This window comes from Quercus robur, chromosome 5 (genome assembly GCF_932294415.1).
Source record: "Quercus robur chromosome 5, dhQueRobu3.1, whole genome shotgun sequence".
Taxonomy (NCBI): domain Eukaryota; kingdom Viridiplantae; phylum Streptophyta; class Magnoliopsida; order Fagales; family Fagaceae; genus Quercus; species Quercus robur.
The window spans coordinates 87542501-87686679 of record NC_065538.1 but is presented as its reverse complement, the minus strand read 5'-3'; the positions used below and the strand labels follow the sequence as shown (position 1 = coordinate 87686679).

Genomic DNA, 144179 nt, shown 5'->3' with positions numbered 1-144179 from the left:
CATCATTAGCCTTCTTCCAAAAAGATCCGCGAGCGCCACTTTAATGCAATGCTTCATTGAGAGGTGGTGGGACACCACCCACACCTTTCATATTGCTGAGCGGGAGATGACGGTGACTCTTTATGACTTCTACCACATGACCGGCCTTAGCTTTAAAGGGGTCATCATCAACTTGGAGGGTGTGTTGGGCAACCAGCTAGGTCTTGACATGTTGGGGAGGAAGTACTCCACTGAGACCATCTGCTACTTCGACTTGGTGATGGATTACATGCATCTCCCACAGAGGACCATGGAGGAGCGCATCCAGATGGTTAGGGCCTTCCTTCTTCACCTGTTGGGGGCTTACCTCTTTGCCAATGGTGGGTAAATGGTGTCCTTGAGGTGGTTGACCCATTTCCAAGACTTTAGAGAGGCACGAAGGGCCAACTAAGGGTAGGCATGTCTTGCCTATCTTTACTCCACCCTCGACTCTCTTAATCGGGGGACCTTGTGGCAGCTTGTGGGGCCTTGGAAGCTCCTTAAGGTTAGTTCTCTTTCCATTCTTTACATTTTTTGCTTGTATCTTGTAGTCTTGCAAACTGTATTGTCTTGAAAATTATCATCTTGCATCCCTTATCTTGCATTAAATCTATTCTGATTACTAGGTTAGTTAAAAATTGAGAAACATACCACTAATATATTGACAAGGGAGATATTCCATATATATATATATGTCACAATTTTTTTACTAAAAATCACTTTTCCATGAATTCACATATAAAAAGCATAGAATTCACTAGTTCTGTTTGTATGTGCCATAGATGATCTAAAGAAATCAAACCACCTAGTTACACTTGGATCTAAATATGGTAATTTTTATCTCATATTATTTATAACTTGAATTGATATATAAATCACTTTCGGTGCTATACTATTTTAACTCTCTTGATGTGAATACTATTTGAAACAATTTTTCCACAAGTTCACATATGAAAGGATAAAGAATTTATTACTTCTACTACACAAAAATCCATTATAAGTATCTTGACTACTACTTGCTCATCACAAGAAGGAAAAAATTAATATACAAAGAAATCCACTATAATGTGTTTCCTTTGCATCTATATTTGAATACCATCATGGCAATAATTGAAAAAGAGACAATCTAAAGCATCTTGCAATGGGCCTGCATGTCTGGATCATTCATTCCTAAGTTCTCAATAGGGCAACTTCTAACATGTAGGAATTTCTTATTGTCCCTTCTGCAACTCAAGTGGTAAGTGAAAAATGAGATGTTCATAAGAGCACATTTCTTTGCATAGAGCCTTTATTATTCATCTATATGACTAAAAATGATTCAACAATTTTGACTCATCTAGCTCAAACTGAAAATATCAGCAAGTTCAAAATCATATATATAAGTTTAAAAGAAATTCAAAAAAAAAAAAAAAAACAGTAGCATGCTAAAAAATAAGGATATGATGAACCTTTAAAAGGTTTCTTATAATCTGAAAGTTGAGTAATAATGTAAATGATGACTGCTGCAATTGATATTGGGCTGCTTCTAAAATTTAGGAAAAAGAAGGTTCATTAATATAAACAATTGCTGACTAAAAAAAAAATCAACAAACCTATTATCAAAGCACATGAAAATTTCAGTCACACTCAACACCATATTATCTCACATTTATAAGTTCCTATGAATTGTGGTCTCTAAATTATACAATCATTTTCAAGTATTAACATAATAGTCCGAAAACATGGCTTATTTTCATATTATAATTAAACATTAGATCAATATGCCTTGCATTAGTTTTCAGGGAAAATGCAGATGAATGGGGAAAATGGAGAACCAGTAGCAAGATCTCAATTAAGGAGATTCCAAGCGAAAGAAAAACACAATTGTCAATAGAAAATGCCTTTAAGGAGAATATGAAGACTACTTATGGTATTTTTCTGCACGTCAAAGTCAAATTTATCAAATATAGCATATAGACATTATGACTAAAGTGATAAACACAAAAGGAATATAAGAATTAAGATAAATTAATATCCTTTAAATTTATAACAAAATATTTAATTGCAGGCATTTTCTTAGCATTCTTTTTGGATTTTGATCATTTATGCAGTATTGCAATTTTCATCTTAATAACATGCCTAAAAAAAGAGAAAAAAGAGACAACATATTAATAGCTTATATGGTTATATTCCTATTGCCATTCACCATTTTACAGGATGTCTTGCACATGGGTCACACATATGGGGAAGCTTCATTTAGCAACAAGTGAAAATAAAATATATTGCGAAGATGAAAAGCTAATCAAATGGGATAGGAAAAATTGCTTCTGCTGCATTACATATATTCCAATGCCATTCTTCAACCATCGAATCAGATAAAGTTAAGACTTAAGAGAGAGTAGTTCATCACCAATAAACCATATAACAAATAATCAAAGCCAGAAGTGAGATACATTCGAATATTTTAGATACTTCCCAAAACTGATGTCCACAATATGAACTCTCCAACCCATATGGTTGAAATTATTGTAGTTCTTTAACATATCAAAGCACCTAGCAATAGCCAAACTATTATCACAGGACAGATTACAAAACTATTTTGAATCAATCAAGGCTATTTCTCTATAAAATAAAAAATAAAAATAAAAACTAAGAGCACAAGCAAATCAATAACACAGAAAACACGTCCGCAAGAGAGAAGAAACAAATATACTCAGAAGGAGCTATATGTGTAGGGAATTTAACCGAAATTCCCAACCTATGAGAAACAAAAAATAGAGAAAACACAAGTGAAAGAAAAAGAAAAAAAAACAATCACACGCACAAGACGGTATTTATGTGGTTCAGCAATTTGCCTACGTCCACGGAGTTGCAGGGATTTCACTATTATCAAGGAAAAGTACAAAGTGCGGTTACAATTTTTCTCTCTCACAAAACACGGTAAATCTCCCATTAAAACCCATGCAATATTATTCGGGTCAGGTCAGGTCATCGAACCAGATCAAACAAAACTAGGCTCCATAAAGCCCAACAAATCTCCCACTTGGAGACTAGTTCAATCACCAACATCAACCGCAATCCTCCAAACACACAATCCCCTCATCCCTGCAACTCATCCTTTTGTCCTCAAGCTAGAAGGCCAACTGAAACTGCACACAACTTCAACTTCTCAATAGTGACACCCTTAGTCAACATGTCTGCCGGGTTCTTAGATCCATAAATCTTCTCAAGTATTACCAACTTATCTTCAACAAGGTAACAGATAAAGTGGTATTTTGTTTGTATATGCTTCGACTTTGAATGAAAAGCCAAATTTTTTGCAAGAAAAATTGCACTCTAACTGTCACTGTATAGAATGCCCATCTCTTGCTTCTTACCCAATTCATCTAAGAAACCATGTACCCAAATCATCTCCTTTCTAGTTTCAATTGCTGCAACATACTCAGCTTCTGTAGTAGACAAAGTAACAATCTTCTGTAGATTTGAAGCCCATGATATAGTTGTACCACCCAGAGTAAAAACAAACCCAGTAGTACTCTTTCTACTATCAATGTCACCAGCAAAATCAGCATCTACATAACCCTGCAGTTTCAAACTTGCACCTGTGAAGCAAAGACATGTATCTAATGAACCCTTTAGATATCTCAGAATCCACTTAACTACCTCCCAATGCTGCTTTCTAGGCCTACTCATGAATCTGCTCACAACTCCCACTGCATGTGCAATGTCTAGCCTTGTACATACCATAGCATACATCAAGCTGCCAATAGCTGAGGCATAGGGCACCTTGCTCATATGGTCCCTTTCTTCTTCTGTCTTCGGTGACTGTTCTTTGCTTAGTTTGAAATGACTACCCAAGGATGTGCTCGCTAGTTTAGCTTCATTCATGTTGAACTTGTTAAGAACTTTCTTCACATACTCTGACTGTGAAAGTTTCAATGTACCATTAGTCTTGTCTCTAATGATTCCCATACCAAGGATTTGCTTTGCAGCTCCCAAATCCTTCATTGCAAACTGTTTGGACAATTACTTTTTCAGATTATTAATCTTCTCAATGCTAGACCCTGTAATAAGCATATCATTCACATACAACAGTAATATGATGTAAGCATTGTCAAAAGACTTAACATAGCAACAGTGATTAGCTTCACATCTCTTGAACCCAATTCTATGCATAAAACTGTCAAATTTCTTGTACCATTGTCTAGAGCTTGTTTTAGGCCGTACAAGCTCTTTCTCAGTTTGCAGACTAGATTCTCTTGTCCCTGAACAATGAACCCTTCTGGCTGAATCATGTAAAGGTCTTCCTCCAAGTCACCATGAAGGAATGTTGTCTTCACATCTAACTGCTCAAGATGTAAGTTTTCTGCAACCACCATTCCCAGTACCAGTTTGATTGTTGACATCTTCACAATTGGAGAAAATATCTTTGTGTAGTTAATGCCCTTTTTCTGCTAGAACCCTTTAACAACTAATCTGGTTTTGTAACGTTTGCTACCATCATACTCATTCTTTATTCTGTATACCCACTTGTTGTGCAAAGCCTTCTTTCCTACTGGCAATTCAGTCAGTTCCCATGTCTGATTCCCTAACAAGGAATCCATCTCATCCTTCATGGCTAACTCCCACTTGCTTGAATTCTCATCTTGCAAGGCTTCATCATAACACTTTGGCTCACCACCATCAGTCAACAGGAGATAATTTAAAACAGGTGAATAACGCTGTGGAGGTCTAATGTTCCTGGAAGATCTACGAACTTCAGCTACAGGTGTACTCAGATCTACTTGTGAATTTACATTCTCCTTATCTTCTTCACCCCTTTTCTAGACAGTACTTTCAGTCAATTCATCTAAGTTGACAAACTCAAATTTCTTTTGATCTATCTCTACAACATCTGACACTACAATTGACCTATCCTTGTACATAACCTGTTCATTAAATATCACATTTCTACTTCTGAAGATTTCCTATTTTGTTCATCCCAAAACCTATAGCCAAATTTCTCATTACCATAGCCAATGAAAAATCATATTTTAGACTTTAAAGTTTACTACGAGAATCAGAATCAATATGGACATAAAAAACACAACAAAAACTTTTAAATGTGAAAACTTTACCTCTTTACCACTCCAAACCTCCTTAGGAAGTTTGAACTCCCTGGGAACTAATGGTCCTCGATTTATCAGGTAAGCTATAGTGCTAACAGCATCAGCCTAGAAAGTTTTTGGTAGTCCAGCATGCAACCTCATACTCCTAGCACGCTCATTGAGAGTTCTGTTCATGCGCTCAGTACACCATTCTGTTGTGGTGTCCCAGGAATGGTCTTCTCCATCCTAATTCCCTATGCAGCACAATACTCACTGAACCCTCCATCTATGTACTCTCTCCTCCATTATCTAACCTCAAACATTTTACTTTCAAACCTGGTTCTGTCTCAACTGTGGCCTTCCACTTCTTAAAAGTTTCAAATACATCAGATTTATTTTTCAAAAAATAAACCCATACCTTTCTGCTTGAATCATCAATAAAAGTGATGTAATACCTTGAACCTCCAAAGGATGCAACTGGAGAAGGCCCCCATAAATCAGTGTGTACTAATTCCAATTTTTCAGCCTTCGGTGTCCTGCCAGTTTTCAAGAAGCTCACCTTTTTCTGCTTTCCTAAGATGCAACTTTCACACATGTCAAAATCAATGAACTTCAATTCTGGTAGTTTTTCTTTTGACAGCAGCATCTTCATCCCTTTCTCACTCATGTGACCAAGTCTGCGATGCCATAGGCTTATATCAGTACTTGCATCAGTAATTGCAATTGTGTCTCTTGGACATGAGGTCATATACAGAGTACCAGTCTTCTTTCCATGAGCCAATACCCTAGCTCCCTTTGTAACCTTCCAAGTACCACTAACAAATAGTATTACATGTCCTTCATCATCAAGTTGTCCAATAGAAATTAGATTCCTCCTCAGGTCAGGAATATGTCGAACCTTCTCCAGTAACCAAACAGATCCATTAGGCTACAATATCTGAACATCTCCCATACCTACAACATCCAAGGCTAAACCATCAGCCACATACACTTTACCAAAATCACCTGCAACATAATTCTGTATGATTTCTCAGTGTGGAGTGATATGAAACGAAGCTCCTGAGTCCAAAACCAAATCATCAAGTGGACTATCTACTACAAGAAGTAATGCATCCTGTACCCCTTCTGTTACAGCATTAGCAGAATCATCTTCATTCTTCTTCTTAAGACTTTTGCATTGCCTCCTAAAGTGACCTGTTTTCCCACAGTTCCAGCATTGTACTTGTTGGCCTGATCTAGATTTGCTTCTGTTCCGATTAGAATTTCTGGATTTTGATCTGCCCCGGTTTGAATTTCTGTCATTACCTCTGCCTCTTGTCTCAAGGTTTAAGGCAGAACTAGATCCTGAGGTTTTGCCTGCATCTCTTCTGCGAATCTCCTTAGCCAGAATTAAATCTCGTATATCATTGTACTTGAGCTTTTCCTTTCTTGTAGAATTGCTTACTGTTATCCTCATTGCCTCCCAACTATTTGGCAAAGGAGCCAAGATAATCAGAGCACGAATCTCATCATCAAAATCAATTTCTACAAACGACAATTGATTTGTGATAGTGTTAAATTCGTTCAGATGTTGTGCTACTGATGCATTCTCTGCCATCTTCAAATTAAACAATTTCTTCATCAGATGCACCTTGTTGTTGGCGGACGGCTTTTCATACATACCGGACAAAGCCTTCATCAGATCTGCTGTGGTCTTCTCCTTTACAACATTGTGTGCAATAGACCTAGACAGAGTTAACCTAATAACTCCCATAACCTATCTGTCAAGAAGCGCCCATTCCTCAGCCTTCATAGTCTCAGGTTTTGTCCCCAAAAGAGGCAGATGCAATTTCCTCCCATAGAGATAATCTTCAATCTGCATCCTCCAATACGCGAAGTCTGTGCCATCAAACTTTTCTATTCTAGACGCATTTCCTGCTTCTTCTGCCATTGCTCCCACTCAAACTTAACCCTAGGCTCTGATACCAGTTGTAGGGAATTTAACTGAAATTCCCAACCTGTGAGAAACAAAAAATAGAAAAAACTCATGCTAAAGAAAAAAAGAAAAAAAAAACAATCACACGCACAAAACAGTATTTATGTGGTTCGGCAATTTGCCTACGTCCACGGAGTTGTAGGGATTTCACTATTATCAGGAAAAAGTACAAAGTGCGGCTACAATTTTTCTCTCTCACAAAACACGGCAACAACACCCATAATAAAACCCTAATCTCCAAAGCCTCAGTAAATCTCCCATTAAAAGCCACGCAATATTATTCGGGTCGAGTCAGGTCGTCGAACCAGATCAAACAAAACTAGGCTCCACAAAGCCCAACAATATGTCTTACAAGCGCTTGGTCGCCCCCCAAAACTCATAAAACACGAGAGTGAAGATGATTTGGTTCTTTGTTTTTGTTTTTGTTTTTTTTGTTTTTTGTTTGGCTTTTTTTGTTTTTTGTTTTTATACGGTAACTTGCTCTACTTGTAATTGGTTTTCCACTAAACTTAAATATATGGTTTGGATTAAAAGCATTAGAATTGATGGTCAAGATCTTAGTAGGTACTATACCTACTAAAAAAATAGGGGTACTGTAGAACAACCCATAACTCAATAATGGTGTTATATACCTTTACAAAGTAGGATTAAAATTAAAAGCAGCTTTTCCTCTCAATTATTTTTGTTTTTCTCAATTTGTCTCTTGCTCCTATGAGGAATCCCTTAATGCTTACCCTTATTGTTTCCATCTTCTGCTTATTCTTCCTTCTTTATCAAATCACACTAGTAGCCCTTTCCACACCTCCTCGTTATGTCCTTATTGATGATATTACCCTCAACTGTGGTAGTGCCACTTCTGGCAAGTCGATGGATTTGAATGGGCGCGACTGGACTGGAGACTTTCTGTCCAAGTACTTTCCCAAAGAAGAACTTAATAATCTCAATTCTCAAATCTGTAGAGCCCCAGTAGAACGCATCGCCACAGGAGCCCTTTACTCCACTGCACGTATATCTTATTATCAATGTTTGTTTTTAGACCCCTTAAAACACCACTGAATTAACCTAGTAAATTAGCCAAGTAATTACTTAGTCCAAATTTCAGATCTAGGTTAACACAATCATATAATCATATCAATATAAAGTGCGGAATATAAAGAACACAAAGATATGACAACCCAGGAAACCACACCGGTAAAAACCTGTGGAGGATTTAACCCAGCTATCCTCATGGTAAACCTGAATTCACTATGAAATAATCGAAATTTTACAATAGCGACTTAGACCACTAATATCCTATTGCTACCAACCAGTAGAAACTTACTGACACGACCACGTACAAGCTCCGAGACCACGGACTCCTTCTTTCTTGGATTCTTCAACAAATACAAGCTCACCCGCTTGTGTTTCTAGGTGCTTCATTATGTACTAATTTTTTGGCTAGGTGCTTCATTATGTACTTAGACCACTCTAGAATCTTCATGTGTATCCTCAACTTATTTATTATTTTTTTTTAAACTTGGTTTGTGTCTTTTTATTTATCCCCAACCCCTTTATTTTTCCCCAAAATTGTTTTTCCCAAAACTTGTTTTGTTTTTCCTATTTTTATACGGGAGAAATTTTTTTTAACCTTTGTGGTTCTTAGGGGGAGTTGTTGCTCTTCATAGGGGGAGTTGTCTCTATTTTCTCTTACTCTGTTGCGTATGTTTTCTGTCTACCTTCTGCTTAGGTAGACTTTGTCAATACGTGACAAAAAGGGGGCGATGAAATGTGAGAATATGTGGGAATCCTATTTGTTTTATTTAAGGGGAAGATAAAATTGTTTTTCAAAGGGGGAGAATATAAAAACTTTTTGATGTATCTAACTTAGGGGGAGAGTTAGAATTTACTTTTGTTTTTTATATTCTGTTTCATATTATTGTTTATATGTCTTTCTTTCCACACATGCGGTGATGTGTTTGTTGAGTGTTTCAGGAAAGACAGGTGCATTCTGATCAAGACCTTCTACCTCTTCTTGCAACTTCTAGGTTAGGAGTCTTAGATTGGGATTTGTGATGTAATTGGGCATTTTATTGTATTGGGTTGTTCTTGTATTTGAGCATTTCATTTTGTATGAAAGTTTTGTCACGAATTGCCAAAGGGGGAGTTTGTTAGGTTCTAAATGTTTAGAACAATTGGCAAATCGTGAACACAAACTTGTCTAGATATAGATCTTAGAGTCTATAGGTATTATTAGACAATGCTCAAGGTGATTCAAGTCAAGATTCAAGAAGACTTCATATTCTGCTTGGTTCAATTGATCGAAAGACAGGCTCGACTGATCGAAAGTTGTATCTGCAGAATTTTAATTAAGCCCAAACAGCAGTTCAAGCCCATTTAGGATTAGGGTTTCTAATCTACTTCTCCCAGTATATAAAGGAAACCCTAAGCACGTTTTTATGTGGCTTTTCAGAGAGAAAAGAGTGTGTCTCTTTTGTATTTAGGGTTTTGTTCCTAAAAGCTCTCTTATGTCTTCTACCGGTGCTATTCCTTGAAGAATCTCAAGATCCGGTATTGTAGAAGTTGCTACCTTCTCTTGTCATCAAAGGTGTTGATGATCTAAATCTTCAAGGGTGGTCTTGGAGTCACAAACAGGAGAGTTTGTGTTGCTAAACCTTTGAGTGGGATCTCAAAGTCACGAACGGGGGTGTTTGTGTTTTGCAACAGAAAAATATTCTGCCAGACTTTCGATCGATTGAGCCTAATTCCTGATCGATCGAGCCAGACCAAATTGCACATTGAATTTTGCAATAGCTCGATTCCAACTTTACACGAAAGATCTATACTTTGAGCAAGTCTAAACAAGACTAAAAACTTGTTTTGATCATGGTTTACCAATAATACAAATTAGAGTTCTAATACATAAGTTCCTAAGTACTTAGAACCTAACAATCAATTCACGTACGTATTTCCAGTCACCGTTGGTCCGAAATTCGTTTGGTTGCACTTTAACCCAGTCAGTTACCCAGGTTTTGAAGGGTCTAAGGCCTTTTTCTCTGTCATAGCAGGTTCGTTCACTTTACTTAGAAACTTCACTGTTTTCGTTCCTGATGAATCTTTGCAGGAAAAAACTTTCTTCAAAGAGTTCTGCATCAATGTCGGGAAGGATAAAAAATTGAACTTAACCTTCATCCCTTTTTCAACTACTTTCCATGCTTTCATTAATGGAATTGAGATTGTGTCCATGCCTGCCGACTTGTACTACAAGCCAAGTAAGGGAGGCATTCCGAATCTCAGTGGAAATCCTTTCTACATAAACGATGACATGGCACTCGAGATGGTTTATCGACTAAACGTGGCTGGTAATTTGATAGACAATGGTCCTCGGATAATAATTATTTCAAGGGTGAAAGCCTAATGCCACACGAGCCATCTTTGATACTCGACTACGCAAAAATACCAAATTTCTCGGCACCAGATGATGTCTATCAGTCTGCAAGGACAAGGGATTTTAACCGCACCACGTACAGGCTTTCCAATTTAACGTGGTGAGGCTTCATTTCTGTGAATTAGACCCCAATATGAATGTCGTTGGTCAAAGCCGGTTCATCATATTTATAGACTATCTTTTGGCCGACATGGATGCTGATGTAATATTTTGGACTGACAAAATTGGTACGCCTGTTTACAAAGACTATGTAGTAATGATCCAAAAGAAGGGAGTTGAGGACAACAGCCATATTCTCTCGATTGATCTAAACGAAGAAGCCAGTTTAAACGGTCTGGAAGTGTTCAAACTGAGCAATACTGACGGCAATCTTGCTAAACACGGTCTTCATCAACCAACAGCCATGATGTCCAAGACAAAGAAATTCATTGCCATTGGAATTGGTACCGGTTTCTTGGTCCTACTCTTTCTTATGGGTTGCATGGTATTTTGGAAAGTAAAGAAGTCGAAACGCTACGTTTCTTACTACCCACCATCAAGGTGCTGGTGCTTGTGCTGGCTGAGGCTCAACCCATACAAAGTAAAGCAAACAGGGAAAAAGACATCCTCACTGAGGAAAGAACAGTGCCATCACTTTTCACTTGCCGACATCAAAATTGCAACCAACAACTTCCATGAAGATTTAATCATAGGAAAAGGTGGCTTTGGCAACGTATATAAGGGTCAAATTGATGATGAGGAAACCATGACCGTGGCAATCAAGCGTTTGAACCCTGAGACGCGACAAGGTGCCCACGAGTTCCAAACTGAGATTGAGATGCTCTCTCAGCTCCGATATGTTCACCTAGTCTCTCTTATCGGATACTGCAACGAGAAGGGTGAGATGATCCTTGTCTATGATTACATGGCTAATGGAACTCTCCGTGAACACCTTTATGACACAAACAATGACGCACTCCCATGGAAAAAGCGGCTCGACATATGCATTGGAGCGGCACGTGGATTAGACTACCTTCATAGAGGTGTGAAGCATACTATTATCCATCGAGACGTGAAGACCACCAACATTCTATTGGACGACAAATGGGTTGCCAAGGTTTCAGATTTTGGATTGTCTAAAATGGATCAAAATAATACTGCAGTTAGTACCATGGTTAAAGGTACGTGGGGCTATTTGGATCCGGAATACGCACGTTGTCAAAAGCTTTCAGACAAGTCTGATGTGTACTCATTTGGTGTAGTGTTGTTGGAGGTATTATGTGCCCGAAAGGCACTAAATCAAAATCTAGAGGAAGAAGAATGGAACCTAGCCCATTGGGCTCGAAAGTGCATTGAGAGAGGGACAATCAATGAAATCATTGATCCATATTTGAAGGGGAAGATAGCTCCAGCGTGTTACAAAGTGTTCATGCAGATTGCAGAGAGTTGCACGCGTGATTAAGGCATCCTACGGCCCAAAATGGGTGATATGGTGGAAAAGCTCAAGTTGGCATTGGAGCTGCAAGAGAAAGCGGACGCTGAGAAAGAGAGTATCAATCCTAGTGGTGAGCATATTTACTTGGATACATTATTATTTTGTATTGATGTTACAAATGATGGTCTTTGGGCTACTAATGTTCACAAGGAACACGGGATGACATCGGATGGTACAGGGATTGGGACTGGTTTAACATGTTCAAGTTTTGAGATAGATAGTATCACATCTCGCAAGACATTTTCATAAACTCCACTGAAGTTTAGGAAATGGGTTTTTGTCTTTTCTTTTATTTAGTTTTAGATTCATAAATAAAGTTCTCAATCTAGGTTGTGCTATTAAGCAAATTAATTATTATAACTAGTCGGAGAACTTACCTATTTATAATAGACTAAAATAATTTTATAAAATTTTAAATTGATTATGAAACTATACTATTGCGTGAATTGCTCCTATCTTTTTGAGTTACAATTTGATGAATAAGCCAAATTTAGATATTGAAAAAAAAAATAACTAAAAAGTTCTGATGTTAAAACGTTCGAAAGGGGAAAAAAACTCAGAAAATTTACTGACACTGCCTAGAAATTATTGAAACAAAACAAAATATATATGACTATCAAATAAAGAAATATAAGAGAAAGATAAGTTACCTTCAAGAGAATAATTCATAGTTATAACAGTTGAAATTTGCTAAACTGTTTCAAATATTGCAAAAAATTGAACCCAAAAATTTAGATGGTCAAACTTTCAAAAGACAATAAAATTAAAAATCAAAACATTCAGAACCTACAAATTATAAAAAAAAAAAAAAAAAAAAAAAGTCATTATTGCGAGACAATTTCAGTAAGGATGGAAAGCTTTTCTAAGTTTTTTTTATCCAATTCTTCCTAATTTATGAAAAATTTGGTTCAAACATTGTTGAACACTTTGAAGGTGCAAATAATATAGGCTTCCAACATAATCTTTAATTAATAAACAAAGAAGCATGACACCATAAGAGAAAACATAAGATAACATATAGTGCATATACCTTACTCCACTGCTATGAGAAAATATCCACACAAAAGGAATTGAAAACTTGTACATACGTCTCCATAAGGTAAAGCTTAAGGTTATAGAATCTAAAATAATATAGAATATAGCATCTTTGAACCACACAAAAAGTTAGCAAACTTACTACAATACTTGTCTATATATATATTATATATTGTAAAGTACTACTCCATACAAAACAAAAGCAAAAAAAACTAATTCACAAAAAAGAGAAAAAGCAATAGCAAGCGTACCAAAGAAATTGAAGTTTAGGGTTTTCTCTCTTAGTGGAGACGGACAGAGGAAATTACTTTAGAGTTTTCAAAGATTTTGTCTCTTATATATATATATATATATATATATAAGAGACTCCTGTTAGGACTCTCTCACTATTTACTTTTAAAAATTAAAATTTTTTTAAATTAAAATGATGATGTGGAAAATTGTGGGAGTTTCAAAGGTTTCGGTTTTATATATATATATATATATATATAGATTATTTTGTTATGAAATCTTGTGAAAATATAAGGTGATGTCGAGTGTTCTAGAACACACTTCATAATCCAAATCCATTGAATTGACAATTAAAAAAGGGGTTGTATGATAAGTATTATAGGAAAATTTAATGATTTTCAATTCATGCCCGTATTATTATAAAACTTTTGGTATTTATTATTCTCATCAGCTAGTTTATATGTTTATTGATTCAAATTTTTTCACTCTCCAAATAGTGGGTAAATACAACAGGAAAAGTGAATTGTTGTAACAAAAAGTTAAGAATTTGTATCTCGGCATGGTTACATTTGAACAAAAAAATTTAATCTACATCTGCAAAAAATTATTGAGAATTTCAATTTATGCCCACAGCAATGTTAAATTTTAATTGATATCGTCACCTCCGTCAAGTTACAATTGAGCATACTAGTAACCATTTTGTAAGTTCAAATCTTTCAAATAAACATTCAGTGTGCAAATTAGCATAATTTCAGTACTATAATTAGATATACTCATGAGAATTTATATAGTACAAACTTTGAGGTAATCTTAGTTTGTAGTTTTGTACATGAAATCATAATGGCTCAAGTTCTTAATTTCTCATGAAAATGGTCAGTTGTTCTCAATTAAAAGGTGTCTACCTTCACAATTGGATTTACACCAAAGGGAGGATTTTTCTAAGCTTGACACGGACAGCTGAGTTTTAGGCAACCCACAAGTAGGAGGCTAGAACATTAATGAATTGGCTGAAAATTAACTTATTTTTAGCCAACTCTACTCTCCTGACTCCTCTACTCCCTTTTCCCTCAATCCAAACGGGCCCTAAGTGATTCTCTCAAGATATATGGCAATCAGTTATATCCAATACATGTCCACAAGCTTTTCTTAGAAGTAGATGCCCAATCAGTAATCCTTCCTGAAGAGAGATTCTAACCTCATTTTGGACTCTCACGTATCAAGTGCTATGGTTAATGATTGTAGGGCGCTACACTCATGGCACAATTGGAAATCTTTCAGCTTGATCGCTCACGTTGAGAAGGAAACATTTTTGTGTTAAAATCTTTGCAAAGAAAGGTCATATGACTAATGTTCCTTGTATATTGTAGACTTGTAGTCGAACTCTCTTGGTAGTTTTCTAAGCTAACTTAACGCAGATGCTTCGGGTGCATATTAAAACTCTTTGATATTTAGTTTTTTGTTTAATGCTTTCAACTTCCACCCGGAAAAAAAATAAAATAAAATAAAATAAAAAATAAAAATTGAATTCACAAACTTTCCCAATTTCATTTATCTAATTACTTCGGTGCAAGCAAAAAAAAAAAAAAAAAAAGATTTGGAATGAGCAGGAGGGAGATGAAGTACCGCCAAAGCTAATGGTGGCTTCGGACAGTAACGACACTAGGAATTTTTCTTAGAATAGTTACTAAGAAACTTAAATTATACAAAATCTAAAAAAGAAATAACTTGAATTTGTCAATGTCACCAAAAAAAAAAAAAAAAAATGCTAATACATGAAGTACTACAATTTCTTTCTACTAACAAAGAGAAAAAGAATAAAAAAAATGATTGATAAGTGACAAACTGGGAACTGAGAATGTTGAGATAAGAGTAATAAAGTGAGAGAGAGTCTAATATGATAATAGAAAAAATAAAAATTGAGAGAGAGAGAGAGAGAGAGAGAGAGAGAGAGATTGATTATATTTGCTATAATTACGAGCCAAGTCGCTAAGGAGAGCAAAATTGTTGCAATTGTAAAGTCCAAGAGAGCATAACTATTGACATTGCCAAGGAGAAATCACAACCATAATATTTCTTTTGGTACAGTTTTTAAGAAAAAATGAAATTAATGATTATTTTTATGTAATAGGTTGAACAAATTACAAATTTAAATGGTTATGATTTTTATTTTTTGATTTTGAATAGGCTTTTTTTTTTTTTTTTTGGATAGAATTTTGAATAGGTTTTTGTTTGAATACTTTGTTCACTTGGTTGATCTAATCTTTTTTTTTTTTGGGGGGGGGGGGGGGGGGGGGTTATTTTTGTTGTTATTTGGGCTAATTTCTATTTTCTATTTTCTATTTTTTTTTCCCTTTGTTTAAGGGGTTAAGGATTATCTTTGGAGAGCCAAAATTATTTTTAGAATAATACTATATCCACAACATTTTTACAACAAATCTTATGCAACAAGTTATTATTAGTAGATAAAAAAATGATATTAGTATTGAGCTTAAATTATAATCGATAACCGCGTATGATTTGTTGTGAAAAATGTTGCGGATTTATCATTACTCTTATTTTTGTTGAATCCAAATTCTTGTGATTCTCAAGTCAGGGTATTCAACATTTTTACAACTATATATATACATTTTTTTGCAAGTTAAGGTGATCCTATGACCACCCTTACATAAAGGTGGAGCCGCTACTGACTCCAAAGACAATAGCAAATTCAAGGTGGTGGAAATTAGAGGAGAGAGATTGAGATGCAGAGGGTGGTGAGGTTTGCTGGAATGTAATTTCTTTATAATAAAAATAATTGCCACATCATTAAAAAACTGACATATCATTGCTTTGTTAGACGCATAAGAAAAAAAATTATTGAAAGTTGATGGAGGAACCAATATACAATAGTGCTCGCTTAAAATTTGAATGACAAAAAGCACACAGTAGGTTATCTTGGTCAATGTTTTAACACCATTGATCAATAATTTAATATAAAATCCTTTAAGATACATCGATAGTTGAGGGTTGATAAATTTAAATCTTAAATGTCACGGTTGAAAACACCAAGTTGCTAGTTGAAGTATAAACTCTTGGCTAATATACAATACTCTTCCTTTAAATTATTTGTGTTCTTTACTTTACTACTTTGTGCTTTTTGTTTAGTGAAGTTTATAATATGTGATAATTAACCAGTATATCCATTTAATTATAATTGAAATTGCATAACCTGTTAATTTGTAAAAATGATTAAATTCCACTTAAAATCAACCAAGGGGTTCAAATATTCTTTTAAATGCAAATATAAATGCAATTGTTCCAACTAAGATTTTCTCTCCTTTCTTCTAGAACCATATTCCAAACAGCGAAGATCAGACGGACAGCAAAATAAAGCTCATTGTATGAAGGACTACGCCAATCGGACACAAATGTTATTTTCACAAGCACGCTTTCAACTGCTCCCAACCATTTTGTGGAAAATGCAATTCCCTTGAACTATTAGTAGGAGACGGTGAACTCAATTGCTTAACCAAGTCTTTGTTTTGCCTACAGTCAGAATAGCAATAGTCATGTATTATGTATATTCCAAGCTCTAAGATTTTCATATTAAATTAATTAATTTGCATACACATGCAGACAGCAGATATATACATATGAATATAAAAATGCTATGCAATTAGGATGCATCAAGAAACTCTTGACAGAATGGACCACAGATTTAGATGAATGTCTCCAAAATGATTCAACAACCGCATTAAGTGCTGAAAACCAGATTTCATGTCAAAATTAGAATTAGCAAGCCATAATAATAGTTGACACAAAAGCGTTCGCGCAAAGCTAATTGGAATGAAGGTGCCTTTGTGATCAAAAATCATTTAGGCTAGCCTGTTCGTAAAGGTTGTTATTCATGGCACTCTTGCAATGATGAGAACAACCAATTATCCACAATCAGAGAAGCATTATATGAGGCAAGGAAGCAAGGTTTCAGGAAAATAATCCTATTTCTAAAATCAAATCAAGGAGTGAAGCTAATTCAGACACATCGCCTTACTAGCTTTGAGAATGTTCCCATCATGGATGAAATTGCAACATTAAAAAAGATGATTATGCACATTCACATCCAAGTTGCTCCTCAACTGATTTTCAAGATGTTCAGGGACTAGCTAATATGGCAACAATAAGTTTTACAAAACTCTCCTAGTAAAAAATAAATAAATAAATAACCCAAAATGGTAGGTGACAATTATAAGGACCCTTTTGCTTTCATGTAATCTCGTTAAACCTACACAAAGTTTAGATTCAATAGAATTTGAAGTAACTTCTAACATCCATGTTGTTAGATTGTTATTGTCTTTAAGAGCGGGCACCCCGGGGATACTCTACAACAATTTTTTAGTGTGTAAAGAGAGATAATTATTCTTCATTTATTAGTGATCAATATAAGATTATATATAAACCTTTTTAGCATATGATTTTTCATTAATGCATCATACAAGTTGGTCATGAAATTTTGTGTTCGAAACAAGGTAGTCAAGTCCGTACCGGTATGTATACCGGTATCAAAACATCAACGTTTCATACCGGTTTAAATACCAGCCATGTATAGGCCATACCGGCCAATTTCGGGCAATACCGGCCAGTACTGGGCATACCGGCCGGTATAGAAAAAAGTTTTTTTTTTTTTTTTTTTTTAAGTTTTGTAATTTTTGCATTTTCGTTAGGATAGAATGGTAATTTATTTGCATTAACTTATTAGTATCATTTGTTTTATTAGTATGCAATGGTAACTGTGGGGGTAAAGTTCGCCAGTCAACGTTGGGCCATAGTACCTGTACTAGGCCCAACCACAATAAGAAGCGAAGACACAGGCGGAGGACTCCCCCCAGCCCAATCATGTTGGGCCGGGCTTGCTTAGGGGCGTCCAAGGAGGAGTACCTCCTCGGACGCACCAAATGGGAGTCTGATTCACTCCCTTTACATGGCGCAAGGCCAACCAATATCAAGGAAGAGTGCATGACGTTCGGGGGGGGGGCAACCACAACTGCCGCATTAAATGCCAAGGAGCAACTTTTCCAGCCGCATTAATGTGGAAAGGACAGGAGAATAGGATTATCTTGGTCAGTGCAACTCACAGAAAAGAAGGAGGATGTCCTATGGGACAGGCACTCAAGTAGAGGCCCAGATGATTAACAAGTGTAGGGTCATTATTGTAGAAAGGATGATATATAAGAGAAGAAAATCCTCATGGTCAAGGGATCGCAAGCCAGAGGAAGAAAAACAGAGAAAAGAGAAAGGAGTTGGAGAAAAAAGCAGAAGATACAGCCCCACGGACTGTTATCCCAAAAGCTTAGAGGAATATCCCCACGTCCAACTGGTTGCATGGCTTGTTCGTAACTACGTTCATGCTGTCAAGACCTAGTTCTGTAACCTACTCTCTACAAATTCATTGTTGAGGGACTTTTGGGTCAAAATCGCTCGCCTGTTGGGCCTGAGCCCCAAAAACCGCCCCTACAATTGGCGCCGTCTGTGGGAAGGACTTATGTCTCGACAAGTGAAACGGTAAGGGATGGAAGGATCAGGTCCGCGCCTAATCGGACGTGCAGAATCTCAACGACAGGACAACTTTGTAAACCTCGAACGAGCGAAGGACCAAGATAATCAACGAGAGGGCAGTGTGAACACCTCTCACACGAGTAGAAGCCGCTCAAAAGGGAAGGATCATGCGTCCCACCAGCACAACGAGCGGAGGGCACTACAGCAAGAGATTGATGATTTGAAGAAGAAGCTGCGTCGAGCCCAGCGAAAACGTCCTTCGCCCGTTTCGGACACTAGCAGTGGTGAGGACGATGAATACAGACGAAGGTTAAGAATCCCTCCGAGCGAGACGTTCTCCTATGAGGAAGAACGGCCTCACAAACGCGGTCGCAAAAGCCCGTCTTACCAAGGCCTGGTCAACGACGCCATGAGCAAGGCCTTGGACCGAATCTCCCAGTCGCCATTTACCCGTAGAATAGAGAGGGCGGTGCTTCCTCGGCGGTTCAATCAGCCAGCGTTTGCCCTATACAATGGTCGAACTGACCCAGTGGAGCACGTGAGCCAATTCAACCAAAGGATGGTCGTCCACTCCAGGGATGAGGCGTTAATGTGTAAGGTGTTTCCATCCAGCTTGGGACCCCTGGCAATGAGATGGTTTGATGCCCTCCCACCGAACTCCATAGATTCCTTTAAACAGTTGACGCAGGCTTTTGGTTCCCGTTTCATCACCAGCACTAGAGCCCCTCGGCCCCTCGATTCCCTCTTATCCTTATCCATGCGAGAAGGAGAAACGCTGAAGGCCTACTCGGACAGATATTGGGAAACGTACAACGAGATAGAAGGGAACTACGATGATGTCGCCATCAGTACATTCAAAAGGGGCCTGCCAACAGACCATGGCTTGAGAAAGTCTCTCACTGGGAAGCCAGTCACCAGCGTGCGACAACTCATGGACAGAATAGACAAGTACAAAAAGGTCGAGGAGGACCAGCAGATTGGGAAGGGAAAGGCGAAGGTTGTCCCTCAGGAGAGGAGGGACTTCAGGTCGGACCACTTCAGCAGCAGTAATAAGCCGAGAAGAGATTATATGGAACAATCTGGATCTACTGGGGCTCAGGTAGTCCACGCTGTGTTCCGAGAACCATTGCACGAGATCCTGGAGAAAGTAAAACGCGAGCCTTTCTTTCAGTGGCCGAACAGGATGGCAGGCGACCCCTCAAAACGCAATCAGAATCTATACTGTGCGTATCATCAAGAGCTCGGTCACGCCACTGACGAATGCAGGAACCTGAAGAACTATTTGGATCGGCTTGTCCAAGAAGGAAAGCTAAGGCATCTGTTGCACCGCCCTGAGCAGTCGAATGTCGAAACCAGACAAAGCGCATTGAGGCCACCCATAGGCACGATAAATGTCATTCTTGCCGCACCTGGGAGAACCGGTTCCGGCCCGTTCAGAGTGATGTCAGTGGGTAGGTTCTCGACAGAGCCAAGCGAAAGAGGATCCACGGGAGCCAGAGCGAGGGCCCCGCCATTAATCGGGTTCACAGAGGAGGATAAGGAAGGAACTATTCAACCCCATGAAGATGCCCTAGTCGTGACGCTCAGAATAGGAGGTTATGACGTAAAGAGGGTGTTAGTTGATCAGGGTAGCGCCGTGGAGGTAATGTACCCAGACCTGTATAAGGGGCTGAACTTGAAGCAAGAAGACCTGTCGCCATACGATTCACCCCTGCTTAGCTTTGAGGGAAAAGTCGTCATCCCGAAAGGCATGATTAGGTTGCCTGTGCAAACAGACTCAGAAGTAGTGGAAGTGGACTTCATCGTGGTAGACGCATACTCCCCCTACACAGCTATTGTGGCACGGCCATGGCTTCATGCACTAGGGGTTGTGTCGTCAACCCTGCACCAGAAAGTGAAATATCCATCAGAAGGTCGAATCAAGGAGATAGTAGGGGACCAAGGAATGGCCAGGCAATGCATGGTGTCGGCAATTTCTCGACGATCAAGCAGCGGACCTTCCACTTCGGCCGGGAATAGCTTATAGCAATCAAGGACCCCGGTCCTAACTACGAGTAATGGAGGACCGGCCATGGAGGTGAGTTGTGAGGAGCTGGAGAAAGTGCTTGTCGGATCAGACCCCGAGAAGTTTTTCCAAATTGGCTCGGAATTACTAGCACAGAAGAAGTCGGCGCTGATTAATTTTCTTCGACGAAATGAGGACGTATTCGCCTGGGATCCTTACGAAGCCCCCGGGGTTAACTCAGACCTAATATGCCATCACCTTAACGTTAATCCGGCTATTACACCGAAGAAGCAGCCTCCCCGGCGCCCGTCAAAGGAGCATGCGGACGCTGTAAGAGAGGAAGTCGCAAAATTGAAGAGAGCTAGGGCTATCAAGGAAGTATTCTACCCCGAATGGTTGGCAAACACAGTCGTGGTGAAGAAGAAGAGCGGGAAATGGCGGGTCTGCGTGGACTTCACGGACTTAAACAAGGCATGCCCGAAGGATCCTTTCCCGATGCCGCGAATAGACTGACTGGTGGATGCAACTGTCGGGCATCCCCGAATGAGTTTTTTGGACGCTTTCCAGGGCTACCATCAGATATCCTTGGCCACCGAAGACCAGGAAAAAACTGCTTTCGTCACCCCAGTTGGCAACTATCATTACAAGGTGATGCCCTTTGGCCTGAAGAATGCCGGGTCTACCTATCAAAGGATGATGACTAGGATGTTTGAGAAACAGATGGGAAAAACTATCGAGGTGTATATAGACGATATGGTGGTAAAGAGTAAATTGGTGGCCGACCACATCAGAGACCTCGACGAAGTGTTTCAAATCCTGAAAAGGTACAAGTTGCGACTGAATGCATCCAAATGCTCATTTGGGGTAGGATCGGGGAAATTCCTGGGCTATATGGTAACCCACCGGGGAATCGAGGTTAACCCTGACCAAATAAGAGCCATTCATAGCATGCAGCCTCCTCGGAATCCCAAAGAGGTCCAGAAGCTTACCGGCATGATAGCAGCTTTGAACCGTTTCATCTCCCGCTCAGCGAACAGATGCAGACCTTTTTTCCTCCTATTGCACAAGTGGAAGGGTTTCGAGTGGACTGAAGAGTGTGATTTAGCCTTCCAACAGCTCAAGGAATACCTCGCCCGACCACCAATCATGTCCAGTCCCGACACCGATGAGGTGTTGTATGCATACATCGCGGTCGCCGCTCATGCGGTGAGCCTAGTGCTAATCCGAGAGGACAACGGCACGCAACGGCCCGTGTATTACGTAAGCAAATCGCTACAGGAGGCGGAGACCCGGTACCTTCCCCTCGAAAAGGCAATATTGGCCGTCGTGCAAGCTACAAAGAAGCTCCCCCACTATTTTCAAGCACATACAGTAGTTGTGTTAACCCAACTTCCACTGAAATCAATCCTCCGTAGCGCCGACTACACAGGAAGAATAGCTAAATGGGGAACCATCCTGAGCACCTTCGACATTAGATACATGCCTCGCACCGCCATAAAGGGTCAGGTCCTCGCCGATCTGGTAGCTGAATTCGCGGAGCCCACCTTAGAAGGGGTGGAAGTGTCGGGATCACCGAGTGCCGATACGAGATTGGTCGGCACGATTTCTCTGCAAGAACACGATAAGTGGAGAGCATACATCGATGGTGCAGCAAACCACAGGGGCTCCGGGGTGGGACTCGTTCTAATCTTTCCCGAAGGTATAACCTTGGAAAAGTCGTTGAGACTGGGATTCCCGGCAACGAATAACGAAGCCGAGTATGAGGCACTGTTGGAGGGGATGTCAATGATCCGGAAGTTGGGTGGGAAATGCGCGAACATATTCTCGGATTCGAGACTCATAGTGGGGCAAGTAAGTGGGGAATTGGAGGCGAAGGATGAAAGAATGCGAGGGTACCTTGCCCGAGCTAAGCACCTGCAAACCCATTTCGACGACTTCCGTTTAACGCATATACCCAGAAGTGGGAATACCCATGCTGATTCTCTGGCAACATTGGCCACCTCCTCGACTCAGCCCCTTCCGGGGGTTATTTTAGTTGAGGACCTCTGCCGCCACACAGAAGAGAAGCCCCACGGTATTCGGGTACACAACGTCGGGGAGGGACCAAGCTGGATGGACCCTCTTGTCTGGTTCTTGAAGCACGACTCCTTACCGGACGATAAGGTTGAGGCTGACAAAATCAGGAGGAGAGCTCCTCGATTCTGGTTGTCCGAGGACTCCAAACTTTACAGATGCTCATTCTCAGGGCCATACTTGCTGTGTGTGCACCCAGGGGCTACGGAACTCATTCTGGAGGAGTTGCATGAGGGGATTTGCGGAAGCCATACTGGGGGCCGGTTCCTCTCCCACAGGGCCATGACGCAGGGTTACTGGTGGCCGAGCATGCATAAGGAGGCTCTGGAATATGTGAAGAAGTGTAACCAATGCCAAAGGTTTGCTCCGAATATACATCAGTCGGGCGGAGTACTTAACCCATTGTCCAGCCCTTGGCCATTCGCACAATGGGGCCTAGACATACTAGGGCCGTTCCCCAAAGCTGCCGGGAACAAGAAGTTTCTTCTCGTCGGCACCGATTATTTCACGAAATGGGTCGAGGCTGAAGCGCTGGCAAACATTAGGGATGTCGATGTCAAGAAGTTTATCTGGAAAAATATTGTCACCAGGTTCGGGACCCCACACACCCTGATCTCGGACAATGGCCTCCAATTTGACAGCAAGGCCTTCAGGGAATATTGCAGTGAACTGGGGATTGTCAACCGATACTCTACACCGGCCTACCCGCAGAGTAACGGACAAGCGGAGGCCATCAACAAAACCATAGTGAATGGACTGAAGAAGAGGTTGGACGACGCGAAAGGGAGGTGGGTTGAAAAGCTAGCCCATGTCTTGTGGACGTACCGCACCACGCCTCGCAGGTCCACGAGAGAAACCCCCTTTTCGTTGACCTACAGGTCCAAGGCCGTCATCCCATTAGAGATAAACTTTCCCTCCCAGAGGACTACTGCATTCAACCCCATTGCTAACAACGGACTTCCGGAAAAAAGCCTGGACCTCCTCGAAGAGAGAAGGGAAAGCGCGATGGTGCACCCAGCTTATTATCAGGAGAAGCTCAAACAGGGCTATGATGCCAAGGTGAAGTCGAGACCCTTGACGCCCGGGGATCTAGTGCTGAGGAAAGTCCTGGGCACTGCGAGGAACCCTGCATGGGGAAAGCTTGGACCAAACTGGGAGGGCCGATACCGTATCACATCCGTGGCCGGCATTGGAGCGTACTTTTTGGAAGACTTGGACAAACGTGTAGTGCCACGTCCGTGGAATGTAAATAACCTGAAAAGGTACTTCTATTAATGAAAGACACTATACTTGATGCCGTGTTACTGTACAACTATTTGGGATAAGTGTTAAACAGAACCCAAGGCCTGCATGGCTCCTCGGACCACAGACTTGGGGGAAATTAACCACGCCACAATTCTACATAAGTGTTAAACAGAACCCAAGTCCTGCATGGCTCCTCGGACCACAGACTCGGGGGAAATTAACCACGCCACAATTCTACATAAGTGTTAAACAGAACCCAAGTCCTGCGTGGCTCCTCGAACCACAGACTTGGGGGAAATTAACCACGCCACGATTCTCAATAAGTGTTAAACAGAACCCAAGTCCTGCATGGCTCCCCGGACCACAGACTTGGGGGAAATTAACCGTTATGCAATTCTCGATAAGTGTTAAACAGAACCCAAGTCTTGCATGGCTCCTCGGACCACAGACTTGGGGGAAATTAACCACGCCACAATTCTCCATAAGTGTTAAACAGAACCCAAGTCCTGCATAGCTCCTCGGACCACAGACTTGGGGGAAATTAACCACGCCACAATTCTACATAAGTGTTAAACAGAACGCAAGTCCTGCATGGCTCCTCGGACCACAGACTTGGGGGAAATTAACCACGCCACAATTCTCCATAAGTGTTAAACAGAACCCAAGTCCTGCATGGCTCCTCGGACTACAAACTTGGGGGAAATTAACCACGCCACAATTCTCCATAAGTGTTAAACAGAACCCAAGTCCTGCATGGCTCCTCGGACTACAGACTTGGGGGAAATTAACCACGCCACAATTCTCCATAAATGTTAAACAGAACCCAAGTCCTGCATGGCTCCCCGGACCACAGACTTGGGGGAAATTAACCGTTATGCAATTCTCGATAAGTGTTAAACAGAACCCAAGTCCTGCATGGCTCCTCGGACCACAGACTTGGGGGAAATTAACCATGCAACGATTCTCGATAAGTGTTAAACATAGCCCAAGTCCTGCATGGCTCCCCGGACCACAGACTTGGGGGAAATTAACCGTTATGCAATTCTCACTAAGTGTTAAATGGAGCCCAAGTCCTGCACGGATTCTCAGCCACGGACTTGGGAGAAATCAGCATCGTAGCCGTTTTTGCCCAATTATAAATTATCGTCATTCTAACGTATTCATTCATTTATGCTTAACTTTCAGCAGTAAAATGGCAAAACCAATATCCATTCATGATGAAAACAAAATAGAATAAAGCAACGATATCTGAAATGAAATAACTTTTGTCATTTAGTCTTTAAAGTAGCTCGGTTCACAAACATTAGCAATGATTAAACAAAACGAAGCACAAAAAGCAATACAAATGAATTTCTATACTACGTCCCTAAGAGCCCTGAGTCGGAGCAGGCTGATCATCCGCTGCTGGGTTCTCCGGGGCTATCTCCTGAGCCTGTGCAAGGATTTCGCTGATGCAAAGACTGTCCTCGGGTGGCTGGCCCTGCGTGGCTTGCTCCGTGCCCCCAGCCTCGAGAACAAAGGAGTCTGTTGGAGGAGGCTCAGTGGAGGCGACCTCGTCAGGAATCTCGTGTACTTCCTCAGGGAAAAAGATGTTCTCAGCATTCCTGAGATCAGAATCTGCTGGGACGACTGCCCGATCCAGGGCCACACCCCAGGACGTGGTGACGTATTCCCTGCAGACGGTGGCAACTTCCTCGGCCAGTCTCTCCTCAGTATCGTGGACCCCACGTTCATATGAAGCTGCCACGGCTTTCTCGGCAGCTTCCCTGGACAAGCGAGCTTCCTCCTTGGTCCTTGCAAGCTCAGCCTTAAGCTCTGAAACCGCCTGTTGCTCCGCTGTCAGCTTTTCGTCAGAGTGGCGGAGCTGCTTGCGCAACTCGTCAGCTTGCTTTTCAGCATTTTTAAGGCCGGCTTCTGCACTCGCATTGGCCTTCTTCACCTCCTTTAGTTCATTACTCTGACGATCGAAATCTCGTTTGAGATCGCCAGCGGACCTCTCAGCTGCAGAACGGGACTGAGCCTCCCTATGCATATCCTCACGAGCCTTCTTGGCCCGCTCCTCAGCAACATAAATTTGTTGAGTGACCTGCGCTCGAACGGAAATGAAAACGCTATTAAAACATAACGATAAGAAGGTACACAGTATAGAGACAAGACGAAAGATTCCACTTACCATGGCCATGTCCCTCTTCAGTGACATGAAAAGTTCTGGCTGACGAGTCTTCCTGAGACCCTCCATGTCACGGGGTAAGAGAAGAGGCTGCTGCAGGGCCTCGGCCAAGAATGAGGCCTGCTCTCGTTGGGATTCCCATAGGGTCGCATCCAAGGGGATTGGGGCACCCTCTAACTCGATCCGAGGAGACCATGTCCATTGCCCCCTAACAATGGCCGCCTCATCTCGGCTCTCAGTGGACCTTGTCCTTTTCTCTCGGGGCTCTTTCGTCTCCTTGCCCTTCTTTTTAGGCCCGGCCTTTTCACGGGAAACCTCTCCCTCCTCCGTCTCTTATACGGGCCTTTTTCGCCTTAAGTTAGGCATAGGCTGCAGCGCCGCATCCGACGAGGGAAGGAGAGGAGGAACGGGAGCTTTAGAGGCAGTCTGTCCCTTCGAGACGTCCCTAGAGGTCTGCCCCTTGGACCTGTTAGATAGAAGGCCCCTGAGGCCAGTCCTTGGCTGGAGATCCATTCCTTCTTCTTCTTCTGTGTCTTCGCTGATATCAGGTTGTGCGATGACTAAACCAATACCAGGAGCCGCTGAGGCGCGATCCAAATCAGCGTCAGAGTCGGAGAGCTCTACTACTTTGACCGACGCTTCCCCTTCCTCGGTAAATTGAAACTGGTCTATTTGATCCTCTAAGGATGAATGCGAAGAACCAGCCTCCTCCTCCGGGATAACTACTGGGGGAAAGGCGCGTTGGGGAGGTAACTGAATAGGAGGCAAGTCTGTTGCAGTGAGAAACCCTGGTATGGATACGTCAATGCGTGCCAATCTCGAACTACCAGCCCTTATAGCTTGTCCGGCTTCCACCAGGGATCGAGTGAATGGAACGTAGTCCAAAATCAAAGGAGCCGACCGTAGTTGTCCGTCCTCGCTAACGAAAATCTCAGTCCTCAGGAGGTAATTTAGAGCCTGGATGTTGACCAAGCTCAGCCGAGGGGATGTTCGCCCTTTGTCTGCAAAGGCCGTTAAAAGGGTTATGTTAGTCCGAGAAGACATGCAACCAAACCAACAAGTTTAAAATAAAAGAAAAAGGGGGGAGAGGAGCTCAAAACTAAGATCCTCCCCACGGAATCTAGCTCTATGACACCCCACCTGGCGTTCCCGCCCTAGTCGGACAGTGAGGGCCGTCATGCCATGGTCCGGAGACGATCAAATGGTCGTCCTTCAAGCCTTTGCTGGACTTCGGAAGGCAGGATATCAACCTCACTTCATCAGTCCTGGACTTTAGATAGTATGAGTCGCCGAGCTTATGGCATTCATAAAGATGAACCACGTCGTGCCATAAAAGGCCGAGGTTCATCTGATCGTTCAGGGCGTCGACACACCCCAGGATCCGGAACAGGTTCGCGGTGCATTGATGGGGGGCCAATCTATGACCACGTAGGTAATCCCTAGTTATTCTCCCCATTGGAATCGTCATTCCTCCTTCCACGAAGGCTATCATTGGAATTGCGACTTCCCCTGTTTTCCTCTTGAGCAAAATATCCTCCAGATGGCAATACTCTAAACCTACCTCCGGTGGAATACGATACTTCGCCCTGAAGCCCGCCATACCGGCCGGAGAATCTACCATTTTCTCAAGCCTACCCATCCCCTCTAATCCTAAAACAACTTGAAGGCAGTTTGAATAATGGAGAATAACGAAGAAGAAACGCGCACTTACGGGTAAGAAGCTCGAAGAAGTCTTCAAGAGAATGGCAGCGGAAGTGAGAGCGGACTGAAGGAGAAAGCTCTGAGACGTTCTGAATATTGGAGCGCTCGTCAAAAATGAGGGACGAACGCCTTCAAAACCTGTTATACTCGGAAGAAGTTGAACAGACGCACTTACGTCTAGAGCGAGTGAAACGCTGACCACCGTAGATCCGGTCTCCAACCATTGGATTGGATGAGTGTAAAACCTCAAAAGCTGCAGTTACTTTCCCCCGAGTCATTAAGCGCCCTCAGCATTAATGAGGCACGTGAGGGCATACCCCCCCCCCCCCCTTTACACGTGTAAAGCAGGAATTCACCACGAACTGTCCAGTGAGTATCAAAATCCCGCCTTTCCTCCTCGGACCCAGAAGAAAGGCCGGAATTTTGAGGGGCTATTGTGGGGGTAAAGTTCTCCAGTCAACGTTGGGCCATAGTACCTGTACTAGGCCCAACCACAATAAGAAGCGAAGACACGGGCGGAGGACTCCCCCCAGCCCAATCATGTTGGGCCGGGCTTGCTTAGGGGCGTCCAAGGAGGAGTACCTCCTCGGATGCACCAAATGGGAGTTCGATTCACTCCCTTTACATGGCGCAAGGCCAACCAATATCAAGGAAGAGTGCATGACGTTCGGGGGGGGGGGGGGGGGCAACCACAACTGCCGCATTAAATGCCAAGGAGCAACTTTTCCAGCCGCATTAATGTGGAAAGGACAGGAGAACAGGATTATCTTGGCCAGTGCAACTCACAGAAAAGAAGGAGGATGTCCTATGGGACAGGCACTCAAGTAGAGGCCCAAATGATTAACAAGTGTAGGGTCATTATCGTAGAAAGGATGCTATATAAGAGAAGAAAATCCTCATGGTCAAGGGATCGCTAGCCAGAGGAAGAAAAACAGAGAAAAGAGAAAGGAGTTGGAGAAAAAAGCAGAAGATACAGCCCCACGGACTGTTATCCCAAAAGCTTAGAGGAATATCCTCACGTCCAACTGGTTGCATGGCTTGTTCGTAACTACGTTCACGCTGTCAAGACCTAGTTCTGTAACCTACTCTCTACAAATTCATTGTTGAGGGACTTTTGGGCCAGAATCGCTCGCCTGTTGGGCCTGAGCCCCAAAAACCGCCCCTACAGTAACTTCTAAGCTTTCTATTTTTTATATTGTGTTTTTGTTTTTTTAATTGATACTAAAGTCTAAAACCATGAATACTTAGTTCTAAATTGAGGAAATATTTTATGGTAAACTTTTATATTTATTATAATATATATACACACACACACATACATACATACATACATACATACATACATACATACATACATACATACATATATATATATAAATATATATATATATATATTTATTTATTTATTTATAAATATAAAAAATAGCAGTAAACCCGAAACGGTACACCGGTATTGAATGGTATCCAAAATATATTGTACCGCTGGCCAAACCGGTACAACCTCCGATACAGTATTGACTCCCTTGGTTCGAAATCTCTAAATAAAAACATTGACTATTTTTAAGGGATTTTTCTTTTTAATACCTAATGTGCATTGACAAGAAAACTGTGTACACCTAAAAAATAGTTAGATATTCAAATATTTTTATTTCTGTCGTTAAACACGAGAAAAAAATTTTGTAAGAAAATTCGAGAATTGCTATAAGATCTGATTTTCACTGTCATTTTTAAATGCAACAATTGCGAAGGTTGCTTAGCATGATTCACGTAGTCTAGCTGGTCGCCTTTCTTGAGTTGAATGATAGGAACTTTGCAGTCCTCTCTATTGAGTGATTGGCCAAAACTAAAGCAACATGATTGATTTGATGGGCAATGAAAGGTAATAATGGAAAAGTAAAAGGGAAAAAGAAGACTCTCTAATTGAAGAGAGGAGAAAAAGAAATGTGATTATGCAAAAGTGTTTCAGATGAGAGAAGAGATAGAACCGTAGAAAGCAAAAATAGAGGTGATCACGTGGGCTTGGCCATTGCCTACTGGTTATTGCCTACCACTTTTGCTTTACCCCACTATTGCCATGGCGACAATCTAAAGCCTCAACCAGTATGAAGCAGATGAGAGAAAAAAAAAAAAACCAAATGACCAAGAGAGCACTAAAGATGGCTTAAGAGAAAATTTGGAAAATGAGTGAGGATTGGAGGGGAAATTCGCCTATTTATAGGAAAAAATTTTGGGAATACCAAACGACGTGACTATTGGTTAATCATGGGCCACCACGTGTCACCATTTAAAAAAAAGGGGACGACCACGGAATGAGGGGCAACTGATAAGGAACTTTTTAACTAACTTCATAGCAAGTCTTCCCAAATGAACTAGTCTTCGCAAACGGGTTACTCTTCCTGAATGGATTACTCTTCCCAAAATTACCTACCTATCAAAAATGGAAGACTAGTTGTAACTAATGCAAGTTATCACAACTACTCCAGCAAGATGCACATCAAGCACAAGAGCTGACAAGTAAGCATTCGTGAGCCTGACTTCATATGTGACCGTCACCCACAAGGATAGACGAGAAAAGATGCGCACACTAAGCCTACATTACAATGCTCGCATCACCTAAGACTCTCCTATATTCAAACAACCGCCGAGAAAGTGATAACTCCCATCTCTTACAAGTCAGCTAAGGGATAACTCTCATCTCCTACAAGTTAGCTGAGTGATAACCCCACATCCCTACAATTTAGCTAAGGTAGTCATCCACAAACCCCTATATAAACACCAAGACACTCCCACCTCAAGGTATGCAAAAAATACTATTCACAAACTCCTTCTTTAAAGTTCATAGAAATCATTGTGAGTTTCTGACTTAATCTTTAGAGGATCATTGTGAGGTTCACTACTCTTTACCTTTCACTGAAGACTGGGGGTTTGGACAATAGACCTACTAACGATTTTGAGTATCCTCAATTATGAATATTATGATAAAATAAATATTGTGATATTATGAATATTCTCTTCTTTTCCCGTGACAATTATTTAGTTGGATGTAAGTTTGATTTTAATTTTTGGTTTCTAACTATCACGTTGCTGAACTACCAACAGTCTTAAGTTTGGCTCAATCAACCTCCTATAACGAGTTAATTAAGTTTACGATTAGAAAATACTAAACATAACTCTAATTTCAGTATAGAATAAAAAATTTAAAAATTATGAGAAAAATAATACATGCAATTTAGGGTAACAAAAAGGATAAATGTTCACATGCTACTACTCCTATAAAATTATGTATGTATGTTACTCTAAATGCATTAATGGAGACATGCTATTTTTTTAGATACATTTTAATATTTTATATGGGAGGAGAGAGAAATTCGAATCCTAAACATTTTCATTAGAAAAAAAATATATATATATATATATCATGCATCTAGAAGTTTTTGGTGGGCATAAACTAATCTTAAATTAACTCAACAGTTAAAGTAATATATATATATATATATATATATATTAGTTATAATTATTTGCACAGTTGCACTAGTAGATTCCAGTGATAAAAAATTCATGTCCCAGTTTTTTTGTTTGCTCTTATTTCGTTATAATTTGTTTTCCTTGCCTCGCATTCCGGTTCGGTAGTCCCATTCCCATCACTTTTGGTAAAGGCAGCAAAGGCCAATCTAATCTAAAGCGGTCCACCATATATAAAAGTTATTTGCCTCTAGAGAATTTGTAATCAACTAAGAATTCCTAAAACGGTCCCTAAAAAAAAGAAAAGAATTACTAACACGGTAGGTAGCATAGTGTTTTTTTTATTTTTTATTTTTTTATTTTATTTAAATCGGTAGATAGCATAGTTAGTACAAAAACAAGATGAAAAAGATGCAAATAAATAAAAAGGTAGTCTTTATTTTTTTTACTTTTAATTTTGGACTATACTTTTATTTTTTTTGGGAAGGGATTTGGACAAATATTTTAGACATTCATTAATTTTGTTACTTAAGCCATCAAATGTCTTTACATTATACAATATCTCATATGATCCCCAAATTGATTGGATATCAAATTAGATTATATAAATGTTTATTACATGGACATTTGTTAGAGCACTTGCAGCAGTGGTGCTAAAAAACTAAAAAACTATTTTTAGCACCACAAACTTAAAAATGGGGCTGCAGCAGTGGAGGCATATCTAAAATTTTTAGCTTTTGAGCTACAGTGCACAACTATGTGCATTGTAGCTCAAAGCTATACCAAAATAATAATATTTTATTTACCTTTTCAATTAAATAATATAAATTACCCTCATCTATAGCACAGCCCGAACACACTTCAGCTCTTCTCCCTTTCTTTTTTTCTTTCTTTTTTACCCCTCTCCTCCTCCGTGGAGAGATCAGAGATGGACAATGTTGATGATTTCAGTGAGGATCTCGATGCCGAAACGGTGAGACTAAGCTCAACAATGGTTGGGTTCGTGGTTGGGTTCGGTGCCGAAACGGTTCGTGGGTGGTCTCAGTGCCAAAACAGTTGGTGCTCTTCTTCCTTCACCTCTACTCCGCCGCTGGGTTGTGGTTGTGCTCCGACCTTGTGGATCGAAGTGGGTTTCTATGGATCAGAGTGCTTGCTCGTGGATTGGAGTGGTTATCGCTCGTGGTTGTGCTTGCTCATGGGTAGGAGTGGGTTTTGGCGTACCAGCGTGATGGGTTTTGGCGTACCGACGTGGTGGGTTTCGGTTTTGGGTTGTTGGATTTTCGGGTTACTGTGGGTTTGTTTTGTGGTGGCTGTATTTGTATTATTTTATTGTAGATGATATATTATTTTATTATAATGTTTATATTATTTTATTATATTAAAAACTAAAATAGATCCACTGCTGCAACATGTGAGTAGATAAAATAGATAAAATAACTTTTTGTGATGCTAAATAGCTAAAAATATAGCTTCACTGCTGTGGATGCTCTTAAGTCTCACATTGAAAGTGTAGTAGGTATGGACAACGTACTCTCATAAATAAAATTTTAAAAAAAATACTCTTAAAAATACTCAAAAAGAAAAAAAATAAAATAAAATACTCTCAACGTATTCTCAAAAATACTCTCATAAAAAAAAAATAAAAAATAAAAAGTATGGACTACTGACTACAACATTCAGAACAATTGAAAATTGTTCATCTTGGATTGCTCTGTTTTAAAAGCCTTAAATCTCAAATCTCCATGCTCCTTTGCACAAAATTTCGAATCTGGCATAGCTAGCTACTAGCCTACTATATAAGCACTGGGCATTTGCTGCATGCATACATAATCAAAAGTTTGTTTAGGACTATGCGATTTGCCGCATGTATACATAATCAAATGTTTTCAATCTTTTACTTTAAAAAAAATACATAAGCAAATGTAATTTTTTTTTTTTTTTAATTTCAATGTAAAGCAGAAAAGTTTTTAATCCACTTAATTTTGTGCTTTATTATTATTTTTTTTTTTTATGTAAAATGTTTATCTCCAAACTAGTTTGGAGGAATCTTTCTCCAACTCCTATGTGATGGTTGAAAAGAAAATTTATGTATAGTTTTAGACTTTTAATCGCATAAATTTTTTAAAAAGTCATGTGAGTTATTTAAACTAGTGCATGACCCGCGCAATGCGCGGGCAAATTTTATTTATTATTCACAGAAAAATATGTAAATTCATAATGAAATACTATTAGTAGAATATTTGTATTGTCTATCAAACTCTAATAACATGATCATGATACAAAAATTTTGTGCTAACTCCATTAGCCAATCAAACATTATCATGATATCATAAAAATATTATGATAACTCCATAGACAATTAAAAGAAGTATACTGATTTTTTTAAAAGAAAAAAGAAACCTTCCATCTTATATTTATTTTTCTTTATTATTATTATTTTAAATGATTAGAAACTCCCTTAAAATTGAAGGTCTGTTTATGCATTAAATATGGTCAAATGGAGACATACTAAATAAGGAAAATACAAAGAACCTCAATTATACAAACTATATTTATAACGATTACAGGATTCTTACTATAACTATCCAATTTAAACTACACAAAGGACAATTAATTTCAAGAATACAGAAACTGGACAAAAGATATGTCTTAGGGCAGGGGAAAAAAAACCAATACTCTTGAAAAACTTATATTGTAGAGTTTTATCAATACTAATCACTGTACCACCCTATAAAAAAATAAAAGATGGTAGCACTTAATCAAAGTTACATTTATGAAATCTCACAGAGAGATATGCAGCTACCCGATCCCTTTCCTAAGCCACGTACATCTACTTGATGCTTTTTAGCACAATCCTTTTCCATAAATTTCTTGGTGCATAAGAATATTGACATTTTTTGCCCTCTTCTCAACTTCATTAATAGCCATTTTCTTATTTGTCTCTAGCAGTTTCTCAACTACTCTCCAGCTCTTAATAGCAATTAAGACCTAACAAAGTAACATCAACATAAATTAGAGAATGGTGCACTCTATAAACTTCAAAGGATTATTATTAACATAAATCATTCAATATATTTGTCACTAACTGGGTATGGGTGCAGCAAACACATGCATGTACAAAATTTTGGGTATAAGCAAAAAAAAAAAACCTATAATGTTGAATGCTCATGGGACCAACACTAATCTAATTTAAAATGTAAATTCAATGTTCAGCAAGCATTTGGAATAATATATATATATATATATATATATATATATCACATTCTATTTGTAAATAATCTGCATATCAAGAATCATAAACTGATTTAGGAATAAGCATCATCTTTAAAAAATAACTAACTCAGAAAAATATAGATTGTGGATAGGAATTTCAAAGACATTTCCTAAAGACATCATCTCTCAATAGAAGCTAAAAATACGAAAATATTTAACCAATAGACTAACATGTACCAAAAAATCAAATGGCATTCAAGATGATTAGTGTTAGACTCCTATAAGATTAACAAAATGCAATGCCCATATATTAGAATTGAATAATACCAAAATTGGAACACGTATATTACAATTAAACACACACATAGACTAAGGAGAAAAATTCCATGATCATTCACTCAAAAAATCAAATGTCAAAAGCTCAAACACGCAAAAGTAGCAAAAAAACATCACAAGTTTTTACATAAAGCCATGCCTATATAAATTTTAAATCATCCAAATGCAGCAATATTAGAAGCAATTTTAAGGATTCTTTCCTACTTAATGGCTTCTGCAACTTAAAAATCACAATCAACATGTATACATCTCACAAAGAACAAAGAACAAAGAACAAATTTGTTAATGTTCCACTTGTCAATTGAAAACAGTCCCAAGTTAAGTACAAAAATATGAGTCATAACCATAACTTGAGATCGTACCAACTTCAATAAATATATGTATCTTTGTCTAAAAAGAGTGTAATTCCTTAAAAAAAAAAAAAAAAAAAAAAAAAAAAAAAAAAAAAAAACAGCCAGGTTATCTTAAACTCTGGCAACCAAAAAAATCCGATTTCATCCAAACCAAGAAAAAAAGAAATACTGGACTTTAGCTAAAAATGTTTTCTATTAAGCTTTGCAATCAGGAGGGCTTTGATGAAGGGTGGGTTTGGTGAGTCAAAGAGATGTGATCTATTCTAATGGTAAAGCATAGAGAGAGGGAGATAGAAATCTAACCAAAATGCCTAAATCAAAACAAAGCAAGTACCCAAACTGCCAAACATAAATCACAGTTATCGCAAGATTTTGGTTTTTCTTCTAAGAATTTATATTAAAAAAAAAAAAATCCACCTTGCATTGAGAGAGAGCTTTGTTTAAAACCAAGTGAGCACTTTCCCTTGCCAAATGCTTTCTACATGTTGCAACGACCTTAATTGCAGGAAAAGGCTTCTGCTTTTATCTCTATATATTAAGATAGATTTAAGTTACATATCTTTTAAATAATCCAAAGCCAAAAAAATACATTTCAAGCACATTACTGATATCAAATGCTAAACAACAAAGGTTAGCACATTTGGTGCACATGGTAGGATAAGTAATAAATCCCACAATTGGCTTGGCGAAGGATTACATTTATTCATACATTAAGGTAGTGTTGTAGAATGGTAATAGACCTAAAAACTGTCTGAGTGAAAGTTAATGCCTCCTTCAATAATTTGTAATGTATTACAATCTTTGATCATTTAAGCATTAAAAAAATTAACAAATGCAGAAGCAAACTATATTGGCCAATTATATATGGCATATATTATAATCTTTAGGTAATTTAACAATTTTTGCCAAAAGAGAAATCATTTTAAGTTTTACAATATAACAGCTATAGTCAATTGCAGCAAATAAAATAAGCTTCTACAACATAAAAATCACAATCAACATGTATACATTTCATAAAGAACAAATAACAAATTTGTTATTGTTATACTTGTCAATTGAAAACAGTCCCAAGTTAACTACCAAAATAGGAAATTAAAACAAATTTGTTAATACTGGACTTTACATATACATATACATATATATATATATATATATATATATACACAACTTGGATAGAGTTAGATCCAGAATTACCACTTCAATTTCAATTTCAAATGAAGGTACATTCTTAACAATACTTACAGTGGTTCAAGATTAATCTGCATAGTTCCAATTGCTTTAAAAAAGGGACCATTTAGAAACAACAAATGCAAAAACTTTAAAATTTAAAATAAAACTTTAGTGTAGTTTTGATTACTCAAAGGTTTGTGCTTTGAGTAACAAAGCAAATCTTCATTTTATGTGAACTCAAAATCAAAGCAACCCAAATATTCAAAATCGATTCTAAATACCCAAAACATTGAGCCAAGCCAAATACCCCAAAAACGAAACTTCTTCTAACCAAAATCCCTTAATCAAAACCAAACCTTACCCAAAATACTAATCTAAATCATAATTAACCCCCAATTGATTCTCCAAATTAAAACCAAAAACCCTTAATTTTTTAGTTTAAAGCAAAACTTTACCGGAAGCGATTCCGATAGTCTGATAGTGGGTGGAGGCTTACGGTGATGATAGAACTTGTGGTGGTGCCCCTTTCTCAATCTATGGCGCATTAACTTAACAGTCTAATGATTATTCTTTCTCTTCATCCAAAAAAAATCCAATCGGTCGATCTCTCTACACTCTGTGACTAACCAACTCTCTCTCTACCGTTCTCGGACTTTTGGCCTCTAAACCTTGATTATCCAAAGCCAATTGTAAATACCCTAAAACTAAACCAAAATCAAACACAAAATTAATTGAATCCAAATACTCCCAAAAGTTTTTAGTATACTGAGAAACTAAAACGAATCAAAAAATCAAATCAAAACCTAATGCAACCCAAATACCTAAATAAAAATCAATCCAACCAAATTTCTCAAAACTAATTCATATTTCATACCCATATCCAAAAAAAAAACCCTTACCCGTGGTAGTTCTCTCTCTATGTCCGTATCTCAAATCCTGCGTGCACCTTTAGATTACCAGTGCCGGTTCCGGTGGTCTAAGTCTGGCATACTCCTTCTGCTTCTTTTTCTGGAAAAATCGAAAATCAAAAAGGTCGTTTTGGCGTAACTGGAAACAAAGATTTTTTGAGAGGAACTGAGGGACGGTTCTCTTCTTTCTTGATCGGAATCTCTAAAAACAAAGATTGAAGTTGGTCTTAACTAGATTGTCTTACGGCTTGACGCAATTTGCGACTCTCTCTCTCTCTCTCTCTGTTTCTAAGATTCTCTCTCTGTTTCTCAAACTCTCTCTGACTCTCTGCCTTTGAATTGGTTTTGTTTTAAACCATATTGAAAGCACAGTAAAAAGATTAAATTGAAGCTCTCAAACGGTGCAACGTGCGGTATTTTGTATCCTTCAGAGTGTGAACGTGGCAGCATTTTAAAGGGTCATTTTTGCTAACGTGTCAACACCTCGTTAAAAGCTTCTACTATTATATATAGTATTAGATTAGATAATATACATGGATAATGTTATGAATTGAAAGGTAGTTGGTTGGGGGATATTCTTTCAAACTAGTTAAGAGGTAAACTTTGTTGTAATTATTGAATTATCTTATAAGCTTTTTTTCCTTTAAAAAACATAACATTTTAAAAATGCAATTTGGATTATCCGTTAGCCTCTCTCCTATCCGTCGTAGGGTATGATGATGAAAGAAAAAATTTTGACTCCAAACTGGTATGGAATTGTAAAATCTATATTTTTAGGTTGGCAACCATGAACAAATTGTAACTGTTAGAATTTAGTTTGTTTAGTCTAGAAATATTCAGTTAAACAAGAAAAATGAAGTTCAGCATAGTTGAAGACTCAAGAAATCAGAAAAATTGAAGTGCAAATAAATTACACTTATCTCGACTAATCGAGATGCACATCTTGACTGATCGAGAGTCGTGCGGATTGCAGATTTGGTTTTCTTCTCAACCATTTGATCTAGGATTTTAATGGATCTTAAGTATATATAAATATAAACCCTAGAGCATGTTTTTCCATATTCAAGAGGGCAGTATTATGTACACAAATCTAGAAAATTTCCACACCCTTTTGGAGTTACAACTGGAAACCTTATGCAAACAATAGATCCAATCATAAAGCAAAGTTGTTGCATTTGGTTAATCATAGTTGTTGATCTAAATCTTTGAGTGGAGATCTCAAGTCACAAACTGGAAAGTTTGTGTTGTTGATCCAAATCTTTGAGTGGAGATCTTAGAGTCACAAATATGGGAGTTTGTGTGCAACAGTTTCACAGTAGAAAAGTTCGTGGATTCGGAGTTATGTGTGGTCATACTAGTAAGTACTATATGAGATAGCAGTAGATTTAGAGTTAAGTCTATTGTATAAACTTTGATTCTATTCGTGAAATATTGCCTTGAGGATTGTTTAGGTTAAATCATCTCTAAGTTTTTTACTTTGAAACCATAGTTTCAAAAGTTTTCATGGGTCATCATTCTTGGTGTTCATGTGATTTATATCTTTGTGATGTTTATTTGATTTAGATCTTTTGCATAATTAATCTAATTAACTATTTGATTAAAAGTTGATTAAATATGAGATAACTGGGGTCTTAAATCCTAATAGGAATTATCTTTTGCAACTCATTACTTGATGATTTATAAAACTATCTATATGTATTATTTAAATAAGTTACATAACTTATTTAAAAAATTATCTAACTAAAACTACACATGAATATAATATTTTTAATTGTCACATAATAAATTATAACAAAATAACTCCAAATTTGTTTGGAGTCAAACCTTTTGGCCTTGAAAGCAATAATTTGCTCTTATCATCTTTGATTAGACATGGCAAAACAGGTTAGAATTTTCTTACTCGACCCGACCCAACCTGAACCCAATTTTTTTGACCCGAAGCAAAAACAAGTTGAATCGTCACTCGACCTGTGATTTTAGAAGGTCAACCCAACCCAACTCGCGACTCGACCTATGACCCAAACCTTTTTTTTTTGGGTAAAAAAATAATAAAATTAAGGCAATATTGGTTTAATTGTTTGTTATGAGTTTTAAGGAAACAATTGAGACATTTACATAACCGTATGTAAATGTATTGAAAGATGAATGATTGAGTATTTTGTAATGAGTAAATATTTTTAGGTTCAAATAGCAAAGTACATGCAAAGATAATCTAGTTATAGTAGAGTTAAAAACATAGATTTAAAACTGTAGACATGTGTGAAAATAGTGAAGCCAAAGTATCATATTAGCATAAATTATGAATGCTTGGACCTATTTTTTAACAATTTATGTCCAAAATAAACGGCTTTTCAAAATAAATATGATATTTCCTAAAGTGTGTGTTGCTTACAATGATATGATATCCATAAAAGAGATAGTGTATAAATAAGTAAACAGTCAAACTTTAATGTATATTCCCAAATTGAAATAAAGTGCCAACCACAGTTGATAATAAATTATAAAATTAATTTTCAAGATTTTAAATTTCTTATATATTTTTATTCTTTGTCAAATGACTTATCCAATCAGTCATTTGTAATTTTGTTTTATATTTTGGGATGTTGATGTTGGAAAATCTAGTTTTGTATCTCATGAAAATCTGGTTTTGTATCTCACACACACAGCGGAAGCAACAAACATGGATCTATTTCATTCATGATTGATAACATGCACTTTGTAAATTTCGGAATTTAAGAACAAGATAGCGTATCTTGATGCGGTAAAATTCAAAACAAAAAATTAGAAGAACTTGGGAACACATTTAATCTTCACTCCAATTCCACTTTACGCCCAAGAAGTGTGGTCTTTCAATCAGTTTCCAAGGGAGAATAATTGAGTGGCTTCACTCACACATACACACCATTTCACAATGATGTCTCTCTTAAAATAAAATTTTGTATGTTTCTCCTTTTATAACTAACTAATTATCTAATTGGGCTGGCCTATTGGGCCTTTCCAAATGGGCTTTAGTCTGTGGCTTGGAGTGGGACCAAAAAGGACCAATAAGACACTAGCTCCAATGGGCCTTGGGCTTTTCTGTCAACTCTTGATAAGTCCAAAGTTACCATTAATTATATTTAATACCACTATATAAATATAATTGCACTCTAGGCCTTATTAATAAATTATATCCCAAGACTTTATTATACATGCAACCCCTTCATAAAATATTCGTAGTAATATAAAGTCATGAATGTAGACTGCCACTTTGAAGATTACTACATCTTAATTCTTGTGTACCCGGTTTAATCCTCTAAGTTATTCATTATATATTTATGAAATCCAATTTCATACCCGGTTTAATCCTTTAAGTTATTCATCATATATTTATGAAATCTAATTTCATAAATATATACTTTAGTAACTCCTTACTAAAGTTGTTAGGCCTAACACTCTGAATAACCAAACCCATTAAATTTATCTCAATGAAATATTTTATACCTCCGTTAAGAGATTATGAATTTCATCTTGAGAATACATGTTCCATCAACACTAAATGTGGCTGCTAGTGACTTTAGATCTCACTCCTGATATATCAAAGCAACCTACATTTCATGATCAGGTCCATTATCCTCTCAGGATTAAGAGTTGATGCAAATAGAAGTCATGAGATTTATTATTCATTTGACAGTCGTTAGAAGAATAGTAAATCTCACAGCGGTCCAGTTTAATATTTCTTAACTCTTAAAACATATCAACATACCAACTAGAAGTTTTCACTTCCATGATCAAGACAAATCATCTTAGTTGATATGTTATAACCTTCGCAGATGAAATGCCCAATTTTATTCACCGACTACGAACTATAATTCTGAGTTTACAAAGAACTTGTGATTTATATCTTCTGTGACTTTTCACATAAATCACATATTATGCATCTCATGGACTATATGATAATGTCCAAATATTCATGTTACCATTATTTTAGATAATAATAAAACAACTTTATTAATTACAACATTAAGTCATACATAATGTCATACATAGCATCATACAATAGAATTTAAGGGCACACATCCTAAGAGTTGATATTATGTAGAAATAAAACTTGTGTATTTGTTTTACTTATCTTTGTGCTATTTAGTTTTAGTTAGCAATGTTGGGATTCGTATAATTTTAAAATTATTGAATAAGTATTAATAAGTTTAACTAAGTTCATTCTTGATATAAGTGATGAATTCAAAGTAATGCATTTTACATCAAGTAATTTGTTGCATGACTTTCCAAATGGCAAATTCATATTGTTTTCTTTATAAAAAAAAATTCATGTGAAAAATACGGGTTAACTCGACCTGACCTGACCCGACCCACAACCCGATTGACCTAAACCCTTTTTTAACCCGTTTAAAATGGCTTGTTTTTTACTCGTAACCCTTTTGATCAACAACCCGATTGACCCGACCTGGCCCACAGTTTGCCATGTCTATCTTTGATGACTTGAGATTCCTTCTTAAAGAAAGACTTTAGAAGAGGCTCTTATCATGTTTGGGTTGTCAGCTTTCGTTACTCGTTCGGATTTTTTTGCTTCAACCTTAGGTCATTAGCTTTCATTACTCTTCCGAATTTTTCTACTCCGAGTTTTGGTCGTTAGCTTTTGTACTTCTCTGACTAGTGCTGTACATTCAAACTCCGTTGGTAAGTCACGTCAACCTTTCTCTATTGCCTTTTCTAGATAGTGCCCATAAAATCAGACAAGTAGAGTGGACTTAGTTTTATTTCGTAATTGTAGGTATAAGATTGAGTGAGTTCGGGTCCACCAAAAGCCCTTCATCATCCAAACATAGAAAATTGGACGATAAAGGGTTGCCTCCAAGTGTGAGCATAGATTTGCTTGACGACATTCTATCTTTAGAGTTGTCTCATACTAGCCCATCTAGAGATGAGTCAAGGGAGGACTTGTCTGATGCTGAGTCTTTTGAGTTTAGTTCAGAAGTTGGGTTGTCAGGCTCTGCTTCAACGAGTGGAGATGATGATTCTTCTTTGTCTGAGGGCCCTGATTGTCCCTTTACCTTGCCTGATGATTGGGAGGTGAACAAGCATTGTTCTTCCTTTTCTGCTAAGAGGTTACTTAAGATATAGACTGAATTTTAGATCCCCCACAATGTTGCTATTAGGTTGGCCAAGGTTGGAGAAAAGTGTTACTCCTATGATGGCGAGGGTGTTGGATTTTATGAGGCTTCTTTTACAAGTGGGTGGAGGCTCCCATTGAATCACCTTACTAGGATGTTATTACAGAGGTTAGGCATAGCAATATCTCAATTGGCACCGAACTCTAGGCGTACTTTTATGGGGGCCCAAGTACTATGGGGAATCATGAGTGTAGGTCAAGAAACTCTTTCCTTGAATGAGTTTCTATACTGCCACAAACCTGTTCGAGTCCCTAAAGTTAAGGGGATGTATTACTTTAAGTGTAGGAAAGAAGAGCGTAAGCTAGTCACCGAGGTTCCATCTTTCAATAGGGATTGGAAGAGGAAATTTTTCTTTGTTAATGGTTCCAACTGGGTATGTAGTCCTGTGGAAGTTGGTGGCATGCAGCCCATAGATTCTACTTGGGGGGTGTTGCTAAAGTTTGGTGAGTTGTCAATCTAGCTTGCTTGTCTACGTTTTCTTTTTAGAATATTATCTAACTTGTTTTTGGTCATAGAAGATAATATTCATAAGTATTGTTTTGGACCTGTTCCCTCTGCAGTTGCTCGTCACCATGAAAGAATATCTCACAGATGTAAATACTTCTTACTTCACTCATCTGTTTCTCTTTAACTGCCTTGGCTGACGAGTACTTTGCAGAGATGGAGGTGGGTGCCACAAAAAAGAACAAGAATGTCCAGAAGGCAACTGCCCTTGCTCGATCTATGATTTCAAAATTTTCAGATCTGAAATCCAGCCCAAGCTTGTGTGTATGTGTAGGGTTTCTTTTTTCACAATCCTAAACATATATAAGGCTTATTTTAAAAGCCGTCACACACGGAAAAAGTGACCTAGTGCTTTATTCTCTCTGCAAAAAGCTACTGCGTTTGTACGTCATACGGTTTTGTGACTGGGAGTCTCTTGATCTTCATTGTTGATGAAGTAAAGAATTATGTAGCCAACAACAACTCGTCAAGTTGATAGAGTTAATCACATACTGGGATCCGTGCATAGGGTTAGTCACAAATTGGAGGTTTGTGCATCAAAGGAAAGAAGGCTACTACAACATCAAGTCCAATTGAGTATTGGAGTGAAGGTTCAACTGTAAGTTGGTATTTTGGGATAAGCCAAGGATAGTTGGGAAGATTCCTTATACTTGTAATTGCTTGATTGTTGATTAGTGGACTCTTGGGAGTGGTGACCTTAAAATCACCCGGTGAGGGTTTTTCCTTGGTGGTTTTTTCCCAATATATATAAAATCACTATGTCAAATTTGTTTTCTACTGCACTTAAATTAATTGGTGATTTGTTTGTGCCTCCACATTATTGCATGCAAATTAAACTTAATTAATTAATTTGAATAATTAATTAATTAATTAATTGGGTCAAGCCATTCTTATACCAACAACGTATATCGTATTTTTCACTTCTTCCCTTTTGCTACTAACCAAGGCACAAGGATAACTTTTTTGAATCCATGCTCACTGATTACTTAAGCTAGGAGTTTGTCATGGCTATCTAGCTTCTTCTTCTTTTTTTTTTTTTTTTAGAAGGGCTATCTAGCTAATTTGTTTCATCACAATTGAATTTAAATGTAAATGATCATTGTAGGTGTAACGGTGCCTTTCTTTTAAAGTAGATTATTACAGTCTTATCATTTAGTAATCCTTTTTATAAGGTAAAATGTGGTTTTAAGTGAATTATATCAGGATTTACATTTTTTTAAGAACTTATTAAGAAGAATACATTCTTTTAGACTAGTGAAAAGTTCAATTTTTACCGTGAAGTGATAGCGGTTGTTTTATAGCCCAGTGACATTCAATTACCCTTCTTATGAGTTTAGTTTTGGCTGTCGAATACTCCGAAAAAATAAAAATAAAAAATCTTTATAACGAGATGTACCATCTCAATAACATTTTTTCTCAAAAAAAAAAAAAAAAAAAAAATCTCTATAACATTAGAAAAATACTATTGTATTAGTTTTAAAAAATGGGAAAGTAGTTGGAGTTTTATCATTTTCTACTTCGACTTGAATTTAATTATAGTGGTAGTTGTATTTTCATGGCCTTTGAAATGTCAATTTCACTTACAGCTAAGGCGCAATTTTAATTAGGAATAGCCCTCATGTATCTTTAACACCCAACGTTTGGTAAAAATAAAAATAAAAAATACATCCAACGTTGATTAAAAACTTAAAATGGAAGTTGATCTCATGGCTGATACAAGTATCTGATTAGTTTTTTTTTTTTTTTTTTTTTTTTTTTGGGTAATTTCATTATATATAGACTTAAAAGACAATTAAAATTAATTGGTACTTTTTTTATGTTTATAACTAAGACGTTTAAGGTTAGGCCATTTTGTAAGTGATAGTGTTGTAAGTCTTGTCTTGTTACTCCCTCATTTCCCATTCCCTGTGTCCTCTGTCTATATTATTTAAAAAAAAAAAAAAAAGATAAGGAGTTTAAAATACCATATCGGTTAGTTAGTGAGTAAGTCTTCGATTCATAAGTGTTGCTAGTACTTACAAAAGTTAGGCTCTTTTGTAAGTTTTTGTTAGTGCTATTGTTATAAGTCTTGGCTTCACATTTCCTTCCTCTTCATCCACTATGTCAACAGGTTCTACATTATTTTTATAAGCTTGACCCTTTTGTCATTAGATTGTTCAAGAGAGAGAGAAAGAAAGATATGATATAGTCATAGATTCCAATCGGGAATTTTGATCCAGCCTGATTCTAATTATAGTTTTTGTTTTTGTTTTTTTTTTTTTTTTTCTTTCTAAAAAAAAAAATTACAAATGGCAGCCCAACAGGCCATATTGTTAGACAAAAATAAAATCCCAAGTTCCCAACGAAAAAAGTTCAAAGAAGAATTTTTCATACAATCTCGTAATATTAAAGCCTGCATCCTAATATTTTCATAAGGATAAAAGGACCTACTTTGTTGAGACTCAATTTTTTCATCAGTGTAATCATACATGCATACAGGCTCAATAGTGATGGCTGAGGCCCAATACTTATGCTACGCTGCAGCTATTTATATTTCAAAAGGCCACAGAAAATACAGCACAAATAGGACCCCAAGTCAGTTACTCATGGATTTTAAGGGCCTAAAAGCCGAAAATACTGAATGGGCTCCATGCCTATTATTACGGCAAGATGGATCATTGAGCCGCAACCAAAAATATCAAGTAAATGTGATTCGACAAAGAATAGTGCAAGAACTGATATTTGATTGGTTACACCACTAGTTAACCAAGGCTTTTCTTTTCTTTTAATTTTAATTTCAATATGATTTGTAACTACTGGCATATTCTCTATAGTGATTATTCTTCTTACCATTAAGTTAAGACATCAAATGATTTTTCTGAGTTTGAGATAGACACAATTCGAATTAGTCTTTAAATCACCTTTTAAACCGTAATGTACAATTAGCATGTTATGTCCAAAACCTTGAGACACAATTAAGTATATTGCCCTTCTTTAGTGTCCAAAAACCAAACTAAATGGGCTATATATAGCTTAAATTCCACATTCCGTATAAAGTCTAGAACTAGCCCATAAACTTCTACAGTCCTAAAATTTCTGGTAAATTTCTAGAAAAACACATGAAAGAAGAATACAATGTGAAAAATGAAAACAATTTATTTAGGTTTGTTTACTGTTTAGTTCAATGGAAAATATTCAAGTTTTTGGTTGCATTCTTGAAAAATTATCCGAAATATATTTTTTAGTGTTTTGTAACATTCTTGTAAATTCTATGGTACACATACTTTTTACTACTTTTTCATATTTTCTCATCTTCCAAGCACATATATAATAAGAAAGGAAAAAATTTTATATTAAAAAAAAATTGTGATCGGGGACGGGTGGTAAGTCAACAACCTATAGTGGTTTCATTTTTTAATGATTGCACAATTTCTTGATAAGTAATAAGTTTTATTAGAAAAACAATTAGAATTCATCTAGTACACAGGAAGTATACTAGATGAACATGACAGCTAAGCCATTTGAACAAAGTTAGGAAGTGCAATTCAGATGTGGAATTTTTCCCCCACATCCTTCAAAGTTTCTTGCATTTCTTCCCCTTTAGATGCACTGCCAACAAGGTGGTAAGTCAACAACCTTGCCAAGCATCACCCTTTGGACCCCAAAAAGAGCAAAAACCATATCCCACATCTCCCTTGCAACAGAACAATGCAGCATCAAGTGATCCATATCGTTCATTTAGAGACAACATGTGTTTGGGAAGGTTATCAGTTTTGTTTATGAGAGACAACCAGTGTTGTTTGTGAGGTTTTCATTGAGTGCAGTTATATAATCCATATCGTTCATAATGGATTTAAATTGGTGTTTTCTATAGATGTAGGCAAGGAGTTGGTTGAACAATGCTGAACCTTTCTTTTCGTTCGGATGTTTTGATTACTTATTCTTACTAATACCTTTCTGCGAGCCTTGCAATGGCAATAATTGGTATCAGAGCATAGTGTCTAGGAAAAATACAACTCTCACCAAGTGCCTCAAGGATTCTCACCTAGAAGAATTTTAATGGAGTCTCATCATTAAATATAAAGCAAAACCACTAAAGATTTCGATAATTTAGTTGTTCTCATATTAGCATTCAAGTCCAAAATTCCTGACATGCAGCAGTTGGAATTGAATCAAAAAATCCCCTTACCTATGAGGTAGTATTCCAAGATTGGGTCTCTTGAAGAGATAGTTTATTCTTTCTTTTCTTTAAGCAACTTAGCTTTCCCAAACAGCTCTCATTTTCACCAATTTTTAACTCAACTCCCATTTCAATCCAAAGCATCACAAACTCCATTAGCCGTCTGTTTTGCAACCACAAGATCCATTCTGCTTGATCCTCCTTGAATAGAGGATCTGATTTCATGTGGCAGCAGCAAGATGTACGTGTGGGAATGACAAGAACATGCTGTGCATCATAATCTTGAGGTTGCCAGCACATCTGGAACCTAAATCCTCCAGTAATTGATCCTTAATCAGTACCGCTGCCAAACTTCCATCAGCAATTGGCCTTGCTCAAACATCAACAAAGGTGTCTCCACTAGGAGCTTCATGAGGTCACAATCCATCGTTTAGCATGATGTGGAAACGGATGCTAGGGATGAGCAAACACAATTGACATGTTGACCATGAAGCTTGTATGCCATGAAGACTGATGAGCACTAAAAACTTCTAGTGATGAGCAAACAGATACTATTATTTTTATTATTGATTCCCCTTCCCCCTTGGGGCCAAAACTTACTTATAAAAAAAACTAATAATAATAAATTAATAATATTGGGCAAGTGTGGATTGCATTGTTATGGACATATGTGATTTGAATGGTTATAATTGCCATGGTTGGGTTTCACTTATCAGTCAGGAACAATGTATATTTTTATGGGTTTTGATGAATGGGATTTCTTGGTCTCTGGACATAATATTCAAAAAGTAAATTAGCATTCGTTTGGGTTTTAATTGTAATTTTGTTTGCAAATATCAATTGCTTCAACCAAACAGAAACTTTATTTGAAAAGGAAACGATTCTAATAACAAAGAGAGACTCAAACTATACATATACAAGAACAAACTAAAGCTAGAAGCATAACCAAAAAAAGTTCCAAATATGAAAGCAAACTACCCAATGTTGATCTTTTGAAATCTTTGCTAGTTAGGACTTTGTTTGAGTGATTTCCTACAATCTGTAATTTCCTCTTTTTGATTTGTTTGTAACTGTTTCAATACATTTTGTTCACTATTGTGAACACGATATACTTTTTTCAATAAAGCTTTTATTACCTAAAAAAAAAAAAAAGAAGGAAAATAAACTACCCATACTCTGGGAATGCTGAATGTACATTTGGAAATTATTATGAGGTTTTATTTTTTATGGAAGCCAGATTGATTCTGCGAATCCCAAGGATCCCATTCTTCATCATTTTCCTTTTGTTCTCTGGTTATTTGTTTCTTTGAATTGCAAATGTTCGCTGTATATTCTTTAATTCTGATATGTTCTAACATTGTGTAGATACTGGATGATGATGGGATTGCTTCACCAGGGGAAATTATTAGCCCACAAGATATCTATAAATAAACAGTCCCCTGCTGTTACAAGGGGGACGAGAGTACCACCATCAGAATTACCAAATATGTTAGTTTCACTTTCCGGCGAAAATTCTTGATAGATTCCTTTAACAACAAGATTGCTTATGCTTGTTTTTAAATGCAGAGGATATAAGAGCAGTAAACAAACATTTAAGGGTCCCGAAGGGGAGTCTTGTGTAGTGGATCGAGTGGCTCTTCATAATGATAGGCAAAATAATTTATCTATCAAATTCTTAATTCGCCATACTCGTAGGCCAGAGGTAAACAATTCTAATCTGGCCTCAGTTTATATGCTATACAAATCTTATATTTTAGGTTGACTTTCTTTCTTGTATTTCATGGGCAGAAAGGAGTTTGTGGCACCATTATCCAGCAGGAAGACTTCCCATTTTCTGAACGTGGCATTTGCCCTGATTTGATTATGAATCCTCATGGGTAAATAAGTTAAAAGTTTGGAATAGTGGAAAACTTAACAAGCAAGTGCGGCAAGAAGATTAATACTGAATTTTCAGTACAGAAAGATTCTAGAGAGAGAGAGAAAGAGAGGGAACTCAGATCTCAATCTAAACTCAAATATGAGATTCTAAAATTCACTATCAATCTATCTATCTTTACAATGCATGTACATGGATATTTATAGCTTGGGAGTTGGTTATTGTTGATGACATCGTCCATAACTAACTCACATTTATCACATGCTTGAGTACAATTGTAACATACTAATTACAAGCTAGATTGAATAAAGCACATGGCTTTTGCTTCTAAAAACTTACTAAAATCTAACATGTGCATGTGCCACTAATTAATTTTCCCTTCAATTTTCTACAAACTTGGCACATGTGGACACAACTGCAATAATCATATGGAACGTGAAATTCAGCCCTTATGCTTGACCGGCCTCGTGCCATGTCATAATCATCCATGTTTTGTGTTATAATCTATAGTTGCTAGCAGTGCAAGCACCCAAGATGTAACTTAATGTTTTGATATTCTGTTACGATCAGTTGAATGACAGTGGGGAAGATGATAGAGCTTCTTGGGGGTAAAGCTGGAGTTTCATGTGGTAGGTTTCATTATGGCAGTGCCTTTGGGGAACCAAGCGGTCATGCAGACACAGTTGAAGCTATGAGGTGCTTTCTGCATCTTTATTATGACATCTGATTATTATGCATTTTTCCATATTTCATTTTTTTTACCATGCTTCCTTGCTCTGTGACAGTGAAATTCTTGTGAACAAAGGCTTTAACTACAACGGCAAAGACTTTCTCTATTCAGGTTTAAATTTTTACATCTGAAATGTGTACATATGGGAATTCTATTGCAACCGTTCATTTTAATTCTTCTTTTGGAGCTTTGTTACGTATTGTGTTCAATTTTTTGAAACCCCAGGGGTGAAAGGAAACTTATTTTCAATTTAAATTAGACCATGGATTTCTAGCATGTTTCTGGAAGTTACTATCATTAATATAAGTTGGATGTTCTCATAACAAAAATAATTAAATTGTGTCATTTCCTTTTTATCATTAGTGTCACAAGTTTGGTGCATGGAATATGACCTTGGAATGGAATTACTATTTTGTGTACTTATGTTTGTGAACTAGACCTTGCATGCATATGAAAGGAAACTTCCTAATAGTTTTTTGTCTTCTCCAGGTATCACAGGTTGTCCACTGCAAGCATATATTTTCATGGGTCCTATTTACTATCAAAAGTTAAAACATATGGTAAGATTCGAAGCCTCCTTTATTATGTTCCAGAGTCCAATCATGCTTATGAATCCTAGGTTAGAAATTTTATGCTGTTACATAAAGCATGTCATATTGATTTAGAATATTAGCTTGAAAATATTTATTTTTGATATTGATTTTTTGTGATATCCATTATTTCATGACAAGTAGGTCCTAGATAAAATGCATGCTCGAGCCGATGGACCCCGTGTTCTGCTAACAAGACAGCCTACAGAGGGGAGAGCTCGCAATGGAGGTTCTTAATTTCTGGTTCTTAGATATTTTATCAGATGCAAATTTACCTTGCATAGTTCTAATTTCTGCTAACCTTTCATTTCCCAGGACTACGTGTAGGAGAAATGGAACGTGATTGTTTGATAGCTTATGGTGCTAGTATGTTAATTTTTGAGCGCCTAATGATCTCTAGCGATCCTTTTGAGGTTCAGGTATCAGCTCATGCCTATGCCACTCCTTGATAATTTGTTTGCTGAGTATGTATTACAATGCTCGCTTGTAAGTCATTTAACAGGAAGACTAGTATATTAGCATCATTATCGTCTAACATATTGTGTTCAGCCAGAAGAATTAAAATATGATTTCTAAGCACTGTTTTCCTCAAAGCTCTCCTGGTACAAGACTGCTGTCTGACAAAATTCCAGCAGAGTTTCAGCTCTTTCTCCCAAAATTTTCTTGATTTTCTGGAGTTGCAGCCCTTATGTATAGGGTGGAATTTGATCAGAAATCAGCTCTTCACCAGCCCATAAGATTCTGTATTAGCATCTGGTTGTCTATCCCTCGTATTCTTTCTTTTCTATTGTAATAGCTATATAAAGCTTCCTTCTTAAGGATGCCTCCTGGCTGCAAGAACACGACTGTTGATAGAGATCAGCTTCCAGAACAGATCTGGAAAATATCCAGTTATGCACTTGGAACGAAACCCATTTTTACTGTAACTTGGGCATGTCTTTGAGACTTTCAAGGCTCCTGCTCTAATAGTGCAATGCTGTTTGTCAAAGCCATTTTATTTTTCTCTTTGTCAAAGCCATTATCTAGCTTCTAAAGGCTTATTTGGACCTTTTTAGGACTTCACTATTGCTGTTCCAAAAACTGTCAGTACAAGGGATACTAACCAACGAAAAGGCTTTTTGTGATTGTTGTGGATATCTTTGGAGAGATTTTTAATTATAACTTACAGTAATTTCCTTTAGACCAACAGGTCCAACACTATGTTGTGTGTAAGCAAAGTGCTTATTGGTTTTTTTTTCCTTAAGATTGTTGTGGTCCTTCAAGCTTCACATCATTCTTGTTATGCTAGACCTAGACCTACATGTAATTAAGAATTTGTCTCATACCAAAAATTTCTTTTTTGGAACTGATTTGATTATTTAGCTCTGTGGCAACATCTGCTTTTTGGTGCAGGTCTGCAGAATATGTGGTTTGTTAGGATATTACAATCATCATCTGAAAATTGGAATCTGTTCATCATGTAAAAAAAAGGGACGGTATGTCTACTATGAAGCTTCCGTATGCATGCAAGCTCTTAATCCAGGTATGAATTGACATTGTATTGATTGGTTTTTCCATAGCATAGCTCTCATTTTATTCTGTTGATATTTTCTTTCATTGAGTTATATAACTTGGTTGAGATCTCATCTTTCTTGTTCGATTTGTTGGAGGTCTCTATACACAAGTTATTACTTTATATCTTATGTCCCGGTTTCAACTACATAAACTTGGTGTTGGTACTTGTTGTCTGTGTATTATTTTCTCTGACAAAGAAGAATATTTTCTCTTTAGAGACTTTATCTTCCTTTTGACATGCATTAAGAGCTGTATAATGACCTATGCATTTTTTGTTACTCCTATACAGTTTGTCTGATTTCACTAGATTAAATTGGATCTATGGCAGTGTATTTGTAGCATCAAGATTCGCACATGGTGTTTTGAAAACATTTAAATGTGGTGCTACATTCTTGTGAAAAAAATGTATAAAATCGAAAACAACAAATTGAAAGAATACAATTATAAAAAATAAAAAATAAATAAAAAAATAAAAAATGTTTGCATTTCCACTGTTCACTCTTGGATGAATATGTTTCCTCCTGTCAGTCGTTGACAGATGTTTTTTGTTTAAATTCTCACCACTCAATGGCATGCTTTCAGGAACTCCAATCGATGAATATTGTTCCCCGCTTAAAGCTAGCCGAGGCATGAATTGAAAGAGATTCTCTTTAGTTCCTAAAGATCATAAAAGGAGAGAAGGATTTGTCAATGGGTTTTGTATACTGCACGTATCCTTCTGGAGGCTACTGCTATCCAGCTAATTTTTCATTGCAAAGTTCGATCAGGAATGTAAATTCGAGCTACATGGAAGTCTTGTTAGAGGGATGCACAGCCGTTGAGCACACTTTTACTCATCTAAGCCAACCATCATGCCATCTATCTATGACATATAGAATTTTATAATGTAGAATGGGTTCTCTCTTAGCACATGTAATATATATTTTTTCCATTACCATTTTTAGCTTTTTTTTCTTTCTGTGGGGAAATTATAGGAATGGATGGACTTTTTCATGGATGAGACTACAACCTTTGATTTGTTCCTATTGATCCATCTTTTGTGTGTTTTTTTTCAATTATATAAATTTTTTATTTACTTTATTGAAAAAATCAACAAAAGCAACGTAAATTGAGGCAAAGGTGGATACATTAATTGTTTTGTAGGTATATATTTACCATTTATGTCTTTGTATCGACCTAATTTGTTTTATAGGTATTTATTTACCAGGTAAATCAATGCAAAAGAACGTTTTCCACTCTCTATTTTCACAACTTTTCGTAAAGTTAAAATAGCATTAGAAGTCCCCCAAGGAAGACTACGGACCAGTGACAGAGTTGCCAATTCATAGAGTCTTGATTTTTTGGTAAACATATTGTGGATCATACATTTTAAGCCAACTCGGAACTTTTGGAATTGTTGGATTAAAAACTAGGTAAAGGGTCATTATCATTATCAATATCAATTATCAATTATAGATAAGTTCCACAAAAATGGCAAAAAATAAATTCAGTTGTATGACTAAAAATAAAGATTTCAACAAATGTGATTCATACGAAGGAAAAAAAAAGGATTAATTCATTAGGAAAAACAAAATTATTTTGAAATAGACTCATTGCCAAATTAAAAAGAAGCGTAAACCTAGAGTAATTTACTCTGACATCAAGTATTGTAAATTCAATATATATGAAAAATTTAATGATAATTGCGCTTTGAATTTGCAAAAGAGCCACTATGTGAGTGTTTGGATCCGGCGGATTCGGCGTCTGTGTTTTCCTCTCTTTTTTTTGGGATAATTACAGTAAACCCACCTGAGGTTTGGCCCGATTACACTTTACCTACCCGTAGTTTAAAACTTATCACTTTGCCCACCTGTACATCAATCCGTTACCCCCCCGTTACCCACCTCACCCTCAGACGTTAGAAAAACACCCTTTTATGCCAAATTAGAACATTACACGGATCAAACAACACGAACTCACTCTCTTTTCCCCACGAGCCCTACAAACGCGAAAAATCCATTCTGCATCTGAGGTTTTGATTTTTCTGAACGTGCTTTCGTGTGAGGGTGAGGTTCTGACTTTGGGTTGTCTTGAGTCGTTGAATATTCGAAGATAGATCATCACCAGGTACGACATTTCTGCTTTATGGTTCTGAGCTGGGGTTTCAAGTTTTGATGATAGCGTTGATTCACAGGGAGTTGATAATCGATGTCTTCTTCGAGTGGAAATTACTCAGGTTCATGTGGGCATTTGTGTACATATGAGACTTGTGTGTTGAGAACAAGTCTGACAGTGGAAAATTTTGGGAGAAGGTTTCTGGGTTGTAGCCGATATAAGGTAAGTATACTTTTTACTTAATCTAGTTGATTCACATGAGATTGGAATGTGATGTGTTCAATTCAATTTATGAACAGATTGGCCCCAAGTGCCCTTTCTTTAGATGGATTGATAATCCCACTTGTGTGCATGGGAATGAAGCTGCCCATTTGGTGTAACAAAAGCTGGATTTACTGCGGAGTGAGCTGCAACTTGCATGTGAAAGGGAAAGAGAAGCTACCCAGGCAGCAGCAGAAGCTACCCAGGCAGCAGCAGAAGCTACCTAAATGGCAGAAATTGCTCAAGATAGGGCAGCAAAAGCCATTGAGAGGGAGAGAAAGTTTCGAGCTTCCTCTGTTCAAGCCAAGGAGATAGCAGTGAGAGCTTTAAAGCAAGAGAGAAAGTGCAGAATTGCACTAATTCTGTCATGGTTTTTTTTTTTTTTAGGTTATGTTGTTTTCATGTTTTGGCTCAAGTGAAAATGTTGGAATGATGAGATTGAGTCTGCCTGATGGGTTGTAATATAAGCTGGTCCTCAATTGTATTGTAATAGAACTATGAAAGAATTTTTTGAGAATGAGAACTATGTAATATAAACTTGAAGCCACTTAATAACATAAGCCTTTTTAAGATAAAATGTTATTTATGTTAGATGCTGTTGGTATTTTTGTTTAAAGTGAATTGGCTACTTGTGAGTTGTGAGCTGTTGGTGTTGGTGTTTTGTTGGATGTTGTGAGCTGTGTTGGTTTGTGCATAAAGTGCATTGTGTGAAGACAATTGTGTTGAAAGTGAATTTAAAGTGCATGACAATCTGTCAACTTGCAAGAAAAGACAACAAATTCAACACATACACCTGCTATTCAACACATACACCCTGCACACATAAACAAACTCATATAATAATAACGCATATGACAAACTGCAATAATCAAAACAATAATTCTGAACACCTGTCATTAAGTTGGGAAATTGTATACATATTTGAAGGTGGCATTGAATAGTCTTTCATCAACCACCAGTAAATATAAGGCATTTGGTACAACAACCAAAACAGTTGCAGCTGCCCAATGTTTACAAAACTTACAAAAATACAAAAAGTGTTTGAACAGCTATATCAAAAAGTGACTTGCCATTGTCTGCCCTGCCTAACCCTAACACTACATAACCCTAATACATAGCAACAAAAGTGACTTGCCATTGTCTGCCCTGCCATTGTCTGCCCTGCCTAACCCGAACACTACATAAAACCCTAACACTACATAACCCTAATACATAGCAACAAAAGTGTCTTGACTTAGTCTTCATTTACTGCCCCTGCCCCTGCCCCTGCCTCTCACACCACAGCTGGCCTTTCCACCTCTTGTTCTACATTTCTGAGCTCTAGCTGCATCACTCCTTCCTCTCAAAGCAGCTCCTCTGGTAGCAAGTGGTCTTGTAGGCTACAAAGTACAAGGATTCACATGTTAGCAACCAGCTTCACAGTTTTATGAATAAAACATCAAACCTAACACTACAGTACCTGTGATGATTGTGGTCTACTGTCCCATGTTTCTGCAAGAGTGTGTGGTGTTGGCTGGCTTGAAGAGAACCAAGGAGCTCCTCTAACTGTGTACCTAAAGTCTGAAGAGTACCATTGACTTGGGTTCTGTGACCATGGAGCTTGTGGCTGTGGAGCTAGAGCTTGTGGCTGTGACCCTGCTACCTGGTTGGATGAGGCCATAGTGTAAGGCTGATGTGTTGGTGGGGGCTGAGCTGAGGATTGGGTCTGTGATGAAGATGGGGCCTGGGATCCTTGCCTCTGTGTAGAAGGCCTTCCACTTCCCTGCAACCAAATATGAGCATGTTTTTACAGTGTCAGTTATTGGAATTTTGCATTTGAATAAAATTTTTTTGTAAAAACATACAGATTTCCCTTTTTGCAATCTCTGCCTCCTCTCCCATGCTGTCTCACCAATGACATTGGCCTTGCATCCCCTTGCATTGTGCCCTTCCTATTGACACCTTCCACACCTCACTGGCCTGTTTCCTCTAGACACCTTATAAGGGTTCGGCTCATCAACATCTCTCTTCCTCTTCATGGGTGGCCTGCCTGGTGGCTTATAGACAGTAGGTGCAACAGGCTTGGGTTGGCCACTTGACATCCACTCACACTGGCCAGGCATGGGAGGTATGGGTGTCTTGTATGTCTCCACATAAGCATCCTTGTAGTAGCATGGATGGGTGTAGTCTTCTGGTTTCTCACGATTCACAAAAATGGCTACAACTCCATGCTTGCAAGGGATTCCTGTCAAGTTCCATACTCTACAACTACATGTCCTATTTACCAAGTCCACCACATGCCTTTCCCTCCCATTGTCAACCTCATACACAAACCTCCCAGAAGGAACTGCACTGAAACTCTTACACTCTAATTTTAACTGCTCCAACTTCTTTTGTATGCTTGGACACAAATTGTCATCATACTTTTCTATGCCAGCCTTCTTTATATACAGCCTGCTCATAAGCCTAACTCTGATCCACTCCAGCATTGATAAGATGGGCTTGTCTCTAGCCTTCACAATCATAGAGTTAAAACTCTCACTCAGATTGTTTACCATACAATCTGTCAAAGCTCTTGAAGAAAAGTGGGATCTGGTCCACTGTGCAGGCTCTATATCAGCCAGGTACTGCCAAGCTTCTTCATTCAAACTCTTAAGATGGTTCATCCCTCTCTCAAATTCCCTGGCTGATGTTGTGCCAACACACCTCCACAGTACACTCTTCAACTCCATGCCCTTGTGGTTAACCTTGAAGTTGTTGTATATGTGCTTCACACAATACCTATGCTCCACAGTTGGGAATAGAGTCTCCATTGCAGGTAAAAGACCCTGCAATCAAGTAAGCATTCAATGTTAGCAATATAAACTAGTAAAAAGGTAAGCATGTAATGAAGTCATGAACATGAGCTAGATGATAATACCTTCTGTCTGTCACTGATGAATACCAAATTGAGCTTATCTGGCCTGCCAATGTCATCAGCAAACTGCTCCAAGAACCAGGTCCAGCTATCCTTGTTCTCTTGTTCAACCACAGCCATTGCCACTGGGAATATATTGTCATTTCCATCCTTGGCAGTGGCAGACAATAATTGCCCACCAAACCTACCCTTCAAGTGGCAGCCATCCAGCCCAACAAAAGGTCTACAACCACCTAGAAAGCCAACCTTCTGAGCATTGTACCTAATGTACATCCTTTTAAACTTGGGCTCTGCATTCTCATTTTCCATCTCTGTTTGCAGAATCACCCTACTTCCTACATCTGTCCTTAATATCATTTCTGCATAATCTCTAAGTAGGCCATACTGAACCTCTTCATCCCCAATAATCAGCCCCCTAGCTGCCTTCCTTGATCTATACACCTGACTAAGACTTAAATCAACTGAAATCTTCTGCATCACATGGTGCTTAATACCTGAGGCCTCCCAATTAGGATTCTTACCAAAATCCTCCAAATACCTCTTTGCCACATAGGCTGATGTAACTTGCCCATTTTTAAATGATAGGGGGCAGGTACACTCAGGATAAAGTGTTTTGATCTCAAATGTGCACTCTCCAGTCACCATTGAGGCATAACACCTCCATCCACAATTGTTCTTACAATGTACAGAAATCTTCTTCTTCTCATTCAACTTCCACTTGACATCAATGTGATTCTGAATCACATACTCCCTCAAAGCCTTCCTAAACACCTGGGAGTTTGGGAACTTCATCCCTTTTGCCAACCTAACATTTTCCATATCAGTCCTCTCATTGAACTCCAAATTGCCAGGCCCCTGCTCATCATCAGAACTATCCACACTTGCCATATCATCCTCTAAAACTGGTTCAGCCCACTCTTCATCTAAATCTATGTTTGGAGGAGGAACATTGCTTGGGCCAGGTGCATCTGTGTTTGGCTGAGGTGTATCAGTATTTGGATGAGGTGTATCAGTGGTTGGAACAGTGTTAGGCTCATCTGGCACTGTGTGAGGTGGAGAAGACTCACCAAAAATGTCATCAGCAAAGTCTTCTCCTTCCAGGCCTTCATTCAACCAATCAAACTCCTCCTCCACACCATCACCCCCTGTAGCAGCTCCTACACCACCCCCTACACCAGCCCCTGCACCAGCTCCTACACCAGCTCCTACACCAACCCCTGCACCATCAGGAACTTCAACTGCAAGTGGAGCATTACCACTCTCCACATACAGTATGATGGTGTCTCTTGGCCCTCCCTCACTAGGGTTCCACAAGGGTTCCACATCTTGATCATCTTCTATGAGCCTTAAGTCTTGCTCCAAGTTGCCCCCAGGACCTAAATAATGAACCCTCCACGGTTCATCAATCCCCAATTCCTCACATATACCTTTTATTTCAAAATAACCAAGCAAATCAGCATCCCTATACACTATTTCAACTTTCCCACCAAAGTACTCTAAACTAGGGTTCCACACAAAAGCACCCCCATAATGTACCTCTAATTTCACTTCAACATCCATCTGTAATAACAAATTACAAGTTGACACGTATACAATCAACAATTAAAGAATTGTAAACAACAAAAGAGGCAAAAGAGTAAACAGTTGCATGTTTCAGTTTTGCTTTTGGGATGCAACGCACACAGAGGGACCACATTTTCTGCTTTTCTTTTGATTTTGATTCTGTTTTACTAAATAGCACATGCAAACACTAAAAATTTCAACCCAATAGAAACTTGGGTCCACTATGAGACACAATGACCACGACAGACAAAGTGCCCACAGACAAATATGCCCATAAACAAACACAAATCCAAAGAACAGGTGGTCACAATTTTCATAAATATCAACAAACACAACCAATATTCTCATTCCATTACATGTAAAATTGACCATTCATTGATTACTCACAAAAAAATAAAACAACCGCAAGCCCAAAGTAAAAACCCAAAGAGTGACTGATTTCTTACCAGGATTTTAGTCACTCGAACAACCCGTTGCTCGTCTAGGTTTTACACTGGCAGCAGTATGTCAACCTCAAATGCAGAATGGATTTTTCGCGTTTGTAGGGCTCGTGGGGAAAAGAGAGTGAGTTCGTGTTGTTTGATCCGTGTAATGTTCTAATTTGGCATAAAATGGTGTTTTTCTAACGTCTGAGGGTGAGGTGGGTAACGGGGGGGTAACGGATTGATGTACAGGTGGGCAAAGTGATAAGTTTTAAACTACGGGTAGGTAAAGTGTAATCGGGCCAAACCTCAGGTGGGTTTACTGTAATTATCCCTTTTTTTTTTTTTTTTTTTTTGCACGCGTAATGGGAGACAAAGGCTACTGTTCATATACTGTGCAGTAGCCAAAAATTTTGACTTTTCAGCCATTTTTAGCACATCAGTGGGTCCCACGGGACCACAAACTTCACTTTTCAACAATTTTTCATTAAAAATGGGTCCCATGATACTATTCACACATTTAAAAATTATTTCGCTATAGTGTTTTCAGTTTCAGTAAAAATAAGCTCAATCCAAACGGACCCTATATATTTTTCTTGATGAATTTGTGATATTATTTGTTAATATTCTATTTCAGATAAACTGTAATGGAGCTCTATCCCATCAATATTGATAGTCCCTCACTAATTTTCGTATAAAACATTTCTTAGATTTATTAAGGGTTCTTGTACAAGGAAATTATGTAAAATACATATAGTTTTCCCCCTACGTACGCATGTGATGCTATTCATTCACTTTCTAAGTACGATTAAATATGTAAGTTTTTATTATTATTATTATTATAAAAATAAAAATAAAAGATGCACATTCAAAGGAGAGGGGATAGAGCAGTTATAACACAAATGCATACGAAAAAGTTTAATTTAACTTGGAAGACATACTATTTATAAATCTATTCAAACCGTTTTGTATCGGTTAAGTAATATAATAAATATGTAAAAATGGTTGAGGCCTTATGAATTTTGATAAGATAACGCCTTATTATAATTTATGGTTATAATTATTCTATTGAATATATTAAGCTAAAGAGGTTAAATAATTTTTGATATTGTAATGCTTTTTTTTCATTTTCTTTTATTGTCAACTTGAACTTAGGGAATTGGGGAGGTTAAGGAAGGAAGAAGCAAAATTTACCCCTCTTTTCTTAGGTTATTTTTTTTATTAGGGATCAAATTAAAAGAAAAATCAATATAATAATTGAAAAGTGGAAGATATGGGGCATGCCATGTACACAAAAAATGTTACAAGTATGTCAATATTAATTTTTATTAAAAAAATTATTGAGAGAGTCTCATTGTTATTAATTACAAAAATAAAAATAAATAGTTACAATCTTTCTAAGTACGTCTTTTGTACACATTTCATATTTGTATGATATTATAAAAAATTTATTTCAATACTATTTTCTAAGTACATTTCTTGTGGACACTTCTTATTTATATTTTGCTTAATTATCAAATACTAGAAATGGAAAAAGATTAATGTGTGACAATATAGACGGAGAAGTGTTTATGCATGTAGGTATGGATTTTAAGCAAGATATACTATCAGAAGCTTTATTTAACCCAATGCTAGCTTCACCTTAAATCCATTTTATTGTGAATAGGAGTTATCATTTGACTTAGAGTAAATTGTGTTCAAGAAAAGTATCAGAGTTAATTAACCACAATATCCTTTTAAATTCATTTTAAATAATTCTTGATCGCTTTACCACTTTTATAAGAAAATAAAGTTTCATAGTCAAGATGTCACAAAATAAAATACAATGTTGACACGTGAGTTTGACATTTCATAATTTTCGATAGCTTAGAAAAAAAAAATATTAACTTTTAACTCATCAATAAAAAGTGAGTGATTTTGACACTACCTTGAGAATTAGATTTATTTATCTTATTAGAATGAACTTAAAATTAAAACTCAGAAGTCACAACAATAAAGACCTACAAGTCGACAACTCATGCCCACAAATCAAGACAACTACATATGGACTTCAAATGGCACAAAGGAAATAAAACCATAGTCCCACGTGGGAAACCATGCATACATGGTCCCCCACAAATTAATGTACCATATTTTTAAAGACACAAAACTAAATACATCAGCAGTGTTTGAGAAAAGTACATTTTTTTGTGTATATGTGTGATGTGTTATGTAATTGTGGTTATGTTCTTTGTCTGTACACAATTTTGACAGTGAAACCATGTCGATTGCCCTTTATGTTTTCTAGGCATGCAGAAGATTTGTCTTTTGCTATAATTCACTTGGGAAATGATGCCAAATGTGATTTGGGACAATAATACTTTTTAGGATTTCAATTCTTCCTTATAATTTTATGAGATTTTCTGTTTTTTTGAAAGCAATTTGACGGATGTGTAAATCTCAAAGAATTATGAAGAAGAGTTGAAATTGCAAGGGTTTGTTTCTGCAATTATTCCAAACTACTACATTGAGTATTTTTCAAATTTTTGCCAATATTAAATATATCTATTGCCAACTGCCTAACCATGTAATTGACACCACATAATTTGAGTACCAAACACATTTATGTTTGTTCACATGTTTTCCTAGTGTTTTTTTTAGCTATTTAGCTTTTCCCATATAAACACTAAATTTAAGATAAAAAATGATATATTATATATTACAAGCACAAGTATGTATATATTAGTCAATCCCTTCACTACTTTCCATTGTCACTATAGTTTTCTCCGTTAAAAGCACTACTTTTTTATTTTTTTGATAACTCATTAAATATCGATGAATATAAGTTACCTAACTAGATGTTAGGCAAACATCAAGTATGTATATAGTAGTCAATCCCTTCACTACTTTCCATTGTCACTATAGTATTCTCCGTTAAAAACACTACTTAAGCTAGAAGATAACTCATTAAATATCAATGAATATAAGTTACCTAACTAGATGTTAGGCAAACATCAATGACCTTACAATGTAATAATAACTAATAAGTTTTATTTTTAACTAAGATTTCAAGCCACGAAAAATTATGTGGGATTCATGGGGTTTAGAAATTTTTTTCCCCCAACACCTCTAAAATGATATATTATATATTACACTCACATGTATGTATATATTGCCGACCTTGATGTGGATATGTTTCAACCTTCTAACATTATTCTTACAAACTTCATTTTCAATTTTATGACTGATTCCAGTGCACATGAATTAGGTGGTACGGATCCAAAATGAAACGGATTGAGTAGACTAGAGAGCATCAAATTTCTCATGGCTACAAAGTGGAGTCTTCTATTACATTGACATTACCACCATTATTCATAAGATTCAATGGCTCAACAATTTGAAGTGTTTAAACCATTTGGGTAGGAACAGGTAACCCAATTGTATAACAACACATAAATCAACTAATGCTCCCCAACATTTTGATTCTAATGGGACTGCTTGATGGTTGTATATGATATTACACTTGCTCTTATTTTACCAGCTTTTGCCCCCTTTCTTCATTGATTGAGGCATTGCTCATATGAAGAATACAAGTCAATACCTATAAGAAATTGGGGTTTTAAAGTTTAAACTGCTAATTTGGATTACTTTTTATAAAATCAAAATTGTGAAATATCTAAAATTTTTCCTAAACTTTTTTTTTTTCCCCTTGTGTGAAGAAAAAATTTTGGAAGCCAAATTGCAGCCACATTCAAAGTTCAAGGAAAAAAAAAAAGATAAAACATTATAATTATCAAAATTATAAACTAGCAAGTATTAATTCATTGATAATTTGCCGTTAAATTCTTAACTATTTCGACAATACAAAAGTATGTTGAATCTACTGCATAAAACTCCCATTTTTACAAAGTTTAGAAGTGGTTGATAAGCAAGCAAAGATCCATACAGTAGCAATAATTTTTTTATGTAAAGATATTTGTCGGGTGCATGAATTTTACAGTGCAAAATATTTGTTAGAATAAAAGGGTGTTTTCCTCGTGGAAAATACATAGTACTAGCTAGCTGTGGGGGCGAAGGATTTCAATTCAGTCACTATCAGTAAAGAAACGCCCAACTTAGCTAGGCAGACGTAAAGAAGTAGAAAACTTAATAAGGTAACCAAAACATGCCAAAAATGGCACGAGAAGCATCACTAGTTGTAAGCCCACAATATAGTTTTTGTGATGCATGCGCGTAACGTGTACAAAATATCCAAACCCTTCTAGTACAAAAAGATGAACGAGTTCAACTATAAATAAGTGGCCTTATATGACCTAATTTTCATGCCAATTTCTATCAATACTACTTCAATGACTATCACTCATTACCCAAAAAACCAATCAAGTAATGGAGGAGAAGAAGAAGAAATAAGCCATGAATGCAAGGAACTTCTTCTTTCTCTTCCCAAAGAAAAAGGGTGGAGAACCTCTCACCTCTACAAGTACCAAGAGTTTTGGTGCCAAGCAATTGAAATCCAATCCATAGTCTCATTCCAAAGGCACTTCCAAGCAAGTGACAATGATGTTGTATTAGCCACCATTCCAAAATCAGGCACCACATGGTTAAAAGCTTTGACTTTTGCTATTGTGAATCGTAAGCGTTTTGCTTTGGAAAATAATCATCCTTTGCTTACTTCAAACCCTCATGATCTTGTACCTTTCTTTGAGTACAAGCTCTATGCCAACCGCCAACTTCCTGATCTCTCCAACCTTCCACACCCTAGACTTTTTGGCACCCATCTTCCATTTCCTTCCTTGCCTGATTCAATCAAGAAGTCCGGTTGCCGGGTTGTTTATATTTGTCGAAACCCTTTTGACACTTTCATCTCCTCATGGCATTTTCTTAACAAAATTGATCCTGGATCTAAAGCTCCAATGTCACTAGATGAAGCCTTTGAAATGTATTGTAAGGGCGTAATTGGATTTGGTCCCTTTTGGGACCATATGTTGGGGTACTGGAAAGAAAGCATAGGGAGACCTCACAAGGTGTTGTTCTTGAAGTATGAGGACCTGAAAGAAGATGTCACTTTTCACTTGAAAAAGCTAGCAGAGTTTCTGGGGTTCCCATTTTCTTTGGAGGAGGAGAGAGCTGGTGATGTTGAAAAGATAGCAAAACTTTGTAGTTTTGAGAATATGAAGGAGTTGGAGGTAAACAAGGCTGGCAAGTCTATTAAGTACTTTGAAAACAAAGCCTTGTTTAGGAAGGGTGAGGTGGGAGACTGGGTTAACTATCTGACACCAAGAATGGTGGAGCAATTGGCCGAGGTGGTGGAGGAAAAGTTAGGTAGTTCTGGTTTGTCATTTAAAGTGTTCTCTTAGGATAAAGAATAAAGTCCTTTGTTCCATTATTAGTGTTCTACTTTATATGCATACTCTAATTATAGTCTGCCACACATTTTTTTTTTTTTTTTTTTTTAAAAAAAAAAAGTAACCAAAGTTTGGCATGCTACAATTAATGGAGTATAGAGTAGAATATTAAGATTGAGACAGGATTTTCATTCTAGCATAAGTAATACGGGTGTTGTTTGCATTGTTTTGTGTACAACTCCTTTCCCATGTAGGTTGAAAGGTGGAGATCTTCAAGTAAATTCACATGTTAAATTAATGTGCCGCAATTCAAACAACTTGGCTTCTTAATGTTGTAAGGTATTTCTCTTTGTGCAAGTTATTTCATTAGCATGTTATTATTAATGAAATTTTAGTTTTTGGCAACTCAAATGAAAAGATTCTGTCTTTTTTCCTCACCTCATTTGACCAAACTCAAATAATGTCTAAAGATTGTTATTTATCCGAAAATCATTGTTATCATTAATATAATAATATTATTTATACTTATTAGCGCAACTACACACTAAGTACTTGATCTCTTCTAAAAAAAAAAGTACTTAATCTAAGATTTTTTTTGAGCATTTTCTCAAAAATATTTGTTTGAATTCATTGAATTATTACAAAAAAAAAAAAAAAAAAAAAAAAAAAAAAAAAAAAAGAAGAGGTAAAACTTAGGTATTTTTAGATTTTTCAATCAGGTTTAAAGATGTGTTTATATAAGTCACTGTAGCACATCTTTTTGAATAAAAAAAAAAAAAAAAAAAACTCAACCGTATCATTTATTAGTCAATGCAACCAGTCATATGTTTAAATTTAATTAGAGAACCTAAAATATAACATTAAAAAAATTGTACCATATTTAAGTAGGTTTGCTATGAAAAAGTACAACTATTACTTTCTTGATTTGCTTTCATGGAGTACTAATCATCATGAAACTTCACTCATATGTGTATATCTAACAGTTGTACATACAATTCTTTTTTTCAATATTAAATATGAGAACACACTTTGTAATACCAAAAGACAATTTATGTATTTGATGTAAATATAAAGGAATAGAACTTCTACACCCCACAATAAGATATCTACTATATGTATGGGTTCTATCAATTGTAGTATGATATGTATTTAATTTTTTTTTTTCCATTTTTAATTTTGATTGTTTTATTAAGAAATAAAAAAGGCACGTGTGATAGATTGCAATTGGTAAAATATAAAATAGAACACTCAAAAGAGGACAAAGGATTTGTATTCAATTCGCATTAAAAAAAAATGATTTGTATTCAATATGAATAAAAATAAACTTATTAAAAAAAAACAAAATAATGCGTTTGAAATAAAAACTTGTTTAAGAAGGGTGAGGCGATACACTTGGTAAACTATATTTGTCCCATAGTATGGTGGAGCAATTATCCATAATCATGGAAGAAGTTAGGTAATTCTTGTTTGTCATTCAAAATTGTTGTCTTAGTGCAAACCATACATGTGCTCAGCTTGTGCTATTTGCACTGTTAATTTCTCTTTCCTTTACAATGTAAGACAGAAAGGTGAAGTCCATGTTATACATATAATCTCACAAACTCGGATAGGCAGGCTTAAACATAAAGAATATTATGATTGGTATAACTGTATCATGTCACCACGCTTAACTTTCCTCTCTTCAAAATTCAAATCAAATTAGAATCAGGTGGGTTGTAATGTCAGTGATTAAGCACTCTGCGGCAGCTATTTATCTTTCAAAAGCCCACAGAAAATACACATAAATAGGGCCGAAGTCAGATAGTCTTGAAGGGCTTGGGTTTTAAGGGACCAAATTTGAAATAAATGATGAAATGGGCTCCATACCTATTATTTCAGATAGATGGATCATTGAGTAATGGATCACCAAGGCCCACATGACGACAATCTTTTAACGGCCATGTACAATCAGCATTTTATGTCCAAAACCTTGAGACGCAACACAATTAAGTAGGCCTTCTTGTGTCCAAAATCGAAATTTTAATGAGCCATTGCTTGAATTTCATGTTTACTCTCTCTTAGGGCTGTATGAGCAATGCCTATATAATAAAATATTTTATAATTTTTTTCACAACAGTTAAGTGGACAAATTTTTATTAATTCTTATCTAAATTCATCACTAATATTAATTTTTTATTTACTACATCATCCCAGTGTTAAAAGTTTTTAGCAAATTTTGTGCTATAGACTCTCTTCGCGCATAAAGAAAAATATTTTGAGAGGAGAATACAGTGCGAAAACTTATATCTTTGATAACTTTTGCAAAATGATAGGACTCCAATTTGTTCACGTGGCAAATTATGAGTGGTGAATCAAAAACTCCACTACTCATGACTTGCCACATAAGTAAATTGTAACAAAAATTATGGTAAAAGTTGTGATCCTAGTATTATTTATAACTTTTTATTGTGAAAATAGTTTCTTTCTATAACTTGACTTTTTAGTTTGAACCGAGTTCAGTTTTTGTCTTTGGCGTAAGACATTTTGCAATAATACAATATACTCTTCAGTCACCTCGCTTTAACTCTTTATATATATAAAGCATATTAATATCGAAGCAGGTAATGAAATATGTATGTGAGAGAAGAGTGCAGTGTGAAAGCAACATTATTTAGTGAATATTATCTTTGTATAACTTTTTTTTTTATTAAGAGATGGAAAACTTGGAAAATTCTCAACTAAAAAAGTTGGCAATAATACAATGGTGTATACTCTATTAAGAGAAATTTCCAGTGACTTTCGTCTTCTTTCATTTTACTATTTGCTGCTAATAATTTATACTTAACACAGGTATAAATAATTAAGACATATTTTAGGCTAATAAAATCATTCATTCTTGAAACATTGCACATTCGATGTGTCAATGCTCTTTTCTTAATCACATTCTTGATCCTCTAATTAAATTCATCCTATATAATCATGGGTGGAAGTTCCCTCCAATTTCTCCTCACTTTAGTTCTCCTTTTGTTGTGCATGAAACCAAAAGCTGGAAATAATTTGGGGTTAGCAGATACCCTGGCTGCAAAAAGCATGAGAGACAAGCTCTTCTCAAGATTGAACAAGACCTTATTGATAATTATGGCCAAAAAAGTTATATGCAAATTAGTGAATTACAAAAACACTTCAATAATATAATTAAAATTGAACAATGAAGTAGATAATAATAGTAATAATATAAAAGGAATACCGTCTAAGACCAGTTAAAAAAAAAAGAGGCATGGGACCAAAATTGCATAAACCAACCGAAACAACCAAGTGAAGTCTATATATGCATGTGCTACCTTCTGGGAAGATACAAGAATTTAGAGGGAGACATCAGTGATTAAACAAAGACTGGTGCCTATGTTTTTTACTCTTTTTCTACCAACAACTTGCCGTGTTGACTATCCACCCCCATTGACCATACATGGGTTGGACTTTTAAGTTCAGAGGGAGGCAACAGTGATTAAACTAAAGATTGGTGCAAGAGCAGAAATCTGACAGGTTCAAGGATTTATTTATTTATTTTTTTTATATGCATTCGGACTCGTAGTTACAATTGTGAAAAAGTATGCATCGCTAGATTTACTAAGAAGGAAAAGTACATGAAAGTAGTTCAATGTTGGTGGGAGTTTTCTATCTTAACTAACACTTCTTTACGTTTCAATGAAGATATCAGCAGTTCAAATCCCCATGCCCCAATTAGCAGTTGTTTATTTATTTATTTATTATTTTTTTAATGAAAATATGGTTGAGAACTTTTATAATGCATAGAATTTTAGTTTATAACGTCTGCTCTATATGATGATTTTTTATCATGAGATCAAGATACCAAGAGAATTCGATATGCTTCTATAATAATATGAGATATGGATAATATTAAACTCATATATTCTTCTTCAACAACTAAAAGAAGATAATAAATTAATAATAATGCTAGAAATAAAAACTATTTTACAAAAATTTTTACAAACTGTTGATGTAGTGAGTGATTATTGGTAAATGAAAAAATGATATTAATAGTGGGCCTAGATTAAAACCAATAAGAGGTTGGTCAAATCAACATTTTATAAAAATATTGTAAAATAGTTTGTATCTGTAGTATTACTCATAAATTAAAGACAAAGTTTGGATAAAAATTTGATTGTAACTAATGGCTACAATTCCACTCAATATAATTTTTATTGGATGTGAATTTTAACAAATTCATTATTAGATTACATTTTCTTTTCGTATCCTCAATACTTGAAAATTTTCTAGAAGATAAAAAATCAATAATTATATCATCAATCAAATGTTTAAATTTCAAATTTTTGTAGTCTAAAAGTATGCTTAAAAATAAATTTATGGATCAAATAATAAATAATATATGATTGACACAAAATTTGACATGCGTATTTAGAACATAAAGAATATGTAATCCAACAATTAAATTTTTAACATTTTTAATTATGTTAATTCTTTTTAGTGGAAGTTATAGCCATTAGCTACAACCAAGTTTGTAGTCAAACTTTTTCCATAAATTAATAAAAACAACAATACTTATGTTTATGTGATGCACAGAATTAACAAAAAAATTATATGCAAATTACTAAAACACTTCAATAATATAATTAAAATTGAACAATGAGGTAGATAATAATAGTAATAATAAAAAAGAATACCGTCTAAGACCAAAGTTACAGTAAAAAAAGAGGCATGGGACCAAAATTGCATAAACTAACCAGAACAACCAAGTGAAGTCTATATATGTGTTGCCTTCTGGGAACATACAAGAGTTTAGAGGGAGACATCAGTGATTAAACAAAGACTGGTGCCTATGTTTTTTACTCTTTTTCTATCAACAACTTGCCGTGGTGGCTATCCATCCCCATTGACCATTGTGGACTGAGCATACAAGGTTTGGACTTTTAAGTTTAGAGGGAGGCATCAGTGATTAAACTAAAGATTGGTGCAAGAGCAGAATCTGATTGGAGCGTCTTATATGCATTTGTATCCATCTTTCCAGAAAATAAAACCGGCAACTACTGCATCGGACCACGAAATTCGGACTCGTAGTTAAACAAATACTTTTTCTTAAAAATGGTGTCTATTGTCTAATCTATTAAAGCTTAAAAGAAATTTCCAGTGACTTTCATCTTCTTTTTTTTTTTTTTTCTAGTTACTGCGAATAATTTCTACTTAACGCGTGTATAAATAATTGAGGCAAATAAAATCATTCTTGTAAACATTGCTCATTTGATTTGTTGATGCTCTTATCTTAATCATATACTTGATCTTCCAAATTCATCCTAATCATGGGTGGAAGTTCCCTTCAATTTCTCCTCACTTTAATTCTCCTTTTTTTGTTGTGCATGAAACCAACTATTGCAAATTATTTGGGGTTAGGAGATACTCACCTTGGCTGCAAAGAGCATGAGAGACAAGCTCTTCTCAAGATAAAACAAGACCTTATTGATGACTATGGCCTTCTTTCTTCTTGGAGCTCCAATCAAGATTGTTGCATGTGGAGTGGGCTCAGGTGTAGCAACCAAACAGGCCACGTCATCATGCTCAATCTCAATGCCTCGTCCTTTCGCTCACTGCCTTTACGAGGTAAACTTAATCCTTCCTTGTTTGAGTTGAAATATTTGACTTATTTGGATGTGAGCTTCAATGATTTTAATCAAAGCCAAATCCCAGAAATCATTGGTTCTCTCTCCAACTTAAGACACCTTGACCTTTATCATGCTAATTTGGAAGAAATATACCTTTTCAGCTTGGGAATCTTTCCAACTTGCAGTACCTTGATCTTGGTTGGAATAATTTTAATATACCTGAAAACATAGAGTGGCTCCCTCAACTTTCTTCTTTAGAATACCTTTGCATGACTACCGTTAACCAAAGCAAAGTCAATAATTGGCTCCATGTTGTGAATAAACTACCGTACTTGACATCCTTGTACTTGTCCTCTTGTAATCTTCCGAATATTTTCTCTGTTCCCCTTGTCAATTCTTCTACTTCTCTTGATGGCCTCGATCTCTCTTATAATAGTCTCACTTCTTCTTCTTCAGTACTAGAGTGGTTGTTCAACTCTAACACTAGTATTGTTGCACTTGATCTTAGTTATAATCAATTTCAAGGTTTAATTCCTGATGGTTTTAGCAAAGTAAACTCTCTTGCAAAGCTCTATTTCTATAAGAATGAGTTTGAAGGTGGGATACCAAAAAGCTTTGGTGGTATGTGTAGTTTAGAAGTATTGGATCTATCATTGAACAAAATTAGCGGACAACTTCTAGGAATTTTTCATAACTTGACTGGGTGTGCAAACCACTCAATCGAGAGTTTGACTTTTGATTGGAATCAAATAATGGGATCATTACCTGATATCACAACATTTCCATCATTGAGAATATTAAGGCTTCAAAATAATCTTTTGAAAGGGATCGTGCTTGAAAGTTTGGGAAAACAATCCAATCTAGAGACTTTGTATCTTTCTGGTAATTCATTGGAAGGTGTTATTTCTGAAGCCTACTTCTCAAACCTCACAAAATTGAAGCAATTGGGTTTACCTAATACCTTGGTTTTCAACTTCAGCTTTGATTGGGTTCCACCTTTTCAATTAGACGGGATTAGTTTAAGGTCTTGCCAATTGGGCCCTCGATTCCCAACATGGCTTCGAACTCAAAAATATTATTCTTGGATTGATATTTCTAATTCTGGAATTTCGGATATCATGTCCAATTCAAATTGGATATTCCCTCCTCAACTAGAATATATGAATTTTTCTTTCAACCAAATAAGTGGTCAAATTCCAAATTTGCCATTGGAGTTTACTTCTTATCCCATCATAGACTTGAGTTCAAATAAACTTGAAGGTGGAATACCACAATTTTTATTTGAATCGGCATATTTGGATGTTTCCAAGAATATGCTTTCAGGCCCAATCTCCGCCTTATGTGAAGTTCAGAATGGTAATTTGAACTTTCTAGTTCTCTCCAATAACAGGTTATTAGGACAGATTCCTGACTCATGTTGGATGCATCTTAAAGGATTACAAATTCTTAATTTGGCAAACAATCATTTTCATGGGAAAATACCAAGCTCGGTGGGATTTCTACATGGGATTGTAACATTGGATTTAGGCAACAATAATTTTAGTGGAGAACTTCCTTCTTCCTTGTATAATTGCAAGGAGTTGATCTTCCTTAATCTTGGATACAATGCTCTGGCAGGACAGATACCGATATGGTTAGGGACTAGTTATCCAAATTTAATTATCCTTATCCTTCGATCCAATCACTTCAATGGAAGCATACCTATTCATCTTTGCCATCTAGAACATCTTCAAGTTTTAGACCTTGCTTTAAACGAAATCTCGGGAAGTATACCAAAATGCCTCAACAATCTTTCTGCTTTGACTAAAGAAGATAGTCCAGATGCTACCATTATCCATTCTTCTCTAGAAACTATCGGCAGTATGGGATATGTGTTTTCTTATATTGATCGTTTGTTTTTTATGTGGAAGGAAAAGAGCAGGAGTATAAAAATATTCTTGGACTATTAAAAAGCATAGATCTCTCGAGCAATAATTTAACTGGGTGGATTCCAGGAGAAATTGTGGAACTTGTTGGATTGGTTTCCTTAAATCTCTCAAGAAACTATTTAACTGGACAAATCACTTCAGAGATTGATATGTTACAGTCATTAGATTTCTTGGATCTATCTAAGAACCAGCTTTCTGGTGGAATTCCTTCAAGCCTTTCTCATATTGATCGTCTAAGTGTCTTGGACTTGTCAAACAACAATTTATCCGGAAAAATTCCAACAAGCCCTCAACTTGATACCTTTAATGCATCCTCATATGAGCGAAATCCAAATCTTTGCGGAGCCCCGCTTCCAAACAAATGTTCGGGGGAAGAAATAGCTCAAAATCCAGCTATGAACGGGAGCAGAGAACATGCTGGCATGCAAGATGAGAAAGAAGGGTTTATATCCATGGGATTTTATGTTAGTGTGGCCCTTGGATTTATCGCAGGTTTCCGGGGAGTTGTTGGCACATTAGTACTGAATATGTCACTGCGAGTCGCATTTTTCAGGTTCTTGAACGATTTCAAAGATAGGCTATATGTGGCAATATCAGTGAATATGGCCAGAGTTCAGAGGCAGCTTCAAAACTAACTGGTAATAATTCTTTCTTCCCAACTTTTCTCTTCTACTATGCAAATAAATCTATCACTTTTACCGCAATTTGTTTCTCTACGCAAAAGTCTTTGTTATTTTGATAGTACAATCAATTTCTCAATTGATCATTTGATGATTATATATAGTTACTATTGACTATTGACATCAGAATCATTATCACCCTTTCTACCACTAAGGATATATTATAAATAGTTTAATACTATTATTATTATCTTCATATACTTCAATTATTTTTTCTTGATGACTAAATTAGTTCAAGAGATTAGTCATGTTAAAAATCCAAATAAAAATTCTATTTAGTTTCTCAAATACAACTCAGTTCATTTTCAATGGATTATGGGATTGATTTTTGGTTGTGTAAAGTGAGTTTTGGAGTTGGACAGTTGGAGTGGTGGTTTAAAGGATTTGAACCCATTAAGAGTAGTTTGGGTACCCAAATCACTCGAATCTTCCGTATAGATTCCTTTAAAAAAGTTTAACAAAATAACTTTTCTATTTCTAGCTTGGCCCATTTGATTGGGATGATTTTAAGGAGATGAAAAAGGGGAGAAAAATATAGAGAGAAAATGATTTTATTGGGTGTATGGTTAGAGTGATTTTAGGCGGGAAAACTAGCGGTTTTTCTCCCTAGTGAGGGGGGTTACTTGTGTGTCAAGAAACTCGCTTATAGGTTTTTTTTTTTTTTTGTCATTTTATTACAAATTAAAAAAAACAACTTAAATTTATATTTTTAAGTATTTTTTTTGTCATTTTAAATATTGTTGTTCAGTTTTCAGTGTTGTGAAAATACGTGTTTGAGTATTAATTATTGTTTAAACAACCGTGCTAAACAGCCCTTCAAACTTGACAGTGAGAGATATGATATGGTGTATGGTCCGACAGTTTTTTTTTTTTTTTGGTTGGTATTTGTATTTGTATTTGCTAAACAACAATATCATTCAACTAGCAAATGAGCTGGCAGTCAGCCCTACAAGCATCCTCAATTTCTATAGGAAGACTCCACTTATTCGGACAGAAAGACCTACTAAACTTGACTGCATACTGATACTTTGCAGCCTAATGAGCAGCAGTATTGCAACATCTTCTAACTCAATGAAAATTACAATTCAAAAAGGACTTACGAAGTTTCAGTATATTATTAACAGTACGTAGTAGCAATAAATCAGTCAGGTTGAATTCCATATATGGTTAGGGGGTCAAAACAAGACTTTGCATCTCCTTCGATGATGACTTGCTCCCAATTGTCACTCAGAATTAGCTAGATTTCCCAGAGCATAGCTGCAACTTCTACTTGTGGTGGTGAACATCATTACATTAAACACAACGTGAAATTTGCAGATACTGCAATATCCACATTGAGTTTAATCCATCCCTAGCTCCTCTGGAGCTTCCCAACCATTTACTTTTGACTGTGGGTTGTCCCTCCTGTCCTTGGATAATATCACAGCACGTTCCATAGTTCTCTTCTCAATGTATTGGGTGGTTTCATAATGTCAACGTGCATGGCCCCCAATTACACAGCAACTGATTCCTCAGGTACCAGATTGCTTCTAGTGTGAACAACATTTTTAACGAACATAGATCATTAATCTCTCTATTCACTGCTTGTTCCGATTGGTTAATTTACTTACTTTGGATGCAGCCTGATTCTCAGTAGAGTAATTTGAATAATGAAACGCTTTCCTTTGAACCTTGTATCCTTTGCACTAGTGTATTTCTCATCATCTTAAGTACATGCAATAGTATTTTCATAAAATAAAAAAAAATAAAAAAAAAAATAAAAAAAATAAAAAAACACAACACCAATGCATAGACACCCATTGTATAAGAGCATTTGCAGCAATGGAGCTAAAAAGTTATAATGCTATTTTAGCTCCACCAATATAACAAAAAAGGCTTGCAGCAGTGGAGCCAAATCCATAAAATTTAGCTGATTTGCTACAGTACACATCTATCTATAGATGTGCACTGTAGCACTCATCTAAAAAAAATATATAATTTTTTTATCCAACTCCCGATTAAAATAATAAAACTCACCTTATTTTTTTCATTCTTTTATTCTATATCTCCACCGTGCACTCATCAGATCACTCATCTCCCTCACTCATCTCTCTCACTCATCAAGCACTCATCTCCCTCACTCATCTCCCTCACTCATCTCTCTCACTCATCAAGCACTCATCACCGTCACCGTCCCAGCCCAGCCCACGCCGTCTGTCGCCGTCCCAACCCAGCCCAGCCCACGCCGTCGCAAGCTCTCATCTCTCTCACTCATCAAGCTCTCCACACCGTCGCCATCCCAACCCAGCCCACGCCGTCGCAAGCTCTCATCTCTCTCACTCATCAAGCTCTCATCTCACTCATCAAGCTCTCCACGTCGTCGCCGTCCCAGCCCAGCCCACGCCGTCGCCGTCGCCGTCCCAACCGATCCACTTCAGGTCAGTGCTCTCTCTTTTCTTTTGTAGTGAATTTTTTCATGGCTTAATTTTTCTGGGTTTAGTGTTATTTTGTGGTGTTATTTTGTGGTGAAAAATGGTGTTGTTGCTATGTTGATTTGGGCAAATGGTGTTATTTTTTTGCTGTTTTTGTTGGGTATAACATCTGAATGGAGGAATGTATTGGGAATTTTCTGTTTGCAGGAATTTGTTGTGTGGTTTCTATGGTCTCTGTAATTTGTGCAGGGAAGTTTACATGTTTGGGTGGTCACTGTAATTTTTTGTGTTGCACAAAACCACAGAGTTACGTTTGGGTGGTCTCTATAAATTGTTGTGTTGCACAAAACCACATGAATGTATTGGGTTACTGTAATTTGTTGTGTGGTCTCTGTAATTTGTAATTTGTCTATAAATGTAATATAAATGTCTCTGTAATATAAATCACAAAGCTCTTGGTGACATTTGAGAAAGTAATTAATTCAAATCATTATAGCTAATTTTATTTTGGGTTTTATAATTTCTTTGGCGAAAAGCAGACAATTTGAACTTTCATACGTTATAGGCTTTCCTAAATTCGGTGAATTAGAAATGCTAATAGACAGGACCTATGGTACACAGAAAGTCCAGCTTACACATCTTTTCACCATGGTAAAGTAAGCCCATCAATCCTATGTAGGAATAAAATAGTTAGCTAATAATTTATGTCCCTATATCAACCAAATACGAGGATTCTGAAAGCCTTTTTTTTTTTTTTTTTTTTTGAGGATTCTGAAAGCCTAACGCGCACAACTGACCCCTAATTTGAAATGCCAGCATTCTAGAACAAAGAAACTTTAAAAGATTACTTGAAGCATTGAGCTAGTATTTTCCACCATTACATACTATTGCAAGCTTGTTGCTCCAATCCTAGTAAAATTTGATGGGAGAAATTGAAACTAAATTTATCCCAATAACATAAAATCACAAAAGTAGCAATCCTGCTTGACTTACAAACACATGATGTAAGCACTAATGCATATCTCTATAATTTGTCTATAAATGTAATATAAATGTCTCTGTAAGTTGTTGTGTTGATATAAATGTTAGTTTGGAAATTTTCTGTGTGCAGGGAAGTTTATATATTTTTTCTAATTTTATGGAGTCACGTACGGACACAGAGTTACGTAGAGACCTAACATTTATCACGGGTATCATGAACGAAGATATAGAAATTGACTCACAATTTTTGGGAACGTCTCAAAATACTCCTGTGTCAGTTTCTGATTATCCACCTCCACCTCCACCACAAGTTGAAAATGCCTCTTCTACAAAAGGAAAACGGGGCTCTAATTTTACTATAGAGGAAGATAAACTCTTAGTGGCAGCATGGCTCAATACTAGTGTTGATGCCATAAACAGTAATGAACAAATACAAAATACCTTTCGTCAAAAAGTTTGGGAATATTTCATGTAGTACAATACATCCGGTACCACATGTACTGTTATCTCCTTGCTAGGTCGTTGGGGTACGATTAGTGAAAAGACAAATAAGTTTGCTGGGTGTATGGCTCAAATTAACGCACTTCATCAAAGTGGTATAACCGAAGAAGATAAGGTATAAATTATATTACAATAGTGTTAACATGTCTATTCACCAATAGTTTGAAGATATTAACCAAGTTATATTTGTTTTAATTTTTTTTAGATTACCAATGCGAAGGCTTTGTATTTAGAGAAGCACAAGAAACCCTTTCTTCTTGACTATTGTTAGCTCATGTTAAAGGACCAACCAAAGTTTGCCGATCCTAACAATGCTAGATCGAGATCATCCGTGCCTCCAACTTCAGAGGCAATATCTATTAGTGAAGGGGATTGTGGGTCCGGACTTGGTGACACTTCCAATTTTGAGAGACCTATTGGTAGGAAGGCCGAAAAGGCCATCCAAAAGAACAAAGCCACCAGAAAAGATGTAGGGGAATATTTGAACAAAAAATTGAAATTGATTGAGGATGTAACTCGGTTGGAAGAGGAAAAAATGTCTTTTGAGAGGGAAAAACTTGCGATTGAAAAGGAAAGGAGGGAAGAAAAACTTAAGATTGAGAAGGAAAGAATGATGATTGAGAAGAAAAAATGTGAGCGGGAAGAAAGGTTAGAGGAAGAGAGAATCATGATGATAGATACAAGTGGCTTAACCGGAACACAAAAAGTTTTTTATGAACAACTCCAAGAGGAAATCATGGCAAAACGAAGATCACGTAATTAATGGGTTTAATTGTATTTTGGATGTAGTTTAGACTTTTATGTATTTTGTAGTGGCTTATGTCACTTGATGAATTATCTTAAACTATATGTATGTATTTGTGTTGTGACTTGAAGTGCAATCTAACAAAGACTTTGAAGTGCAATCTTTTTTATCTTTTGTTAAGTTCCATTTGATCTTGTGATAGGCATTGATTTAATTCTTTGATCCAATTAAACTATTATTTGATCAACTATGAGTATTACAGCCACTATGAGTGCCTATTATATATTTTGCTATTATATATCTTGCTGTTACAGCCACTATGAGTGTCTTTCATCCAATTATTTCTATTCATTGAACATTCCTAGTATCATATGCTTGGTTATGAGATGACAGGTCTTAGAATAAATCTATGAACAATGAGCATTCATAGTATTTCCAAGTTTTTTTTTTTTTTTTAGATGTATGTGTTTGTGTTGTGATTTGTGCGTGAATTAGTTATATTCATTTTGTTGTGGTTTATGTCACTTGATTTTAATCTTGCATCTATAGTAATAATTGATTTCCAATTGTCTTGAAGGTTGCATCCATGAATCACTATTTGTTTCGCAAGTTCCTTCTTGATGACTCAGATGAAGATGAGATAATCGAAGAACTTGTTATGGAAGCATCACAACCTAAGCGTCGTCGTCGTTCTATCCAACGTAATCATTTGGTAGACCATGAGAGGCTTTTTCTTGATTATTTTGCTCCCACACTAATATATCCACCCGCTTTATTTCGTAGGAGATTTCGGATGAAGCGTTCTCTTTTTCTTCGTATTCAATCTCAAGTTGAAGCTCATGACTCTTACTTTGTCCAAAAAAGAAATAGTGCCAACAAACTTGGTTTATCTTCATTACAAAAGATAACTGCTGCACTTAGAATGCTTGCGTATGAAGTATCGGGTGATTTGATAGATGAATATATGCGGATTGGAGAAACTACTGCATTAGAAAGTTTGAAAAAATTTGTTACTGCGGTAATTGATGTTTTCTCTAAAAAATACTTGAGAAAACCAAACAATGAAGACATTGCTAGACTGTTAGCTCACGGCGAACGTCGAGGTTTTCCAGGTATGTTAGGTTCAATTGATTGCATGCATTGGAAGTGGAAAAATTGTTCATCTGCATGGAAAGGTCAATATTGTGGTCATATTCGTGAGCCTACTATTATTTTGGAGGCAGTAGCATCATATGATCTTTGGATATGACATGCATTTTTTAGGTTACCTAGATCAAATAATGATATTAATGTGTTAGAGCGATCTCATGTATTTAATGAACTTGCTGAAGGACGTGCTCCTACAATACATTACTCAATTAATGGTCATGACTACACTATGGGATATTACCTTGCTGATGGTATATATCCAAAGTGGGCAACATTTGTGAAAACAATCCCAGCTCCACAAGGACAAAAGTATAAATTATTTGCAGCAGCCCAAGAGGCGTATAGGAAGGATGTTGAGCGTGCATTTGGAGTGCTTCAAGCACGTTTCGCAATTATCCGCGGACCTGCACGATTTTTTCATCTTGAAACACTCAAAAAGATCATGAAAGCGTGCATAATTCTCCATAATATGATTGTTGAAGATGAGCGGGATGATAATAAAGTGGTAGATTTGGATTATGAACAAAATGATGGAGTGGATAATCCTCCTCTGCAAATGTTACGTGAACAAATGTTACGTGTTCCATGGACCTGCATGATTTTTTCATCTTGAAACACTCAAAAAGATCATGAAAGCGTGCATAATTCTCCATAATATGATTGTTGAAGATGAGCGGGAAGATGAGCGGGATGATAATAAAGTGGTAGATTTGGATTATGAACAAAACGATGGAGTGGATAATCCTCCTCTGCAAATGTTACGTGAACAAAGTGATGAATTTTTGTCATACATTGAGAGGCATGGACGCATCAGAGACCGAGAAATTCATTTTCAACTCCAGTCGGACCTTATTGAACATTTATGGCAATTGCAAGGCGAGTCGTAGGAACTTTCTTTTTTGTATGTTGAGAAGTATGAGTCATAGGAACTTGTGCGAGTGTGTGAGTTTTATTGTAATTTGGTTTGAGTTATGTATGTGAGCAAATCTATGGACTACATTGTTCTTGCTATAATATGTATTCTATTTTATATGTTTTCTTATAAAATTCCTTCATTTCATAATTCACATTGTTCCAAGGTTGCTTCTGGACAATTGAGACGATAATAGGCTATCATGATAATTGAGAAATTTTTTTAGTAAAAAAAAAAATGTACGAGTATAATTTGGGGTTAAAAAAATCACTTGTTAACACTAGACGATTATTTGCTATCATGCGGCGGCGGCAGCGGTGGAAAAAGAGTCGTCGGTGGCGGTGGCGGTGGCGGCGACGGCGGCAGCAGCGATGACGGTGGCGGTTGAAGGTGGTTGTGATTGTTGTTTATTGTATAGGATATATTATTTTATTGTAGTGGATATATTATTTTATTGTAATGGATATATTATTTTATTGTGTTAAAAGCTAAAATAGATCCACTGTTGCAGCATGTATGTAGGTAAAATAAATAAAGTAACTTTTGGTGAAGCTAAAAAGCTAAATTTTTAGCTCCACTGCTGTGGATGCTCTAATGGAGTAAAAAGAGAGGAGAAACAGTATGGGCTGGACCTAAAGCAAAAACCTAATGCATTTAGAAGGGAATTCGATTGGATTTGAGCCGCAACCATAACCAAGTCTATGTGGTAACCTTAGGGAAGATACACGAGTTTCGACTATAGACGGAGGCATCCGTGATTCGACAAAGATTGGTGAAACAACTGGGCCTATCAATTATCAATACATCTTTTTTATTGTTAGTTATGATATAATTTGAAGTAATAATAGTACGTTCTATAATGAATTTTTATTTATTTTATTTTATTTTCCCATCAAGCCAGGATATATACCAATTAGTGTTTTTTTTTTTTCTCAACACACAAAAAAAAAAAAAAAAACCAATTAGTTTTAAAGTATATACACCATTTGAATTAACCATCAAATCACCTTTTTAATGACCATGTACATCAGCATTTTACATTTTTTTTTTTTTAAAAAAAAAAAAAAAAAGGAACTAAAATGGACTAGGTCAAATTCCATATTTGGTATAAACTAGAACTGGCCCAACAATTTCAGCATGCCTAAGAATTATTCGTTCTCTCTCTCTCTCTCTCTCTCTCTCTCTCTCTCGTTTTTACATTAACTCTTCTCAAATTATTAAGCAATTCTTATGTTTTTTTTTTTTAATTAAATTATGGGGACATAAAGTTTTTTACAACTTGTTACGATAAGAAGTTTTTGTTGAAACAATATCAATTTCAAATGGGCCCATTATTGACATTATGTTTATTATATGAAAGTAGTTCATTGTTACTAAGGTTGTGTTTGGCAACATATAAAATAATTTCCAAGTGTAAAATATTTTCAATTGAAAATATTTTTGAAAATATTTTATAGAAAGAAAAAGATTTTCAACTGTTTGATTGTGTTCTGGAAATACGTCGTAAAAGTATTTCTAGTGTTGGGTCTTGCATGTAAAAGCATATTTCCAACAAATATTTTCCTATATTTGGCTCCCCAATGTAAAACATTTTCAAGAAAAAATGTCAAAATATATACCTATAACACAACAGGATTTCTCAAACTACCTATACACATCATATATGCACATCCATAAATTCCAATGCTCAAAATATTAACATATACACATCCAAGTTTTGCGTTCATAACAATTACACATGTATTAACATACAAAAATCACAACACAACACAAAATAAAATCTACTACCACAGCCTTCATGGTCATTCAACCAAATTTAGATGTGTCATTTCATTGAGTTTAGTGTTGTACGTAGGACTTGAGATACCACTGCGTTTAGCATTTTGGCATTCAACTTTGCAATCTTCATTGCATGGTTCCACTACTCAATCGCGATATCTAATTGATATTTCAACAATTCATATTTAACATCTTCTGTGCAGCAGGGGATCTCTTCAATTGAAGGTGTACTGGAATTTGAGTTAGAATGAGTAGGATATGTACTAGATGAAGAACCTTCTTGCACATTCCTGCCATCAATCTACCAAAATTTCATAAAAGCAACTTCCACATCCCTTTTATTCTTGAATGCCCTGTGATCTGCTATAGAAAATTGATGGACTTGGACATGGGCTTCTTCCCATGTGTCGTACACACTAGGCAACACGACCAACAAATACCACATATGTTAGCCCTTTAGGTGGTTGATAGGATAAACAATTTAAAAACCAAAATTGGCCTTATGACATACATATTAGTATAGCAAATTATTTGACATACCATTTAATCAAATGTGTAAGCAACAAGGTGATATACAAGAAACGTGCTTGCAACACAAGATAGTGTAGAAAAGTTCAACAATGCCAACACAACAAAAATACAATATTGAATAGTTCAACATCACAACTGCACAATAATCATACAACCAAATTGAACAAATATATCTCATTTGAACAAAAAATACCCAAATCCACAATTTTGGAAGTGGACAAATATATAAATTCCAACCCAAGCAATAAAATAAGATGTAACAAATATTCATAGATATTTTCATATACTCACAGAAATTTATTTACGTATTCATTGATCAAATTAATGGGTCAGTTGTAATTTTCAATTTCTGATATACTAAAAACAAATCAATTGCAACCCAAGACAAATCATTGTTTTTACCTCAACCAAATCATGAAAAAAAATTAAAAAAAAAAAAAAAAAAAAAAACCACTATAAATAAGAACAACCCCAAAAAAAATCTAGATCTCAATTAGAGGATGAGGGTCTTGAGGGAAAAGAAAGGAGGAAGATGGGACGGGGGAGAAAGAGGGATGGGTCAGGAGAGTGAAAGAGAGAGGAGGAAGATAGAAGTGCCGAAACTACCTTCACCAACGAAGGGGCTTGTAGGCACGATGGTGGGGCTATGGGTTAGGGGTTGGTTCTGGGCTTTACCAGCAGTACCTCTCTCCTTCCTTTAGCTTGGGCTTGGCATGAGTGATGAGAGTGTGAGTGAGGCGAGGATTTTTGTGAGGAGTGGAAATGCTTTGAAGGTAATTTTAAAATGTAAAATGATTTACGAGTTAAGGGGGGGTATTTTGCGGTCAGCTGAATGTATTTTCAGTTTGGCCATAATTTCCTGAGTTGCCAAATATTATCAATGGTGGAAAATATTTTCCAAAGATCAATTACTACTAAATTAAACACAGCTTAAGAATCTTGTAGCTCACCTAATACCTTTTGAAGTTCCCAAAGAAGATGTCTATGTTTAAAATAGACCTTTATGTTTTTTGAAAATATTAATGAGGACTTTTATACTGCACATGATTTTTTCAATTAAAATATGTCTTATATATATATATATATATATATAAATCTAATACTACATGCCCATTTGGATCCAACTTAATTGGCATCTGTGTTTTTCAAGCGCTTTTTTTTTTTTTTTCAGTCGCAGTTGTTGACCAAGTCTTCTGTGAACAGTGCACCGGTGTACTGTTCACGAACCCACAAACTTCAATTTTCAGCCACTTTTTCATTAAAAATGGGTCTCATAGCACTATTCATACATTTAAAAATTATTTTGCTACAGTGTTTTCAGTTTTTAGTTTCAGCAAAATAAATTCTATCCAAACGGACCCTATATATAAAAGTAGAAGTTTTTTCCTGCAACTAAAGAGATGCTGCCATGTAAGAAAAAATACTACCTTAAAATTCTAACAAGTGTACATTTTAATTGTGAAAAGTTATACTGTACGACATAATCACACCCCTTAACCCATCACTTTAATGGATCCAGATCCTCTCCATTTCCCTTTGAAATGGAGAGTGTCCAGTTCACGGACTGGATCCTTTTGAAAACTATCAAGGGTAAAAAACGTGCCACATCAATTAAAATGTAAACACACTTAATTGTGGTTAAACACTTAAACTAGAGGGTTGTTTAACTCAACCAGACAAATTCTACTGGAAAACAAAGAGAAAACTTTTAGGAAGGAAAAGTGAAAACCAAACGTGCACATTCAAAGCTTCAAAGAACACGTTCAAAGGTTCAGAGAACAAGTTCAGAGCATATCTCTGTTTCTATATTGCCAAAACAGAGGTATACCTGTAAAACTTGTTTATGCTTATCTTATTTGATGTTTGATCATTTTTCTGCATTTATATTGTTGTCTTGGTGAGTTTATATTGCTGTTTTGGTGGCTGGATGCAAGTTAGAGTCTATCTGAATTTTTATTTTTCATTTTTTGAGATAAAGATTGAATCTTTATAATGGCTGGATGATTCTTGGAGTCCATCTCATTTTTCTGCATTTATATTGTTGTCTTGGTGAGTTTATACTGTTGTTTTGATGGCTGGATGCAAGTTAGAGTCTATCTGAACTTTTATTTTTAATTTTTTGAGATAAAGATTGAATCTTTATAATGGCTGGATGATTCTTGGAGTCTATCTCATTTTTTTGCATTTATATTGTTGTCTTGGTGAGTTTATATTGTTGTTTTGATGGTTGGATGCAAGTTAGAGTCTATCTAAAATTTTATTTTTAATTTTTGAGATAAAGATTGAATCTTTGTAATGGCTGGATGATTCTTGGGGTCCATCTCATTTTTCTACATTTATATTGTTGTCTTGGTGAGTTTATATTGTTGTTTTGATGGTTGGATGCAAGTTAGAGTCTATCTAAAAATTTATTTTTAATTTTTTGAGATAAAGATTGAATCTTTATAATGGCTGGATGATTCTTGGAGTATATTTTTTATTTTTTTGAGATAAAGATTGATTTTTTTTTTTTTTTTTTTTTTTTTGGAGATAAAGATTGAATCTATATTAGTATATGGCATATTTGATTGCCTGGTCTTTCCACACCAATGGTCCCTGTTCTGCCTGGTCTATTTCCCATTTGATTGCTGACATTCAAGACTTGGCTGTCTTTTGTTTCTTGCAAATTTAGTTGGATTAGTAGATGCTGTAACTCTATTGCTCATTCAGCAACCAAAATTTCCCTTGCTTCCAACAACTCTTTCATTTTTACTCTGGCTACTGCTCATAGGTGAAAGTTATAATAAATTTATGGTCAATTTTTTCTAGGGATAATGATGGGAATACATGTTCCTTCTAATGTGCCCATGGAATCTACCCCATTTAAAGGAATGGAGTTTGAAGTAGATGAGATTGCATATGATTTTTATAATGAATATGGCAGAAAGGCTAGTTTTAGTATTAGAAAAGAGTATGTAAATAAATGTAAAAAGATTGGCGTGGTTACTTCAAGGAGATTTGTGTGCATGAAGGAGGGGGTTTGAGGCAAAGACAAGAGAGATCAGAATATAAAAAATCCACGAGCAGAAACAAGATGTGGTTGTGAAGCACATTTGGTTATTGTACTTAATCAAGATAGTAAAAAATATGTGGTTAATGAATTTATTTCTGAGCATAACCACTATCTCCACCTCCCATTAGCTATACACATGATGCCATCACAACGGAAAGTGGTTGCAACTCATGCTATTGAAATTGATTTGGCACATGAATTAGGATTAAGTTTAAAGCAATCTTATGAGCTTCTTAGTAAGCAAGTTGGTGGATATGATAATCTTGGTTTTACCGAGTAAGATCATAAAAACTATTTACACACTAAGCGACAGAGAGACATGGAGCATGGGGAAGCTGCTAGCTTGGGAAGATATTTCAGTTGTCAACTTAAGGAAAATCCTTCATATTATTTCACTACTCAATCGGACTATGAAGAGTTGATTACTAATATCTTTTGGGCCAATGCAAGAATGATCATTGACTATAGCCACTTCGGTGATGTAATAACTTTTGAACGTTTGATTCAATGTATAGTAAAAATAGAGATGCAAGGCCACTTGGAGTATTTTTGGGTCTCAATCACCATAGAGAAACTATTGTATTTGGAGGTGCACTTTTATATGATGAAACGATTGAATCTTTTGTATATTTATTTGAGACATTCTTAGAAGCAATGTCTGAAAAGAAGCCAATCACCATTTTCATAGATCAAGATGCAGCAATGTCAACTGCAATAAAAGTAGTCATGCCTAAGACATATCATGCATTGTGTAGTTGGTATATGTGGCAAAATGCTGAGAGACACTTGGGTTATTTACTCAAAAATGAGTCTCAATTTAATGATCATTTCTTAGCATGTATCTATGAGTATGATGGTGAAGATGAGTTTCTTACAATTTGGAATGAAATGCTGGATAAGCATGATGTTTGTGAAAATAAATGGCTAATTGATCTATTTAAATTAAAAGAAAAATGGGCCCAAACATATGTTAAGAGAACTTTCACTGCAGGAATGAAGACAACCCAGCTTAGTGAGAGTTTCAATGCTGACTTGAAGGATTGCTTGTTTACTAATCTCAATATAGTAGAGTTTTTCACTCATTTTGAAATAGTTGTCAATCAAAAACGGGACAAGAAGTTAGAAGCAGAATACAACTCTAGACATAAATTTCCAAGATTGAAGCTCAAAAGCTCTCCTATGCTTAACCAAGTAGCAACAGTGTACATGCCTATGTTGTTTAATTTATTTCAGATAGAAGTTGAAGAGGTAATGGCACTTTCCATCCTAGAACGCAATGTGAGTCAAACACATAGTTATGTGGTTGGAGTTTTCAATCAATATGGAATATCTGAAGTCATGTGGAATCCATTAGATGAGACTCTATCTTGTAGTTGTAGAAAGTTTGAGTCATTTGGTATTTTATGTAGGCATGGTTTGAAAGTTCTTGATGTATTGGATATCAAGTTGATTCCTAATAGATATATCATGAAAAGGTGGAGAAGAGATGCAAAAGATGGAAGTGGAAAAAATTGCATAACACATAACATTAAGTTGGATACTCGACTGGAATATGTAGATTGGTATCGAGATTTATGTCCAAAATATATTCAATTGGTGAATAAGGCATGTGAAACTAAAGAAGGCCATAATATTCTAAGCTTAGCAATTGTAGATTTGAAAGAAAAAAAAAAAACTTTGTGACCTTAGGAATTGCAAAGCTAATGTAGAAGAAGACATCATTAGGTCTTCCACCGATTTTGCAGACAAAGAAAATCAATTATGTGATTCGATTACGATTGTACCAAAAGGGATAAAGAAAAGGGAGATTTATCGTAATAAAAAGCATAGGACAAAATCATGGATAGAAAAGATGTCGAAACCAAAGGAAGGCACATCAAAGAAGCAAACAAAGAAAAGAAAAGTGCAGGAGGTAATCTTCTAAATTATCCTTATTTTCACCATTCTATTTTATTTTTACACATTAATATAGTATACTATTATTGTTGCTAAACAAGTACAATTTTTACAGGAAATATATGCACATGACATCATGGCACAAAAGAAAACTGAGGATATCTCTTCTAGAAATATTACTAGTTTTACACAACTTTTAATGATAAAGATATTTACAATTATATATTTTACTTTGATATTAATAATAGTTTAGATGCATGATTTGACAATTTTAATGCTAAGCTTGTGATATGTGTAATGTGTAATTGGTTTTTTTGTAGTCGGCTTCTACAAGTTCTGCATCACATCAGGGAGGCTCATTAGCAAGTGTTGCAATAGCATCACATTTCGAGAGTATATCAAGTGTTATAGGCTCCAACGACAAAATTGATGGTGCATGAGGTCTCTTGACTCAAGGAAGTGTTGCAAGTGGAGGTCACTTGACCCAAGAAAGCTAGTGTTACAAGTGGATAGAATGAGATGGTTCATAAAGTCAAGCCATTTTTCTAATTTAGGATCATACTTTATAATCTATGACACATGTTGAGCTTAAGTGCTCTTGTTTTGTAATTTTCCTAGTTTAGGACTGGAGTTTTGATGGTCCAAAACTTGTTTTGTAATTTCCTTTTGTTACCAAAGAGCATATCTTTGTTTATATCTTGCCAAAACAAAGGTACAAGTTGTGACCAAGTGTTCTAGTTTTGTAATTTTCTTACCAAGCATAATTACTGTTTCTGCAGAATAGGTTCGGTATTGCACATTCTGTAGCAGATTGTCTTGTTTTGTTTTAAAGGTTTTGGATGTATTGTTTGTGTTTCTGCAGAAGTTGTTGTTTTCTGCATAATTGTTATGCTATTAGGAGTGGATCAGTTATCCTCTTTGTTGTAGATAGTGTTCAGTTTTTGTGAAAAGTTGGTAGATCTCTATGCTTGCTAGGTGTTCTATATTCTATATTAATGTAATTGCTGCTGCCACATGCTAAGATAGTTTTGATTAGATGAAAATTGCCAAATCCCTCTATTTTTATTAGTCCTTTGAATATTTCCATATACTGTGTGAATATATACTCTGATGTAATTTCCTTTGGTTTGGGCAAAAAGCAATTAGAATTTATTTATTTATTTAATAATTCAGTATTTCATTGAACTAAGAACATAGTTTATGAAAACCCAAAACTAAGCTGGCCCTAAGGCTGGGAGCCAAGAAATTCAAACCAGCAAAACACAAGTGAACAATCTAAACAAACTTAAGTACCAGAACCAAGCTTGGCCCTCAAATCAAGTTACAAAATATACAAATTCATCTAAGTATGTATGTAGGAGCTTACTTCCTTAAATTGGGGATTTATTGCTAGAAAGTGAGGATTTATTTTGGTTAGTATAGATTTTTAAAATTCATTTTAATTTGTTTATATACTGAAGTTCATTCGAAGCTCATTATAAATGTGATTTTGGGTATCCTTGTTTACCTGCCTAGTTGCATAAATCTATTGTAGATTGGGATATAAGTTTCTTGGTAATTGTAACTTTTTTTTTTTTTGAGGAACTGGTAATTGTACCTTTATGTTTACAAACCATGCTATAGAGCAAAATTGACTAAGGCTGTGTGAAACATGATAGCTTTTGTGTGTTTTTATTAGGAGTCCTACAAATTTTGATGAGCACTATATAAAATATTACTCAGCATTTTTAAAGTTGATAAGACTCAATTTCTCTAGATTCTTGTAAATGTCAATTTGTCTTCCTCTTACCCTTTGTGGAAATTTCATCATCACAGGCAGCTGTTATTGTAATCGATTTTACAAATTCCAAGATTTTGAGGATGTTGCCAATTGATCCAACAAAAAAGAAAACTTGTACTTGTCACATTTGTGATGGAGATTTGGTTATAGTCTATGAGATGCATGATAACATGAAGGCTGTTAAAGCATGTCAAGCCTCAGTACTCCGGAACCAACTTTCTGCAAAAGTTGTTGTTTTCTACATAATTGTTATGCTATTAGGAGTGGATCAGTTTCCCACTTTCTTTTACATTGCGCAACTAATCTAAGTGCTTAGGTTGCACCCCTATGAGTTACTTGGCATTACAATCAAAATTCAATCCAACAGAGTAGACAATAAGAGAATTTAATAAAAAAAATAAACAAATTTTATTAAAACTAGTTGCGAACCCGCATGTTGCACGTGATAATTATTTTTATGGTGGTTTTATTAATTTTTTTTTTACAATTTAAACTAATCTAATAATGAGTAATGTATTTCGTAATTATATTTTTATTTATTATAGGAACAATCATAAATGCAATATAGGAACAATCCAAAACACCAAAAAAACGTAAACTAAAAAAAAAAATTAATAAAACTTAACAATGATTAATTGAACCAATATTAGGATAAAATTTTGTTTTTGATAATCTATTAAGGTTATTTTCTTTGTAGAAATTATAATTTCGGCCGCCCAAAATATATTATCAAATAAACAATTATTAGCAAAATCTAAGAATTAAATTTCTATACATGCATTGTTATAAAATAATAATAATAAAAATAAAATTGCAAAAGTTAAAATTTGTCACCAATCCAATTATTTTCATTTGGCAAACATTTGCTTTTCTTTAAATAGATGGCATTACAGAGTACTTCTAATACAACTTGTGGGGGCCGGTTAGTCACTAAAATTATTAAAGTCAAGTTAATTGGGCCTGTGGCCCATCTGAGGATGCAAATCTGTCCAAGGAGGCCCATATCAGGTTGAAGGGGTAACCAAACGAAAGGAAGAGTGAATATCATGAAAGGTGAGTTCAGTATTCGTCCGAGGACAAAATCCTTCTCGGCAATATGAGTCCGAGGACGATTAGAACGCCACCTTGTTACAAACGTACTTCAGAGCTACGTCACTACTAAAGGTGGGATAAGGGACCAAGGGTAAGAAAGAGAAGACAAACAAATATCTATAACAACAGCTACCTCCGCATTAATTGCCTCTCAACCAACTCTCTGGCCATATTAATGTGGAAGTGATGCCTGAACAGTGATGAAGCAGCCTTACAGCTGCTAGTAGGAGGTTCCATAAGGTGTTAGATGGAACAGAAAGAGATCCCCTGAACCCAACCTACACGTGTGTGGTGAAGATGATATGAAGAGGGCAGTAATAACATGAAAGGAAAACATGCCAAAAAAAAAGGGATCGGAACATAAAAAAGACACAAAGAACATTCAGAAAAAAAACTTAGAAACAAAAGAACTGTACTTGTTTCAAAGAAAAACTAATTGTTATATCGATGCTAATCCATCTATAAACGTGAGGTTGAATCGTTTTACTTTTAAGAGTTAACCTAGTTCTTAAACACCCACGCTCTACAAATTTTATTGTTTGGGCCTTTAACGTACGAACCCAATACCAATTTGGGACCGTTACAAATTGAATCCTTACACAACTATTAAGAGTACTTTGTCCACCATAAAGGATTAGAAAATAAACAAAAATTAGTAAAGTCTTATAGTTTAACATTTAAATTGAGCACTATAAAAAATCATGCTATGTAATAGAATAAATACCAAATTATCCAAATCATGCTATGTAATAGAATAATATTATATTTTTATATGCTATATTTAATTCTTTAGAATGCAATAGGATAACATTTAACAATCAAAGAGAACAATAAAAAAAAAAAAAAAAACAACAACAACAACAATTTAAAAAACAAAACTAAATTGCATTAACCCAAAATAGAATTTTAAAGAATATAAAAAATTATCAACCTAAAGTAGAGATGCAAGAAAAATAAAAAAATCCACCAAAAAATTTAGAGAGAGAGAGAGAGAGGGGGAGAGAGAGAGAGGGGACATTTTTTTTGTGAAGGAAAACTATGCATAAAATAGAAGAGATAGTGACAAATTTATAGTAAGAGGGTGTGAATAAGAAGAGACAAAAATAAAGGAAGATGAAGAGAAAGAGGAAGAATGATATTAATATAGAGGGTAGTGGGGAGATGAAAAAGTAAGGGAGGGAGAAAGATTGAAGTAGTGAGAGATGAAATGGTAAGGGAGAGAGAAAGGTTGGAGAAGTGTAAATATTAAAAAAATAAATGTTAAAAACAATTATAAGAAAATTGGAAAAAAAAAAAACAATAAACAAAAAAAAAAAAACAAAAAACAAAACAAAACAAAGCGTTGAAGCCTTTCAAGCTTTAGGTTTTTTTTTTTTTTTTTTTTTTTTTTTTTTTTTTAGCTGAAAAGGCTCACACAAAACCCTAAAGTTGAACTGAAAAGGCTTTGGGTTGGGCTTGATTGTGGAACTAAATAAATAAGAGGTGGGTTTGATTAATTATACAGATTTATTATAGGGTGATAGTGGAAGTAAATAAATAAGTAGTGGGTTGGATTTATTATAGGGTGATAGTGGAAGTAAATAAATAAGTAGTGGGCTACATTTATAGGGCTAAAAATTATAAAAACCATTTTAAAATTATAGGAAAAATTATATTTTAAAAAATAAAAGGAAAAAAAATGACGTGGCAGCTGATGTGGCGCAACGTGAGAGTAGCAGCATTAAACGCTATGCTTTAGCTTTTAGTAATATATATTATAGGGCGATAGTGAAAGTAAATAAATAAGTAGTGGGCTACATTTATACGGCAGAAAATTATAAAAACCATTTTAAAATTATAGGACAAATTATATTTAAAAAAAAAGAATGACGTGGCAGCTGTTGTGGCGCAACGTGAGAGCAGCAGCATTAAACATTACGCTTCAGCTTTTAGTAATATATAGATGTACACTTGGATCATATAACAAGAATTCTATTGAAATAAACACTTTGATTATATGATTATAATAACATGAAACTTCTACAATTGGTGTGCTTATTGCTTGACTATACATTTCACTGCTTGCTTCTTGATTATACATTCCATCCGAAGTCTACAATTTTCAATCTTAGCTTGATCACTTCGACTTGCCTTGTGTTAAACAACTTGCCCCATCTCTTGGTATGAATGTATGATGCTTCTTTGTTATGTAAGTTCTTTTGGTATTAAAGCTTTGGGATGTATCATAGCTCCAAAGGCCCTTCCAAATTACTGATGATTAGGATCAATGAAACCTACAAGCAATATTAACAAATAAATGGCTACTACAAGAACCAGTCTACAAAAAGCCAATATTAACCAAATCAATGAAACCAATAACAAAATCTGTCCAAAAAATTATGCAAACTTTCCAAATGGATAAGCAAAAGGCCAATACAAGAACCAATCTACAAAAAGAGAGGCACAAAAAACAGTCAAAAAATTCAATTATTCTTCCTATAAGAGCTTTAAAGTTCAAATACCAACCACAAAAGGGTTCTCAATAGTTCAGATTTTTGAAAATCGAAAATTCATCTGCCTCATCCTAAAAGCTAGTGTATATCAGTAGCTAGCAGCCAGTAAACAAAAATCTAGCCATAGGCTGAATGTTTTCTTTTATAGTTCATCATCAAAATACAATTATGTGCATTCCATTCCTACAAAGGACAATTTACACACACCCAATTATGCAATCAGTGGCATGACAGGGAAAACAAAGAGACATTCACAATAGATTCCCTAAAACCTTTCATAATAAAGTGAACAATTAAAAATAAAATCAAAATCCATGCAAAAGTACAAACATTTACATAACAATGAGACCAAAAAAAATACCTACAAACCAAAAAAATGGAACCAAACATTCTAATAACCACAGCATAAAACACACACATAGAGATAATAAATATATATATATATATATATATATTTATTTATAGATTAAGAGAGACCCCAATAAAAATTTTAAGCATATAAACTAATCCCAATTCAAAAGAAAATCAAAAACCCCAAGAAAGCACTATCACAAAGCAAAACAAAGCAACAAAAGGCATAAAAACATAGATAGATTAGTTGATATTTTTTCTGGTGGATGAAGTTGGAGAAAATCTTCTGCTTATAGTGTTTGGGTAAAAGCTTGGAGCATAAAAGCTTGATCAAATCGTAGCCTTGGTACAGGTGGTAGTGGTGGCATCGTGACGATGAGGCCAGGGAGAAAGTCAAACCTTGGAGAAGAGAGAGAGAAAAAGAGTTTGAAATATTCAAATGGGTTTGGTGAGAGAGAAACCGTTGAGTTAACTATGGTTTGAATCCGGATACTAGAGGTTTACATTTTAATTGATGTGGCACGTTTTGATCCTTAATAGTTTTCAAAATGATACTGTCTGTGAATTGGACACTCTCCATTTCAAAGGGAAATGGAGAGGATTCAGATCCCACTTTAATCTTGTTGTTTAATAACAAAACTATATATCCGAAAGGCTTAAAAAAAAAAAAAAAAAAAAAAAAACCGTTTGCCCTTTCTCCTATCACTAAACCTCCGTTCAATATGATAAGAAAAAAACTCCATTCAAAAAATCATTCCAGAGCACATATTTATAACAAAGTAGTGCGTCTCTAAGTCTATCACTTCTTCGCAGCAAATAAAATCCATACTATCCTCTAATGAGCAGATATGTTGACCGATTTCATCGCTGATATAGTAAGTATTGGGCTTTGTGGAGCCTAGTTTTGTTTGACCCGGTTCGACGACCCGAATAATATTGCGTGGTTTTTAATGGGAGATTTATTGAGGCTTAGTCCATGGAGCGGAGGCTTGGGCCTTCCATGGGATAAGACTGGTGCAAAATCTACTGCAGAAGTGCATTCAACCTTGGGATTTCAATAAGAATGAAAATGCTAGTGGAAGTCCTTAATTCTATTTCATCCTTAGATAGCTGAGCAATGGTTTGTGTGGAACAGGTATCCACTTGACAATACAACCGATTGGCCAAGATACTATTCCAATTCCAATGCACACACCCCATTGCCCCCAGTTCAACCCTTCTGTATCTGCGAACTTCTTCAAAAATTCCAAAATAAGAGGGGAAAAAAAATTCCCTCCTATTTCGGCAATGCCATTGCCACAACTCCATCCCACTTTTTTTTTTTTTTTTTTTTTTTTTTTTAAAGAAATGATATGTGAACACAATTTTTACAACAAATTTTAAGTGATAGGTTGTTATTGTTGGATTAAAAAAGTAATCTTAGTGTTAAATTCAAATTTGAACTAATAATATAACTAATCACCTGTGATTTGTTGTGAAAATGTTGTAAAAATATTGTGAACGTGGCACTTTTTTTTTTAAATTTCTCCCCAGATTTCGGCAACCACTATTTTTTTTCCCCTCCCATTTTCGGCAATGGTATTGCCACAATTGCCACAAAATTTTTTTTTCTTCCCCTATTTCGGCAAGGTAATTGCCACAATTGGTTTCTTTTTTTAGCACACTTGGGCAGCTGGTTCGGGCAGCAGGAATTTCGATAATCACATTACCGAAATTCAAAATTTTCTCTCTCCCACTTTATCTCTTTCTCTCTCATACTTTTGTTGAATTTCGGCAACACCGTTGCCGAAATTCACTCTCTTTTCTCATTTCCCTAAATAAGTTGGAACAGTGCTTATAACGCAAATAAACTCCGAATTTAGCAATATTCAGCCAAATGACTCCTTCTTCTGCTTGATGGTGATAGTGTGATTGATCTGAAGGAAAAGAAGTGGAAGAAGTAGAGGCAAAACTAAACTGACGGAGTTTAATGATTTTTTTTTTCTTAAATTTCTATGTTAGTATTTGTTTAAATCATTACAAAGTGGACGGGTTATAATGTTTGGGCCTTTTTTTAAATATTTACTAATTGCTTGATTTTGCACATTGCTTTCTATTATTGAATAAGATTTTAGATTCTATACTTCCGATTTATATATAATAAGTTATCATTAGAATAAGGAAATTATTATAAAAATGTCTTCTAAATAACTTCAAAGTCAAAATATAGTACAAGGAATGCAATCTAAATTTGAACTTGATTTAATGTTAACCATTTCTTGAGGCACCATTTAATTAGAGAGTCAATCATTTTAGGACACAATAGATAATTTTGTAAGAGAACTAAAGAATGAATACTCCATCAAAAAATAGAGATAGCACAAACCTCTTTTGAATGTTCTCCATTCAGTTAAATTATATTATCCTACTACTAGAATTTCAATGTATTTTATAGATAGCAATACCTACAAGTAAGAAAAATGAGTGGCTGTACAACTTGAACTGAACAAATTTTAATGTATTTTATTTATTGAATTGTAATGTTAAGTTATTGTCTTCCAATACGTAAAATGGTCCCACGCATTGTGCAGGTTAAATGCTAGTACAATATAATTTTAGAGTATGGCGTCATTTCCGTATATATGATGGTTCTTTATCATCAAGCCAAAACATCAATGAAATTTAATATTCTTCTATAGTACTATTAGATGAATAATATTAAACCCATATTTTTCTACAACAACTAGAAGATAATAACAACAGTAATAATTATGTTTATGAGATATACAGATAAACAAAAATTTATATGCAAATTTAAAAAAAAAAAAAAAAAAAAAAAAAAAAAAAAAAAAAACTTCAATAATATAATTAAAATTGAACAATGAAGTAGATAATAATAATAATAATAATAAAAGAATACCATGTAAGACTAAGGTTTTAGTACAGAAAAACTATAATATTCTATTATTATTTAAATAAATTGTTATTTTTTTAGAAGAATTATTTTAATAAATTATGGTACCTTTTTTTTTTCTTTAATTTTTTGGTATATAGTTTTAATTTGAGAAATTTTTTAAAATATCTTTGAACTTAGGTAATGAATTATACTTAGAGGAAGTTATCTTAATTATTTTAATATATTTATAAAATATCTAATGATGAAAACACATCATAAGACGAGTGATACTTATTTTCAGTTTGAACTGTAGCCAGTGTATGTCTTTGGTGGAAGACTCGGAAAAAGTTTATACATTCTAGTGGAAGACTTGGAAAGTTTTCGCAACAAATGCTTATTTTTGTTGTTCACTCATAATTGCAAAAGATTAAAAACAAGGTCAAAATGCAAAACCCACCTCTTAAGTTTAACCACTTTTTTCTAGTTACTGCTAATAATTTCTACTTAACGCATGTATAAATAATTGAGGCGGGGATTCTAGGCAAATAAAATCTCATACTTGTAACATTGCACATTTGATGTGTTGATGCTCTTATCTTAATCACATTCTTGATCTTCCACATTCCTACTAATTATGGGTGGAAGTTCCCTCCAATTTCTCCGCACTCTTATTCTCCTTCTATTGTGCATGAAACCAGCTACTGGAAATAATTTGGGGTTAGCAGATACTCACCTTGTCTGCAAAGAGCATGAGAGACAAGCTCTTCTCAAGATTAAATATGACCTTATTGATGACTATGGCCATCTTTCTTCTTGGAACTCCAATCAAGATTGTTGCAAATGGAGTGGGGTCAGGCGTAGCAACCAAACAGGCCACGTCATCATGCTCAATCTCAATGCCTCATCCATTCCCTTAAGGCATTTGCAAGGTAAACTTAATCCTTCCCTGATTGAGTTGAAATATTTGACTTATTTGGACGTGAGCTACAATGATTTTAATTAGACCCAATTCCCAGAAATCATTGGTTCTCTCTCTAACTTAAGGCACCTTGACCTTTTTTTATGCTAAGTTTGGAAGAAATATACCTTGTCAGCTTGGGAACCTTTCAAACTTGCAGTACCTTGATCTTGGCCTGAATATTTTTAATAAACCTAAAAAGTTAAGAGTGGATCCCTCAACTTTCTTCTTTAAAATACCTTGACATGAGTACCATCAACTTGAGCAAAGTCTATAATTGGCCCCATGTTGTGAATAAACTGCCGTACTTGACATCCTTGTTCTTGTACTCTTGTAATCTTCCGAATATTTTCTCTATTCCCTTTGTTAATTCTTCTACTTCTCTTGATGTCCTCCAACTCTTTGATAATAATCTCACTTGTTCTTCTTCAGTACTACAGTGGTTGTTCAAATCCAACACTAGTGTTGTTGAACTTGATTTCTCTTTTAACCAATTTCAAGGTTTAATTTCGAATGCTTTTAGCAGAATAAACTCTCTTGCACATCTCTATCTCAGTTCTAATGAGTTTGAAGGTGAGATACCAAAAGCCTTTGGTGGTATGTGTAATTTGAAAACGTTAAATCTATCTAGGAACTATCTCAGTGGACAGCTTCTTGATTTTATTCTTAATTTGACCGAGTGTGGAAACCACTCATTAGAGGTTTTGAATTTAAAGCGAAATCAAATCTTGGGATCGTTACTAGATCCCACAACATTTCCATCATTGAGAGTATTATCGCTTTCTCAAAATCATTTGAATGGGGCAATACCTGTAAGTTTGGGAAAACTATCCAACCTAGAGGGTCTGTATCTTCGACATAATTCATTGGAAGGTGTTATTTCTAAAGCCCACTTCTCAAAGCTCACGAAATTGAAGTATTTGGACTTATCTAATGCTTTATTTGTTTTCAACATCAACTCTGATTAGGTTCCACCTTTCCAATTAAAAATGATATGGTTACGGTCTTGCCAACTAGGCCCTCGAGTACCAAAATGGCTTCAAACTCAAAAAAATTACAATTGGCTTGATATCTCCAATTCTGGAATCTCGGATACCCTTTCCAATTTCAATTTGGTCTTTTCTCCTCAATTAGAATATATAAATTTGTCTTACGACCAAATAAGTGGCCAACTTCCAAATTTGTCATTAGAGCTTACTTTTTCCCCAATTTTAGACTTGAGTTCAAATAAACTTATAGGCAGAATACCTCAATTTTTATTTGAATCAGGATATTTGGATCTTTCCAAGAATATGCTTTCAGGCCCAATTTTTTCCTTATGTGAAGTACAAAATGGGAATTTGTACTTTCTAGATCTCTCCAATAACCAGTTATCAAGACGGATACCAGACTCATGTTGGATGCATCTTGAAGAATTAGTAATTCTTAATTTGGCAAACGATCACTTTCGTGGGACAATCCCAAGCTCGGTGGGATTTCTACATGAGATTGTGACATTGGATTTAGGTAACAATAATTTTAGTGGGAAACTTCCTTCCTCGTTGAAGAATTGCACAAAGTTGATATTCTTTAATCTCAAACAAAATGATCTATCAGGATAGATACCAATGTGGTTGGGGATTAGTCATCCAAATTTAGTTGTACTTATCCTTCGATCCAATTACTTCTATGGAGTCATCCCGACACATTTCTGTTATCTAGCACATCATCAAATTTTAGACCTTGCTTTAAACCAAATCTCAACAAGGATGCCAAAATGCCTCAACAATCTTACTGCTTTAACTCAAAAAGGGAGTCCAAATGCCACCATCACCCATTATTATACGATCAGTAGCAAATCCCTATTTTATATGTTGTATGCTGATCGTATGATTTTTATGTGGAAAGGAAAAGAGCATGAGTATAAAAATATTCTTTGACTATTAAAAGGCATCGATCTCTCAAGCAATAATTTAACTAGGCGGATTCCAGGAGAAATTGTGGAACTGTTGGATTGGTTTCCTTAAATCTCTCTAGAAATCGTTTAACTGGACAAATCACTTCAGAGATTGATATGTTACAATCATTAGATGCCTTGGATCTATCTAAGAACCAGCTTTCCGGGGGAATTCCTTCAAGCCTTTCTCATATTGATCGTCTAAGTGTCTTGGACTTGTCAAAACAACAATTTGTCCAGAAAAATCCCAACAAGCCCTCAACTTGATACCTTTAATGCATCCTCATATGAGGGGAATGCCCCGCTTCCAAAGAAATGTCTGGGCGAAGAAATAGCTCAAAATCCAACTATGAACAGGAGCAGAGAACATGCTGGCATGCAAGATGAGAGAGAAGGGTTTATATCCATAGGATTTTATGTTAGTGTGGCCCTTGGATTTATTGCGGGTTTCTGGGGAGTTGTTGGCACATTAGTACTGAATATGTCACTGCGAGTTGCATATTTCAGGTTCTTGAATGATTTCAAAGATAGGCTATATGTGGCAATATCAGTGAATATGGCCAGAGTTCAGAGGCAGCTTCAAAACTAACTGGTAATAATTCTTTGTTCCCAACTTTTATCCTTTATAGTTCTATGCAAATGAATCTGTCACTTTTCCGCAATTTGCTTCTCTGTGCAAAAGCCCTTTGCATTTCGTTGTTTTGATTATACAATTAATTTTTCTAGTTCTCATTTGATGATTACAGTTACTAACAACGTCACCATCGTCCTACTACCAATGGTATATATGATTAATATCATTATTATTCTTTTACACCATGTCAAATAAAGTTCTAATTAGTTATCAAATTCAATATGTCCCAAACCATTCTATAAAAATAAGTTACATAACATACATTTTTGTAATGGCTTAAGCTTTCCTTAAATTATTTTGCCAGACAGATATTGATCAGTAAATGGAATAACTTGTGTAAGTGTTATTTTCAAAGGGGGAAGTCAGGGACTTATGGTTTTGTTTGATAAGTAATTTATACTGATTATCTTTCATTCCGATATCTCACAAAAAGTGCAATTAAAATCTTCTACAAACAAACAATTTTCTTTAATTCCTTTCTAATTTTAAATTTTGGTCCACTTTTGTAATGCCTTATTGCGTTCTAGTAACTGTGGTTTACCTTTGTGTTTTCACTTTTAAGTTTCACCAGGTGTTGCTGTACAAGTCTCTGACTCACAATACTTCTCTATGGGAGCTGTAATTTTATGGTAAACTTCGTATTAGGTATATGTGTGAGATTTGGAGTGTACTTCAAAAAGACTCGTCGAGTATTGGTAAATTTATATGCATCTAAACATTGAATAAAATGCATGTTAATAGTTTGTTTGTAGAACTGTTAACACTGAAATTATTATTTTTCGTGTCATGATAACTACAAAATGGTTGTCAAAAAGTTGGCTTGAATTTTCGAGCCAACATTAAAATACATACTTAGCTTAGCTTGGGTCCAGTGCTCCAATATTGCATTGGACCTATTAAATTATAACATGTGTCTGTAAGTCTTGATTGCCTTAAGTTGACTTCGTTGCATGCAACTTATTATTCTAGAAAAATTATTTTATAAAATTTTCCTCATACAAAATGTGTGGATTCCACATGTTGTAAATGAGATGTCATATGTGAGCATGAGGCCGTCGAAATATGTTCTAATTATTCAGATATCAGTGTTGAGCAGTAAAATATGAGAGTGAAAGACCTCTTTGAAGGGGACTTTGTAGAGGAGGTTTGTGCAGCAATTTCAGAGAAGAGAAAACTTCTCCTTATTTTAGGTGTAGCCCTTGAACATTGTATTCTACCCTAAATTTGTATCTGAGAGAGATTTATTTTGTGTAGGGAATAATTTTGGGTGTATTGGGATTTGGATTTTATGAGAGTGCCTTTACATCATTTTGTATCATCTAAATTTGTTAGTGAAAGTTTTCTTTGTCATTGCCCATGGACGTAAGCAAAAAGTTGAACCACGTGAATCCTTAATGCATCCCTTGTGTGTGTTTATGTCAATTTTTCTTTCGAGTTCTCAATGTATCGTTTTTTTTTTTTTTTTCTTTTCCTTTTTATGAGTAGTTCTCTTTCTTTCTTTCTTTCTTTTTTTTCCCTTAAATTTATTTGGAGATCTTTCTAAAGTTTATATTTCACAATCATCTTGTGTGGAAATACTATATAAATTCTAAAACCTTTTCCTACTACAAATTGGTAATAGAACTTCCACTGTTACAACATAATTATACAACAGTAGTATAATTTTTCACTTTTGTAAGGTTGAATTTAATCAATTATGTGTTGACTTTATTCCGTGCCAAATTTGCTTGTAATTCAGCATGTAGAAACCTTGTATTTAGGTAGGAATAATGTAAAGGTTTTGTGTGAGAGAGTGTAAAGAAACTCAAGTTGTGTGCATTCAAGAGGAGTCTCGCAATTGGATCTTGCGACTGACTCGTGACTGGCAAGTCGCCAAAGTGCCACACGTGTGAAGCATGTAGGAAGCTGAAAGGTCACGACAACTAGAGCACTACATGACAAAAAGTATAGTTTGGCCTGATAGTTAACTCGCGACTCGCTCCAGTCACAAGGCCAAGTCGTCAGAATGTCTTGTTTTGTTGAAAACTGACTTTTCACATTTCTCTCATACCCTACTATAAATACCCTTATACCCACGAAATATATTGTGCTGAAAAAGGAGCCTATTGAGAGAAAAACCCTAAGAAAGGTTTCCACCAAGGTTTTCAGACCCGAACCAGATCGGGAGGTCGGACCGTGAAAACTAGGAACCAGGATGAAAACCAATTTTTTAAGCATAGAGAACCGGATTTTTTGTTAATTCCGTAAACCCCTAAAACTAGGGTTGGACCGCATGAACCAATGAGAACCGTGCAGTCCAACCCCTTAGCAATTTTTTTTTTTTTTTTTTAAAAACACAACTTAACACAATTTTATTCTACTTAATTAAATTATCCATCTCTTACAAGGAATAAAAAAAAATTATAATTAAAATCCTTTAAAGATATTCAACTTCAAAAATTAATCATAAATTTTAATGTTTTCATGGTTATTATTTTATTTTATTAACTTTCTTATTTAATTATTAAAATATATGCTTGAAAATCATTAAATTTCCCTCACATATATAGATATATTGTCAATTTTGCTAGTTTTATAAATTTAATATCTATATTTAGGCTTTAATTAATTATTAAATTAATTATGACGTCATCACGGTTCAACCCCGATTCAACCTCAAAAATCTTGAACCTCTCCCTTTTACAGTTCAATGAACAGTCCAAGTCTGAAAACCTTGGTTTCTACAACACACCCACCCTATTAGAGAGAGCTACTCATTCTTAAAGAGAAATCTTTGTAGTTTCTTCTTATTCCCTCTTCCATTGTTATACCCATTGAGAGGAGATTTGTATCTAAACACTACCTACACCCATTCAAAGTGTTGAGAGTGTTTTTGGAGCTTAGAAAGCATTGGAAGATGCCAAGGATGGCAGATGTAACATAGAGTTTATTGCGGGATCCAAAGAGCTAGAGAAGAAAAGATTAGGCGTAGCCTTATTGGAACAAGAAGCTTGGAGGGCTTAGGTGCATCAGGTAGATTAGGCTTGGAGGGTCTATTGCTATTCATGTATCTCAATTTTATTCTTTAGTGGATCATTTCACCGCTTAGAGGGCGGCGGAGAGGTTTTTCGCCGAGTTCTTCGGTTTCCTCTTCGATAACACGTGTCGGTGTTATCTTTGTATTTGCATCTCTCTTCCTTTACTCTTTACCTTTTAATTGCTGCTATGTTTGTGATTAATTATGGTTTAGAGTGTCTTACCAATTTAGGTTTAGCTTATATTCATCATTCTGCACATAAATTGTTTGTGTATAAGCTTGTGTTGGTGATTTTGAGATTGGGGGTCTGAACGTTCATTGGTGTTTTACACGCTAATTAAACATTCAGCTTTAAAGTGCTAACAAATGACATCAAATGATTGGCAATTTCATTTTTTAAAACTACGTCAATTTTGAGAAATGTTTTTCTAAAAAAGATAATCTTGCCTAAAGCCTCAATGACCCCCATACCTCCCACCTAGAGGCAATAATGCTCTAGCACTCTCAACTTATACAAAAAAAAAAAAAAAAACAATGCCTTTCTCCGGGCCAAAATGGGCATTTGCCACTTTCGCCAAAACTTTCCAGCAAAATAGCTCCTGTCTGAAATTATTTAGGGAAATGCCCCTGTTTTGAAACTCGATTTTCTAAAAATCGAGTTTCAATTTAAAACTCTATTTTTGGACAATCAAGTTATAGTGAACTAAAAATAAAATATATAAAAAAAATTGTAAAACTCAAGTTCATGGAACTCGAGTTCCTTGAAAATATTCAAGTGGAACTCAAGTTCTTTGAATGGAACTCGAGTTCATGGAACTCAAGTTCTAGAAAAAGAAAAAAGAAAAAATTCTAATTTCAATTTCGCTATAACTCGATTGTCCAAAAATCGAGTTTTACATTTGAAACTCAATTTTTAGAAAATCGAGTTTCAAAATAGGAACATATCCCTAAATAGTTTCAGATAAGGGCATTTTGTTGAAAAGTTTATGAGAAATTGGTAAAACCTCATTTTGGCCCTTTCTCCGTGGAGCAGACAAAATTTTGCAAATTGGTTCCATAATAAACGCCACTGAATGGTACACTTGGGTGGCATCCAAAGGCAAAGAGTACATGATCAAACAATACCAACAATTGCACCAATTCTGGCAACTCAAGTCCCACATGAACAACGGGAGATACGGGACTCCAACAGTAATGTCACGTTCCAACATAATCGGGTGAACCCAATGCTGTAGAATAGCGATACTCTTTGTAAATATTTGAAAAATTCTGACATAATACTCTTAATAAATAAATTTCTATAAACTTTGGAACTATAATTTATTTTTAAAAAAATAATGTTAATAATTTTAATGTATCTATATAAACGTGCACATCTGGATACATAGACATGGATTCTCAAAATAAATAAATAAAATTACATAGACATGGGGTTCTAGAAACCTTTGGTCAATTTGAATAATTTTTTAAGCTTATTAAAAATCTAGCAAAACGTTTCACTTCAAGCAAATTATGTTAATATATATATATATATATTTATTTATTTATTTATTTATTTTACAGATAGATAAAGGAGGATGAGTTTAGCTTACATCTAATTAATTTTTTTTTTTTTTTTTTTTTTATACAAGATAGAATTCTACTCTAGCCTAATGTAAGTATATATGTTTGTGAAACTCCCTCCTGGAGACTTGAACCCCGGCCCTTATCCCCCACACTCCACAAGCACTTATACTTGTGGAGTGACCATCACACCAAGAAAGTGCGGTAGTACATCTAATTAATTTTTTAACCGGACATCTTCTTTACTTTTTAACGAATGGTTGAGATTAAAAGTAAAGCCACATCATTTTTCTTTTGGGCAAATTAACGCCTGCCAAGGTTTCTTGAGTGATAAAAACACACTAACATAAAAGGGTAACGCAAACTGCAGAAAGCTTGAGATCTATCTTCGTCAATGTCTCTATTTTTCTCCTTCAGATAAACTCAAAAAGAAGTCCAAAAAGGATCCACATCATTTCTTCGTTCTATTCTTTCGTTTGTAACCAAACGGTATGGTGAGCATAATCCCAAAGGCCAAATCTCAGTCTCAAAAGAAAAAAAGAAAGAGAGAAGCAATTGGTTTCTTTTTTTTTTTTTTTAAGAAAAAGAAGCAATTGGTTTCTAATTTATCAGTCATCGCTATTCCCTTGGATTGAATTAAAAAATCAATGCTGACTGACCTCCAAAATCAAAGACATAAATAGAGACTCGAAGCTAAAAATGGAATACTTGTAATAACTTTGTATGTGATTAAATCTATGAATATTTTTCTTTTTTTCTTTTTTAGTTTCTGTGAAGAAGTACAAGACATTGACGAAAATATCTCTTTTTTTTTCTTTTTTTTTTTCGATTCTTTTATTGAAATAAATTCCCTTGATTTCACTGGCAAAGAATGAAATCTTCACATCATGTAGCCTAGTCACTAAGGCAGGCGTAACCAAACTGGATCCGAGTAGGAAAAAGCATGGTAAAGACGAAACCTTCTCTTCATAGAGGAAAATATCTCGAGTTTGGTAAACAATTTCGGGGGTAGTTAGAGGCTTGGACTTGAAGAGGCCCTTCATCATCTTCGTAGTCAACACTGAACTCTGACGGAACCACGGCCTTGTAACTTCAGAGGTCTGCCTTTTCTTTTTAAAATGACGTGTACTTCCTTTTTAATCTCAGCCGTTTGTTAAAAATTTACTTGACGTATGCCAAACCTGAGGAGGATAGAGGATAGGGACACCACAGCTAATGTCATTTATTAAAAAATTAGGTTAATAATTAAGAAAAATGTTAACGAGTATTCTTAGAACATTAGTTAATAATCCATTTAAAAAAAGTATTTATGAGAAATGAAAAAAAAAATAATTAATATTTTGACAGTTTTTTTCATTTCCTATAAAAGTTGTATCAAAATTTTCCTAAAATGGATTATTAATAAGTGTCCTTATTTAACATGACCCAATAACTAAATATAAACAACACTTTATTGTGGCAAGTTCTTTTAGGGACACAAGTTCCACAAAAGTTCACAATAATTTTATAATATTTTTAAATTAGCCTACTACCATAGACATTAATTATTCAAAAATAAAACTAACTAACCTATATTTTTTTATATTAAAAAAAAATAAAAATAAATAAATAAAAGAAGAAGAAGAAGAAGAGAAGAATGGGTCAACAACTAGTTTTTCCAGAAATTAAAACTGGAAACCACTGCACCTTTTTGTTGCCCACGGAATTTGGACTCATTGGGTCTATTTGGATTAAACTTATTGTTTGCTGAAACTGAAAACTGAAAACACTGTAACAAAATAATTTTTAAATGTGTGAAAAGTACCGTGAGACCTATTTTTAATATTTTTAAATGCGTGGACAGTGCTGCTACAGTACGTGAACAATGCTGCTACAGTACATGAACAGTGATTTTTGTCTCTGCACAGTAAATTCACTGTTCATGCGCTGAAAAAAAAAAAAAAAAAAAAAAGAAGGAAACATGAAATGAAAACGTAAACGTAGGTTTTAGTCATATCCAAACACATACATTATGGGAAAAGATAACAATAATCTAAAGATCACTTTTTCTTAACAATGTTGTCTAATCTATATATTAAAATAACAAGTTTGTCTGAGATGCCATCAGCTGGAAACCACTTTGCAAATGTTAAGGGATTATTATCGCGCCAAATTCATGTAGAATCAGGGTAGTTCTTATATGCTCCGGGAGCAATGCTCCCTCCTCTCACATGAGAGGTGAGTCCCATGGTGGAACCCACACGTGAGGCCCACCCCTCATGTGAGAGGAGGGAGCATTGCTCCCAGAGTACCTAAGTTTTTTCGTGGAATAATCTTCCCATTAATCTTCTAACAAATTTCTTCTTCTTACCTTTACAGGATTAGTTGAAGAGCTTGGGTTTTGGGGGCCCAAATGCCAAAAATTGACGAACTGGGCTCTAGACCTATTATTTATGTTAAATCCCTTGTGTCTAGAATCCACTTCACATGTGACATACTACATTGTACGTACAGTCCTTCCAAGACTATACTGTCAATTTCACATGAATTAATTATTTTTTCTCAGTTTAATGTAACCCAAAGTTAGGTGATTCCTTGAAAAATTGACGTGTCTTTACCCAACATCAACTAAACCACTTCACCCAACATCACCTAACTAAATAGTTGATTAGTAATGTATAATTTCATAGCTCTCACATAGCATACGCGAAAGGTCTTATAATTTTACAAATGATTTTTTATGTTTCATTATGTTTTAGCCACAACTTAAATAAAAAATTTTAATACTCCTCCTTCCAATTGATACCTTTCACAAATATTAAACCAATCAAAACCTTATGGAAATTAAGTAATCTCCAAATCTTTTTTAGTAATGAGAACAAAACTATTTATATATGATTACATAATCTAATTATGTAATCACCTGTTGGAAAAAGACTAATCTATATATATATATATATAACCGAAACCTTTGAAACTCTCACAATTTTTCACATCATCATTTTAATTTTTAAAAAAAATTAATTTTTAAAACTAAATAGTGAGAGAGTCCTAACAAGAGTCTCTTATATATATATATATATATATATATATATATATATATAAGAGACAAAATCTTTGAAAATTCTAAAGCAATCTCATCTGTCCGTCTCCACTAAGAGAGAAAACTCTAAGTATATATAAAACCGAAACTTTTGAAACTCCCACAATTTTCCACATCATCATTTTAATTTTAAAAAAAATTAATTTTTAAAACTAAATAGTGAGAAAGTCCTAACAGGAGTCTCTTTTATATATATATATATATATATATATATATATAAGACAAAATCTTTGAAAACCCTAAAGCAATCTCCTTTGTCCGTCTCCACTAAGAGAGAAAACCATAAACTTCAATTTCTTTGGTACACTTGCTATTGCTTTTTCTCTTTTTTGTGAAATAGTTTTTATTGCTTTTGTTTTGTATGGAGTAGTACTTTACAATATATAGTATAACTACAAGTATTGTAGTAAGTTTGCTAACTTTTTGTGTGGTTCAAAGATGCTATATTCTATATTATTTTATATTATATAACCTTAAGCTTTACCTTATGGAGATGTATGTACAAGTTTTCAATTCCTTTTGTGTGGATATTTTCTCACAGCTGTGGAGTAAGGTATATGCACTATATGTTATCTTATGTTTTCTCTTATGGTGTCATGCTTCTTTATTTATTAATTAAAGATTATGTTGGAAGCCTATATTATTTGCACCTTCAAAGTGTTCGACAATGTTTGAACCAAATTTTTCATCAATTAGGAAGAATTGGATAAAAAAAAACTTAGAAAAACTTTCCATCCTTACTGAAATTGTCTCGCAATAATGACATTTTTTTTTTTTTAATAATTTGTAGGTTTTGAATGTTTTGATTTTTAGTTTTATTGTCTTTTGAAAGTTTGACCATCTAAATTTTTGGGTTTAATTTTTTACAATATTTGAAACAGTTTAGCAAATTTCAACTGTTATTATTCTCTTGAAGGTAACCTATCTTTCTTTTATATTTCTCTATTTGGTAGTCATATATATTTTATTTTGTTTCAATAATTTCTAGGCAGTGCCAGTAAATTTTCTGATTTTTTTTCCTCTTTCGAACATTTTAACATCAAAACTTTTTAGTTATTTTTTTTTCAATATCTAAATTTGGCTTATTCATCAAATTGTAACTCAAAAAGATAGGAGCAATTCACGCAATAGTATAATTTCGTAATCAATTTAAAATTTTATAAAATTATTTTAGTCTATTATAAATAGGTAAGTTCCCGTGCGTTGCACGGGTTTCCGACTAGTGTCATTTATAGTAAAGAAAACAAAACTATTTGACACAATCACAAACTTTAAGTACAATATATTGTTTTCAAGTTACCTTTCTCAAGTTAGTAATGCTACATACAAAGTATTATCTTCTAGAACTTTTTGACTTTTTATGCGTGAAAGTAGTATATATGTTTCTACAAGTATTAGACTACTTTTTAGTCTGAACCGAGTTCAGTTTTTGTCTTTGGCGTAAGACATTTGCAATAATACAATCGTTTTTACGAAATACATGTATGTATGAAAACAATTTATCTCACTTTTTATTGAAATTTTTTTACTAAAAATATGTTAAAGTATATTTATACCTTGAAAAAATTTGAAAAAGTAATAAATGTAAAAAAATTAAAAAAAATAAATAAAGTTTTAAAAAACTGTACATAAAAACTAAAAATGCCAAATTAAAACTAATGCCAAATGGGTTCGCTTAAGACCTTTTTCCATCTTCTCGTGTGTGTTAAAAAAACTTTTATTAAATGTGAACAATCTATAAAGCATGTTAATATGAAGCAGGTAATGAATTATGCATGGTGAGAGAACAGTGCAAACCGTGCAGTGTGAAAACAACTTTAGGCTAGTTACGTAATGGTTCTCATAAATTTTATCGAGAAACTTGTCATGATAAAATAACATCACTTTTAATTAGATTTATTATTCACAACCATTTTTATTCAGAACTAATAACATTAGGCCTAGTCAATGATTGTACTACTTCTTATGTTTTAATTATCACCCATCGGTTAACAAAAAAAAAATTTATCTCCCATCCTTTCAGAAATTAAAACCGGAAATCACTACTACTTTTTGTTGCAAAAGAGTCAAAAGTGTAAACATCACTTTTTCTTAACAATGGTGTATAATCTATTAAAAGAAATTTCCAGTGACTTTCGCTTTCCTTCTTTTTACAACTATTTACTGCTAATAATTTATAATTAACGCGGGTATAAACGATTAAGACTAATTTAAGGCTAATGAAATCATACTTGTAACATTGCACAGTTGATGCATTGATGCTCTTATCTGAATTACATACTTAATCAGGGGTGGAAGTTCCCTCCAATTTCTCCTACACTTTAATTCTCGTTTTCCTGTGTATCTTGATTCTTGAATGAAAGAGGGAATGAAATAATTTTAAAACCAAAAAAAAGTCTTTTTCTCTCATGTTCAGAAGATTAGTCACCTCAAATCTGACTAAAATTCTATTCCTTTTCTCAAATATAATACAACTTGTCTCATAACATTGGCAACGGGTTATAAGTTTACTTTTTGGCGGTGTGAAAAGGGGTTTGCAGTTAGAGTGGGAGTCTGTTTTTGTGGTGGTGAAAGGATTTGAACCATGTAGAGTAGTTCTGCAAATCAAAATTTACTGAAATCATTCAATGCTATATGAATAGTTGAACCTTAAGACATATGTCTTATATTTCACCCCTTCCCTTATACCACTAAAGCAAGGCACAAGGGTCAAGTGATTTGTTAATGTTAATCCACGCTCACTGATTTCTTAAGCTAGGAATTTGTCATGGCTATCTAATTTGCATTACCACAATTTTTTGATAGTGTCATAGACTTGTAGTGACACGAGTTATCATTTCCGATGACTTCGAAGTCTACCTCCTGTATATATGTGAGAAATGTTATATTCATTATATTTTCACAACAAATATTAAGGGGTTAGTTATAATTGATTCTAATTTAAACGTATTACTAAAATTATTTTTTTATCCACTAATAACAGTCCGAAACAACCTATCATTTAAAATTTATTGGGAAAATGTTGTAAACTTAGCATTTCTCTATTTGTACTCATAGTGACATGAATTGATCCATGATTTTCACAGAAACAATCCAATAGCACCTACTCAACGTATGAGTTGAAGGCTTTAAAATTTTCCGTGTCCCCTTATTTACGTTGGATTTGTATAGTCTGCTTTGATTTAAGACAATGTAAATTGATTGATGGAATCCTGAAAAAAATGAAATTTTAGCATAATCATATATGGCTTATTACTAGACTTGCTAAATTGTCTTACCCCCTAATCTACGTTAATGGGTTTAGTTAAAAGTTGTTAAGATGTCTTTTCCCAAGAGAAACTCAAAGTTTCAAACAACGTAGTTTTTATCCCAATGATTTTTACTAATTATTTGTTGGATAGCTTCAATGAAAGTGTGTAATTGCTAATTTCGAAAGTGTTTTCTACGAAAATTGTTTGTATTAATACAAGAATGACATTAGGGATACTACAACACGTTTTAACTGTGATTACTGGGGGGAAAATGTGTACTTCTTTTTTTTTTTTTTTTGAGAAAGAAAAAAAAAGTGTACTTGTGCATTAAAATATGTGCAAGAAGTGTAAGAAAAATTTTTTTTTTTAAAAATTCCGTATTTCACTTACTTTCTGCTCATATTAAACAAGAATACATATGACATATCATAGTGCTAAGTCTCTCCTTGATTCAAACTTAATAAAGTTGATAAAGACATTTTTAACATTTTGCAATGACTTAATGTTTTGGATCCTAATAGACGTTTGCATGCAATGACTTTAATTGAAGACATTATAAATTATTGTTGGACCCCATATGAGCTTTTTTTTTTTTCTTTTTTCTTTTTTGAGTTTCAACCCATATGACCTTTCAGTTTCGCCATATACGTCTAGGTGAATTTGTAAAACTAAGTCATGTTCCCTTATATACGTTTTCATAGTCTACTTTAATTGAAGAATAGTCTACTTTAATTGAAGACAATGTAAATTGATTGATCGAAAACTGAAATTTCAGCATAAATTGTCATATATGGCTTACTAGACTTGTAAATTTTCTTACCCCCTATTCTAAGTTGATGGGTCTAAGTTTGGCTTTATATATGGTGCTAAGATATATGGTGCTAAGATGTCTTTTTCTAAAAGAAACTTTGACTATGTACATTTTATTCCAATGAGTTTTACTAATTATTTCTTCTATAGGTTCAACAAAAACGTGTAATTGTTAATTTCAAACACAGCCTAAAAGTCTTGTAACTCATGTAACATCTTTTGAAGTTTCCAATTAAGAAGTCTATGTTTCAAATACACCAACTGCTTTTTGAAAATATGAATGAAAACTTTTATAATGCACATGATTTTTTCAACTAAAATATGTAATTTTTTTTAATATATAAATACAATAGAATTTTAAAGTATAACGTCATTTCCATATATATGATGGTTCTTTATCATCATGCCAAAACATGAATGAAATTTGATTTTCTTCTATAATAGTATTAGATGAATAACATTAAACCCATATTTTTCTTCAACAACTAGAAGAAGATAATAACAACAGCAATAATTATGTTTATTGTATTTCTCTTAATCCCTATTCTAGGTTGATGAGTCTAGTTTGGCTTTATATATGGTGTTAAGATGTCTTTTTCTAAAAGAAACTTTGACAATGTACATTTTATCCCAATGAGTTTTTCTGATTATTAATTCTATTGTTTCGAAAAAAAAAAAAAATAATCCTTCTATGGATTCATTGAAATTGTGTAACTGTTAATTTCAAATGTGTTTTATACCCTAATATTGTTGGTATTAGTATAAGAATAACTTCCGGACATTACAAATTTTAGTATATTAAACCTTATAAAATTATATGTCAACTTTTAAATATAAAACAAAGAAATTAAAGTAAATAATATTTTTAAATAATATATTAATGCGATACCAATCACATTTATAACCATGTCAATTTGTAAATATTTTATAATAAAATTGATAGTAAATTTAGTATTTTCTAATCAAGAACATCTATCAAATATTTTAACTATTTTTCTCAAAAAAAATATATATATTTTAACTAGCTTAGGGCCTGTTTGGCAATAAGATTTAAATACAATTTCTTTTTTTGGAAATCATTATAAAATGGTGGGTGTCACACTTGAATCTATTATTTTGGTTGATGTTTTCTAAATTCAATTTTTAGAAAAGTATTTCCTATTTTTTCTAGTTTAAAATAGGATTTTGAATACTACTGAGATGATGTTTTCAATATTAAAAAAAAAAAATATATATATATATATATATATATATATTCTCAATGACATAGTTGTTAATAAATTGAAAACAGTAAATCCCAAACTTTAATTTTGAAACTTATCATTATCCAAAAAGAAAATAGTAATCTACAGGTTACTTTCTATAGAATAAAAAATTTAAAAAAAAATTTCAAAGTAATAATGATCTTTCAAATATCACTTTTTTGCTTTTAATATTTTGAAAATTGGTCTTAAAAGTGGGAGTCAGACACATATATAATGTAAAAATTATTCTTTGAAGACTAGTTTCACATTCAATTTTTTGAAAATTATCTTTAGACTGTTTTGAAATCAAAAACAAAATCCTCAACCAAACAAAACCTAAGCTAGTTAAACCCATATGGCCATAGCAATATTAGATTATGGAATTTGATATTATTCTATAATAATATTAGCCACAAGTCAATAATAATCATAGTAAAAATAATAAAATGGCCACCTTAAACATTAGAGAACAAAAAGAGTAAGGTCTTACACAACTTTTTTTTTTTTTTGTTGAGAAATAAGGTCTTACAAAACTTGATAGTGCACAATTCTTTCATAATCTATTCCAATTATTTGCATTAATCTTTTTGCTAGCTTTAACTTAAAATACTTATTTAGTGGTTAGGACTTAGGCCGTGAGGGAAGCTTCAAAGCGTCAGAAAACACTGATAGTGAAAGGGAGCACTTTTTTTAGGATGAAAAATTAAATAGCATTGGGTGGCTTTTATTTCAGACTAATTCCAAGTCACTTCTCTCAAACAATAAAATAAATTCCAAGTTACATGATAAAAGCAAATAATATAAAACTCAAATTTTATTATAAATAAGAATGATAATAGATTTAAAATATTAAAATTTCCTTAAATTCTACTAATTTGAAGCTTTTGATTACTGATTTTTAATCAAAATAGTATTTTTATATAATTCTTTTAAATAAGTTATAGAGGATGCTAAATAAATTTACAAGAGATATTGCTGAAAAACAAACTGAGATACAACTTATTTAAATTATTATAAAACTATTGATTATAATATATATTAAATTCCTCATATACATATGGATATTAGAGAAGGAATCCCACACGAGTTCAGTTTCCACAAATGATTTTTAATGTTTTCCAACCAAGTTTTCGCTTATGAAACACATGTTAACATGTCGGCTGGCTTGAAATTATAAGCATAATTTTTAGCTTTTATTTACAATTTTTTCAAAACCTCAATTTTTATTACTTTTTTGAAACACAAGTAAATGGCTTTCAGTAAAAATCTAAATAAACAGGATATTCCTCATCTAGCTTAACTTTCATCAAACGTGAGCAATATATATAAAGCAAAGCAAATTTATTATGAAAAATATTGTAATCGCAATAGAATAGATAATAACTGTTACAAACCCAATTGACCCAATTAAGTTTGATGGTTGCTTCGAGGAACCAAGACCTCCTAATTGATAAATATAGACTACTTCGAAGGAGTCTAGACTCCAAAGTGAATATTCACTCAAAAATAATATTTTTAGCTTCTTTTATTAATCAACATCAAATAGATGACTTTACAAGATTTAGCTAACATTTAAATTTAAAAGAAACCTAATCTTTATCTACTAAAAGTAGATAAGATTTATTCAAATACTAAGCTAATAATCTATCCTATCCTTATCTAATAACTCAACTCCTAATAAAATCTTAAATAAATAATAAAATTAAATAAAAACTAGGCATGTAATAACAACGGTATGGGAATTCTGCTGCATTGGGCAGATCTGCTGTCAGGCTTTAAGGAGAGGGAGACTTCGTGTGTTGTGGTCTGCTGCATTGAGGGACCTTCGTTGTCTATGGGATAATAATAACTTATTAAAAGAAATTTCCAGTGACTTTCGTCTTCATTCGTTGTGCTAATACTTCCTACTGAACTCAATCAACACATGTATATAAGATAGGGTTCCAAGCAAATGAAATCATACTTGAAATCCTATTGCTCTTATCTTAATAAATTCATCCAATATAATCATGGGTGGAAGTTCCCTCCAATTTCTCCTCACTTTTATTCTCCTTCTGTTGTGCATGAAACCTACCACTGGAAATAATTTGGGGTTAGCAGATACTCACCTTGGCTGCAAAGAGTATGAGAGACAAGCTCTTCTCAAGATTAAGGAAGACCTTATTGATAACTATGGCCATCTTTCTTCTTGGAGCTCTGATCAAGATTGTTGCACGTGGAGTGGGGTCAGGTGTAGCAACCAAACAGGCCACGTCATCATGCTCAATCTCAATGCCTCGTCCTTTCCCACAAGGCCTTTGCAAGGTAAACTTAATCCTTCCTTGATTGAGTTGAAATATTTGACTTATTTGGACGTGAGCTATAATGATTTTAATTACAGCCAAATCCCAGAATTCATTGCCTCTCTCTCCAACTTAAGACACCTTGACCTTTATAATGCTAATTTTGGAAGAAATATACCTTTTCAGCTTGGGAACCTTTCAAACTTGCAGTACCTTGATCTTAGCTGGAATCATTTTAATAAACCTGAAAACTTAAATTGGCTCTCTCAACTTTCTTCTTTAAAATACCTTGGTATGAGTACCGTTAACCTGAGCAAAGTTAATAACTGGCTCCATGTTGTGAATAAACTGCCATACTTGAAATCCTTGTTCTTGGACTCTTGTAATCTTCCGAATATTTTCTCTGTTCCCCTTGTCAATTCTTCTACTTCTCTTGATGTCCTCAATCTCTCTTATAATAATCTCACTTCTTCTTCTTCAGTACTAGAGTGGTTGTTCAACTCCAACATTAGTGTTGTTGAATTTAATCTCAATAATAATCAATTTCAAGGTTTAATTCCAGATGCTTTTAGAAGAATAAACTCTCTTGCACACCTCTATCTTGATCATAATGAGTTTGAAGGCGAGATACCAAAAGCCTTTGGTGGTATGTGTAATTGGAAAACGTTGTCTCTATCAGGGAACTATCTCAATGGACAGCTTCTTGATTTTATTCTTAATTTGACCGACTGTGCAAACCACTCATTAGAGGTTTTGTATTTAGATCGAAATCAAATCATGGGATCGTTACCTGATCTCACAACGTTTCCATCATTGAGAGCATTATCACTTTCTCGAAATCATTTGAGTGGGACAATACCTGTAAGTTTAGGAAAACTATCCAACCTAGAGTCTCTGAATCTTGAAGATAATCCACTAGAAGGTGTTATTTCTGAAGCCCACTTCTCAAACCTCACAAAATTGAACAGTTTGGTCTTATCTAATACCAAATTGGTTTTCAACTTCAGCTCTAATTGGACTCCTCCTTTCCAATTAGAAAGTATAAGGATGGGATCTTGCCAACTAGGCCCTCGATTCCCAAAATGGCTTCAAACTCAGAAAAATTTATCTTCTCTTGATATTTCTAATTCTAAAATTTTGGATACTCTTTCCAATTCAAACTGGATCTTTTCAAGTCAATTTGTGTTTATGAATCTATCTCACAACCAAATCAGTGGTCAGGTTCCAAATTTGTCAACGGAGTTCTCCTTTTTCCCTATTATAGACTTGAGTTCCAATAAACTAGAAGGCGAAATACCAAGATTTTTATTTAAAGCAACACATTTGGATCTTTCGAAGAATATGTTTTCAAAGTTGCCTGTACAGTCACTATGTACAGTCACTAATGGAAACTTTAACTTTCTAGATCTTTCCAATAACCAATTATCAGGAGAGCTCCCTGACTGTTGGATACATTTTGAAGGATTGAAAGTTCTTGATTTGGCAAACAATCAATTTCATGGGAAAATCCCAAACTCGGTGGGCTCTTTACTTGGGATTGAAACATTGGATTTAAGCAACAATAATTTCAGTGGGGAACTTCCTCTGTCATTGAAGAATTGCACAAAGTTGAGATTTATTAGTCTTCAAGATAATAACTTGTCGGAAGAGATACCGATGTGGTTAGGGAGCAACTATCCAAATTTAATTTTCCTTTCACTTCGATCTAACCATTTCTTTGGAAGCATTCATTCACATATATGCCATCTAACACATCTTCAAGTTTTAGACCTTGCCTTAAACCAAATCTCAGGAAGTATACCAAAATGCCTCAAAAATGTTATTGCTTTGACTCATAAATGGAATCCAAATTCAACCATCACCCACTCATTTAAGAATCTTGTCTCCTCATATGATTTTATCTATAGTAGCTATGATGATCATGCAATTTGGATCTGGAAAGGAAGAGGGTATGAGTACAAAAGTATTCTTGGACTAGTAAAAAGCATTGATCTTTCGAGCAATAAATTGACCGGGGAAATTCCTAAAGAAATGATGGAACTTGATGGATTGATTTCTATCAATCTTTCAAGAAATCTTTTAACTGGAAGAATCCCTTCAGAGATTGGTTTGTTAGAGTCATTAAATTCCCTAGATCTATCGAAGAACCAGTTGTGTGGTGGAATTCCTTCAAGCATTTCTCGAATTAATTCTCTAAGTTTCTTGAACTTGTCGAACAATAACCTGTCAGGCGAAATTCCAACTGGCCCTCAGCTCAATACCTTCAATGCCACTTCATATGAATTGAACCCAAATCTTTGTGGATTTCCACTTCCAAACAAATGTTTAGGAGAAGAAATGACTCAAAACTCAGTTGAGAATAGAGGTAGTGAATATACTGGCATTCAAGAGAAGGAAGATGGGTTTATAACAATGGGGTTTTATGTTAGTGTGGGCCTCGGAGTTGTTGTTGGTTTTTGGGGAGTTTTTGGCACAATACTACTAAACAGGTCATGGCGATTCTCCTATTTCAAGTTCTTAAACATTGTCAAAGATAAGATGTATGTGACAGGAGCAGTGAATATGGTTAAATTACAGAGGCAGCTTCAAACATAATTGGTAATACTAATTGTTTCTCTACTATGTTAATCACTATCATTATCATGAACGTCATTCTAATTATAAATATTATTATTATTTTTCTGTTTTATTCTTTTTTCTTTCATCATTTTTTTTTCTTGATGAGTAAAGTAGTATTAACACCATCATTATTAGTCCTGACTTTATGAACATGTCTCTGTCCTTCATGAACTCTGCATTACCAAAACACGTCATAGACCCTCTACTTCCTTACCAGCCCTTCAGTTAAGTTACAAACTTTCAATCCTTTTACACAACTACTAATAAATTACACCATGCTAATAAATATAGTTTCTAGTTATTAAAATCAAAATTTTCCAAAGCACTATTAAGATGTGTTATGTCTTAAGTGTCTTAGTCTCTTTGATGCATGCACCAAAAATACTGATTCCAGCATCAACTTGTGTTGGTTATTACGGCCATAGGAGGCGAGGATGTCAGTGATTTTCTTTTCTTTCTTTTTTTGATGGATAAATTTGAAGCAAAAATTATTATGCTGTAGTTGATTCCAGCATGAAATCGTTGACAGATTTTCAAAACTCATGGTAACAAGTTTTCTGTTAGGTCCGAAATTCAGACATCACAACTGCTGAGCCACAAGGAAAAAAATAGGGATGACATACACAGGAACGGATTGGATCAGTTTGAATTTAAATGCAGCAGCAGATGAGGATAAATAAAAGATCAGATTGTATTGTCTTTCAATTTGAATTTAAATGCAACTGATGGAAGTTGGTTCCTATCTTTTAGGATAGATTATTTCAGTCTTATTTATGTACTCCATATTGAATGGAATTATGGAAGAGTGAATAGTCACGTTGAATCTTATTTATGTTCATTAAATTTTCAATAAATTATGGGTTTACATTTTTGAATAGTTGAACATAAGACGTATGTCTTATATATTTCATCTCTTCCCTTTTGCTACTAAAACAAGGTTCAAGTGATTTGTTAATGTTAATCTATGCTCACTGATTTCTTAAGCAAGGAGTTTTCCATGGCTATCTAATTTACTTCACCACAATTGATAGTGCCATAGTGATACGAGTTATCATCTCGGATGACTTGGAATTCTACCTCCCTTATTTAAGCTGATAGTGAGGCAAGTTGGTCGATAATATTTTAGTAGAAACAATCCAATAGTACCTACTCAATTTAAACAATCCAATAATACATTATTAGTGCCGAAGCCAAAATTGGTTAATCTCAGCATTAGGTTGATCAGGTTGATAAACTATCATAATGTGAAAAAGTGGCTTAGTTCTTCTTCTTGCCTTTTTTTCCCCTAATGCTTACACTTTTAAATAATAATAATAATAAATGAAAATTCTTCTTTGCTTAATTATGAAATGAACTAAATTGCTATGAAATTTTGTAGTTTCTCTAGATTTATTGTTTTGCACGAATTGTCAATATAGGTGAGGTTTGAGTTGCACGACTTGTTTTTCTAATTGAAAAAAAAGGATATACATCCAGAGACATTAATAGTTAATACTCTACCACAATGCTTATACCAAAAAAAACATAACCTTTTCTATCCCTCCACGACTTGTTTTTTACCCTACAGCTCTAAAGAGCCCTCAGAAACCAACCTTCTTCTTTTACTTCAACAACAACACACTACCAATTCATTAAGGGCACATAGTTATAGGCCGTTTGGTAACGTTGTTCTAGTAACGTTGCTTTTATTTTTTGGAAATACGTGCGAGTGAAAAAGTGTATAAAAATAGATGTAATATTGTTTAAAAACTGAAAACATGTGTTTAAACACATGTACCAAACGGGCCTAAGTCCCCCATTTCATAAGGGCACACCTCACCTACACCACTAGACAAAATCCTACCCCAAACGAACCTCACCCGATTAGTACTGGTCCCCAAACTTGACCAACCTCAAATGATAAAATAAATAATGATGCTCTTTCCAAATTTCTTTAAACTTTGGAACTATAATTTATTTTAAAAATATAATGTTAATAATTTTAATGAATCTATATAGCAAGCACCTGTGGATACATAGACATAGATTCTCAAAATAAATAAATAAAATTACATAGACATGGGATGGGGCACCACTCTTAAAATTATGGTAAACTTCGTATTCAGTATATGTGCGAGATTTGGACTTTGGAGTGTAATTCAAAAAGACTCGTCAAGTATTGGTAAATTTATATGTATCTCAACATTGAATAAATGCATGTTAATAGTTTGTTTGTAGAATTGTTAACACTGAAATTATATTTTACATGTCATGATAACTGACAAAATGGTTGTAAGAAAGTTGGCTTGAATTTTCAAGCCAACATTAAATACAGGACTTGGCTCGGTCCAGTGCTCTAGTATTGTATTAGACTCGTCAAAATTATGACACGTGTCTATAAGTTTTGATTGCCTTAAGCTGACTTTGTTGCATGTAGCTTATTATTCTAGAAAAATTGTCTTATAAGATTGTCCTCATACAAACTGTGTGGATTCCACATATTGGAAATGAGATGTCATATGAGACTGTCAAAATACCTTCTAATTATTTAGATATCGGTGTAGAGAAGTAAAATACGAGGGTGAAAGACCTCTTTGAAGGGGACTTTGTGGAGGAGGTTTGTGCAGTAATTCCAGAGAGTCTCCTTGTTTTAGGTGTAGCCCTTGAATGTTGTATTTTGCCCCAAGCTTTGTATTTGAGAGAGAGATTTATTTTGTGTACGGGAATAATTTTGTAATTTTGGGTGCATTGGAATTTGGGTTTTATGAGAGTACCTTTACACCATTTTGTATTCTCTAAATTTGTTAGTGAAAGTATTCCTTGTCATTGCTGTGAATGTAGGCTAAAAGCCGAACCACGTAAATCCTTGATGCATTCCTTGTATGTATTTGTGTCGATTTTTCTTCCAAGTTCCCGTTGTTTCCTATTATTTGTTTTTTTTTTTTTTTTTTTAGTTCTCTTTTTTTTCCCCTTTAATTACTTTGGAGATCTTTCTAAAGTCTATATTAACAATCAATCTTGTGTGGAAATACTATATAAATTCTGAAGCCTTTTCCTACAACAAATTGGTAATAGAACTTCCACTGTTACAACATAATTATACAACAGTGGTATAATTATTCGCTTGTGCTAACAAATGACATCAAATGATTGGCAATTCATTTTTTAAAACTATGTCAATTTTGAGAAATGTTTTTCTAAAGAAGATAATCCTACGTAAAGGCTCAGTGACCCCCATACCTCCAACCAGAGGCAATAACGCTCTAGCACTCTCAGTTTATACCAAAAAAAACAATGCCTTTCTCCGTGGAATAGACAACGATTTGGAAATTGGTTCCCATAATTTGCAGCCAACATTTTTCTCAAGTTGGTGTGTTAGTCACGTACTAGGATCCGTGTATCATTGGTTAGTCACGTACTGGGATTCGTGCATTGAACGGAGAAATTGCCGCTACAATACAAGTTTAATTGGGTATTGGGTAAGGGTTCAACTGTAGGTTAGTATTAGGTACTGGGATTACTTTTACTTGTAACCGTTATGATTGATAATAGTGAATTCTCGGGAGTGATGACCTTAAATTCACCCGGTGAGGCTTTGCTTCAGTGGTTTTCCTCATTCGTAAACAAATCACCTGTGTCAAATTTATTTTCCGCTGCATTTATTATAATTTGTGATTTGTTTGTGCTACCACGTTATTGCATGAATTGAACCTAATTAATTAACTTGGATAATTAATTAATTGATTTTCCAAATGGGTCAATACATTTTTGGCCTTTCAAAACAAAAGTCACTTCGATTTTAATTATATTATTATAGATTATAGATATCAATCCCAAGTTAATTTTCCTTATTACCAAATTAAAATAAGAAAAGTGTTACGGTCACAATACTTTCACAACAAATTCTAAGTAGTTGGTTGTTAATTTGAACTCACCATTGAATGAAATTACTTTTTTCTCTTAAAATTTGTTGTGAAAATGTTGATGTAGTATTTTTCTTAAAATAAACACCTTCTTTTTTCTTTCTAGTATTATACGGTATGAGTTTTCCTGGGTTTGGAGGAGCTTGCTCGGGCGTTTAGTTGGCTTTGGGCTTATTGGGTTTGATTTTAATGGATTGTGGGTTTTCTTTTCGGCTGTGTAAAATGAATTTGGAGTTGCAGTGGAGGTCTATTGCTGTGATGGTAAAAGGATTTCAACCCATTTGAGTAGTTTTACAAATCAAATTTACTGAAATGACTCTTTGAATTTTTGAACCTAAGAGTAAGACATATATCGTAATTTTCACCTCTTCCCTTTTGCTACTAAATAGTTTTCATAAAATTGACGTATACATCTATACTCACTGGTTTCTTAAGCTAGGAATTTGTCATGGATATCTAATTTACTTCATCAAAGTTGATAGTGACGGGTTAACCTCACGGATGACTTGGAACTTGGAAGTCTACCCTCCTTATTTTCGCTGAAGGCATTCAAAAAGTTAGACTTGGATGAAGGAATGGAGAATTCATTGTAGCCACTCAATATTTGAAGACTTTAATTCAAATAGATACATATTGTTGTGAACCTTGTGATAATTGACTAAGGAAAAGGTTTTTATGTAACCTAAATCCTGTGATAATTCATTTATTGGTTGCAACAAAGAAGGTTGCCATTAATTAAACACTTTTCCCATGTAAAGACTCAAGCTAGCTTATCTTTTAAGGGGAAAGTTAACAGATTCCCAGCATTGCCAAAAACTATATCTTTTTTTTCATATTTAGCAAATAAGCTATTGAAAAAGTACCAATCATACTCATAGAAGATTGCAATATAACGCTGGTGTGCATATCCCTATTTAAATGTGCTAATCCACGTTAAGATGCTTTTGTAGTGAGGGTGTTGATTTTTTAGTGTCTAGAAATCATATTAGAGTGTTATAATTTTCTGTATTAGTTTTCTTTTATATGAAGTATAAAAATAAAAAATAAAAAATTTAAAAAAAAAATTCTTTTGTATGATGTGATGTACATAGCTTTCCTAAAGCATGAAAGTAAGAAATGTACAAACAATCTTACAGCGGAGTGTGCTAATTTTATTGGTGACAAAATAAGTAGACTTGTCATAATTTGTACATAACTAGTTTTGCAGCACGTGCTAGCCAGTAGAAATATTACAATTAAGGTTTGAAATAAAATTTATTTATAATTATTTAATTATTAAATTGCTTAGAAATTATACCATTAAATGTTTCAAAATATTCATATCTATTATCAAATCTATGATTCAGCAGTAGATTATAAAGTAGGAAATGGGACTTTCTCCAAAAAAAAGTAGGAAACGAGAAACCTCTAGAACTGATGACGAAAATACCAAAAAGGTGTCCACTTCTTTTTAGCAGCAACATAGTAATTTCAACATGACTAGATATGACTTTACCCAAAAAAAAAGAAACATGACTACATATAACATATTAAAACAAACCAGCAAGAATTTCTCCCAAAAAAAAAAAGCAGCAAGAAAGAAAATAATAATCCACACGCAAGATGAAACCATCTAGAAAAGCTACATCTAAATGAAATTGAAGAGGGTAAGAATCTAGGTTGACGGATATACATGAAATGGGCTTGATGGTTCCACGTCCGTGGGCCGATAGAGGGCGGGCCCAACTTGTGCAAATGTCTGTTATGAACAGATTCTGCATAAACAGATGCAACAGGAACAGATCAAGCACCCACGTGGCAGCCAAAAACCCTAGATGGGAAATACTTGTGACACACACTTAGCCACCATAGAATCCCAAGGTAAATGGAATCCTAGCACAAAGAGGATTCCGAAAGATACGCGCATTAATGAAGATCTTCTCTATAAGGAAATGTCTTGTCCATCACGTTTGGGACTATTCAAGAGGATTCCTATAAGGAAAAGACTTCTACACCAAGAAAGAGATGTCAATCTTCTACTATTATAAAAGCCCCAATACCCTCACAAATCAAGATACTCATAATTTACCTTTCTCTAGCACTCTATAGTTGTGAGAATAGTTCTAACTTGACCATCAGAGGGTATTCGGCCGGCACCACACCAGTGCTCTCTGTTAGGTCTTCTCTCTTTGTTGTGCAAGTATCATTACGAGCCTGCAAAGATTGTGTGGCTCATTGGTGATATTTACGGCATTATCAGTTGGCGCCGTCTATGGTAAAGAAATTAGTCATACTATCACTTCCCAGACATAGAGTTGCATGGTACTCTCTCGCTCAATGGCAACCACCAACAACGCTCAAGGAGACGAACCGCGACCCACTACTCTAGAGAGGCAAGTCCAAACTCTCACGGTCGTAGTGGAACGCCTCACCAAACAAAATAATGATCTGGAAGAACAGTTGCGTCAAAGGAACGTGGGACATAACACTCAGGAAGAGGATCAAGAAGGCACAAGTGCAGACAAAAGATACCAAGAGGGGCCGGAAGGTAGCAATGGTCCTAGCAAACCAGAACGACCAAACGTGAGTCGTCCATCTACCACAGACATGGCTCCACCCCACATCGTCGCGAAGATGCAGATGATGAAGGAACGGATGGACCTAATGATGAATGCCCTCAGAGGACGAGTATCGAGCGACTTCGACAACTTGGTCCACCGAACCGATTCACCCTTCACCACATCCGTCAATTCCTTCCCCCTACCACCGAAGTTTCGAATATCGCAGGTGGAGAACTATGACGGAAACAAGGACCCTTTGGATCACTTGGAATCTTTCAAGACCCTGATGCACCTTCAGGGGATCCCGGACGAGATTATGTGCAGAGCTTTTCCCGACCACTGCCCTTATTGCTTAATCTGTGCCCTAATCTATTTAATGCCTCCAATCGTCCCTTTAGATTCCAACCTATGTGGTTAAGCCACAATGATTTTCCAGCCATTGTTAGGGAATCTTGGAATGGTATGGAAGATAATCTAACTGGAGCTATCATTAGATTCACTCATAAGGTCCAAATTTGGAATAAAGAAGTCTTTGGAAATATATTTGTGAGAAAGAGGCAGATCATGGCAAGGTTGCTGGGAGCCCAGCGTGCTCTTGCCAATAATCCTAATAGCTTCCTAATCAACCTCCAAGAGCAATTGTCTGAAGAATACAATGAGATTTTACAACTTGAAGAGGATCTGTGGGTTATGAAATCTAGAGTTAATTGGACCATTTTTGGAGAGAGAAACACTTCCTATTTCCAATTGACTACCTTGGCTAGAAGAAGTAAGAGCAAAATCACTAGCATATTGAATGATGAGGGGGTTTGGGTTCATAATGTGGAGCAAGTTCAAGAAGTTTTTACCAAAAGCTTTATTAAGCTATACCAGACAGACCAAACTGCCTGCCCTTTGGTTCAGAGATGGGATTCAGAGTGGTGCATGAGGCTAGAGGTTGAAGAAGCCAATGCTGTGGGACTGATTCCTTCAAATAAAGAAATTTGGGATGCCCTCAGATCCATAAAGCCATACCAGGCTCCCGGAAGTGATGGGATGCATGCTGGTTTCTACTAGAGGTTCTGGCTTGTGGTTGGGGAATCTGTGAGAAATGAAGTAAAGCAAATTTTTACCAACCGAAAAATCCTGGAATATCTTAACCAAACCCTTATTGCCTTGATCCCCAAACAATTGGGACCTGAGACAGTTAGCCAATATAGACCTATAAGCCTATGTAACACTGTGTATAAAATTGTCTCTAAAATCTTGTTCAAAGAATTAGACCCTTACTGCCTAGACTCATTTCTCCTATGCAAGCTGCTTTTCTGGAAGGGAGGAGAGGAATAGATAATGTCTGTAAGGTTGAATTTATTCAACCATCTAATTGGCTTTATTCCGTGCCAAATTTGCTTGTAATTCAGCATTTAGTAACCCTATATTTAGGTGGGTTTGTTGTAAGGGTAGTGAGTGAGATAGAGTGAAGATTGCTCAAGAGTGTGCAAGAAAACAGAGACTCGCGGCTGGGACTCGCGGGTGACTCGGGCCTGCAAGCCACCAGAAGCAGCACACGTGCCAAGCATGCTGGAAGATGAACAGTCATGCTAGCTGGAGCACTACAGGACAAAACAGGACAACTGGCCATACGGTTAACTCGCGACTGGATCTCGCGACTTAGTCAAGCCGCGAGCCACCCCTGTTTTGTAAAACCTGACGTTTCACATTCCTCTCCCACACCAGTATAAATACCCCTTTTACCCACGATTGAAAGAGAGCTTCCAGAGAGAATTTTGAGAGAAAAACCCTAAAGAAAAACCAGATTGTTTCACCCACAAACTCTACCTTAGAGTCTCTTCAAATTCCTCAACTCTCTTCCTCTCCATTGTCAAATCCTTGAGAGGCATTATACCAAACCTGGTTCTCACCATCATCATCACTGAGAGACAGTTGTTTGGATTTCTGGGAAGCAGTTAGGAAGGAATCAATCTTCATTAGTTGATGCTACGGTCTAGTAGCGGAATCCGGGAAGCTAGAAAAGAAAAAGGTTCGGCGCAACCTCGTTGGAGCAAGAAGCTTGGAGGGTCTATTGATATCCTTGTATCCCAACTGTATTTTCTAGTGGATTGTTTACCGCTTGGAAGGCGGCAGAGAGGTTTTACGCCGAGGGCTTCGGTTTCCTCTTCGATAACACATCGCGTGTTGTCTTTGTGTTTGCATCTTCCTTCCTCTCTATCTTTGCCTTTATATTATTTGCTGTGGATTTTATTCTGTTTTGGCTTAGATAGTTTTTTTAACCAATTTCATATTATAGCATATGTTATGTTTCCGCACACTAGTTGTTTGACATATTGCTTGAATTGGTTAAGTTGTAATTTGGGGGTCTAAACGTTCAAAGGTGTTTTGTACACGTTTTTGAAATTTCAATTGGTATCAGAGCGGGTACACTGCTATTGGTTTCATTACCATTGTGTGATCCTTGACTCCCTTTTGAGATGGATAGGTCTCAATCCCTAAATGCACCTCCATATTTTGATGGTAGTAATTATGTTTTTTGGAAGGTTCGCATGAGAGCTTTTCTGTGTTCTATTGATGAATCCGTTTGGGATGCTGTCGAGATTGGTTGGACCAAACCTGAGGCAACCAAATCCACATGGGATCAGGCAGCACTTGCTGCATCTAATGCTAACAGTAAAGCACTCAATGCTATTTTCTATGGTGTGTCTCCAGATGAATTTCACAGGATTTCTCATATTACCGTTGCCAAAGAAGCATGGGAGATTTTGGAAACCACCTATGAAGGCACGAAGAAAGTGAAAGACACCAAGTTGCAAATGCTGACCACTCGGTTTGAGGAGCTCAAAATGAGTGAGGATGAGTCTTTTGACTCTTTCTATGGGAAGCTAAATGAGGTGGTGGTCAGTAAGTTCAACTTGGGGGAGAAAACGGAGGACTCAAAGATTGTAAGGAAGATCCTTCGATCATTGCCAGAAAGTTTTCGTGCTAAAGTGACAGCAATTGAAGAGAGCAAGGATCTTGATGACATCAAAGTACAGGAGCTGGTTGGTTCTCTGCAGACTTATGAGATGTCGCTGCCCAATCAACGGAAGAGTAAATCCCTTGCTCTAAAGACCATTAATGAGAAGGTGGAAGATCAAGACTCATCGGGAGAAGATGTGGTTGACAAAGATGTTGCTTACCTTGTCAAAAATTTCAGAAAGTTCTTGAAATTCAAAAATAATGGAAAATTTGATGATAAAAGAAAATTCCAAAGTTCTGGAAGGGAGAAAAGGGAATTCAAAAGGAAAGATGGAAAAGAATCCCAACCCACACAAGGTGTCACTTGTTTCGAATGTAATGGACATGGACACTTTAAGAAGGAATGTCCGAATTATTTGAAATCGAAAGGTAAAGTGTATGCCACGACCTTGAGTGACTCGGATTCGTCTGACTCAGAATCTGAAGAGAGCTGTGATGGAGAGGGGAACTATTCGGCTTTTATGACTATTGCTCATGTTGAGTCTTCAGATGAGTTGAATCTGCTTGTACGAGACCTTGGAGAACATAGTGATGATGAATCACTAGGAATTGTTGAAGAATCAGATGCTGAAGAAGATGAAAGCACAGCAAATCTTCAAGAGAATTATAACTCATTCTTGGAGAAGTCGGGTGAGTACACAAGGGTGGCCAAGGCTGCTGTGAGAAAAATGAAGAAGGCTGAGGAGGACTACAAAAGTCTCCTAATTCGATATAGGGAGGCCAAATGTGAGATAGAAACACTGAATGGTGAGTTGTCCGAAACTTACACAAAAGTGAGATTTCTTGAGAATGAGGTTGTGCAAGCGAATGCTAAAATAGAGAGGGTCACCACCAAGAAGCTAGATGATGTTATATCATCTCAAAAGAGCTTTTCAGACAAATCCGGATTGGGATATACCGGAGGAAGTAGTTCATCTGGAAATGTCACTAAAGAAGTGAAGTTTGTAAAGGCCAAAGATCCAGTTGTAGCTGACCTTACTGGTGAGAAGCTCGAGGTGGAGGAGAAGAAGAATGTGGTGAACCAACGGATGCTGAATCCCCGTAATCAGTCTGTGGGCAGGTCTGAATCTCGTGCCAAGTCACGTCCACGACCACAAAGAGGTCCTAGAGGAACTTATGTATGCCATTATTGCGGACTTCAAGGGCATACTCGAACAAATTGCCAAAAGCTGAGAGCAAAGAACAGTACAACTCCTCAAAGGTCAGGAGGACCCAGAAATGATAGGAGAATTTGGGCAGGTGATCAATCTAGAGATCAAAATGGAGATCCCGGAATGATGAACGTGATGAAGATGATTGGTGCATTCACCAACTACTTGGAAAGCTTCTCACAAAGGTTTGAAAGCCCTAACTCCCGTACCCAATCCTATAAGGAAATCACCCCAAACGCAAGTGACGTGTGGGTGAAAAAGGGTACTCATGCATAAGCATTACAACATGTCCATGCATTAATACTTCCTATGCTTTGTGACAATGTTTGTTTGGTTTGCTTGCTGTTTTTGATGTTGGTTGTTTGCTTGTCTACTTGTGAATATTTTTAATTTTGTTTTATCAATCTTTTTGTTTCTTGTGTCAAAAATCCAAAAATCACATAAAAAATTAGAAAATCAAAAAGCTTGATTGACTTTGTTGAGTTTTGTCTTAAAACTTGTTTTGTCTTGTACCTTTGTGCTAATGGCTTTGTGCATTTTCGAGCATTGCTTGTTTTCATGCACTTATATCACTATGGGAAAAATCTTGAAATCTATGTGATTGTTGTAAATAGATCTTCAAACTTGTCATGAATGATTAGTGAATGGTTATGTTGATCTTGAGACATGCATAGACTTGTGTCTATATATCTTCCCACTCTTTATTTTTGTTTTGCTAAAAAGAGCTCGCCAAATGTAAATCTCCAAATGAAAAGAGATATTGAGCTGCAAAAGCCTGTCGCACATTCTAGTATTCGACTAGGAAAAAGGGTAAGCGACCTTATATTAAAGTGAATGTTTATTCAAAGAGCCAAAGGCTTGTTCATTAAAGTGAAATGTCAAATATCACTCTCACAATGAGAGGTGATTGCCTCAAAAGATCAAAAAGATCAACTGTTATGATTAAAAGTGGAGTAAAATGTAAAGCTCCAAGTCATGTTATCAAGTTTTGTGGGAGGTCATATATACATATTTCTATAATTGAGATAGGTCACATGATCTAGTGCTAATTGTGTATGCCTTGGTTGAATCGATCATTGAAGCTTCACATTAGACGAAGGACTATCTCATTGTTGATATCCACACACAACACACAAGTTTATGTTCAATAAATGCCATATTCATTTATGTGATTGTACTTGATGAAATGTGTTTTCACATGCTCAATCTTTGTTAATTCAAGCACAAAAAGATTTTTGAGTGTTTTAGGTGTTTTTGGAAAGTATTTTGTTTGAAAAATCTGAAAATTTCAAAAATCCTGTTTTGCCCTATTTTGGCGGCTCAGTCGCGGGTATGTCAAGTCGCGAGCCTCAGTCGCATCTTCGCTGGTCATTTTTGGCGACTTGTTCGCGAGTGGAAGGTCCAGTCGCGAGGTTCACTCAGAGATTTTCGCGGCTCAGCTCGCTACTCACTCGTGGGTAGACCTTCCAGTCGCGAAAAACACTTAGAAAAATTTTTCAAATTTTTGTTCTTGAGTGCTTTGGCGGCTTGAGCTGGCGACTGTGTGGCGACTTAATCAAGTCGCGAAAAACGCGTGTTTTGCAGAAATAATAGCAGTTTTTAAATCTTTTTCAGTTTTCCCTCGAATATTTGTGACTGTTCATCTTCTCTCTAAACTATCTCCCTCCCAAACACTCCGTGCTCCCATTTCCAATCTCCATTGTTGCATTCTTGTAGCTCAAAATCTTCAAGTCACAGGTATGGGTTTTCAATTTTGCACTCTTTTCTACTTGATTTTGTGCTTTTCCCTTTGATTTCTCGCATATGTTTGTGATTTAGAAATGAGTTTGTGTTTACGAATGCTGCTGCTAGAATTTGATTTGATCTTAGTTGTTTCCTTATTGCTCTTCATCCTGTGCTTAGCTAAGTGATTCTTTTATTTTATCTGAACTTTGAGCTGTTGAGTTGTTTCAAATTGTTCCTTTTGAGGCTGTGAGTTTTACTGTGCTAAATATGCATGCTCTATTGTGTAAATCTTTTGGGAGCATATGTGAGCTTCACAATGCTGTTTATGAGTCATATCATTTTTCATTATCTGTCTCATTGACATATATCTGCCTTTAGGATAGTTTCTATATCTGTTGCTTTTATATGTGTTTCCTATCTTAGGCTTGTTTATCCATGTGTTTGATCTAAGTAGCTTGTGTTTAAATGTTCCAAGTTCATTTGTATGGATGAAATCTCTTTGTTAATCACATGGTACTGACTAGTTCTACACATATATTACTCTATACTGTTGTGGCCTCTTCTGATTGTTCACAGATGGCTCCCTCACCTCCTAAGAAGAAAACTCCTGCAAAGAAGGCTGACAAAAGATTGAAAATGGATTCTAAACTATTTAGGTCAATTCATCATTTTGAGAGATACAGGGATAACTTCATGAAAGCAGGAATTATTCAAGAAAGATTTGTAGATTTGGAGGATTTGAGACAAACCTTTATCCCCAGCTGTTTTGAAGGAAGAGGATGGGTAAAGCTTCTGAGTGATTTCCCTGTAGTGTGTGAACCCCTGATTAGGGAATTTTACTCAAATGCTGTGATAAAGGAAAATGAGTTAAGTTGCTGGGTTAGAGGTAAAGAATTCATTTTGGATGCACATGTCATAGATGATGCATTAGGGCTTGAAGGATTAGAAGATGAGGAATTTATCAACTACAAGGATAGGAGTGTCTCTATTGAAACAGTTCAACAAAGGATAGGTGGGCAGAGAGAAGGAAAATGTTTGAATACCACTGCCTTTCTAGTGGACATGAGGTGTCTAACAATCATCATGATGTTTAACCTCTATCCTATTAAGAAGTTAACTACAATCAATTGTGCTAGAGCAATCTTTCTGATGGATCTCAAAGAAAAGAATTTCATAGACATAAGTTCCCACATATATGACACCATTGTGGATGAGACAAGAACAACCTCTAGACCAAAATTGATCTTTCCCAGTTTGCTGATGAGGATCTTTAGAAGAAAGGGGGTTCCAATCCCTCAAGACATCAGTCCCATGTCCACACCTTCTGCAATTAACAAGCGTACCTGCAAAAGGATAAGTGTTAGGCTTCCAGGAGAAGAAGATGAAGGTGATGAAGGAGAAGGTGTCCCAATGGAGACTGAAGCAGAGGCAGCAGGGCATGTATCAACCTCAACACCCAAGAGGAGTGGCAAAAGACCCAGAGCATCAACTTCTTCAGATACACCTCCAGATGCTTTCCAAATCATTCTGGAAAGACTTGATGGGATCAGAGAAGTCCAGACTGAGCACTCTGAGAGGATGAGAGCCATGCAGGATCAGATTGATGTTTTGTCTGCAAAACTTGATAGCTTCACCACTCAGCCTGAACACTGACCCTTTGGCCATTCCTGTCAAAAAGGGGGAGAAGTTTCTGTCTGTTGATAATGTCATTGATCATTGAGAAGCAGAAAAGCAGCTCTTAAGGGGGAGTATTGTGTTGAGGGGGAGTTGTCAAAATCAGAGACTTTGTTTATATATGTTTATGTTTTGGGTACTTTTAGTGTTTTTATGGTTTTGATACATTGTGTTTTGGTGTATAGTTGTTTCTAACTCATTACTTATACTCTTGGTTTAAACTTTAATATATTTTGATGATGTTATTCAGGATGTTTTTGTGTTTGTACCCATGTGCTTTTGTAAGCTTTTAGGGTTAATGTTTTATACATAGTTTGTAGGCTTTATGGTATGTACCTTGCTTAATGCAGCCTTTATGCTATGTTGAAATCAGTACTTTAATCTAAATGTTCTGCATTTTGGTTTATGTACTGTCACTCTTGTGCCCTTGTAGGATTGTTCCTAGATGCATATACCTTGTGTGTTATGCATTGGTTGAGTGTTGAGTGTTGAGCATACAAGTGTCTTGCCTTGTGCTTGTTAACTTGTATGTCCTTGTGTTCATTCCAAGTGTGAATGAGCACTGTGATCACTACCTTGTGGTGTTCACTTGGTTAATCAAGCCATGGAGTATTATGTTCATATGATTCAAGTGCTTCACAGCTTCTAGAGTTAGGTGTGAGTGAGTTTTGTTCAACTGTTCCCAACTCACATGTTAAGTCTAGAGTCTGTTTTAGGGTTTTGTCACGGAATAGCCAAAGGGGGAGATTGTAAGGTTGAATTTATTCAACCATCTAATTGGCTTTATTCCGTGCCAAATTTGCTTGTAATTCAGCATTTAGTAACCCTGTATTTAGGTGGGTTTGTTGTAAGGGTAGTGAGTGAGATAGAGTGAAGATTGCTCAAGAGTGTGCAAGAAAACAGAGACTCGCGGCTGGGACTCGCGGGTGACTCGCGGCTGCAAGCCGCCAGAAGCAGCACACGTGCCAAGCATGCTGGAAGATGAACAGTCATGCTAGCTGGAGCACTACAGGACAAAACAAGACAACTGGCCATACGGTTAACTCGCGACTGGATCTCGCGACTTAGTCAAGCCGCGAGCCACCCCTGTTTTGTAAAACCTGACGTTTCACATTCCTCTCCCACACCAGTATAAATACCCCTTTTACCCACGATTGAAAGAGAGCTTCCAGAGAGAATTTTGAGAGAGAAACCCTAAAGAAAAACCAGATTGTTTCACCCACAATCTCTACCTTAGAGTCTCTTCAAATTCCTCAACTCTCTTCCTCTCCATTGTCAAATCCTTGAGAGGCATTATACCAAACCTGGTTCTCACCATCATCATCACTGAGAGACAGTTGTTTGGATTTCTGGGAAGCAGTTAGGAAGGAACCAATCTTCATTGGTTGATGCTACGGTCTAGTAGCGGAATCCGGGAAGCTAGAAAAGAAAAAAGTTCGGCGCAACCTCATTGGAGCAAGAAGCTTGGAGGGCTTAGGTGCACTGGGTAGATTAGGCTTGGAGGGTCTATTGCTGTCCTTGTATCCCAACTGTATTTTCTAGTGGATTGTTTACCGCTTGGAGGGCGGCGGAGAGGTTTTACGCCGAGGGCTTCGGTTTCCTCTTCGATAACACATCGCGTGTTGTCTTTGTGTTTGCATCTTCCTTCCTCTCTATCTTTGCCTTTATATTATCTGCTGTGGATTTTATTCTGTTTTGGCTTAGACAGTTTTTTTAACCAATTTCATATTATAGCATATGTTATGTTTCCACACACTAGTTGTTTGACATATTGCTTGAATTGGTTAAGTTGTAATTTGGGGGTCTAAACGTTCAAAGGTATTTTGTACACGTTTTTGAACTTTCAATGTCATTATTGCTCAAGAACTTATTTACTCCCTTGGGAAAAGAAGAGATAAAGAAGGGTATATGGTGGTGAAGCTAGATTTGGAGAAAGCCTATGATCATTTAGAATGGAGTTTTATTAGGATGGTGCTCATACACTTTAGGTTTCCTGAAAACATCATTAAGCTCATCTTAAGCTGTGTGTCTACATCATCAACATCCCTTCTTTTCAATGGAAGCAAACTTCAACCTTCTGTCCCTCAAGAGGAATCAGGCAAGGAGATCCCATCTCTCCCTATCTATTCCTTTTATGCATGGAGTTTCTTGGGGCTCAAATAACCAAGATGTGTGAGGATAATAAGTGGGATATGGTCAAAGCATCCAGGAATGGGCCTAGCTTCTCCCATGTTTTCTTTGCTGATGATATTCTGCTCTTTGCCAAAGCTAATACCAAGAATTGCAATGCCATTATGGAAGTTCTTAACAACTTTTGTAACCTGGTTGGGCAGAAGGTAAATTATGGTAAATCTAGAATATTCTTTTCTCCAAATGTATCTGCTAGGAGGAGGAGGACTATGTGTAGACTGGGGATCATTGCTACCAACAACCTTGGTAGATATTTGGGCTTCCCCATCATCCACAAAGGCAGAGTTGGTAATGCTTTCAACTTTATTCTGGACAAGGTCCAAAGCAAGCTAGCTGGTTGGAAATCTAGATTGCTATCAAAAGCTGGTAGACTTGTGCTTGCCAAGATTGTTGCTGCACCCATTGCAGAGTATTACATGCAGTGCCATAGCCTTCCAGCTAAAGTGTGTGATTCCATTGATAAAATGATGAGGGATTTCATTTGGGGGTCAACTGAGGAAAGGAGGAGAATGCATATGGTTAGGTGGAGTACTGTTACGCTGCCCAAAGAGTTGGGAGGTTTGGGGCTTTATTTAATGAAGCATAGAAATGAAGCCATTTTAGCCAAACTTTGTTGGAGGCTTGCCCATAAGGAAGGGAAGCCTTGGAAAAATATGCTATCAGCAAAATACCTCTGTTCCAACAGAGTAACTGAAGAAGGTGGGAATTTGCCTTGCTCTCGGATTTGGGCTGCTTGCAAAAAGGGAGGGCCAATTTATGTGAAAGGCTTAAGATGGACCATTAGAAATGGTGAGTCTGTGAGTATGTGGAGGGATTTCTGGTTGCCTAGTGGGAGATTAAGGTAGCTAATTGAAGGTCCCCTAACCCGAGGGGAAGAAGAGTTAACTGTTAGACAATGTTATGATGAAAACCATGTTTGGAAGCCTTCAAGCATCTCCTTTGAGCTCCCAGCAAGTGTGCTCAACACCATTAAGGCCACACCCTTCTCTTTTGTGCATCAAGAAAGTGATAGTCTCATGTGGGCCTATTCCAATAATGGTTTTTTCTCAATTCAAGCAGCCTATCTTATTCCAAGGGGATTAAACCCCCCTGAACCCAGATACTTTGTCATTTAAATGGGTTTGGAAGTCTGAAACATTGCCAAAGATCCATTTCCTTATCTGGCTTTGTCTTCATGATAGTCTACCTACGGCTCATGTGCTGGGTTCAAGAGGTTTAAGCCTTGATCCTTTGTGTAAATTGTGTAATAAGCATAATGAAACTATAGAACACTTATTCAGAAGCTGTGAGGTTGCTCACCAATTCTAGATGCAGCTGCAAGTCCCCCATTGCACCAGAAATTCATTCACTCTTCCCTTTAAAGCTTGGTTGGAAGTCAACTGTAATGATGGTATGAATGTCTCTGTTAAAGGTACTCCTTGGAAGGTGCTGTTTCCTATGGGATTGTGGTATTTATGGACTCATAGAAACAATTTTCTATTCAGAACAGGTGCTGTGGATCCTCAGGTATAGAGAAAATGCATTCAGGGCAGTGCTGAATTTTTCTCTATTAGGATTGCATCTAAGTCCAAACAACTGAAATCCATTGTTCCTGTGGGTTGGGAGAAGCCACCGAGGGGTTGGTTGAAACTCAATACTGATGGTTCAGCTATGAGGAATCCAGAAAGAGCAGGTGGAGGGGGGTTAATTAGAGACCATGATGGGGCTTGGCTGAAAGGTTTTGCAAGAGGGCTCGGATTCACTAATAGTGCCTTGGCTGAGCTATGGGCACTTAGAGATGGGCTATTGCTAGCCAAGGAAATGGGAATTCAGCAACTTATAATAGAACTTGATGCTTTAAACATTGTTATTCTAATGAACAATGAATCTGAAAACCTTTTAATGGAGCCTCTCTTAACTGATTGCAGGAACCTTTTGAAGGAAATCCCAAACAAGTGCGTGATCCATGCATTCCAGGAAGCAAACCAATGCGTTGATGCATTGGCTAAACTAGGAGCACAATCATTGTATAGTTTTGCTACTTTTTGTAACCCACCGCCTGTAATTTATTAGTACTATTACTATTACTACTACTACTACTATTATTAATTAATTAATTAAAAAAATCATTGAATACATCTATAAAGTTGTGTTTCAGGCTGTCAACAACTGTCAAGCTCTTATATATATCTCCACTGTTCTAGAATCTAGACCTTGATTACTATATTTTGAACACAGGATAGTAATTTGATTTTACTTTTCATAAAAGATCATGCTGGTGAACAAATATTGTCATTCTTTTCCATTTTGTTGATGATTTTATTTTACAGCCATGAATATTGTTGCGAGTACAATAGTAACCTTCTCTGTACCGGTTAGTGAGCCACCAATTAGGCAATTACCAAGCACACAATAATTCATGAACGAGTACTAGATTTATCATGTTCTCCGTTTTATTAGTTCAAAATAAGTAAACTATAATTATCTTTCAATTCATTCCAATATATATCTCACAAAAGTATTATCCTTCAACAAACAAACAAATTATTTTCTTCATATCCTTTTTGTTTTCTTTAATTTCTGTCCATTTTTATATCGCCATCTTGGGTACTAATAAGTAATATCTGTCGTTAACCTTTGTGTTTTAACAGGTGTTGCTATCCGACTTTAGAATACTTTTCTTTGGGAGATATGTAAACTTTGTGAACTCTCTGCTTTTTGTGCACTTTGTGTTTGGTATGTGTTAGAGCAGGCGTGTGCTTCAAAAAAAGACTTGTTGAAGATTGATAATAATTTGATATGTACCTTAATTTCAGTCTCAACATGGTCACTTTAGACTTGTTTACCCTAAAATTTTTATTGTCGCACATGTTATGATAATTGGTAAAATTATTTGCTTTAAAGTGCTAACAAATGGCATATTTAACTAGTTGGCAATTTCATTTTTAATCTATATTTACACCAGTTGATAGTTTTGAGAAATAATTTAAAGACGAGAAGATTGTCCTGTCAAATTATATAACATTCAAACCCTCATCTAAATATTTTTGGCAGGGTTGGAGACTTGAGAGAGGTCATTTTTTTTCATGATATTAAGGCAGTTTCTATTATACACAAACTGTTTTACATGATGTGCAACAAATATTTTACTTTCAAAATCAATGAAAAAAAAATAAAATAAAAAATAACCATCCAATTGCACTTGTAATCTAACTGGCAATGGGTGTATTTGTTCCTTTGGACTTCAGTCTAGGATTTGTAATTTTAAGTGGGTTTGAGTTTTGGGTTTTTATATTGAGCTTTTGGGAGCTTACTAGAGCATTTAATCGGTTTTGGGTTTGATTTCCATGGATTTCGGCCCATTTACTAGTTTAATTGCTGGCTGTGTAAAATGGGTTTGGACTTTTGAGTTAAATCGGGAGTGTGTTGGTGTGGTGATAAAAAGGATTTGAAGTATTGAAGCTACCTGAGTAATTTTCCAAATCAAATTTGCAGAAATGACTCAATACTTTTTGAGTACTTGAAAGTTGAACCTAGGATCAACTGTTTTGATAATGTTGAATCCATGCTCACTGATTTCTTAAGCTAGAAATTTGTTTGATTCGCTTCATAACAGTTGATAGTGGCACGAGTTAACATCTCGGATGACTTGAAAGTCTAGCTACCTCCATTATTTTCCAAGAAGCAATCAAATAGTTGTAGTGAGATGAAGACAAGGGAATTCATTAATTGTAAGCGCTCAATATCTGAAGAATTCAGATAAAATAGACATATGTCATTGTAATAATTATTACAATGACATATGTCATTGTCATAACTTGGCACTTGTAAATCACTTATAAGTGATTTACTAGTGCCAAGTTACCTTAATTGAAAAACTTTCTTTTTCTTTTTTAAAAGGAAGAAGCACAGATGAATTATTTGAAGCTCGACATTAACAACGAATGTAACAAAAAATTTAGGCCTTTTGATGGTTAATATTAATTTTCAAAACTAGAAATTTTAAGATGTTTTATAAATAGAGGAAAATACTTCAGCTAGCAAACTAAATTATCTAGCTAGGAAGACTACGGTATTTTTTTTATTTTCTAGTTATTGTAAAGATGATGTCAACAAAGCTTATTAGTGTTTTGCATAAAAAAGCAAGTAGAAATGATAAAATATATATATATAAACTAAATATATATTTTTTTAAATTGTGATATATATATATATATATATATAAATTTAATTTACGTATTATAATTAATATTGAAATATTCAAAAATATTCTCGTTTAAAATTATTGCCTTAAGTTTGAAATTGTGTTGAGACGTGCGACCATAATTATAAGCACTGGGACAAAAGAAATTACTATTCTTGAGTTTCAGTGGTGAAATCACGTTAAAGTCATGATAATTCAACCATAATTTCCCATCTTGGCAAGTTGTAAAAAAAATGTTGTGTGGTTTCAACCTTAATTAACATATCACTTTGATAAATTATACTAGCCTCGCCTCCTCACATGTGCTCCATGCAAGCTTAGAGGTTCTATTTGTCAATCTTAATTATTAACTATTGTATCCCCTTAATTAAAGACTAAATGTAAGAATTGAATTGCTCAATTTAGTATTACATCCTCATTGTTTTGTTTTTTTGTAAAATGACTTTCAATTTTTTAATGTGGTTATTTTTAATGTATAAATCATAGACACCAAATATTCCTATTCCAATTATATACATAGATTTTTTTTTTTTTTTTTTTTTAAAAAGGTCCTAAAGAATCGTGTATTCCTTACACTCCAAGAGGGAGCTATTCTGTTTTGATTTTCTAAATTTTTTATTGGGTAACATTATTTAAATTTTTAGTAATTAATATATAATGATAAGAAATGTGACTTTCAATTTTCTTCTCCACGTTATTTTCTTTATAGAATAGTTATACTTGTATTTACTCTTTCAATTTTCTCTATAATCACAAAAATAAGAATTTTTAATCATGAATGAAAGATGATTTTCTAATGGATTCTTTGTCTTCAAATATTGAAAGGAAAGTTGCTGCAAAATTTAGTACATAATTAGTTGTAAGTGATTTTCATGATTTAAAAGATTATTGAATTCTACTTTTTAAAGATTACATTTGATTAAGTAAAAATGTATCATTATAGAAACATTATTAATTGGTAAAAAAATGATGAATTTTTAGAAGGGTTTAATATATACTGTTATCTGCCATATTAATTGTTACAAATATAAAACCTAATGTCTACCAACAAAGAAAATAAATAGAGAAATAGATGATTGGAGAGTGGAGCAGAAAAATGTAGGTTTTTTATCTTATCAATCAATGAATATTTGTTAATTCAACTAGTATGAAATTTTTTTCAAATTTGTTGCATGTATACACAATATTACTCTTCGAAATATCACATCAACAATTTTGTGACCATCCAACCTAACAATATACTGTCATCTGGTGGTGTATCAATTGTTACAAATATAAAAGCTAATCATCTACCGACAAAGAAAATAAATAGAGAAATAGATGATTGTAGACTGGAGCAGAGAAATGTAGACTTCTATCTTACTCATGAGTCATGCAGGTGGGTCATGGGTTCACTAAATAATATCTCCCAACAGTCGAAATACTGGACAGTTAGATGGAACCCATATGAAATGATAAAATGTTCCCTACAAATAAAATAATAGCCCTTTACAATTATGGTATGAGTATGACATTGTATCAAATTCAAATTTATAAAAGCAGCTTATAAAAGAGTGGTGACACACATAAAAAAGTAATAATAAAAACAAAGATTCCCTATTGGAGTTTGTGATTCTTAAATTATTCGAAGGCTTACAAATATCTCAAAAATAAGGAGTTCAAGGTGGGATATCCCTGGATATATATGGATGCAAACTAAGTTCACCACATCGTTGAACTTAGAAAGTGTTTGATATTGTTGTTTAAATAACAATTTTCAATGTTTAAACAATAATATACGTATTTTCACACACTTTTTCACTCACACGTATTTTTACAAAACAACAACAATGTTATTAGAAATCTCTTACCAAACAGGCCCTTAGCTTTCAAGATATTACAAGATATATGTGGATGCAAACTATATATGTTATTTATGCGGATACAAATTTAGTTTTCAAGAAAGGTCCACACACATCGTTTGTATACACCATTAATAGACGGCATAATCACTTTTACTCAAAACTAAAAACCACCCACAAAAGGGTGATAAATACTTATGGTGAGATATTTGGTGGTATTATGGCCCTTGATGTCATGTGGTGTAATCAATGATGCTGGAATTCTGAATATGAGTATTTGGTTGTTCTCCAATAATATTTTTAACGACGGAAATGTTTAGTTTACATCCCTTTTTTTTACGTAAGTTTGCATCACTTATACCACTCCAACACCTAACAAGCCACACCAGGCACCAGCAGTTCTGAAATTTAGTTAGCAATTTCACACTATTCCCACATATAGCAAAAATTTGTAACCAAACAACTTTACCGACATCTAACATCCCTAATCCATATTCTCTTCTCACCTCTCTACTCTCAGCCGTCCAATAGTCCACTCATCTTCACTTTTGATCTCGCCGACAAGCATCGCACTTTCATTGATGATGACGAACAATAAATCTAACAATACAAACATTTTTTGCAATTTTTAAAATGACATATTATAGTTAATATTAATTAAAGTAGTGTTAGTGATGAAATCATAGAAATGATATTACTTTAATCACATCATACTACTTCAGTTATGAATAATAATGAAAGCAATAAAAAATTTAATTACGGAGCTGAGTTCTCAAGTGTATGTATGTTGTTAGTTTGGTTCCAATAAATATGTATGATAGCAACTTCTCTTTTTTTTCAAATGAATTGATTGCTTTTCTCTTTTCTTTATAAGCCCTTCTTTCCATTGATTATATCTCACTCAACCAGCGCATACTTAGACTCTGCATAGATTTTTCTCCTTTATTTTTCATAGAGCAACTTTTAGTTTTGCAAAACACCTACTCAAACAATCAATATGGGTAGCCTCAAGCTCGATCATGAACTTGAAAATAATTCTCACATGATGGTTAACCCTCTAGACCCAAAGGAATTCAGGAGGCAAGGCCACATGTTGATAGACTTCATTGCTGATTATTACCAAAATATAGAGTTACAAAGTCCTAAGCCAAGTTGAGCCAGGTTACCTTAACAAGCTCTTGCCAGAATCTGCACCCTATTATCCTGAATCAATTGAAACCATCCTCCAAGATGTGCAAAAATATATTATACCTGGGATCACACATTGGCAGAGTCCTAAGTACTTTGCCTACTTCCCTTCAAGTGGTAGCACTGCAGGTTTTCTCGATGAAATTCTAAGCACCGGCTTTAATGTAGTCGGATTCAATTGGATGTCATCACCAGCTGCAACAGAGCTAGAATGTATTGTCATGGATTGGCTTGGAGAAATGCTTATGCTACCAAAGTCTTTCCTTTTCAAAGGCAATGGTGGAGGTTTATTACAAGGGACTACTTGTGAGGCCATTTTGTGTACACTAGCTGCAGCGAGGGACCAAACGATAAACCGATGCGGGAGTGAGAAGATGGAAAAGTTGGCGGTCTATGGGTCTGACCAAACACATAGTGCACTACAAAAGGCAGCCCAAATTGCTGGAATCCACACAAAGAACTTCCGAGCCATCAAAAAATTTATCTATTTTTTGAATGGTAGAATTTTTTTTTTTTTAATGTTTTATTAACTTTAGGACACACTTAGCATGCATGCATAAATGGTAACACAAGTGTAAAACAACAACAATCTATTGTTTTGTGCCTTACATAAACTGCCACCAAAGCATGTATGAGATTAGTCAATTGGTAATAAATTTTGTGACTTAACTAAATTAATGTAATGATGGGAAAAGATTTATTATTTACTTAGTTAAAGACTCAAAGTTACCGTCCATTTTTATGTGATTGTTTAATAGGTCTCTTTTAAATTTTTGTTTTACTATTTTTTCAAACTTGCAATTTTTGAAAGGAAAAATTCTCAAACTTACGAAGACACCAATAATTGTCTTACCCTTTTTTACACTGAATATTAATGCACGATATTATTAACCATTATTTTAGTTGTTTTATTAATATAAAGCTTGACATAGACTTGAACTTTTAACCATTGTTTTTTGTATTTTTTAAGCAATCTTTTAACTATATATATAGCATTATGAAATTATTAGTTATAGAATTACCTGAAAAGAGTACATGATTTTTTTTTTTTTAAAATTATAATGTTCATAGAATAAAGAATAGGACTAATCCTGGTTAGACATTGAAAATATTAAGAAGTGCCAATTGACTAACAAAACTCTTGATTATAAATTGTCATTTGTGATTTTTTTTTCTAAATAAAAAATAAAAATAATTAAAAAATTAATGCTAATAATGCATTGTTGTCAACCACAAGTATTGATATTTCAATTTTTAAAAATCTTTGACCAAAGAACTACGACTCTCCTAAGTTTAAATCCTGGTTCTGTCCTTGATAAACTACTTTTAATATTTGGTAGAAAAATAATTCTTTTATCACACCTGAGCCTCCCACTCAGTCATGACTCCATATCATTTGATTGTGAATAGAAAATTGTGACCAAATATTTTGTGGCTAGCTAGCCTCCCAAGTTTCCTAGCAAAAGACTTTTTCTTTGTTATTGACTTACTACTACGTTAGGTTAAGACTTATAAGCCATATTGCTCACGGTACGGTACAATTCCGTTGATTTGCTTTTCTATGCTCGCTATTTACTTCTTGATCAGCTTTCCTCTAACTGCTATTTTATTCTTTCTTGATCAAAGTAACATCCCCGTCATTTTCACTAATAAAGAAATGAAATTACAATATTTGAATATTGAACTACATGATTTTGATATTGAACTACGTGATTTTGATTTTCATGAATGGTACGCTACAATATTTGAATATTTCACTTGTGACTTCGCCTGAGTCGTTAATGACTCGTGAAATTCAGCCTATCAAAGTCTCTTCAACTTCCAGCATGTGCTTCTCGCGTGGCCTATTTCATGAGAGTGCACTCACAAGTCAATCATAAATCCTCATTTTCACAAAATCTTCATCAAACTCTTACACACAACCCTTACATTAAATCCCACAAAAATACAGGGAAATGATTTAACGTAATTACAATCAAATTTGACACGAAATTAAAGCCAACAAAAAACATAATTGTAAATCACAATTTACAAAACTCTTGATTATAAATTTTCATCTGCAATTTTTTTTTTCAAAATAAAAAAATACAAATAATTTAAAAATTAATGCTAACAATGCATTGTTATCAACTTCTAGTATTGATATTTCAATTTTTAAAAATCTTTCAACAAAGAACTTTGATCCCCCTAAGTTCGAATCCCGGTTCCGTCCTTGATAAACAGCTTTTAATATTTGGCAAAAAAATGGTTCTTTTATCACACATGAGCCTCCCGCTCAATCATAACACCGTGTCATTTGATAGTGAATAGCAAATTGCGATCAAATATTTTGTGGCTAGCTAGCCCACCAAGTTTCCTGGCAAAAGACTATTCCTTTGTTATTGATTTACTGCTACATTGGGTTAAGAATTATAATCCTTATTGCACACGGTACGGTACAATTCCGTTGATTTTCTTTTCTATGCTCGCTCTTTGCTTCTTGATCAACTTTCCACTAACTGCTATTTTATTCTTTCTTGATCAAAGTAACATCCCCGTCATTTTCATTAATAAAGAAATGAAATTACAATATTTGAATATTGAACTACACGATTTTGATATTGAACTACGTGATTTTGATATTCATGAATGGTACGCTACAATATTTGAATATTTCACTTGTGACTCGGCCTGAGTCGTGAATGACTCGTGAAATTCAGCCTATCAAAGACTCTTCAAATTCCAACATGTGCTTCTCGCGTGGCCTATTTCATGAGAGTGCACTCACAAGTCAATCATAAATCCTCATTTTCACAAAATCTTCATCAAACTCTTACACACAACCCTTACATTAAATCCCACAAAAATACAGGGAAATGATTTAACATAATTAAAATCAAATTTGACACGAAATTAAAGCCAACAAAAAACATAGTTGTAAATCAAAATTTACAAAACTCTTGATTATAAATTTTCAACTGCAATTTTTTTTTTAAAATAAAAAAAATACAAATAATTTAAAAATTAATGCTAATAATGCATTGTTATCAACTTCTAGTATTGATATTTCAATTTTTAAAAATCTTTGAATAAAGAACTTTGACCCCCCTAAGTTTGAATCCCGGTTCCGTCCTTGATAAACTGCTTTTAATATTTGGCAAAAAAATGGTTCTTTTATCACACATGAGCCTCCAGCTCAATCATAACACCGTGTCATTTGATTGTGAATAGCAACTTGCGATCAAATATTTTGTGGCTAGCTAGCCTACCAAGTTTCCTGGCAAAAGACTTTTCCTTTGTTCTTGACTTACTGCTACATTGGGTTAAGAATTATAATCCTTATTGCTCACGGTACGGTACAATTCCGTTGATTTGCTTTTCTATGCTCGCTCTTTGCTTCTTAATCAGCTTTCCTCTAACTGCTATTTTATTCTTTCTTGATCAAAGTAAAATCCCCGTCATTTTCACTAATAAAGAAATGAAATTACAGTATTTGAATATTGAACTACATGATTTTGATTTTCATGAATGGTACGCTACAATATTTGAATATTTCACTTGTGACTTGGCCTGAGTCGTGAATGACTCGTGAAATTCAACCTATCAAAGACTCTTCAACTTCCAGCATGTGCTTCTCGCGTGGCCTATTTCATGAGAGTGCACTCACAAGTCAATCATAAATCCTCATTTTCACAAAATCTTCATCAAACTCTTACACACAACCCTTACATTAAATCCCACAAAAATACAGGGAAATGATTTAACGTAATTACAATGAAATTTGACACGAAATTAAAGCCAACAAAAAACATAATTGTAAATCACAATTTACAAAACTCTTGATTATAAATTTTCATCTGCAATTTTTTTTTTCAAAATAAAAAAATACAAATAATTTAAAAATTAATGCTAACAATGCATTGTTATCAACTTCTAGTATTGATATTTCAATTTTTAAAAATCTTTCAACAAAGAACTTTAATCCCCCTAAGTTCGAATCCCGGTTCCGTCCTTAATAAACTGCTTTTAATATTTGGCAAAAAAATGGTTCTTTTATCACACATGAGCCTCCCGCTCAATCATAACACCGTGT

The 144179-nt window shown here is 35.3% G+C and overlaps 5 protein-coding genes, 1 long non-coding RNA gene and 3 pseudogenes across 6 annotated transcripts; 8 read left to right on the top strand and 1 right to left on the bottom strand.

Annotated features, from left to right (window-relative positions):
• Positions 1-106: 106 nt before the first annotated feature.
• LOC126728917 (receptor-like protein kinase FERONIA) lies at positions 107-12317 on the top strand (annotated as a pseudogene).
• Positions 12318-33924: 21607 nt separating this feature from the next.
• LOC126727618 (uncharacterized) lies at positions 33925-37745 on the bottom strand. The gene is made up of 3 exons (XR_007656290.1): positions 37383-37745; positions 35731-35841; positions 33925-34399 (listed from the first exon to the last, which is right to left on the bottom strand). It is a non-coding gene; the product is annotated as an uncharacterized LOC126727618 (long non-coding RNA).
• A 10652-nt stretch (positions 37746-48397) lies between these two features.
• LOC126727617 (DNA-directed RNA polymerase III subunit 2-like) lies at positions 48398-52658 on the top strand (annotated as a pseudogene).
• A 10854-nt stretch (positions 52659-63512) lies between these two features.
• LOC126727616 (cytosolic sulfotransferase 15-like) lies at positions 63513-64547 on the top strand. The gene has a single exon (XM_050433429.1). The coding sequence runs from the start codon at positions 63513-63515 to the stop codon at positions 64545-64547; it is 1035 nt and encodes a 344-aa protein (XP_050289386.1).
• Positions 64548-70016: 5469 nt separating this feature from the next.
• Positions 70017-72713, top strand: LOC126728916 (receptor-like protein EIX2). The gene is made up of 3 exons (XM_050434667.1): positions 70017-70148; positions 70312-72010; positions 72061-72713. The coding sequence occupies exons 1-3, from the start codon at positions 70017-70019 to the stop codon at positions 72711-72713; spliced, it is 2484 nt and encodes an 827-aa protein (XP_050290624.1).
• Positions 72714-84956: 12243 nt separating this feature from the next.
• Positions 84957-87156, top strand: LOC126728915 (protein FAR-RED ELONGATED HYPOCOTYL 3-like). The gene is made up of 3 exons (XM_050434666.1): positions 84957-85096; positions 85336-86425; positions 87037-87156. The coding sequence occupies exons 1-3, from the start codon at positions 84957-84959 to the stop codon at positions 87154-87156; spliced, it is 1350 nt and encodes a 449-aa protein (XP_050290623.1).
• Positions 87157-95940: 8784 nt separating this feature from the next.
• Positions 95941-98789, top strand: LOC126728913 (receptor-like protein EIX2). Its single transcript, XM_050434665.1, has 3 exons — positions 95941-96235; positions 96697-97180; positions 98441-98789. Exons 1-3 carry the CDS (start codon positions 95941-95943, stop codon positions 98787-98789), a joined length of 1128 nt encoding a protein of 375 aa, XP_050290622.1.
• A 15020-nt stretch (positions 98790-113809) lies between these two features.
• Positions 113810-116677, top strand: LOC126728912 (receptor-like protein EIX2). Its single transcript, XM_050434664.1, has one exon. The coding sequence runs from the start codon at positions 113810-113812 to the stop codon at positions 116675-116677; it is 2868 nt and encodes a 955-aa protein (XP_050290621.1).
• Positions 116678-139834: 23157 nt separating this feature from the next.
• LOC126727609 (tyrosine/DOPA decarboxylase 2-like) lies at positions 139835-140776 on the top strand (annotated as a pseudogene).
• Positions 140777-144179: the final 3403 nt, after the last annotated feature.

Bases quoted from the DNA above. Each gene is read 5' to 3' on its own strand.
- LOC126728912 (XM_050434664.1), top strand. From the start codon at position 113,810: ATGGGTGGAAGTTCCCTCCAATTTCTCCTCACTTTTATTCTCCTTCTG.
- LOC126728916 (XM_050434667.1), top strand. From the start codon at position 70,017: ATGGCCTTCTTTCTTCTTGGAGCTCCAATCAAGATTGTTGCATGTGGA. The intron at 70,149-70,311 runs GTAAACTTAATC...ATACCTTTTCAG, and splicing joins TCGCTCACTGCCTTTACGAG to CTTGGGAATCTTTCCAACTT. The intron at 72,011-72,060 runs GTATGGGATATG...TTTATGTGGAAG, and splicing joins TTCTCTAGAAACTATCGGCA to GAAAAGAGCAGGAGTATAAA.
- LOC126727616 (XM_050433429.1), top strand. From the start codon at position 63,513: ATGCCAATTTCTATCAATACTACTTCAATGACTATCACTCATTACCCA.
- LOC126728913 (XM_050434665.1), top strand. From the start codon at position 95,941: ATGGGTGGAAGTTCCCTCCAATTTCTCCGCACTCTTATTCTCCTTCTA. The intron at 96,236-96,696 runs GTAAACTTAATC...GTTCTTCTTCAG, and splicing joins TCCCTTAAGGCATTTGCAAG to TACTACAGTGGTTGTTCAAA. The intron at 97,181-98,440 runs GTATTTGGACTT...CAATTTGTCCAG, and splicing joins TCAAAGCTCACGAAATTGAA to AAAAATCCCAACAAGCCCTC.
- LOC126728915 (XM_050434666.1), top strand. From the start codon at position 84,957: ATGATGCCATCACAACGGAAAGTGGTTGCAACTCATGCTATTGAAATT. The intron at 85,097-85,335 runs GTAAGATCATAA...TTCAATGTATAG, and splicing joins GATAATCTTGGTTTTACCGA to TAAAAATAGAGATGCAAGGC. The intron at 86,426-87,036 runs GCATGTGAAACT...GTTTTTTTGTAG, and splicing joins ATATTCAATTGGTGAATAAG to TCGGCTTCTACAAGTTCTGC.